General features: G+C 45.8%; 2 protein-coding genes across 4 annotated transcripts; one reads left to right on the top strand and one right to left on the bottom strand.

Annotated features, from left to right (window-relative positions):
* The first annotated feature begins 68277 nt into the window (after positions 1-68277).
* THBS2 (thrombospondin 2) lies at positions 68278-107817 on the top strand. Of its 2 annotated transcripts, XM_055114360.2 has the most exons (23): positions 68278-68489; positions 68583-68755; positions 71591-71664; positions 73882-74438; positions 76574-76658; positions 80518-80714; positions 81856-81996; positions 82752-82848; positions 84651-84821; positions 85099-85275; positions 87753-87926; positions 90112-90239; positions 90313-90465; positions 90906-91124; positions 93443-93550; positions 94920-95079; positions 96900-97018; positions 98020-98254; positions 99922-100149; positions 100947-101218; positions 101888-101985; positions 103078-103217; positions 105781-107817. In XM_055114360.2, the coding sequence occupies exons 3-23, from the start codon at positions 71613-71615 to the stop codon at positions 105786-105788; spliced, it is 3519 nt and encodes a 1172-aa protein (XP_054970335.2). In that variant the 5' UTR covers positions 68278-68489; positions 68583-68755; positions 71591-71612; the 3' UTR covers positions 105789-107817. The 2 variants fall into 2 exon arrangements, with proteins under 2 accessions (XP_054970335.2, XP_054970336.2); XM_055114361.2 differs by having other exon boundaries at positions 68453-68755.
* LOC129398078 (histidine-rich glycoprotein-like) lies at positions 81990-122058 on the bottom strand. 2 transcript variants are annotated; one of them, XM_063605554.1, is made up of 4 exons: positions 110163-122058; positions 109253-109574; positions 87700-88001; positions 85468-87620 (listed from the first exon to the last, which is right to left on the bottom strand). In XM_063605554.1, exon 4 carries the CDS (start codon positions 87158-87160, stop codon positions 85565-85567), a length of 1596 nt encoding a protein of 531 aa, XP_063461624.1. In that variant the 5' UTR covers positions 87161-87620; positions 87700-88001; positions 109253-109574; positions 110163-122058; the 3' UTR covers positions 85468-85564. The 2 variants fall into 2 exon arrangements, 1 of the variants encoding a protein (XP_063461624.1); XR_010112555.1 differs by lacking the exons at positions 85468-87620; positions 87700-88001 and adding an exon at positions 81990-83222 and having other exon boundaries at positions 110163-115976.
* Positions 122059-144179: the final 22121 nt, after the last annotated feature.

Genomic DNA, 144179 nt, shown 5'->3' with positions numbered 1-144179 from the left:
TTTGAATCCACCTATGACCTGGAAGCCCCTGCTCTGGGTTGTCTGCTTTTCTGAGCCAAACCAATGTACTCCTTACATGTGTTGACTGATGTCCGTGCCTGTAACTTCTATTCCCCTAAAACATATAAAATCAAGCTGTTACCCAACGACCGTGGGCATGTGTTCTCAGGACCTCCTGGGGCTGTGTCGCGCATCCTGGTCCTCACATTTGGCTCAGAATAAATCTCTTCTAGTGTTGTACAGAGTTTGACTCTTTTTTATTGACAAGATAATAGCTGATCCCATGCAGGTGCCTGAGAGGTGTCTTTCAGAAAGGGAGGGGGCACTGAGGGAGGCCTTGCGCCCCTGCAGGGCCCAGTCACTAAAAAAGGAAGTGCTGGGTGGGGCAGAATCTTGGGTGAGGGCGCTCCCTCTGCCAAGGGCAGCTTCTGGGCGGGATTCAGCTGAGCCATCTGCAGCTGACACTCCCATAGCTGAAGGGCCGTGCGTGCCCATGCTGAGGGCAGCCCCTGCCTCTGCTGCACAGCTGTGGCAACAGCCGGATCCGAGGGAGCCTGAAATCCAGAAGAGTGAGAAAGCCTAGTTCCCAGGCTTTTGGGGTTGTAAAATCAAGGCAATGTTTAGAATGGAAAAGAAGCTAGAAAGAAGAAAAGGCTAACTACAGCAAAGAGAGGAGAGAGAGGGCTGGGGAGAGAAGGAAGGGGCTTTGTATCCCTCAGAAACCTGTGTGTTCCTCAAGGGATGGCAGCAGGAGGAAAGGGGCCCCTCAGTGTCAGGGGAGAAAAATTTTAAATAAAATAATTAAGGTGGCTCTTTAATACTTTTTGTTGTTAGATTGGCCTTCATAAACTGCAATTCCATGCAGAAAATGGGCTTGGCCCTGGGGTTTATTTAGGTAACACATCTTACAAATTGGTCTTTTTTCTTAAGCTAGTTTGGAGTGGATTTTTATTACTTGAAAGCAAGAGTGTGTCAATGAAAAGAGTTGAACTCTGTAAAATATTTAAGGAGATTTATTCTGAGCCAAATATGGGGACCATGACCCATGACACAGCCCCAGGAGGTCCTGGGAACATGTGGCCAAGGTTGTCGGGCTGCAGCTTGGTTTTACATGTTTCAAGGAGACAGAAGACATCAACCAGCACATGCAAGGTGTGCATCGGTTGGGTCTGGAAAGGCAGGACAGCTCAGAGTGAAGCCTTTCAGGTCACAGATGGATTCAAAGATTTTCTGATTGGCAATTGATTGAGGCTGGGCATGGTGGCTCATGTTTGTAATCCTGGCACTTAGGGAGGCGGAGGCAGGAGGAGGATTGCTGGAGCCCAGGAGTTCAAGGCCTGCCTGGGCAACATAGCAAAACTTCATTCTCCAACAAAGAGAGAAAAACAGGCAATTAGTTGAAAGAGTTAAGTTATTATTTAAAGAGCTGGAGTCAATAGGAAGGAATGTGTTGGTTAAAATAAGGGTTTTGGAGAACAAGATTTTATCATGCAGAATTGGCCTCCAGGTAGCAGGCTGCAGAGCCAACAGACCTAGGAAGGTGCTTCTCAGACTGTTACTTAATTCTCTCCTAGATCAGGAAAAACATCTAGAAAGGGAAGGGGACTCTATAGAAAGTGGACTTTCCCCACAAAAGACCGCTTTGCAGGGCCATTTCAAAACAAGTCAAAGAACTATAGTTTGGGGTAAAATACTTCAGTTTCTCTCAGGGTCAGCTACTTACCATGTGATGTTATACTACAGTCAGGGTGGAATTAGCATCTTATTGCTACTAAGAGTCTGTGCTGTGGGTCTTAAGGTCTCTGTTTTCATGTGACTGGTGATCAGTTGTGCCAGAACTCCAAAGGGAAAAGGGTATTTTACCCTCGTTTTGAGGCACGTCCGACCCCACTTCCCATCCAAGCCTGGACTAGCCTTTTAGTTCCCTTTGGAATGAATGCCAGTGGCCAAGAGGACAGTCCATTGTGTTGATTGGGGAGCTTAGAATTTTATTTTTGGTTTGCAAGTGTTAATTATGGCAGAGACAGTTCCGTGGCTTGGTGCAAAAAGATGAAATAAGATGAATGAATAATTATGTTACTTATTTACTATTTATTGAATACAAAGCACCCTAAGGCATTGTGGAGAAATTAGTTTAACTTTTTACCCAGTTGAAAGGACCAAAAACAGCTAAGCCTCTGGAAAAAAGGCTAAATCTAGATTTGAGTGCTACCCTCGGCGGGGCAGACTCTAATATCGGGCAGTTTTCATTCTTTCCTTCCTAACATGGAAATGTGCAGATAGGAGACAAGTTAGGAGTGTTGGGGTGTGATTGGTTTGGGTTAGCTATGTTCTTGGCTAGACATTTCTTTCCTAGACAAAATACACCACATAGAGCCAGCACCGCAGCAGTGCGGACTCAGCAGCCTGAACGTCTGTCTGGGTTCATTGACGTCCTCATCGAGAAAGCAGCTGAGCCCTAACCTCCAACCACACATTACGGTATAGAAGCAGCAGCTGGGGGTTTAGCAGTATGTTTCCTAAAAATCACTCTAAACAAGGGTACCCTTGAGGAAATATGTCTGTGCAGCCTGAAATAAAAGGGCGTCTCCTTTGCCAGGCTTCGATCTGGTGCTTCCAGCCTCAAACCTGGGGTTGAGCAGGTGCGGGGGCTTAGCCTCAGGAAGACGCTGACCTCCAGGTTGGTATTCAAAATTACACAGTTTCTACTGCAGATCTGTGATACTGGCCCTTTTCATTAAAGCGAGGAAGAGTCAGTGTATTCTTGGAGACCCTGGGGAATAATAAATCACTAAATCACTGGTAATAAGACCAATAAAACAAGATAGTATAAACCGGCCAGGCGCGGTGGCTCACGCCTGTAATCCCAGCACTTTGGGAGGCCAAGGCGGGTGGATCATGAGGTCAGGAGATCGAGACCATCCTGGCTAACATGATGAAACCCCGTCTCTACTAAAAATACAAAAAATTAGCTGGGCGTGGTGGCGGGTGCCTGTAGTCCCAGCTGCTCAGGAGGCTGAGGCAGGAGAATGGCGTGAACCCGGGAGGCGGAGCTTGCAGTGAACCCAGATCATGCCACTGCACTCTAGCCTGGGCGACAGAACGAGACTCTGTCTCAAAAAAAAAAAAAAAAAAAAGATAGTATAAACCAGATTATGCATACCTTAAGCACACACAGTTTTCATCTACTGCCAACCCCAAAAGCTTCTTGTGATAAATAGGCAACATTTTTGTTTCGTTTTGTTTTGCGTGAAGGAGAATATTCAAAGTGCAGAGCCGGCGAGACACTCTCCTCTCTGGCATATTTGGTCTCTGCCAAAGCACTGAGCCATATTCATAAAGGCAGCTTGAAATCTAACCACCTCTAACAATATAGCCTGGAGGGAAAAATTAGAAAGTACTTTTTAAATACTTAATAGTAGTATAGTATGTTATTACCAAGTGCTTCTGCGTAGGATCTGAGTGCTGCACCAGCAACCCTCTCAGTCTATAGACTCTCTGAGGTATGTTCTTTCTTTCTTAATCAAATGGATTTGCAGATCTGGAAATCAAATTTTGATTGGCTCTTTTGTTTTGATTTTCCTCAATCATAATTTGTGTACATGACTAGAAAATCACTTACGTAAACCCATTCTGATTCTCCTTGGACACCTATTGTGGGCCAGCCTCTCTCTGGACAAGGGGCAGTCACATCCCCAGCCCTGCCTCTAGGAGTTTGCTCTCTGCTGGGAACAACAATTACCTTTGTTAGTGCCATTGTTACCACAACACATGACCTTCCAAGAGGAAGGGACCTGGTTTCCAGAAAAGAGAGATTTGATCCTGGCAACAAGGACCCGTGGATGGAAGGCCACTGCAGAGTGTGAGCTGGCAGATGCGTTTTCATTCTCGGTTCTTTGCTTCTTAATGGAATTGACTTTTAGTAATCTGGTATCCACATTGCTCTGAGTTTATAAAAATGGGGGAAGGGGCAAGAAAGAACATTTCATAACATGTGTGTGCTTGGAGGGAAAATCGCTTTTTGGAAAGATCATAAGGTATTTTTACAGCTTGCTGAACTCAGAAGCTGAAACGCAAATGCGATAAGAGGTCCCAGCTGTTGGTGCCACTGTGGGCGTGCCTCGACTTCCCTAGCTGCGCCGTTGGCTCTCCAGGTGGAAGATCAGGATGCGGGAGGGAATTCTTGGAATGGTCAGCTGCCGCCTTGCTTGCCCTGCCACTTACCCTCCCTTGCTCTTGCTCCTCCCTCCTTCCACTTGAATAAATGAAAGGTATGGACGTCTTCCTCAACCCAGAGCCCAGCTGAGGAGGCCGGCAGAACAGCACCCTCTTCAGCTCTCAAACCGTGTCGAGCTGCTGAGGTCAAGACCAACACAGCAACACTGACTTAGAGAAAGAGACTGGGTTGAATTTAAAACGACTGGAGCAAAATACCTATTTCACATGAAGAACACGTCTGGCTATGGATACACTGTCTCCTCGGGACTGGCCCTGGGTTTTGTAGATTCCAAAGCCCAACTTTACCCAAAGTTGGTCAGGCTCGGGGGAGAACCCACGCTGAGGGTCTCACCAGAGACGTATCGATGAAGCCGAGCATCTGCTTGCCAGTCTCCCATGAATATCACACATGGTAGGAAGATTGTTCTGGTCACGTGGGACTGCTTTATCCCATGCAGGGCCTTATGGAAGCATCATCATCATCGCGAGGCTGGACAGGGCGTTACTGTACAGAATACCACAGGCAATTGTGACACGGTGGTAGGCATTTGTGAACCTAAACATATCTCAAGGTAGAAAGGTGCTGTAAAAATACTGTGCTGGAATCTCATGGGGCCACCATTGTATATGCAGTCTGTCACTGACCAAAAAGCTGTTAGGCAACCATGGCTGTATTTTGTCATTCAACTGCTTTTAGCTGTATAATAGACACAAGCAGCTCAGGTGATTTTTTCTTCCAGTATTTAGGCTTTTTGGAATGCGTTAGATTAGCCGAGTTTCTGGTATTGGCTTTCCATTCCGAGCTCCTGTTTTTCTGAAGTGTCTGTTGTATTTCTGTGATCCCTCCTTTCTTTCTTCAATCAGAAATGCTATGGCCTCGACTCCTCCACCCTGATCTGGCAAAGGTGTGCAAAGCCAGATGGAATTTGGAGCAGGGGTAAACACCTAAAACGCAAGCAGGGCATTCACCAAAGCCAACGGAACCCAAAGAACTTCCACAAGGATTCAATTTCAAATTTCGACCAAGACTTCGAATACTTTATTTCTGAGTCACTCTTGGGTAAAACTGAAAATGAGCAAAATGCAATGTGGGAATGGAAAAGGCCTGTTGTCTTCCTGTCTTGTAACACTTCCAGTCACCAAAGTCCTGTCCACAAATGATTACTGTGCACACCCTGTTAGCAAGCTCAGTACTACGTGGGTCCAGATTATGAGACTGGATTTTTGACATCAAGGAGTTTGCCATCTACCTGGGGATGTCACACATAAACAAATAAAATATTAAATGAATAGGCAATTTATCCCAAAGTAGTATAGGTTTTTCCTCCCAAATAAATTGAGTCTTTGTCACAGGCATTTAAAAGAGAGAAGAATAATTTCTATCTCGGCTGCTGTAGGGAAACTACCACTTCCCTGTAAAGAATGAGACCCATACTTACCCATGTTGGCAATGGAGGAGGAACACCAAATGGAGGAGGATGGTGAAACCTGGCCCACCGTGAGTCCCCGTCTCCTGGACATCCTCACGCGTAACCAGTGGGTGACCACTGTGCGGACAGACGGAGGCGCTAGTGTGTGTGTGTGACTGAGTGCCTGTGCGGACAGAGGCGGGCATTGTGTGTGTGTGAATGAGTGCCTGTGCGGACAGAGGCGGGCATTGTGTGTGTGTGACTGAGTGCCTGTGCGGACAGAGGCGGGCATTGTGTGTGTGTGAATGAGTGCCTGTGCGGACAGAGGCGGGCATTGTGTGTGTGTGAATGAGTGTGCGGACAGAGGCGGGCATTGTGTGTGTGTGAATGAGTGTGCGGACAGAGGCGGGCATTGTGTGTGTGTGAATGAGTGTGCGGACAGAGGCGGGCATTGTGTGTGTGTGAATGAGTGTGTGGACAGAGGCGGGCATTGTGTGTGAATGAGTGTGTGGACAGAGGTGGGCATTGTGTGTGTGTGAATGAGTGTGCGGACAGAGGCGGGCATTGTGTGTGTGAATGAGTGTGCAGACAGAGGCGGGCATTGTGTGTGTGTGAATGAATGGACAGAGGGAGGCGTTCGTGTGTGTGTGTGAATGAGTGTGTGTGTGGACACAGGGAGGCATTGGTTGTGTGTGTGGATGAGTGTGTGTGGACAGAGGGGGGTGTTGGTGTGTGTGTGAATGAGTGTGTGTGTGGACAGAGGGAGCATTGTGTGTGTGTGTGAATGAGTGTGTGTGCGGACAGAGGGGGCCGTTGGCGTGTGTGTGTGAATGAGTATCTGTGTGGACAGAGGTGGGCATTGGTGTGTGTGTGTGTGAACGAGTGTGTGCGGACAGAGGGAGCATTGGTGTGTGTGTGTGAATGAGTGTCTTGTGGACAGAGGTGGGCATTGTGTGTGTGTAAATAAGTGTGGACAGAGGCAGGCAGTGGTGTGTGTGTGAGAGTGAGTGTGTGGGTGAACAGAGGCAGGCATTGGTGTGTGTGTGTGTGAATGAGTATCTGTGTGGACAGAGGTGGGCGTTGGTGTGTGTGTGTGAATGAGTGTATGTGCGGACAGAGGGGGCGTTGTGTGTGTGTGTGTAAATGAATGGACAGAGGGAGGCGTTGGTGTGTGTGTGAATGAGTGACTGTGCGGACAGAGGTGGGCATTGTGTGTGTGTGAATGAGTGTGCGGACAGAGGCGGGCATTGTGTGTGTGTGTGAATGAATGGACAGAGGGAGGCGGTGTGTGTGTGTGAATCCGTGTGCGGACAGAGGGAGGCATTGGTGTGTGTGTGTGGACACAGGGAGGCATTGGTTGTGTGTGTGGATGAGTGTGTGTGTGGACAGGGGGGTGTTGATGTGTGTGTGTGAATGAGTGTGCAGAGGCAGGCATTTGTGTGTGTGAATGTGTGGACAGAGGCGGGCGTTGTGTGTATGAATGAGTGTGTGGACAGAGGGAGGCACTGGTGTGTGTGTGAATGAGTGTGTGTGTGGACAGAGGGAGACATTGGTGTGTGTGTGTGAATGAGTATGTGGACACAGGCAGGCATTGGTGTGTGTGTGAATGAGTGTGTGTGAATGAGTGTGTGTGGACAGAGGCGGGTGTTGGTGTGTGTGAGTGTGTGTGTGAACAGAGGTGGGCGTTGGTGTGTGTGTAAATGAGTATGCGTGGACAGAGGGAGGCATTGGTGTGTGTCTGTGTGTGGATGAGTGTGCAGACAGAGATGGGGATTTTGTGTGTGTGTGGATGAGTATGTGTGTGGACGGAGGGAGGTGTTGATGTGTGTGTGTGAGTGTGCAGAGGCGGGCATTGTGTGTGTGTGTGAATGAGTGTATGTGTGGACAGAGGGAGGCGTTGGTGTGTGTGTGCGTGTGAACAGAGGTGGGTGTTGGTGTGTGTGTGTAAATGAGTATGTGTGGACAGAGGGAGGCATTGGTGTGTGTCTGTGTGTGGATGAGTGTGCAGACAGAGATGGGGATTGGTGTGTGTGTGTGAATGAGTGTCTTGTGGACAGAGGTGGGCATTGTGTGTGTATGTAAATAAGTGTGTGTGGACAGAGGCAGGCAGTGGTGTGTGTGAGAGTGAGTGTGTGGGTGAACAGAGGCAGGCATTGGTGTGTGTGTGTGTGAATGAGTATCTGTGTGGACAGAGGTGGGCGTTGGTGTGTGTGAATGAGTGTGTGTGTGGACAGAGGGGGCCGTTGGTGTGTGTGTGTGTGAATGAGTATCTGTGTGGACAGAGGTGGGCATTGGTGTGTGTGTGTGTGTGAATGAGTGTGTGTGGACAGAGGGAGCATTGGGGTGTGTGTGTGAATGAGTGTGTGTGTGGACAGAGGGGGCCGTTGGCATGTGTGTGTGTGAATGATTGTGTGTGTGGACAGAGGGGGCCGTTGGTGTGTGTGTGTGTGTGAATGAGTATCTGTGTGGACAGAGGGAGCATTGGTGTGTGTGTGAATGAGTGTCTTGTGGACAGAGGTGGGCATTGTGTGTGTGTAAATAAGTGTGGACAGAGGCAGGCAGTGGTGTGTGTGTGAGAGTGAGTGTGTGGGTGAACAGAGGCAGGCATTGGTGTGTGTGTGTGTGAATGAGTGTGTGGACAGAGGTGGGCGTTGGTGTGTGTGTGTAAATGAGTGTGTGTGCGGACAGAGGGGGCGTTGTGTGTGTGTGAATGAGTATCTGTGTGGACAGAGGTGGGCGTTGTGTGTATGTGAATGAGTGTGTGTGTGGACAGAGGGAGCATTGTGTGCGTGTGAATGAGTGTGCAGACAGAGAGAGCGTTGGTGTGTGTGACTGAGTGTGTGTGTGGACAGAGGGGGCCGTTGGCGTGTGTGTGTGAATGAGTATCTGTGTGGACAGAGGTGGGCATTGGGGTGTGTGTGTGAATGAGTGTGTGTGCAGACAGAGGGAGCGTTGGTGTGTGTGCGAATGAGTGTGTGCGGACAGAGGGAGCGTTGGTGTGTGGGAGAGAATGAGTGTGTGTCGTGTAAGTATATTCGCACAGATGTGTGAGTGTATGTGAGTGCCCCAAGCGTCGTAACAGAACCTTCCATCCCTTCCATTCAAACTCAGCGGTACAGTAGAACCACAGGCTGGTGATTTGAATACAGTTTCGGGAAAGGCCAATGAGTAGCAGAGGACAATGCCCTCGGCATGGTGCGCGGAGGTGGCGACCTGACCTGCTGCCCTGTAACTTTAGAATCCCAGAAGGAACCAGCCCCGCAAAGGCTCTAAGGAAATAAAGCCTGGGGACTTGGGATCCCTGGGAGCCCAGATGGAAGGGGACAAGGTCCTGAGATACTGTCGTCAGGCAGTCCCTGTCCTGACCTCGCAGGCTGGACACAGGCTGAGTGGCCACCTAGGCCCAGAAACAGAGCTGGGACAGAGTCCTGGTAAGAGCCGGCATTGGGTGGGGTGTCAAGGGGGCGTTCAAAAAATTAATTTTATGAACCAAATTCCTTAAATTGAGCCTCATGTTGGAAAGCACATCCCCCCGCACAAAGGTTCAGAGTGTGGGCTTGGGAGAGGGTCAGACATAGATTCCATTCTGTGCCCCAGCAAATTACAGCCCTCGAAACTTCAGTTTTTTGGTTCATGCCACATCCTTACAGGACCATTTAGAGCCATGCTGCCAATGGGAATATAATGTGAACCACACAGGCTCATCGATGTTTTCTAGTAGCCACACTAAAGATAGCAAAAAGACACGGGGATGTTAATTTAATAATGTGTATCATTTACTAGAAGAGACCCAAAGCTTATCACACCACGTGTAATGGACGTGAAGATTATCCCGTATGTCTTCTCTTGTTCCCAGTCTTTGAAACCTCATGTGCATTTCACACTTAATGCACGTTGCCAGGGTTTTCAAGGGCTTGGTGACCTCATGTGGCTGGTGGGGTCATCGCTGGAAGGAAGAGCTGCCGGGGTTAAATGAGGTAATCACTGCAAGCGCCGTGCCTCAGGTTCGGTAAACGTCTAATACACGCAAGATTTCTTTTCTTTTCTTTTCTTTTTTTAACCTGTATTTTGTCCTATCCTGTGGTATTTCACATACACTTTTTATAAGGAATTTTGCCACATTTTCTTCTTCCCACCGTTGGGATCAGTGTGTTTTTGAGAACAACCCCTGTATTTTACTTCCAGGTAGAACAGCTGTGCTGAGGCTCAGAGCCACACAACAGCCCCACACCCAAGCGAGTTGTTGGAAGAATGTATGGAGAAGCAGTCAGTGAGGCAGGCCAGGAGTGCAAGCCCCACCGGGGCTTGTGGAAAAGAAGCCGGAGGCCAGGGAAGCTGTGAGCTGAAGTTTGTCTGTGTCCAGACCCAGGAGCAAGTAGATATGGCGTGAGAGATCAACAAGCCCCTGATGAATGAAATAACTGAAATGCGGTAATTTTAAGATACATATGTTTCAGGTGTGTCAGCCCAGGTGGATTAGCTCTGGGCCCCTACAGGACCAGCTGCGAGAGCTGTCTGGGTTTATCAGAATTAGTTTATGTTTTGGGAAACACTCATAATGAAAGGCTGAAGCCCAGAGGGCTTTTCTCTTCCCTTTGTGAGATTTCTACAAAGAAAACTCTTCCCAGGAAAACTAACACAGTTGTGTCTTCATTGGGATTGTTTGTGATTCACTGTGATATGGTTTGGCTGTGTTCCCACCCAAATCTCAACTTGAATTGTAGCTCCCAGAATTCCCAGGTGTTGTGGGAGGGACCCAGGGGGAGGTAATTGAATCATGGGGGCCGGTCTTTCCCGCACTATTCTCGTGATAGCGAATAAGTCTCATCAGATCTGATGGTTTTATCAGGGGTTTCTGCTTTTGCTTCTTCCTCATTTTCTCTTGCTGCAGCCATGTAAAAAGTGCCTTTCGCCCTTCCGCCATGATCCTGAGGCCTCCGCAGCCATGTGGAACTGTAAGTCCAATTAAACCTCTTTTTCTTCCTAGACTTGGGTATTTCTTTATTAGCAGCATGAGATGGACTAATACATACTGGCACATTCTTGCACAAAATATACTTAAGGAATGGCAGTTGAGATTTTGTGCACATCAGATCCACTTTTGGATCCATCACGTGTGTAGAGACAGCACTTCATACCCACCAGACAAGCAGGTGGAGGCCCACAGTTAGGGCAATTCGCCCATCTAAGAATAATATTTGGGTATGACAATTACAGTTCCTCACAGCTATAACTTTTGTTATTTTCAACCTGTCTTCTGTTAGAGAAAAAGACAAAAACAAAAACTCAACTTATAAAACCAGATGCATCTTTACAAAAAGATTCCTCACATTATTACCTTAAAAAATTTTCACTGTACGTTGTTGCCTGTTCAAGTAAATGTGTTTTTCAAAGCATAACATATGCGGAGCATACAGAGAAGTGTGCAGTATCTCTACTATACACCTCGACAGATGCTCAGTAAAATGAACACAGCTGTGTAAGCAAAACTCAGACAAGTATGTGAGTGCCCTGCCCCACAGAAGATCACGGCCTGGCACCTGCCCCACACAAGACCACAGCCTGGTCCCTGCCCCACGGAAGACCGTTGCCTGCTCCCTGCCCCATGGAAGACCATAGCCTGGTGCCTGCCTCATGGAAGGCCATGGCCTGGCTCCCATCCCATGGAGGACCATGGCCTAGCCCCTGCCCCACGGAAGACCGTTGCCTGCTCCCTGCCCCATGGAAGACCATAGCCTGGTGCCTGCCTCATGGAAGGCCATGGCCTGGCTCCCATCCCATGGAGGACCATGGCCTGGCCCCTGACCCACGGAAGATCATGGCCTGGCCCCTGCCCCACAGAAGACCACTGACTGGCCCCTGCCCCACGGAAGACCACAGCCTGGCCCCTGCCCCATGGAAGACCATTGCCTGCTCCCTGCCCCATGGAAGACCATAGCCTGGTGCCTGCCTCATGGAAGGCCATGGCCTGGCTCCCATCCCATGGAGGACCATGGCCTGGCCCCTGTCCCACGGAAGACCACAGCCTGGCCTCTGCCCCATGGAAGGCCACGGCCTGGCCCCTGACCCACTGAAGACCACGGCCTGGCCCCTGCCCCATGGAAGGCCATGGCCTGGCCCCTGATCCACGGAAGACCATGGCCTGGTTCTTGCCATTTCTGCTACAAGGATCTTATTGGCTGTTCATGTTTATCATTTTGGGGCAATATTTGTTTAAATATTTTGTCCACTTTTATTGGGTGCCCCTCCTGACTGTACTTTTGTATGCATTAATCATCCTCTTTATCTGCCTCCCTTCCAATCACCCCAACCAGCCTCTAGTAAAAACCTTCTACTTTCAGTCTCCAAGAGTTCAGTTTTTTTTTTTTTTTTAGCTCCCATGTGCTACTGAGAATGTGTGATTTGTGTCTTTTCATGCCTGGCTTATTTTACTTAACATAAACTACTCCACTTGCATTACATGTTGTTGCAAACAATGAGATTTCATTTTTTATGGCTAATAATCCATTGAGTACATGTACCACATTTTAAAAATCTGTTCATTCATTGATGGACACTTAGGTTGATCTCATACCTTGGCTATTGTGAATAGTGCTTCAATAAACATGGGAGTGCAGATATGTCTTGGATATACTGATTTCCTTTGCTCGGGTATACACACGGCCAGTGGTATTGCTGGATCATATGGTAGTTTTATTTGTAGATTTATTAGGAACCCTCATATTGTTCTCCATAGTGGCTGTACTAATCTGCACTCTCACCAACAGTGTATGAGGGGTTCCCCTTTCTTCACATTCTCACCAGCATTCATTATTGCCTGTCTTGAGGATAAAAGCCATTTTAACCAGGGTGAGATGATATCTCATTGCGGTTTTGAGTTACATTTTTTCTGAATGATTGGTGATGTTGAGCTTTTTTTTTTTTTTTTTTTTTTTTGAGACAGAGTCTTGCTATGTCGCCCAGGCTGGAGTGCAGTGGCACGATCTCGGCTCACTGCAAGCTCTGCCTCCTGGGTTCACGCCATTCTCCTGCCTCAGCCTCCCGAGTAGCTGGGACTACAGGCACCCGCCACCACGCCCAACTAATTTTTTGTATTTTTTTTTAGTAGAGATGGGGTTTCACCATGTTACCCAAGATGGTCTCGATCTCCTGACCTCGTGATCCACCCGCCTTGGCCTCCTAAAATGCTGGGACTACAGGCGTGCATTTTTTCATGTACCTATTGGTCATTTGTATGTCTCTTTTGAGAAATGTCTATTCAGATCTTTTGCCCAATCTTTTTTTTTTTTTTTTTTTTAATTGGAGACAGGGTCTCACTCTGTGGCCCAAGCTGGAGTGCAGTGGTGCAATCTCGGTTGACTGCAGCCTCCATCTCCTGGGCTCAAGAAATCTTCCCATCTCAGTCTCCTGAATAGCTGGGACCACAGGCATGTGCCCCCTACATCCAGGTAATTTTTGTATTTTTTTTGTAGAGACAGGGTTTCCTCATGTTGCCCAGGCTGGTCTCGAATACCTGAGCTCAAGCAATCTGCCCACCTTTGCTTCCCAAAGTACTGGGATTACCTGCATAAGCCACCATGCCTGGCCATTATTTTCTTATTTATATAAATGTAAGGGGTACAAGTGCAGTTTTATTACATAGATATGTTGTGTAGTGATGATGTCTGGGCGTTTACTTTATCGATCACCCAAATAATATGTATGTGGATATTAAGTCATTTCTCATTCTCCCATGTTCCCCCTCCTCCCAGTGTCTATCATTCCACATTCTATGCCCATGTGTACACATGATTTAGTTCACACTTATAAATGAGAATAAGTGGTATTTGACTTTCTGTGTGTGAGTTGTTTCACTTTATATGATGGCCCCTAGTTCCATGTTGCTGCAAAAGACATGATTTCCTTCTTTTTATGGCTGAATAGAATTCCATTGTGTATATGTACCACATTTTCCTTATCCAATCATCTGTCGATGCATACTTTGGTTGATTGCACATCTTTGCTATTATTAATAATGTTGCAATAAACGTATAAGTGCAGGTATTTTTGATATAATGATTTCTTTTCCTTTGAGTAGATGCCCAGTGGTGGGGTTGCTGGATCCAATGGTAGTTCTATGAGGAATCTCCATACTATTTTCCATAGAGATTGTACTTAATTTACATTCACACCAACAGTGTATAAACATTCTCTTTTATTTGCATCCTAGCCAAAGTCTGTTGTTGTTTTTGTCTTTTTAATAATAGTCATTCTGACTGGTGTAAGATGATATTTCATTGTCCTTCTAATTTGCATTTCTCTGATAATTAGTGATGTTGAGTATTTTTTCATATGCTTGTTGGACATTTTTATGTCTTCTTTTGAAAAAATGTCTACTCATATTCTTTGCTCACTTTTTAATAGGTTGTTGTTGTTGAGTTGTTTGAGTTCCTTGTAAATTCTGCCAGTTGCATAGTTTCTAAATATTTTCTCCCATTATGCAGGCATTCTGTTTATTGATTGTTTCTTCTGCTGTGAAGAAAGTCCTTTTAGCTTAATTAAGACCCATTTTTCTATTTTTGTTTCTGTGGCTTGTGTTTTTGAGGTCTTTGTTATGCGCTCTTTACGTAGAACAATGCCCAGAAGAGTTTTATCTAGGTGTTCTTCTAGCATTTTTATAGTTTCAGGTCATATATTTAAGTTTAATCCACCTTCAGTTGATTTTTGTATATGGTGAGAGATAAATTCTTCTACATATACCAATCCAATTTTTCCAGCACTATTTATTGAAAAGGATGTCTTTCCCCTGTGCATGTTCCTTTCCACTTTGCCAAAGATCAACTGGCTAGAAATATGTGTCTTTATTTCTGGGTTCTCTATTATGTTCCATTGATCTGTGTGTCTATTTTTATACTTTTAAAGAGTGGACAAAGGACATGAATATATCATGCTGCTTTGGTTCCTATATCCTTGTAACAGAATTTGAAGTCAGGTAATGTGATGCCTCCAGCTTTGTTCTTTTTACTTGAGATTGCTTTGGTTTTTGGGCTCTTCCTTGGCCCCATATAAATTTTAGGATCTGTTTTTCTAATTCTGTGAAAAAATGACATTGGTATTTTGATAGGAATTGCATTGAATCTGTAGATTGCTTTGGATGGTATGGTCATTTTATTAATTAATAAAATTCCTCTGGTCCATGAGCGTGGAATGTTTTTCTATTTGTTTGTGTCATCTATACTTTCTCTCCTTAGTGTTTGTGGTTTTCTTTGTAGCAATATTTCACCTCCTTAGTTAAAACCATTCTTGACTAGATTAATTTTTTCCTATGATGTTGTTTCAGCTCCTTGCATATTCTGGTTATTAATTTATTGGCAGATGGGTAGTTTGCAAATATTTTCTCTCATTCTGTGGGTTGTCTCACCACTTTCTGGTTGTTTCCATTGTTGTGCAGAAACTTTTTAGCATGATATGATCCGATTTGTCCATTTTTGCTTTGATTGCCTGTGCTTTTGAGGTATTACTCAAAAAAAATTTGCTTAGAGCAATGTCCTGGAGTGTTTCCCAATGTTTTCTTCTAATGTCATAGATTTAGGCCTGAGATTTAAATATTTAATCCATCTTATTTTGGATTTTGTATAGGGTGAAAGATAGGCATCTAATTTCATTCTCTTGCATATTAATAATTCAGTTTTTCCATCACCATTAATTAAAGATTTTTTTCTCCAATGTATGTTCTTGGCATTTTTGTTGAAAATGAGTTTATTATAAATGTATGGATATTTTTGTGTTTTCTATTCTGTTCCATTGGTCTGTGTTTCTGTTTTAATGCCAGTACCATGCTGTTTTGGTTCATATAGCTTTGTAGTATAATTTGAAGTTCAGTTTTGTTCTTTTTGCTCAGGATGGCTTTGGCTATTCTGGGTTTTCTTGTGGTTCCATATAAATTTTAAGATTATTTTTCCTGTTTCTGTGAAGCATGTTATTGATATTTTAATAAGTATTACATTTAATCTATAGATTGCTTTGGGTAGTATAAACAGTTTATCAATATTAATCTTTCTGATCCATGAACATGGAATATCTTTCCACTTTTATGTGTCCTCTTCAATTTCTTTCACCAATGTATTATGGTTTTTATTGTAGAGATCTTTCACTTCCTTGGTTAAGTTTATTCCTGGGTATTTTGTTTTATTTGTATCTACTGTAAATGAGATAACATTCTTGGTATCTTTTTTAGATTGCTCACAATTGGCATATAGAAAGGCTACTGATTTTCATATGTTGACTTTGTATCCTGAAACTTTATTGAATTTATCAGCTCTATGAGTTTTTTGATGTAGTCTTTAGGTTTTCCTAATATATATATTATGATATAATATATTATCTGCAAAAAAGGATAATTTGACTTCATTCTTTCCAATTTGGAAATCATTTTGACATCCTTTTCTTGTTCCAGATCTTAGAGGAAAGGCTTTTAGTTTTACCTCATTCAGTATGACACTAGTTCTGGGTTTGTCATATGTGGCTTTTATCGAGTTTTTTGAGTTTATATTTTGAAGAAATGTTGATTTTATTGAATTATTTTTCAGCACTTGCTGAAATGATCATACAGTTTTTTTACCTTCATTTGATACGATGTATTGCATTTATGGATTTACATATGTTGAACCATCCTTGTATACTTGGAATCCCATCCTTAAATCCCACTTGATCATGATGAATGATCTTTTTGATGTGTTGTCAAATTTGGTTTACTAGTATTTTGTTGAGGATTTTTGAGTATATGTATTGGTCTATAGTTATTCTTTTTCTTTCTTTTTTTTTGATGTGTTTTTGTCTGGTTTTAGTATCAAGGTAATACTGGCCTCATAAAATGACTTTGGAAGTATTCCCTCCTCCTCATTTTTTTTAGAACAGTTTGGATAGGATTGGTATTCATTCCTTAAATGTGTGGTAGAGCTCATCAATGAAGCCATCAGGTCATGGACTTTTTTTTATTAATAGGAAACATTTTATTACTGCTTCTATCTTGTTACTTGTTATTGGTCTGTTTAAGTTTTTTATTTCTTCATGATTCAATCTTGGTAGGTTGTATGTGTCCAGGAATTTATCTATTGTTCTACATTTTCCAATTTATTGGCATATAATGCTTACAATAGTCTCTAATGGTCCTTTGTATTTCTGTGGTATCAGTTGTAATGTATCCTTTTTATCTCTGATTTTATTTATTTGGGTCTCTTTTTTCTTAGTTATCCTGGCTAAAAATTTATAGATTTTGTTTATCTTTTTTCAATGAACCAACTTTTAGTTTTGTTGACCTTTTGTATTTTTGTCTCAATTTTATTTATTTCTGCTCTGATCTTTATTTTTCCTTTCTTGTACTAATTTTGGTTAGTAGAATTTTGTTTGGTTCACTCTTGCTTTTCTAGTTCTTTAAGATGCATCACTGGGTTGTTTATTTGAAAATATCTTACTTTTCTGACATAAGCATTTATTGCTATAAACTTCCCCTTTTGTACTGCTTTTGCTATATCCTGTATGTTTTGGTATGGTGTGTTTCCAGCATTTGTTTCAATTTTTAAAAAAATTCCTTCTTAATTTCTTCATTGACCTAATGGTCATTTAGAAACATATTGTTTAATTTCTGGGTGTTGACATCTCCAACTATTACTGTATTGTGGTCTATCTTCCTCTTTAGATCTATCAACATCTGCTTTTATATCTGGGTGCTCTTGTGTTGGGTATATATTTACATTTGTTATATGATCTTCTGAATTGACCCCTTTATCATTATAAAATTATAAAATGACCTTCTTTCTCTCTTTTTAATGATTTTCTCTTGAAATCTATTTTATCTGATACAACTATAACAAGTCCTTCTATTCTTTGGTTTCCATTGGCATTGAATTTTTCATTCCTTTATTTCAGTCTATGTGTGTCTTTTTTGGTGAAGTAAGTTTCTTGTAGGCACCATATAGTTGGGTCTTGCTTTTTAAAATTTTTTTGAGACATAGTCTTGCTCTATTACCCAGGCTGGAGTATAGTGGCATGCTCACAGCTCACTGCAGCCTTGACCACCTGGGCTCAAGTGATCTTCCCACCTCAGCCTCCCTAGTAGCTAGCTGGAACTACACCATGTATATCTAATCTTTGTATTTTTTTTTTTTTTTTGTAGAAATGGGGTTTTGCCATGTTGTCCAGGCTGGTCTCAAGCCCCTGGCCTCAAGTGATCCACCTGCCTTGGCCTCCCAAAGTGCTGAGATTACAGGCATAAGCCAACACACTGAGCCCTGGGTCTTGATTTTTGAAAATCCATTCAACCATTCTGTCTCTTGATTAGAGAATTTAGTCCATTCACTTTCAGTGCTATTATTGGCAGGTAAGAACTAAGCACTGTCATTTTGTTATTTGTTTTATGGTTGTTTTATTGATCTTCTTTTTCTTTTTTCCTTCCTTTCTGTCTTCCTCTGTGTAAAAGTAACTTTCTCTGGTAGCATGTTTAAATGTATTACTTTTTATTTTTTTGTGTGTATCTGTTAAAGGTTTTTGTTCTGTGGTTGCCATGAGTCTTGCAAATAACGTCTTATAGCCAATTATTTTAAACTGATGCCAAGTTATTCTGATTATTAAAAAAACCTAGACAAACAAGCACAAAGAAACCCAGAAAAGTCTACAGTTGAACTTCACCCTCTTCTCCTGGTTTTTGAGTTTTTGTTGCCTCTATTTATATCTTTTTACACTGTTTATCCTTAGGAAGTTGTTGTGGTTATTATTTTTGACAGGTTTATCTTTTAATCTTCTTACTCAAGATATGACTGGTTTATACACTATAATGACAATGTTAGGGTATTCTGTATTTATCTGTGTATTTACTATTATTAGTGAGTTTTACAGCTTCAGACAACTTCTTGTTGCTTGTTAATGTCTTTTTTTCAGATTGAAGAATTTCATTTAGCGTTTTTTTTTTGTGTGTGTGTGTGGGACAGGCCTGGTATTGATGAAATCCCTCGGGTTTTGTTTGTCTCAGAGAGTTTTTATTTCTACTTCATGTTGAGGAATAATTTTTCTGGATATAATACTCTAGAATGGAAGTTTATTTTCTTTAGGACTTTAAATATGTCATCTCACTCTGTTCTGTCATGTAGGTTTTTGCTGCAAAGTCTGTTGCCGGATATATTGAAGCTCCTTTATATGTTATTTGTTTATTTTTTCTTGCTGCTTTTAGAATTCTTTCTTTATGTTTGACTTTCAACAGTTTGATAATTAAGTGCCTTGGGGTAGTTATATTTGGGTTGACTCTGCTTTGTGTTTTATAGCCTTCTTGTATCTGGATATTCATGTCTTTCTCTAGGTTTGAAAAGTTCTATTATTATTTCTTGAACAAAATTTCTATTCTGATTTCTCTCTACCTTTTTTTAGGTAAATAACTTACTAGATTTGGCCTTTTGAGTAAATTTTCTAGATCTTGTAGATACGCTTCATTCTTTTTATTCTTGTTTCTTTTTTCTTCTCCATGTGTTTTCATATAGCCTGTCTTCAACCTCACTAATTCTTTCTTCTACTTGATCAACTGTGCTGTTGAGAGACTCGAACACATTTTTCAGTTTGACAATTGATTTTTTAAGCTCTAGAATATCTGTTGGATTTTTAAAACTTTCAATCTCTTTGTTAAATTTCTCTGATAGAATTCTGAATTTGTACTGTGTTAAAGTTCATTGAGATTCCTCAAGACAATTATTGAATTCTGTGTCTGAAAGGTCACATATCTCTGTCACTCTGAGCTTGGTCACTGATTCTTTAGTTCATTTGGTGAGGTCATGTTTTCCTGGGTTTTCTTAATGCTTGTGTATTGTATGTTTGTTGATGTCTGGGCATTGAAGAGTTTTGTATTTGTTTCAATTTTAGCAGTCTGGGTTTGTTGTACCATCCTTCTTGATGAGGTTTTCCATGTATTCAACAGGAATTGAGTGTTGTGATCTAAGCCTGTGGTCACTGCCACCATGTCAGTACTAAGGGGCACCCTAAGCCCAGTAACATTGTAGCTGTTACTGACTTCTAGAGGCACCACCTTGGTGGGCTTGGGTAAAATAAAGAAAAATTTCCTGGGTTACTAGACAGTGTCTTTAGGTCACCTCTCTCTCTTTCTCCAATCAGAATGCATCTTGCTCCACACTGTGCTGCCTGGAGTTATGGCAGGAGTGATGCATGTACTGCTGTGACCACCACACTGGCCCTGCACTGGGTCCTACCTGAACCCAGTGTGGTACTGGGTCTCACCTAAGGCCTGTGAGGACTACTGCCTGTATACCACTGATGTTTACTCAAGGACCAAGGGTTCTTCAGTCAGCAGGTGATGAATCTTGCCAGGACCAGGTCCTTCCCTTCAGAACAGTGAGTCCCCTTATGGCACAAGGTGGGTGTGAAATGCCAGCTAGGAGCTAAGGCCTGGAATTGGGGATTCCAGGAGTCTGCTTGGTGCTTCATTTTACTGTAGCTAAGCTGGTACCCAAGCAACAAGACAAAGTCCTCCTTACTCTTCCCTCTCCTTTCTGTAGGCAAGATGAGTCTCTTTCCTGAGTTGCACTGCCTGGAATTGGGGGAGGGGTGATGCCAGTGCTCCCTCAGCTGCCAAAGCTGATGTCTCAATGGGTCACATCCCAAGTCCACTGCCTCTGAGCTCAGCACAGCACCAGGGGTTGCCCAAGGATTGCAGTCTTTGTGGCATTATGGCCTCTCAAATTTATTTTGGGCCCCAGACCACTTAAGTCAGCTGCTGGTGGATCCAGCCAGGACTCAGATTCCTCCCACTGGGAATAAGAATTCTCTGTTTGGTACTGCTCTAAATGCTCCCTCAATGGTCACCAAGAGAATTCTGCCCTGTGTTGTGTTTGGCTGTGACAGGGCAGCACTGAGTTTCAGTGGAATGTCCCACATTCATTTGACTCTCTCTTCCCCAAGCACACAGATTCTCTCTCCATGCAGCTTTGATGGGGCATGGGGAAGGGGTGGTGTAGGCAATGCAATACTGCCCTTTCTACCCTCTTCAATGCTTCTTTCCTTGATACTATGTTAAAACCAGGTACCATAATGGCTCATCTGATTTTTTGGTTCTTATAAAGGTGCTTTTTTGCATGGATAGTTTTTCAGTTTGGTGTTCCTGCTGGGGAGCAGTTGTTGGAGGGTTCAATATTTGGCTCTCTTGCTCCACTGCCTCCAGAACTTCTATATCCTTAATAATTTTCTATCTAACTGTTGTATCAATTACTGAAACATTGTAGTTGAATCTTGCTTTTTTATCAAATAGAGAAATGTCTTCTTTTAAACTGGAGTATGAAATCTGGTGCTATTAAATAAATCACCATAAGCTATATGTGACTATTTAAATTTAAGTTTAAATTACTTAAACTTAAATATCATAAAAAGTTTAGTTTTTCACTCATATTAGCCTTTTCAAGTGCTCAATAACCACATGTGACTAGTAGCTTCTGTATTGGACACTGCAGGAAAAAAAATAATTTTATAATTTAATATGTATTATTAAACAGTGACAACCATTGATACATAACATAATCGTCAATATGGTGAGTATTCTCTTATGCATAAGTAGCTTAATCCTCAGCTAAAATCTCACAGAAAACCCTTGTAGATCTCCAGAGCATTCGACCAAAAAACAATGCTGTTGAATGTTTCCTATATAATTATAAATAAGAAAAATATCTTACAATATCATTATAAAATTATCTCAGAATATGCTGTTAATAACTCAAAGTTATAAAGTACCCAAATTTATTTTTATTTCCACTTCAAGTACTAATTTCTTTTAGTTTTATTATTGACAGTGTTTTTCTAGTAGTAACTACCCACAAGCCTGCATACTGAAATGTCCCCATCATTTTTATTAAGGATGTCAATAAAATATATGTTGTGGTATAACTATGTCAGATTTAAGATCTGTTAATGTAATAGAGTTTCTTCATCTGCCAACCAGAAGTGTTTCTTGTCATATTTCCTGGCAATATACTTTAGGAATTACACTTGGTTTAATTTTATGTATGTAAGTTCTGCGTCAAAATAAGAAACGTTGAGAAACTCTTTGTCTAGTGAAATCTTGGAGATGTGAAAACTGAATTTAATGTGGTATCCCGGATGGCATCCAACAAGAGAAAAATGTGATTGAATAAGAACTAAGAAAATATGAATAAAGTGTAACCCTCAGTCAATAATAACATATCAATATTGGTCCATTAATTTTAAGAAATATGCAATACTGACATAGATATTAATAATAGAGAAAACTAGATGCAGGAAATATGGGACCTCCCTGCACTACCTTTCCATTTTACAGAAAACCTAAAGCTGCTCAAAAATAGCTGAACTAAAAATAAAATTCTAAGCCCCCCAACTGATTGAGTGGACCATCTCTTGGCCAAGGAGACCCCAGAGAAACCTTGAACATTGAGTTCTTGGCCATGACAGAATGGGGGTCAGATACACCTCCTTACACCCCTTCACATGCTAACCATAATTGGGCTTTCTTCTCTAAGGGCTAAATGGAAATTTACTAACTGTCCTACACTGCCCCTCCCTTCTTGTCTGATAAGAGACGTCTGACCATGAATTGCTTCTGGCCAGTCTGTAAACAACGTGCAATAAGGGTTTTTGTGTCTTCTGCTTCACCTTTTGATATCAGAGAGCCGAAAACACCTTTGGATCATGCTACTACCACCACTTTTTGAACATGGGCTCATTGCAAGGGACATGAAGCTCAGTTGCAGATGTGTATGTTTTCCTTTCCATAAATATTTATGACTCTCCCTATAGCTTATTATATATGTACATTTGGCTACCTCTTACATTTCCCTTCTTGCCCTCCCTCCCCAATTCATAGTGCCTGTTTTTAGCATCGGGCTAGAGGCTACATTTCCCAGTCTGTCAGAATGGCAACCTGCAGGCTGCATCCCTTCATGAGAAATAAAGCTTTTCTTTCCAAATTATGAACTTAATCATCCTTGAGTTGACAAGCCAAAACTTTATTGTTTTAACGTAAGTTCAGAGTTTTTTATCTACATCATTAAAAACTGTTTGAAATGCATACAATTTAAAACCACCACTTAATAAACAGATAAGTAGAATGAAAATATAATCTAATACAGTTTTTGAACAATGATTTGCTATTCTAAGAATTTATTCATTTCACTTAAATATTTATCTAAATTTTCATCTAAAATTCAAATTAATTTTATCTAAATATGCAAATTCATTGTCATAAGTAGCCTAATATTTATAATCTTTTAAAATTGCTGTTTTTCCTTGCTGTTACTGGTTATTTTGACCTTTCTTTTTCTTTTCTTTTGATCTATGTTGCCAGAGGTCTACCTTTTTGTTATCGTTAAGTTTTCTCTGGAAAAACAGCTTCTGATTTTGTAGCTCCTGAGATGAGAATGTTTTCTTTTGCATTTTGTGTAGTTTATTTTAATCTTTCAATTCTCCTTACTTCTGTTTATGCTTTTTGCAGTTTAATTTTTTAATAAATCTTGAGTTGGGTTTGATTTTTTTCATTAAAAGAATATTTTTAGACTACAAATTTAGACTAATAGACTATGAATTTGCTTTTAAACACAACATTAACTGTATCCCATGAGTTTTGGTATACCATTTTATATTATCACTTAGTTCAAATGCTATTTTGAAATTTTCATTGTGTTTTTCTTATAAGCTGCAGTGTCATAATTTTATGTATCAATGACTCAATCACTGAATGCCTAGATATTTGGTTAAACATTATTTCTGGATGTGCCTAGTAGGGTGTTTCAGGAAGAGATTAGACTTCAAATCTGTAGACTAAATAAAGCACATTTTCTGCCCCAACCTGGGGTGGGCATCTTTCTATCTCTGAGGGCCTGATAGAACAAAAAGACAGAGGAAGGGAAGATTCACTCCTTCTGCTTTGTTGAACTGGGACATCAATTTTCTGCCCTCAGCACTCCTGGTTCTAAGGCCTTTAAACACAGACTTTAATCTATACCATCAGCTCACTGGCTCTCAGGTTTCACACTGCACCACTGGCTTTCTTGGGTCTCAGCTTGCACAAAGCAGATTGTGGAACATGTCAGCCTTAATAATCACATGGGCAATACCTTGTAATTAATATATACATCATTGATGTGGTTTGACTTTGTGTCCCCACCCAAATCTCATTTTGAATTGTAATCCCATAATCCCTATGTGTTGTGGGAGGAACCCAGTGGGAGTTAATTGTATAATGGGGGTGGTTTCCCCCATGCTGTTCCCATGATAGTGAGTGAGTTCTCACGAGATCTGATGGTTTTATAAGGGGCTTTTCCCTCTTTGCTCAGCACTTCTTCTTCCTGCTGCCATGTGAAGAAGGACATGTTTGCTTCCCCTTCTGCCAGGATTGTAAGTTTCCTGAGGCCTCCCAGGCCTATGGAACTCTGAGTCATTTAAACCTCTTTTCTTTATAAATTACCCAGTCTTGGGTAGTTCTTTATAGCAGAGTGAGAATGAACTTATACAATTATGTTGGTTCTATTTATCTAGAAAACTCTGATTAATACATGAGGGTTGTTTGGAAACTCTGATGCTTAATATGGAAACACTTAGGAGTTCCAAGTTACCTTTTTGTTATTGATTTTGTAATTCATTTCACTTTGGTTAAAAATTATGCTGTGCACCACTTTGATATTTTAAAATGTATTAAGACATCAAATTTTGTCCTGTGCATGATAAAATTTTATAAGTGTCCTTGTGCTTTTGAAAAGTTTATTCTGCAGCTACTGAAAGAAATGCTCTATGTATGTCAGCATAACTTCAATTTCCAACTCCATCCTCACATGACTGTCTTCCCTCTGTATGTCTGTGTCCAAATGTCTCCCTTTTGACAAGGACAACAATAATTGGATTAGGTTTTACTATGACTTAATTTTAACTTGACTAAATCTGCAAGACCCTATTTCCAAATGCAGTCACCTTCACAGGTTTCAGGTGGGCATGAATTTTGGGGGTGCACTGTTCAACCCAGTATGTTCTTTAAATATTTGTGTATTTTAAAGCTATTTTTGTTATTAATTTCTTGTTTAATTCCACTGTGGTCTCACAGCATACTCTGTATGGTTTCTATTCTTTTACACTTGTTCAGTTGTGAAATAGGAGTGTTGATTCCCAGAGTAGAGTTGGCCATGTTTATCCCATTATTGCCCCCACTCCTTCCATAATCTAGGAACACATAACATCATCTGAGAATAGCCCAGAAGCATGACAGGCAGGACCGTGTTGTGGACTCTTACTGTTCTTTATACATGATACAACTGGAATTCAGACTAAGAGTAAAACTCTCAAATGTTATTAAGTTTCATCAAAGCTAATGAATCAGTAGCTTTGGGTGATAATAAAGCTATTATCCATGAAATAGTTGGTTTTGCCCACTTTTTTTTTTTTTTTTGAGTTAGAGTCTCGCTCTGTCACCCAGGCTGGAGTGCAATGGTGCAATCTGCAACCTCTGCCTCCCAGGTTCAAGTGATTCTCCTGTCTCAGCTCCCTGAGTAGCTAGGATTACAGGCATGCACCACCATTCTCAACTAATTTTTGTATTTTTAGTACAGATGGGGTTTCACCATGTTGGCCAGGCTGGTCTTGAACTCCTGACCTCAGGCGATCCACCTGCCTTGGCCTCCCAAAGTGCTGGGATTACAGGTGTGAGCCACTGCACCTGACCAATTTTGCCCATTTGGATAATCGAGTTTTTTTTTTTTTTTTTAGATGGAGTTTCACCCTGTCACCCAGGCTGGAGTGCAGTGGCGCAATTTTGGCTCACTGCAAGCTCCACCTCCCGGGTTCATGCCATTCTTCTGCCTCAGCCTCCCGAGTAGCTGGGACTATAGGCACCCACCACCACGTCTGGCTAATTTTTTTGTATTTTTTTAGTGGTGATGTGGTTTCACCGTGTTAACAAGGATGGTCTCGATCTCCTGACCTCGTGATCCACCTCCCACAGTGCCAGGATTACAGGCGTGAGCCACTGTGTCCAGCCCAATAATCAAGTTTTGAAAGTGTTTTTGTATGACAACAATAAAGATAGTGCTGGACACTTTCTCAAAAACATGATCAATGTCTTCTATATTGCAAGTCACAATAGTATTTAGCAAACTTGCTAATGAAAATGTGAAACACAGAGAGCCTTCAAGGTGGAAGGCAGCAGACACGACTGTTTAAAGAATGAGGACACCTCTGAGGCAAAACCTGTTGAAATTGAAGAAGAGAATAAAGTTGAAGAAAAGGAAGATGCTGGAGAAACCCCTACCCGCCCCCCGGCCAGCCACTGTGGCCATCATCGTTAATTTATGATCCATGCAACACAACATCAAGCCACTAGACCAGAATACGGATTCCTCCCAGTGAACATACTCCAGCAAATACACCAACAAGAATGCCTCAAGGCATAGGGGTTGCAAGAAACACCATCCAAACTGCCCCCCAAACTGTTCTGGCCATTGACCTCATACTTTTCAGGAGCTTCCCAGGGCAGCAACTGCCTAGCACCAGAGGACTTTGTTAGTACAGAGAAACAGTTCAAATATGCTAAAAGTGGTTTGCAAAATGAAAAGGTAAGCAATATGTGGAGAACCTACAGGAGGCCCCTAAGTATGGACTACAGGCAAAGAAGGAAGTCTTTGAACAGACCTGTGCAACTTTGGCCTAAACAACTAACAGTCCATTTAGCCTTTCAGAAGCACAGTTCTAAGAAGACCTTAGTTCCACTGAACATGCTGATGAAATCTGTTTGTGTACTGGATTCCTGTCGAAGCATGCATGGGCAGCCTCAATCAGGTTTACTGTGGATTTAGTAGACCCAGCAATTTCTGTTTATATGGGACTGATGTAAGCATGATTCTAAAAATACTCATTAAACCCTACTTCAAAAACTTAAAGCAAACTGCTATACATGTATATTGTGAAAAAGCTTCGTATCTCAATTTACATGCATTAAGGAAATATTTAAACATCTATAATGTTTGGGTAAACAGGTCATTATTACTTTAATATAAAAATTTAAATTTAGTAAAGATTTCCAGATATAGGACTAAACTTTTTCATCATATTACCTTTCTTTAGTATGTTAATTATGCTTCTCTTAAAAATATTAGTTGTTGTCTCGGGGTTTGCAATGTGTATTTCTGACTAATATAAGTCTACCTTCAAATACCACTGTATGACTTAACAGACAGTGTAGTTAACTTACAATAAAATATTCCTAATACCTTCCTTCTGCCCTTTATAACATTCTTGTTCACTTCATTTATCCGTATGCTATCGATACCTGATATATTGCTACTATTATTTTTTTTAAAGATATTGTTATATTTTTGATTAGTTAAAACAAAGAAAAATAAAGGATTTTATTTTACCTTCATTTATTCCTTATCTATTGCTTTTCCTTTCTTTAGGTGGATTCAATTTCTGATCTGTATCAATTTTCTTCTTCTTTAAAAACTTCTTACATTTCTTGCACAGATCTGCTGGTGATGGATCCTTTAGATTTTGTTTGTCTAGGAAATTAATTATTTCCCCTCTACTTTTGTAGTATACTTTTTACTATATATTTTTTATGTCAATGGTTTAAATATTTCATTCCACTGTCTTGCTTGCATAGTTTCAAAGCGAATTCTGTTGTCTTATTCTTGTTCCCATGCAGATCAGCTGTCTCTTGATTCTGATGCCTTTCAAGACATTTTTTTGTCTTTGATTTCCTGTAGCTTAGGTATGATATGCTTATGTATTCACCTTATTATAATTAATTGTTATTATTATAATATTTATCCTTGGTGTCCTCTGAGCTTTCTGGATCTGTGGTTTAATGTCTGTCATTAAATTTGAAAAATCCTTGGTAATTATTATTTCAAATATTTCTTCTCCAGTTTCTCCTTTTCCTTCTAGTAGTCTAATGATATGCATATAAAATCTTTTAAATTTATTCCCAAGTCCTTTGATATTCTGTTCCAGTTTTCATTTGTTTTCCTATTTTCATTTTAGTTTGGAAGTTTTTGCTGTCGTATATTCAAGCTCACTGCATTTAAAAGTGCATTAAGAAGTGCTCTACATTATTAAAGATCAGAGATATGCCAATTAAAACCATGCGGAAAGACACCACACACCTGTGAGAATGGTTATAACTGGAGAGACTGGCCGAAGTGTTGCTGAGAACGTGTAGTCAGTCACTAGAACTCCCACACACTGCTATCGGAAACGTGAAATGATACCATCAATTTGGAAAACAGTTTGGCAGTTCTGTCAAAAGCTAAACAGCCACTCCCCAGATTGTCTGGTTTTTCTGACCCTTAGTGCTTACCCAGGAGAAATGTAAGGTTTGCCTTAATAAAGATTTGGGCGTAAACATTCATAGCAGCTATATTTGTGAGAGTCAAAAACTGGAAACAGCTAAAAATTTTATCAAAAGGTGAATGGGTAAACAGATTTTGGAATATCCGTAGAATGAAATACTGTTTGGCAATAAAATAATACAGACAACTGAAACCTTCAACAGCATGAATGAATCTCAAAATACTTGCATGCTGGAGGAAAGAAGGCAGACAGGAAAGAGCGCACATGGTATGATTCCACTCACATAAAACTGCAGAGAATTCAAGCAAGCCACAGTGACAGAAAGTGGACTAGTGACTTCCGGAGGCTTAAGGGAGGCAGGGAGGTGCCAGGGAGAAGGGCCACAGACACAAAGGCAGGAGGAATCTTTCTGGGGATGATGGCTACATTCATTATTTTGGTTGTGTTGATAGTTTCATAGATACACATATGCCAACATTTATCAAATTGTACAATATAAATATATGCTGATTATTTTATTTTCATCATACACCAATAAAGGTTTTAAAGTTAAAACCAAACAAAAGGTCAAATATTGTATAATTCAATTTATAAGAAAATCTAGCAAAGGAAAAATGAATGTATAGTGATCAATGGCAAATCAGTATTTTCTTGGGGCCAAGTCTGTCAGGGAGTTTGGCAGTGGGGCACGTGAGCATGTCTGGGTGATGAAATGCTCTGTATCTTGATGGTGGTGGTGATAATTCTGCATATCATTTGTCAAAACTCATTGACTATACACATAAAATATATGCATTACACAGTAGGTCAATTATACCTCGACATATTCCATTAAAACTATCAAGTCCAGAGCAGGGTGCAGGGGCTTATGCCTGTAATCCCAGCACTTTGGGAGACTGAGGCGGGTGATCACTTGAAGTCAGGAGTTCAAAACCAGCCTGGCCAACATGGTGAAACCCCGTCTCTATGAAAAACACAAAAAAATTAGCTGGGCATGGTGGTGTCACCTGTAATCCCAGCTATTTGGGAGGCTGAGGCAGGAGAATCACTTGAACCCAGGAGGCAGAAGTTGCAGTGAGCCGAGATCATGCCATTGCACTCCAGCCTGAGTGACAAGAGTGAGAGTCCATCTCAAATATATATATACACACATATATATATATATATACAAATATACATATATATACACAAAGTCCATTTCTTACACGTGGATTCTTTGAGTTATTTTTAGGAAAGATACAGATTTAAACAGCCACCATGGAGAGTAGCATTGAGAGTTCAAAAGATGAGAAAAGGGAATTAGAGCTTGAGCTGATGCTATTTCTTTGACTTAAGAATCATTCACACATTGGAGTATATCTGGGTGATTATGAAATATATCTGTACTGAGGAAATTTTTGTAGAATGTTTGAAATCGTGGAACTCTTCTGTTTTGTTTTCATGTAAGGAAACTCCACCTTAGAAATGGTGTTGACATCAGTGCAAAAATTATTTAAACTGTAAGAAATTCATGAGAGCAAAGAATATGTTTTGTTCTGGGATTTTGACTTCAATCCACCTAATTCTAATTATTATCCTGCAATAAAGGAATAAAATCATCTGATTTAGTCGTATTTATACAATGTTCTTATTGGTAACTCCTTTGAAGGTTTTAATCATTTTTAGTAGTTGTTTGGTAATAAAGCCCCCCTTTTAAAGTTTAAATGTCAAACTTAGATGTCAGATGAGTAACGTAAAATGTTTGAGCACATACAATGGCCGTGTGTAATATCCGGAAGCATCTTATCAGACTTTTCTCAATGGACTTGTATCCTGAGAGTCTAAGGATGGTTTTAATTACTTGTTGAAGAACACAAGTCTATAAAATATTAAACTATGATGAAATGGAAAGAATATTTTGAGGCAGCTACAGACAAAACCCTGCCTGTCAAGAAGATGAAAGCCTGGAGATGAGTCACCTAGCAGAGGGAGATTGGATCATATTTCCTGAGTGAGGAGATCGCTTCCACAAGGCTGATTGCACAACCAGGATGGCCTCTTGCTGCAGGGTGCCGGGGGCTGGGGGTGAGCTCTGGGTCAACACCACTGAGGCAGAGTGGGCCTGTGAGATGTCCTGGTACAAAGGCCTCCGCTCTCCATGCTTCTGCAGGGTCCGCACTCCCAGATGCAATGTCTGGGGCAAATACCTTGCTCCTGAGGATGGCATCTAAATCTAAAAATGTTGTGTAAATATGAATGAGCTCATGGGGTGCAATCCCTCTGATACACAATGTTTTCACAGCACAGGGTGATCACTGAAGCTGGAGTGTACTGAGAAGCGTGTTACTGATTTTTAGCTTTGCAGGGGATAAACGGTTTAAATGAGGAAGTGAAAGGCTATGAAAAGGAAAGAAGACTTTTCATCACCATCATGCAATGAATTCCTGCTTTAAATGCCTTGTCCCCACTCCAAGCACAGCAATGAGACCGACCACATGGGATAAAATGAGTGTCATAGGATAAAATGACACAAAGGTAAGCAGTCAGAGCGGGCTTTGCACTTCCACAATAAAACCTAAACACGGGGGAGGCGCCCCTGCCAGTGACAGGGGTGTCAGAGGCCCTGGGAGCCATGGCTTCTGCTGTCCCGACCTCACACAAGGTCAGTGGTAAATCCAGAAGACAAAGTGTGGGCTCAGAAGACGAGAGGATGAGGGCGAGTCAGTACTGAAGGGACAGTGGTCATGTTCTCATGTTGATTAAACATTTTCAGCACTTTTTAAATCATATTCTTAGATGCCCTCAGCTAAACCTTTGCCCCCCCCCCACAGTCTGAATAAACTATTCCACATGATTCTCACTGGGCCCGCCTTCAGGGAGTGCCCTAGCACAGGGCAGGGTTAATAATTCCTGGGACACAATTCCTGCCAGGGTCAGAAGTCACCAGCCCTGGTTTTATGAAAATGCGAAGTGGCCACAGTCTGAGAGGAATGTGGGCCCACAGCTGAGCCATGACGCTGAAGGACCAGTGCAGAGCCTGGCCAGGAGTGACATGCGTGTTAGCAAAGAACCAGAAGTTCTTCCCAAAGTGGGAGCAAGAGGGTATCGTGATGTGATCATCTTCGTAATAGAAGGGCAGCATGCGGGGTTGGAAAGAGGGGTGGACGTTTGTTAGATAATGAGGAGGTAAGTTTAGAAAATTAAAAGTAAACAAGACACTGAAGATGAACGGGTAAGCAGGGCAGCAATTAGGAAATTAATAGACTGATGGCCCAGTCCCTATATCAGACAAGGAAGGAAGCAGCTTGATGTATCATAGCAGGTGCCGAGGTTTGGAGAACGTAGGGTATTGTGAAGTGCAGAGAAGGGGCATTCAGTGGCTTGAATGTCTGTATTCCCATGAAATCCAGGTGTTGGAAGCCCCTCTTTCCAGGGGGATGGCATTAGGAGGTGGGACGTTCAGGACGTGATGACGTCATGATGATGGAACCCAATGAACGGGATCAGTGCATTTATAAGAGTCCCAGAGAGCTCCTCTGCCCTTTCTGCCATGCGAGGATGCACACAGAGGTTACCGTCTATGAACAAGGAAGCCGCCCAGACGCCGAGTCTACTGACACCTTGATCTTGAAATTCCCAGCCAGCCTCCAGAACTGTGAGGAACACATTTTTGTTGTTTAGGAGCCACCCAATCTATGGTATTTTGTGATAGCAGCCAGAGGGATGAAGACAGGCACTTGTACCCATCTTTCGGAACAGGGAGGCGCTTCCTAGAGGAATTTGCAGTAAGCTGAGTCTTGAAGGCCAAGACAGTGGAAACCAGATGAGTGGGCCTGGGAGTGGGGAAGAGGCTCAAGGGGGAGGGAGCCGCACAGCACAGAAGAAAGACCAGAGAGGTTGCAGCTCAGCAAGTCAATTCATGCGCCGAGGACACAGGCACTCAAGTTGGTGGTGACAGGTTGTAAAGATTCTTAAGCGTTCTTCTAAGAAAGCTCTTGTTCATCTGTTGGCCAATGAACAGCCACTCGAGGTTTAAAGAACCAAATAGACCAGATCTATGCTGAATGAAACCTGTTTTTGAATGATATGTATATTCTGGTAGTTGTGTGGTAGGGAAGAGAAACAGATGATTTACATAAATTCACTGAAACGAACTTGAAAGCAACCCAGATCATGGAGGGCTGGGATGAAAATCCCATGACGAGCTGTGTGGCCTTCGGCAAGTTCCTCCAGTTCCCATCCTTCCTGGTCTTCCCTGTGACATGCCGATAGACAATAACGCTATGAAACAACTCCCGGCCCTCACAAGACTTTTTTTAAATTTAACTTTTGTTTTTTTAAGTTGAGGGGCACACGTGCGGGTTTGTTCTGTTGGTACACTTGTGCCATGGGGGTTTGTTGTGCAGGTTATTTTGTCATCCAAGTGTTAAGCCGAGTACCCATTAGTCTTCTGGGCATCAGAGAAGGCTGGGGGTTGTTTTCAAGGAGTTATTTTCTATCAGGATGATGTGGCAGAACCCAGTAATGGTGCAAGCTCTGCTTGGTTTAGGGAAGGAAATAACTCATACAGAAATCTGTGGCTTGGAAAACGCAAGCACAAGGGCCTGACCAGAAGGAATGAGGAGAGCTGGTTGGTGGAGGCGGTTTGGACAGGAGGTGGGCTAGCCAGGAATATGATACTTTGTACAGCAGAGCCTGGGATGCCGGAGGGAATTCAACCACGGGCTACTTATGCCGTCCAAGATTTCTCTTCCTTTGGAAGATAAACATGTTGGAACTGTGTTAAAGAGTCTTTTAAATCAAATATGTAATGAATAACAGCTCTGTTCTCGCTTTATCTCTGCAGAGCCTTGAGTCATGGGTATATCAGAACACCTGTGGATCAGAATGAAATGGCATGTGCTGTTGTAACTGGTTTTATGCATTCTGGATTCATGTCCCTTCGCACCTGCTTACCCCCAGCGTTTACTCCACGTGTAATCACTTGCTCAATGACTCAGCCCTAAACAGCGGAAGAGAACGGCTTTGTCCATCTCAGTCCAGGGTCTGCTCAGCCCCTAGAACCGCGGGAGGCACATGCCTGGGCTGTGCCCTATGTGTAAGGTGGAGAAATCGCGGGCAAACCAATGCCTAGAGTCCCGGATCACGTACATGCTGATGACGCCAGGGACACTTTCAATAACATTGGGTTTCAGGGATAATCTGGAATTAGAATTTTTGTTTTACGTCATAAGATTAATTATTTATTGTGTCAAATTTTCCATCAGATTCCCCTCCTGGGGCTGAGGACTCTAGACACTCAGCAGGTAATAACTTTTCCTTTTTTCTGGAAAGATGGAACTGCAAATGGTTATAACATGACCTCACTCTCCTTTCCTCAGAACGTAGACCACACAGAGCAATGAGAAAATAAGACACTGTAGATGAGTCTCGTCCTCAAAATCTGTTCAATTGGAGAGTGCACTGACTTGCTTTCTGTGTTCTTTTATGAAGGAAGAGAGATTTACCTCTCTGCCTCACGTGAGGTTAAACATTGCAGCTGAGGGCCACCTTTGCATCTGCCCCAAATGCGATAGCGCAGTGTGGCTGGGTGATGCCCCACGAGAGGAAAATGATAGAAAACGTTCTGTCTTTGAAGCACTCCAGCCATTTGTTCCCACTGAGCTTGGCTCTGGCTTGTGGATAGATTCCATGGTACTCACATCCCTGTACTCAAACTGGTGACAAGCTCCGGGTCCCCAATTGCTTGGAAGCAAAGGCTCACCCAGCAGTGGCCGGGAACAGGAGGGCTGAGGGGGTCAAGGGGCGGCTGCTGTCCCCATCCTGGATGGAGATGAAAGGGAGAGCAAGACCTCCAGGCCACTGCCTCCAGGGGGCCTGGGACTCGTGTCCGCTCCACTTTGAAGAGTCAGAAGGCCTAGGCAGGCAGGGGCGCTGTGTGGAATTCTGGCTGCTTCAAAGGCATCGTGAAATATTAATCTTTATCACTTGACTTTCTGGAAAAGATGTGGCAAGTGGGTAGGACCGGCCCTGTGCCGAGGAAAGCAGTGACTCAGGGGAGGTTTCTCTTGGCACATCCTGTTCCTCACTCATCAGAGGCTTCTCCACACAGCCTCCTGCTCCAGAGGGACGCAAGCTCTCCCTGCACAGGAGGGAGAGTGGCTGAGGACAGGGTCAGGGCCAGGGGTCTTTCCTGTCCCCATCCCGTCTCTCCAGTTCTGCCCGGCCTTCGTCCCCAGACTCCAGCTTCCTCTCTGCAGCAAAAGCCCCTGGAGCTCTAGCATTCCCGGCTTCTTCTTCCTCAGTCCCTAAATAATTCTAGTGGACTTGGTAGACTGAATAACAGCCCCCAAGATACCTAGGTCCTAATCCGTGGAACCTGTGTCTGTTACTCTACGTGGCAAAAGAGACTTTTGTGATTAAGGATCTTGAGATGGGGAATTCTCCTGGGTTACACACATGGGGGCTAACACACGTGGGAGCTAAACGCAGCCACGCGTGTCTTTATGAGAGGCAGGTGGAAGGATATTGACAGCACAGGGTTGGGAACGGTCCCCACTGAGACTCAATGCTACCCTGCTGGACTGGGGGTGGAGAAAGGGGCTATGAGCCAAGGAGCCTGAGAAGTGGGAAGGGGCGAGGAAGCAGATGCCTCCATGGAGCCCCTGGAGGGAGGACTTGCTTCCATGGAGTCTCTGGAGGGAGCATTTGTCCCTAGAGGGCCTCCGAAGCCCCTACGGAGCCTCAGGAGGGAGCACTTGCCCGCATGGAGACTCTGGAGGTAGCCCTTGCTTCCATGGAGTCTCTGGAGGGAGCGTTTGTCCCCAGGGAGCCTCTGAAGGAATCACTTACCCCCACAGAGACTCTGGAGGGAGCACCTGTCCCCATGGAGCCTCTGGAGGGAGCACTTCCCCCATGGAGCCTCTGGAGGGAGCACTTGCCCCCACGGAGACTCTGGAGGGAGCACTTGCCCCCACGGAGACTCTGGAGGGAGCACTTGCCCCCACGGAGACTCTGGAGGGAGCACTTGCCCCCACGGAGACTCTGGAGGGAGCACTTACCCCCACGGAGACTCTGGAGGGAACACTTGCCCCCACGGAGACTCTGGAGGGAACACTTGCCCCCAGGAGACTCTGGAGGGAGCATTTGCCCCTATGGAGACTCTACAGGGAGCACTTGCTTCTGGAGTTGGGAAACAGATCTTAGACTTTTGACTTCCAGAACTATAAGATATAAGTGTGTTAAGGCCAACACATTTGGGTCATTTGTCACAGCAGCCATGGAAAATTAACACCATGGACAAATGTCTACCAGGAATGCAGTTTACAGTTCTCAGCCTCCTTTGCAGGGACTTAGGGCTTTGTATATGTTGTGTCTTTTTCCCAAAATGCTTGGGACCAGAAATGTCTCAGGTTTGGGATTTGTTTGGATTTTGGAATATTTACATTATACTACCAGTTGAGCATCCCAAATCAGAAAGTCCAAAATCTGAAATACTCCAATGAGCATTGCCTTTGAGAGTCATGTTGGTGCTCAGGTTTTAGATTTTGGAGCATTTTGAATGTGAAATTTTCTGATTAGGGATACTCACCCTGTACTAGATCTGATCAAAGAGATATACGTGGAAATACAATATCAACTTCTAGAATGCATTCTTAAAGAAAGCGGTCTGCCCTCTCCCCTCCGCTCTCCCTCCTGCAGGGTGGAATGCCGGCATGTTCTTGGAGCACGAGGCAGACTTGGGAACTGAGTCAACACATGGCATATCACTGAGACAGAGCAGCCCCAGAACACACACTGGGGAGTACAGGAGCCTAGGCCACGTACCCAACATTGTAGGCAGAGAAAAAAGAAAGTGTATTCCATGTAAGCAAATGTTATTTGGACCTTTCTCTCTGTCTGACCTAATCATGGCTCACAGAAAGTAATCATACCCCTGATAATACATCAACTTATCTGATTTATCCACACAATCACGTAGATTAATGTATGCTTCTATTTCCTGGTCGCTTTAGCATAATATTGATCATAAATTGATAAATAGGAATAAAACAATATAATTAGATTAATTTACAATAAGGTATAGTTGACTAATAACATTTTCACTATTTACATACTAAGAATAAATACATTTTTAATCAAATGTCTCCCCTAGGTGGTGCATTCCAGGCCTTAGAATAAAATTAAAAGGGAAATCAAAGAAGACACATCCACTGTTCACACTCTCATCTTCAATGTTTGACCAGTGGCTGAACTGTTTGGAGTTGCAGATCGATATTTCTCTTTTATAGTTTTAGGTGCTTGTAATTGCTCTTTAATGCTCATGTTTACTCTTATTCTGTGTGTCTTTAACTCATAAAGACAGTTTTCCATGAGAAATGTGTCTGGGCCTCCTCATCTTCTCTGTGCCTCATTTTATGGGAACATCCTGAAGGGACTGCCCTCACCTGTCAGGTGGAACCTTCCAATGTGATCTTCAGAGCTGCTTTTTCTCTTAATGGAACTCCAGGTGAACATCTTAAAATATAATAGCAGTGAGGTTCATAAAGTGTAAGCATCATTGACTCCTGTGTTCCCTCTGTTTATGAAACAATAGCTTTCAATAGCTTTTGTAAGTTGGTTTCCAAATACATTTTCTCTGAGGCTGATAGAGGCAACCTTATTTATTTATTTTTGGTTTTGTTGCATTTGCTTTTGAGATCTTAGTCATAAATCCTTTGGCAGACCAATGTTTAAAAGAGTTTTTTTCTAAGTTTCCTTATACAATTTTTATGGCTTCAGATCTTAGATTTAAGTCTTTAATTCATCTGGAGTTAATTTTTGTATATGGTCTGAGATAGGGATCCAGTTTTAGTTTTTGAAATGGGGCTACCCAGTTTTCCAAGCACCATTTATTGAATAGGGTGTCCTTTTTCCAATTTATGTTTTTCTATTCTTTATCAAAGATCAGTTGGTTGTATTTGGCTTTATTTCTGGGCTCTTTATTCTGTTCCATGGGCTATGTATTTACTTTTATAACAATACCATGCTGCTTTAGTTATTATAGCCTTGTAGTATAATTTGAAGTTGGGTAATGTGTTGCTTCTAGATTTCTTCCAATTATCTAGTGGATACTTTGTACACTATTTGGGTGATGGGTACACTACAAGCCCAGACTTCACCACCCGCGATTCATCCATGGAACCAGAAACCACTTGTACTCCTAAAGCTATTGAAATTTAAAAAAAATTCTCATACTCTTTGGTCCAGTATCCTATGACAAAACTGTCATAAGTGTGAAGTGACACAAAAATAGGGATAATCACCACAGTATGGTGTATGCCACCAAAAGCCTGGAAACATCCAAAGGCCCATCAGTGGGGTCACTGGTTGAACAAAGAAGTTTGCAATCACTGCAAATAATGCACGAAGCTTTCTGTACAGATATGGGGGGGGGGTCTCCAGGATACACAGCTGTGACAGACCCTGCTCTTGTCCTGCTCAGACCCTGAGCTCCTCAGACTCCTCCCCCATGTCTGGTGCACTGCTGGTCAGCTCACTCTGCTTCTGCCCTCACAGCCAGCACCTGCTGCTCTGGAAGAGGCTCCTGTTGGGACTCTGGAGCTGGCAGTGCAGGAGAGCACTGGCAGGGGCCCTGAGCTGGCACTGATCAATCAGTGTGAGCTGTGAAAACCCTGCCCCTTGCCTCAAGTGACGGACACACTCAGAGGTGCCACTTGTGTCCAGGATTCCTCTGCAGAATCAGAGCCAGGCATGGCCAGCTCAGGGGCTGCAGCGTGTGTGGTCACAGTCAGCACCACAAAACCCCTTTTCAGTTTCAGGCCCTGCCTTCACTGCCTCAATGATTCTTCAGCAGGGGAAATTTCCCTTTTTGCATCGAGCTTTGCAAATTATATAGCCCATCTTGCCGCTGTGGGACTTCACCTGGAATTACAGCCTTGCATGGCGTTCCTGCTTTCCTGTCCTGTCTCTCCCATTCCTCTCTGTATTTTGGAGGGAGCACAATTTTTCTTTTTTTTTGAGACAGAGTCTTGCTGTGTCACCCAGGCTGGAGGGCTCCAGCTCACTGCAGGCTTGACCTCCCAGGTTCAAGCGATTCTTCCACCTCAGCCTCCCAAGTAGCTAGGAACACAGGCGCACACCACCATGCCCTGCTAATTTTGTGTGTGTGTGTGTGTGTGTGTGTGTGTGTGTAGACAGGGTCTCGCTATGTTCCCAGGCTGGTCTTGAACTCCTGGGCTCATGCAGTCCTCCTTCCTCGGCCTCACCAAGTGCTGGGATTACAGGTGCGACCCACCAGGCCTGGTCCAAGTGCCATCATAATACATCAATTACGCATTAGCACTTACTGAGTTTAGGTCAGGGAAACCTGACCTGACATGATTGTTAAGTGAAAAGGTCCATTGCAAAAAATTGTCTACAGTGTGCTATTTATGGGAATGTGTGTGTGCATGCATTTGTGTGCTTAGGTGTGTATGTGTATATGTATTTGTGTGTCCATGTGTTTGTTTGCATGTGTGTTTGTGTTAAGTGTGTTTGTGCATTTATGTGTGTGTCTATGTGCATGTTTATATGTGCATCCACGTGTATGTTTGTGTGTTTTTATTTGGCTATGTGTGTGCTTGTGTAGGTGTGTGTGATTGTATGTATGTGTGTGTCTGTGTTTGTGTATGTGTGTGCATGTGTGTTTTTGTGTGGTTATGTATGTTTGTGTATGTGTGTATATATGAGTATGTTTGTGTATGTGCATTTATGTATGTGTGTGTGTTGTATATGTGTGTGCATTTGTGTGTTCATGTGTTGTATGTGTGTTTGTGTATGTGCTTGTGTATGTGTGCATGTGTGTGCTTGTGTTTGTGTATGTTTGTGTTTGTATATGTATGTGTGTGTTTGTGTGTTTGTATGTGTGTATGTTTGTGTATGTGTGTGTGTGTGGTTTTTTTGTGTATGTGTTTGTGTGTGTGTATGTGCATCACCTCTGAGAGGATGCATACCAGACACTGGCAGTAGCGGTTGCTTCCTGGAGAAAGAAAGTGTGACAATGAGAAACTTAACATTCAGGAGTGCTTATTGGGAGAGAGCCTTCCCTTCTTACCTTCTTACATTTCACAGACATAGCTTTTGGATTTGCTTTTAATTTCTTACCATGTGTACGTATTACACATCTGAAAAAACCCAAAGATACTAAAACAGAGAAGCAAACCCCAGAACCCATGGGTGACATGGTTAAGGCTCAGCTCCTCTGTGTACAACGTCCTTCGATGCCTGTCTTGCTGCCACAGCCTCATCTCCTCATGCCCTCCCATTCACCTGTGTCCTGGGGACACCTGCGCATCCTGTTGCCTGGATGTGCCATGCACACCTGTCTGTCTGCCCCTGGCTCATGCGTTTTTCTCCTCCCATCGTGTCGCCTGTGGAGGACATCACCACCTTTAAGGGTTATTTCCACTTGTGAAGTCTTTGAAGCCAGGCTGGCCTCCTGCCACAAAGACTTTGTTTCTCCACTTTTTCTAATTCTTAGTAATATTCCTACACTCCTGTAGTACAAGATGTTTTTAGTATTATATTTAAAATATAAATTAAAATATTCATATTTTTAACTTCTAACAGCATATTATGCGCATAGTAGACAGTAATTAGTTAATGAATCTAACAGGTTTTTATCTTCAGGGAGTTGCACATGTAAACACGGGATAGAGAACCTCTAGACTTAAGTGGTAGACATGGAAATTGTCTTCCATGAAGCTGGCGGTCAGGATGTTCTGTCCCTGGTGTGTCGGATGCTGCAGGCAGGGGCACTGTCTCCTGCCCATTCCCGATGTAGGCGGCTGCCACAGGACTTACCTTAACAGAGGAAGCTGGGAACATCACACAAAGATGTCAATGACTAAGATAGCATAGTTGTACTAAATTACACTGAACTATTTTCTGTATTTTCTTAGCAATTGTATTATTTTTAGTAAAAAAACCACATTCTCTTTCCAAGGAACTATGTCAGTAAGTTAACTTTTATTTGGGGAAAATTAGTTCATAATAAACTTAATGTAAACAGTTTTTGGTCAATGTTGACTATTAAAATTATTTTTGAAATATGGTGAGAATTACGTATAGCAATATGCACAGCAGAGCAAACGGAAGGAATATTTGAAAATGCGAACAGAGGTGATCTCTGGATGGAGGGGCCGCCAATTATTTATTAACATTTTAATTCTTTCTTCTATTTTCCAAGTTTTCTATCACAACCAGAATGTAAATAATCGAGACACTGTTCAAGGGTTCGCGTGCAGTAGCCCTAATCTTCTTCAGAAGAATGGCTGGGTAGCTCAGGAGGTTTTGAACATCAAGGTGTCTTTCACCATTTAGTCAGTTATGCTAGGAACGCCGCTGAAGCCTTAATGATCAACACCTCTGCTCGTCTCCATCATTTGATACAGGATTCAGATCAACATGCTTCCTATTTTTACCCAGCATCTGTATAGAGAAGCTACGTGTGGCGTGGAGACAGAGTGGGAGCCCTCGCAGTTCGTGCGTCAGGTGGTCAAGTGCCCTGTTCTTCCCACCACACCGATTGCCGCGCGGCTTTGGACACGTCCGTGAAGATGGAGGGATGTGCTTCCCTGCACCGGGGATGCTGGGCTTGGCCTGGAGACTTGCTTGGCCTCAGAGTGTGAGCAGAAATGACAGTGGTTGGTTTGGGGTGAGATCTCGGGGGTATGGCTGGTTCTCGCTCATTCCCTTGTGCCTTGGTGACAAGCCTGGTAGGTGCAGGTCTAAGGGGAATGAGGAAGTAAGAGACAGACCTGAACACACCCTGCTTCCTGGAGCCCATCCTGACAGTCCCCGCTGAGCTGGCCTGCAGACCCCAAGAGAGGGTGGGTGTCCATGGTCATAGGCCATACGATTTTGAAGTTGAGCGGTAATCCAATCCTAAGTACGCCACTCTGCCAAAAACAGTGACTATTTAACCAATCTTGTTCTTTTCAAAAGACCATTTTGGTACCAAGCTTGTCATTTGAAGAGTTCCCCTGGGTTTTATGGCAAACTCCAAGAAGTTTATCAAAGAAATCCTTTCGAACATCCAGTATTCTACTTTCTATGTTACTGTGCATTTCTGGGAATATTTTGACACTTACCATGAATGAAATCTCCAGGCAAGCGTCTGGCCAGCTCCCCTGCACTCATCTCTGGAGAACGGATGGTTTGTAGATACTGCTCAGGTCATACATTCACGCACAGGAGTCATCCTGCAGAGAGAACATCACGCAATGACAAGAACAGCTACAAATGCATCTGCCATGTCTCATGGAACATCTTGGAAAGAAATCACTAGCACCACTTTTCCCAAAGAATGTCTATTAATATCTCAAAAACATAGTTTCGTGACACCTACATCCCATTTATCACAGGACTATGGGTAACAATCCTACCCTGTTGTAATACTTTTTTAGTAAAGTTGAATAGGAATTTTAGGAGACAATGCAATTTATTTGACAGGATTTATAAAATTCATGTTTTCCAAGGAAATCATAAATCATAGCTGTGTTAGCATCCCATTTCTTTAGACAGCAAGCTGGTGCATGAAGTAGGAGGAGCCAGGCAGACAGTGCCAACTGAGTGGCAATGTTGGTGTAAACCTCACAAGTCATCACTAACATAATTACATTGAGTACTCTTTTAATGAAGAAATAAAGATTACAGTCTATATTAGTTCCACAAATTTTTCTGATGTTATTTACTTCTTACATTTTTGTTTAAGTGGTATATAGTCAATATCATCTAGATTATCTATTGGTCAACACAAAAATGCAGTGCATACATGCTACTACTCGGAGAAAAGCCACTGAACATGGATCAACAGCTGCTTCTAACCTTCCGAAGACACCAAGGAAGAAGCTATTGATGGTGCTGCGTAGGGCGGAAGGAAGTACTGGGGTTCGTTCTTTTCACTCCTCCCTGGTAGATGTTATTGTAAGATGCTGAATAAAGACATGGACTTCAGCATGAAAGCTGTGACATGTAATAGTGCAACTCTATACCTCAGAGAAGTCTAGCACGAGCAGCAAAATGGATCATCTGCCATTGGTTTTGTCTTAACGCTGAGAAAACGGTGGCACCCGAGTTTGAGGTTTATGTAATTAGGCAGTGATGTGCCTGGGACTCCTAATCTAATGGACTTCTCTCCATCTCTGGACCTGCATCTACAGGCCTAAATGTTTGACATTTGGTGGCATTGTGGCCTAAGCCAAGTGGATCCTTAGTAAGTATATCTCCAAGGGAATGAGATATGTTCTATGTCTGGAGGAGTGGGCTAGGGGTGCTTTGCTAAGATTACAAGGAAATATTAAACTACTATTAGAAAGCTTCGTTCAGCCAATAAATAAAATTCATGCAACCAATATAAAACTAATGTTTTCCCCAGAGAATTGAAACTAAGTTCTCATCTGCGTGATGAATCATGATTAGCGAGTGAGGATACAAACGTATACAAATCCAGTCCTTGCTATTCATTCAATTACCCACACAACACTGGGTTCCTTTTTCCTTGCAAGATTTGAAGAACAACATTGGGTAAAGCCTTTAAAAATTAGAGAAGGCTTTAAAAGGAATGTGTATGTCTGGCCCTGTGCATCAAGTAATGATGGTGGTAATGGTCACGAATGTTTATCGGGGATTACTGAATGCAACATTTAGAACTTACACTGTCTGCCGGGCGCGGTGGCTCACGCCTGGAATCCCAGCTCTCTGTGAGGCCGAGGCGGGTGGATCACGAGGTCAGGAGATCGAGACCATCCTGGCTAACACGGTGAAACCCCGTCTCTACTAAAAATACAAAAAATGAGCCGGGCCTGGTGGCGGGCGCCTGTAGTCCCAGCTACTCGGGAGGCTGAGGCAGGAGAATGACATGAACCCGGGAGGCGGAGCTTGCAGTGAGTCGAGATTGCGCCACTGCACTCCAGCCTGGGCGACAGAGCGAGACTCCGTCTCAAAAAAAAAAAAAAAAAAAAAAGAACCTACACTGTGTCCTTGATCTTCAGAAAGATCTAACAAGATAAATGCTATAATTATCTCTATTTTGCAGAAGGGGAAGGAAAAACATTGAGAGGTTAAAATTTTACCCAAGATCGTCAACGTGAGCCTGAATCCAGGTCTCCCACCTTTGTGCCATCACCAGGCAAAATTTTAACAGCTGGCCATGGAGAAAAGACAGTGCATATTCAAGACGGTAAATGTCCTCAAAACCCCGCAATTTTATTTTCTCCTCCGTTTATTGAATGCTTAACTTTATGCCTTCTTAACTTTATGCGGATTGGGTTGCTATAATTTGAGGGATACTTGTGCTCTGTTGAAAGCTAAGAAAATATGTGTGGACATCTAAAATTCTCTTACAACTGAGACTGACAGCTTCACTCTTCCTCAATAGACCAATTTTGTTTTCCTGTTGGAAGCTAAGTGTCTTGGACAGGTTTGCCATTGATCACAAGTCTTCTGACAATTATGTTGAACTAAATCTTTTAGTGTACTATATAATAATTTTAAGCCAGAAATATTAATGATTTTCAAATGAGAACTGAGAATAATAAAAGGAAACCAGTATAAGCCACAATATTAAAAAACATATCTACAGAAAATGAACGGAAACTCTAGGGAAATTGTGCATCCTATAAAATCCTCATGTTACAGATTTATATCTACTTTATCCTGCAGTTACATAGAAAAGGACTTGTTTAAGAGCATAGAAAGTGTGCTTGCTTTTACAAATGCTGCTTGGTACATTCAATAATCATTCTGCCATCAACTCTAGGAAACAGAGAACGAATCACTTTTCTTTCACTTATTAACACCAATGTTAAAAAAAAAGAAATTTAAACATCAAAAATTAAAAATACTCTTCCACACTCATCTCAAATTTTGTACATAGTAATTTATTTACTGGTTTCCTACTTATTTATTTTGCTCATACGAAACAATAACAGGTGTGGTGGCTCATGCCTGTAATTCCAGCACTTTGGGAGGCCGAGGTGGGCGGATCACCTGAGGTCAGGAGTTCAAGACCAGCCTGGTCAACATGGTGAAACCCTGTCTATACTAAAAATACAAAAACTTAGCTGGGTGTGGTGGTGCACACCTGTAATCCCAGCTACTCGGGAGGCTGAGGCAGGAGACTCGCTTGAACCCAGGAGACAGAGGTTGTTTTGAGCTGAGATTGTGCCACTGCACTCCAGCCTGGGTGACAGAGTGAGACTCAGTCTCAAAAACAAAACAAAGCAAAACAATAACAGAACCTGTACTGTGTTAACAGGAAAACTTAAGACAAACTAAGTCTAACAGTTTAATTGAGCAAAGGACAATTCATGAATCCGGCAGCCCTTAGAACCAGAATCAGCTGAGAGTGACTCTGGGGCTGCCACATGATTGGCCATGTGTGGACAGAAAAAGGAAAGTAATGTACACAAAACAGAAGTGAGGTGCAGAAACACTGGGTTCAATACAGCTTGGTTTTGCCTTATTTGAACATGGTTTGAACAGTTCGTCTCTGGTGATTGGTACAAGAGTAGGTTAAAGTCTGTTTACACATCCAGTTAGGATGCAGTTCACTATGCACAGAGAAACCTTTAGGCTGAAATTAAAACATGTAAAGAGGCAGCTTTAGGCTAAACTTAATAATTTCTCCACTTTTAGTCCACCTCTCAATTTTGAGAGGTAGATCAAAACTTTAGTCATTGACATCACCCTGTCACCACGGTAAATAGACGTAGTGGTCTCGAATCCCTCTGGGAAATAGCAGAACAGTGGGTTTTGTAAGGAGGGAACAAGGAAACAATAAAGGAGGAAAAAACTAGTTACCTCAGGTGGCTTCTCTGTAAAGGTTAGAGCAGAGGGACCTCCTTGGTGTGCTGGAATCTCCTGTTTTCTGGAGAAAAATTAAACTGGTCTGTTTTGGGATCTGTCTACCTCTTTAAAGTTTCAGCTTAATTATGTTGCATTTCACAGGCATGACTTCATTTTGGTTTGGTCTGATCTACTGGGACCTAGTGCATGAGCTCAGTCCAAAACAATGGCCTCCCATAATTTTGCTTAAAAATCCTCCCCTTTTGGTCAGGTTTTCACTGAAATGAGAGTGTGACCAAAACTTAGGGCCTTAGAACCACTCTCAGTTACGATCATTTTGGGTTTCCATCCAGCACTGTCATTCATAGGTTATGGTGCCCTCAAGGTCACACATTTCCATGACCTATGATGCAGGTTAACAGGAGTGGATAGATGCTCTTCTTCTGACATTATGGAGCAACAAAGCTACCAATAAAATTCCTTACCCACATTGGCCCTTCATATTTCATCAGTCAAGGCATAAAGTTTCCAATGTATGTGGTTGGCTGCGAAATCCTCCACAAATAAAAGTATAAGCATGAGTGTACTCAAGACCCATTTTTCAATTTTATTATTCAGAGAGACATAAGCAAAGAAGAAATTAAAAGAGGTAGCATCTCATCATGGCAGAGGAATCTTGATAAAAGATCCTGGGAAGGCTGTCCATATCTAGGATGCTGTTTACTTCTGGGGAGAAACTTCCCTGGTTAGTTTTAGTTTAAGGAATCCAATAAGTATATAGTTCCAAGAGTCTGGAGTGGCCCTTCTCAGCTGTGAGATAATGAACCCAAAATTTGAGGTTCCCAAGGTTTTGTGGCAGTGTAAGTGGCAAGGGCAGTCTTTCTTTGATGTCATTTCCAGAAGATCCAGTCTGCAGGTTCTAGATTTTGAATTGTTTGTCCTCAGTCAGGGAACCATGAACGACTTCCTATACCTGCTGGAAATACACTTTAGCATAATGCATCAAAGCCTCATATCCTTTAGCCATCTGAGAGTTTTTAAGCAGAAGATACATGAGGTTCCATTAGTGGGGCAGAATCCTTTCACTGACTGTTTCATAAGGGGTCAATGTATGTCTTCCACTGGAAGAGATTTGATTGTCATCAACCTGCACTCCCTTTGATCAAGGCAATCCAGCCTATTCATTTAGCTTTGCCTAATCTAGTTTATCAGTGATATCTTAATTGTTTTACAACTTGTCCAGTGAAATTAGTACCTTCATCACTGGAGATTTCTCCTGGAATGCCCCACAAAGGAAACACATTTGCTAATAACCTTTTAGCTACTGTGATAGCAGCAGCCTTCTGACATGGGGAAGCTTCTAAACAACCAGAAAACATATATTTAAAAGGAATTTTGAATAAAATCCCTCTATAAATGTTTAAATGGCCTAACAGGTTGCAGAAATGTCCCTGAGGTTTTCACTGGATTTCCAGGATTATGGGTTTGACAAACCAGACATTGGTCACAACTACTTCAGCAACTAAGAACAGTCACCACCCACCAATATATCTATAGCTACATCGATGTAGATATATGTAATTTGGATTAGTTCATCTTTTCCACGATGAGTCATGGAGTGCAGAGCTTTTAATAATGGAAAGTTTAAAAACTCCACAAGGACTGGGTAGCGGCCCAGGCTCTCCATTAGTCTATGCTTAATGTTGAATTTATGTCCTCTTAAAGACAAATTTTGTTTCTCCAATTTAGATGCTGTATTAGGCCTTGTTGCATTGCTATAAAGAAATGCCTGGGACTGGGTAATTTTTTTATAAAAGAGGTTCAATGGCTCACAGTTCTGCAGGCAGTACAGGAAGCATAGTGCCAGCATCTTATTCTGGGGAGGCCTCAGGAAGCTTACAGTCATGGCTGAAGGCAAGTGGGGAACAGGTGGTGGGAGAAGACCAAGAGGAGGGGGGTGTGCTACACACCTTTAAATGACCAGATCTCATGAGAACTCACTTGTCATGATGTGAACAGCACCATGACATGAGGGTCCACTCCCATGACCCAAACGCGTCCCACAGGGTCCCACCTCCAACATTGGGGATTACATTTCAACATGTGACTTTGGTGGGGACAAATATTCAAACTATATTATTCTGCCTCTGGGGCCCCTAAATCTTATGTCCTTCTCACATTGCAAAATAAAATCATGCATTGCTAATAGTCCATTAAAGTCTTAACGTATTACAGCATTAATTCAAAAGTCTTAAGTCCCAAGTTCTAGTCCAAAGTCTCATCCAGAGATGAATCCCTTCCACCTATGAATGTGTAAAGTTAAACAAGTTATTTACTCTCAAGGTACACAGGGGGTATAGACATTAATAAACATTCCCATTCCAAAATGGATAAATCAGCCAAAAAAGAGGGGCTACAGGCCCCATGCACGTTCTGAAACCTAGCAGGGCAGTCATTAAATCTTAAAGCTCCAAATTAATCTCCTTTGACTCCACGTCTCACATCCAGGGCATATTGGTGCAAGGAATGGGCTCCCAAGGCCGTGGAAAGCTCTGTCCCTTTGGCTTTATACGGTTCGGCCCCTGCAGCTTCTCTCACAGCTTGTTGAGTGTCTGTGGCTTTTCCATGCACAGGGTGCAAGTTGCTGGTGGATCTACCTTTCTGGGGTCTAGAGGGCAGTGGCCCCTCTTCCACAGCTCCACTAGTCAGTGCCCCAGTAAGGATTCTGTGTGGGGGCTCCAACCCCACATATCCCCTCTGCACTCCCCTAGCGGGGGTTCTCTGTGAAGCTCTGCCCCTGCAGCAGTCTTCTTCCTGGACACCCATGCTTTTATATACATCCTTTGAAATCTAGGCTGAGAATGCCAAGCCTGATTTACTCTTGCACTCTGTGCACTCACATGCTGAACACCACGTGGAAGCTTCCAAGGCTTACAGCTTGTTCCATCTGAAGATGAGAACTGAGCTGTATCTGGGCCCCTTTAAGCTGAGGCTGGAGCTGGAGTGGCTGGGATATGAGGAGCAGCTTCCTGTGCTGATGCATGGCAGTGGTTTCCTGGGCCTGGACCCTGAAACCAATCAGTCATCCTAGGCCTCAGGGCCTGTGATAGGAGGGGCTGCCTGAGAGATCTCTAAAATGTCATAGAGGCCTTTACTTCATTGTCTTGGCTCCTTTTTAGTTATGCAAATATATCTAGCAAGTGGTTGCCCCAGAGCTTGCTTGAATTCCTCTCTTAATGAAGCTTTTTTTTTTTTCTCTGACACATGATCAGGCTACAAATTTTCCAAATATTTATACTCTGCTTCCATTTTATTTTTATTTATTTATTATTATTTTTTTGAGACAGAGTCTTGCTCTGTTGCCCAGGCTGGAGTGCAGTGGCATGATCTCGGCTCACTGCAAGCTCCTCCTCTCAGGTTCATGCCATTCTCCTGCCTCAGCTTCCTGAGCAGCTGGGACTACAGGTGCCTGCCACCTAGCCCAGCTAATTTTTTTGTATTTTTAGTAGAGACAAGGTTTCACCATGCTAGCCAGGATAGTCTTGATCTCCTGACCTCATGATCCACCTGCCTCAGCCTCCCAAAGTGCTGGGATTACAGGCATGAGCCACCGCACCTGGCTGCTCTGCTTCCATTTTAAATATAAGTTTCAGCTTCAGGTCATTTCTTTGTTCCTGCATAGGCGTAGGCTGTAGAAGGCATAGCCTGTTCTGAGCGTAGGCTATTAGAAGCAGCCAGGCCATATCTTGAATGCTTTGCTGCTTAGAAATTTCCTCCACCAGATACCCTAGGTCATCACTCTCAAGTTCAAACTTCCACAGATCCTTGAGCATGAACAGAATGTAGCCAGGTTCTTTGCTAGAGAATAACAAGGGTGATCCCTGCTCTAGTTCACAATACGTTCCTCATTTCCATCTGAGGCCTTGTCAGACTGGCCTTCATTGTCCATATCACTATCAGCATTTTGATCACAACAATTTAGCCAGTCTCTAAGAAATTTCTGTCTCTCATCTTCCTGTCTCCTTCTGAGCACTCCAAACGCTTCCAATTTCTTCCAGTTCCAAGACTCCTTCCATGTTTTCAGGTATCTTTATAAGCAACACCCCACTCCTCAGCACCAATTTTCTGTGTTAGGCACTTCTTGCATTGCTAAAGAAATATGTGAGACTGGGTGATTTATAAGAAAAGAAGTTTAATTGGCTCATGGTTCTTCAGGCTGTATAGGAAGTATAACACCAGCATCTGCTTCTGGGGTGGCCTCAGAAAGTTTACCATCATGGTAGAAGGCTTTGGGGGAGCAGGGGTTTCACATGGTGGGAGCAGGAGCAAGGGGTGGGGGAGGTGCTACACACTTAAATGACCAGATCTCGTGAGACTCACTATGGTGAGGACAGCACCGAGCCATGAAGGATCTGCCCCCATGACCCAAACACCTCCCACAAGGCCCCACCTCCAACACTGGCGATTAGATTTCAACATGAGATTTGGGCAGGGACAAATAGCCAAACTGTATCAGGTGCATAGCACTGTTTATTAAATGAGTTGTCTTAGGTAATTCGACTTGGACCATGGAACTCATTCAAATTGCATATCTTAACAATTTCAGCACTGGCTGATTTAGCATAAAAATCTAGCAAACTATTTCCTTGGTATTTAATTACTTTTTGTCCTGCTTGGGTTAACAGTTTTATAAACCAGTGACTCTCTTCACTAGAGTTCTGGGAATTAGAAATTCTTACCCAGTCTAAGCAATATGATTCTAAAGTAAGTGATCAGAAACTTGTATTCAAGAGTGCTTGTTAACGTCCTTTCCATCCTTTCCATGAATCCCTTTGAATCTTACTTGCTTCTAAAGAGCTTTCAGAAAATGCCTCGGAATTAAGCAATCAACTGTGAACAAGACTTAATATGGTCATGGTCAAAAATGCAGTTGACAGGAAAATCTGGTTATTTCTGTGGCCTGTAATAATTTAACATAATAACCATAATTGTGACTAATAATATCTATACAACATATCAGAATTTTAGGAATCTCCTATAATTTTGGAACACATATTAAAAACATATCCATAAAAAATATAATTTTTTGTGTGTATTGATCTGGTGTCCTAAAACCTTGCTAAACTCATTATTTTCAGTAGGCTTTTTTGGATAGGTTATTAGATTTTCTACATGGATGATCATGTTGTCTTCAAATAAAGGGACAGTTTTACTTCTACCTTTCCAGCCTGGATATTCTTTATTTCTTGCCTGTTTCACTGGCTAAAACTTCCAGCATGATATTGAATAGAACTGATAGGAGCAGACATTTATGTATTGTTCTGCACTTAGAATTCAGACTTTTATTACTAAGTATTATATTAGATATAAGATTTTTATAGGTTCCCCTTTTCATGTTGAGAAAGTTCCCTATATTTTTGGTTTCTCTCTTGCATTCGTTTCTTTCTACCTGATAGACTTTCTTTGAGTGCAAGTCTGCTGGTGTTGAATCCTTTCCACTTTTGCATGTCTGAAAAAGTCTATGATTTACTTTTGTTTTTGAAAAATATTTTTGCTGGGTGTAGAATTCTAGGCTGAAATGTTTAAAAAAAAACTCAGTATTTTAAAGATGGGACTCTATTGTCTTCTTATTTACTTTGATTGTTTCTTAGAGAAAAGTCTTCTCTTAGCTTTGTTCTTTTGTACAGAATGCATTTTTTCCTCTGATTCCTTTTAAGATTTTCTCTTTACCATTCGTTTTAGACAATTCAATTATTACGTACGTTGATGTAGTTTTCTTAATTTTACTTATGATTAGGGTTGATTTGGCTTCATCAATATGTTGCATCATAATGCTCAAATTGTGGACATTTTTTGCATTATTGTTTTCTTGTCCCCTTTCCTTTGAAACTTCAATTATATGTATATGTCTGCTTGAAATTATCCTGTAGCTTGTTAATGCTCTGTTTATTTTTCTTAAATGCTTTGTTCTCCCTGTGTTTTCTTATGGATAGTGGCTGTTGCTAGGTTTCTAAGTTCACTAAACTTTCTGCAATGTCTAATCTACACACATGTATTTTTCATCTCACACATTAGAAGTTCTATTTGGGTATATGTTATATCTTCAATGTATGTACTTAACCTTTCAAACACATGAAATACAGTTATAAAAACTGTTTTAATGTCATTTTATGCTAATTCTAAAATCTGTGTTAATTCTGGGGCAGTTTCACTGGACTGAATTTTCTTCTCATTTTACATTCTACATTCCAACATCATTGCACCCTTGGTAATCTATGATTAGAAAACAAGATATTGTGAGTTTTGTGTTGTGGAATGCTGGATTTTTTAACCTCTCTATACATATTCTTGTATTTTATTTTAGGGTTCATCTAAACTACTTAAAAACAGTTTAATCCTTTCAGGTCTTGCTTTTAAGATTCATGAGGTGGAATGAGTGCAGCATGTAGTTTAGGGCCAATTATTCCTCATGATAGGCAAGAGCTTTCCAAGTACTTTCCTCAATCCTTTGAAACATAAAGCTTTTCACTCAAGCCAGTGGGGCAGGCACAACTGCAGGTGCTGTATGAGCATGGGGCACCCTCTCCCGCAGGATGTGGTTTCCGCACAGGAATGCCCCGATGCTTCAGATCTCTGCGATTCTCTCTGCTCAGCTCTGTCTTCTAAAGACCTCTCTCCTGTGAGTCCTCACTTCTCCGTCTCCCCAGGCTCTCACTTTTGTCGGCTCAGTGCAGGGAGCCTGCTGGGATTTCCCTGCCGCCTTCCTGCTCTGGGGCCTGGAGACAATCTCCAGCAGTCAGTTGGGTGATCACAGAGCCCAGCTCACTTATTCCTCACGTTATGGCTTCACTCCCATTAATTGTTGATATCTAGTATCTGGAAATTTGTTTCTTTACATATTTTGTTTAATATATTTTATAGTCTTTTTTTGGGGTGGGGGGGCTTCAGGTGGAAGGGCAAATCTCATTGCTGCTACTTAACCTTCTCTGGATGTAAAAGAGACCCTCCTATTTGTTGGTTTTTCTATTAGTGATTGGCCTTTGTGGAAGAATGATAATTTTTCAGGCACTATCTTGTGGGTAAGGAAGAAATAGTTCTAAAAAGCAAGAATAAAAGGACAAAATGTTTTTGGTACATGTTTTTCTAGTCCACTCTGGACTCAAAGGAGTTGGAATATATACCCAAGTGGCTTCACTATATGTTCTACCTCTTAGGAATTGCCCAGCGGTGACTATTTTTATCCCAGCCTGGAAATATGGGATGGAATTTTGCACGATTTAAGAGGAACAAATCTATTAAGAAAATTATTTTTTCTGCCTTATACAGTGTTATAAAGTTGAATGAGCTAATGATCATAAAGCACTTTGAAAGTCGTTGAGTTGAACTCTGTAAAATATTTGGAGATTTATCCTGGGCCAAATATGAGTGAGCACGGCCTGTGACACAGCCCTCAGGAGGTCCTGAGAACATGTGCCCAAGGTGGTCGGTGTGCATCTTAGAGAGGCATGAGACGTCAATCAGATACATTTAAGAAATACATTGGATAGGTCCAGAAAGGCAGGACAACTCAAAGCCAGGGCTTCCAGACTACAGGTGAATTTAAACATTTTCTGGTTGACAATTGGTTGAGTTTGTCTAAAGACCTGGTATAGAAAGGGAATGTTCAGGTTAAGAGAAAGATTGTGGAGACCAAAATTCTTTTGAAGTCTTATAGTGACTGCCCTTAGAGACAATAGGTGACAAATGTTTCCTATTCAGATCTTAGTTAATCTCTTTAGAATTGGGAGGGTCTGGAAGAAAAATATGCAGCTATGTTAATAGAGATTCTTTACAGATGCAAATTTTCCCCCACAAAGAACAGCTTTGCAGGGCCATTTCAGAATATGACAAAGAAACACGATTTGGGGTAAAATGTTTTGATTTTCTTCTTTGTCTCATAATGTTATGCCAGAGTCAGGTTGGAAAGTAAAACTCATCAGAGGGCATGACTCCCCAGTCCCCTTAGGAATTCGGGCAAGATAAAACATCAGAGTTTAGTTCTCAGTGTCTTGTACAGACAAGTCTAATGAAAGTGAGATGTAGGCTGGTAAAGGCAGATAACATTTTATTATTTGATTTACACATTAACCTGCGTTGTTCTATAATTTCCTATAAGACCTTGGCACATCATTCTGAGGAAGAGACTCTGGACTGCTTCTGGGACAGCACAGATAAAACAGGGTTTAGACATACTAAATCTCTTGTCTCAGGGCCCATGGCCTGCAATGTTTGAATGAGGAACTGACTCATAGATTTTGCTTCCAATTTCATCTCTCTTACAACCACAGCAGTTTCCAAATTTTAACTTCTTTTCTAAGTTCAGCTACTTATTCTGGTATTCCTCTGTTGCTGTCAACTCCCACATCACGAGCAGAAGGCTGTTTCCAACTTCTGCTCCAGCTGACGTTCTCTCGTCCAGCTTACTTCCCACTTATTATAGTAAACAGGGTCCAGAGCCCCACCTGCCTCCGTCATTGCAAAACAACTGAGCTGGAACATGCATGAGCAGATCTTGGAATTCACTTATTTTGTTAAATTTTATCTCTACTTTTATAGCAGGCAATGAAATGAACTTTACTCTTGGCCATGACAGCAACAAGGGCGCATGGCTCCATACAGGGTCTCGGCAATGACAGCAACAAGGGTGCATGGCTCCATGCAGGGTCTCGGCAATGACAGCAACAAGGGTGTGTGGCTCCATGCAGGGTCTCGGTGAGGACAGCAACAAGGGTGCATGGCTCCATGCGGGGTCAGTATCCCACAGCCCATCTCTTCCACCCTTGGTTCCTGCACCAGCAGTTCTTAGCCCCTGGTTTGAGGAGTGGAGCCCAGACTTGCAGTGAGAAAGGCAGCAAGATTCTGCCCTTCCAGGCTCATTTTGCAGAGGGTATTCAAAATCCCTGGGCTTCTGTGATTTATCTGCTGTTAATGATCTACTGTACAGGGCAGATGCAAAGACCAGAATAAGAGTGTCATGGGAAAACTCATTGCTGGTACTTAATGCCAGGCACTGTTCTAGGCCCTGGAAGAAAAGAGACTAAAAATTTATGTTCTCATGGAGCTTTTGTTCTAGCGCAGCAGTTCTTTATAAACTCCAAAGTTCCAGGTAACTATAGGCAGTAACATTTAATCCAGTTAGAGCCATGGGCCTCTCTGTAGTATAACTGAAATCCATAGACCTTCTCCCCAGAAAAACATCCACATATCCACACCTATATTTTCATTTAATCTGAGCAGTTTTAGTTGTTCAAACATTGATTCTACCCTAAAAGCCTCTCCGCATCTAACTGCTCTTCTAAATGAGTGAAATAAAATACTTGACGATCAGAGAAATTTCCATCTTTTCCATTTTTCATATCTTCAAAAATTAGAAGCACACCAAAATGCATGTGATAGGAAGCACTTTCAGGATCAAAGATTTAAACTAAATGGGTTCCTTTTAAACCCCTCCTGCTATGGCTTATTTTTTATCCCCCCTCCCTTCCCTGAAGCTTTAAGGCAGTTGCTGGAGGAGTGAGTGTGTTCTTAATAAGTGTCATTGCATGGCTCATGGCTGACCTGTGCTCACTGGGAAACTCCACTCAACAGAGGCCATCCATTTGCTTTCTCTTCTTTTGGGGCTTTTAATTTTTGCTCATGAAAGATGTGAAGGTTAATTTTATGTGTCAACTTGACTGGGCCATGGGGTGCCCAGATATTTGGTTGAATGCTACTTCTGGGGTATCTGTGAGGATGCTGTGAATGAGATGAACCTTCGAATTGGAACACTGAGTAGAGCAGATGGTCGTCCCCAGTGTGGGTGGGCCTTGTCCCATCAGCTGAAGGCCTGAACAGAACAAAAAGGCTGACCCTCCTCCAAATAAGAGAACTCCTGCCTGATTGCCTTTGAGCTGAGACATCAGGCTTTTTCCTTCTTTGGGGCTGGAATCAAAGTATTGGTTCCTCCTGGGTATTGAGCCTGTCAGCCTCCAGACAAGAATGACACCACCAGCTAACCTGGGTCAACAGTTTGCTGACTGCAGATCTTAGGGTCTTGTCAGCCTCCCTAATTACGTGATCTGATTCTTCATACTAGATCTCTTTCTCTCTCTCTCTACACACACACACACACACACACACACACACACACACACACACACACTATTGGTTCTGTTTCTCTGGAGAGCCCTGGGTAATACACAAGGTTTGCCAAGCACTTTTCAAAACCGTCCAAAACTGAGTAGAAAATGAAGGACCTGAGGCCTCTTTATGAGGTCATACACTTTAGGGAATCTTGCAAAATTTGGCCTTATCACTAACTTACAATGACACTGAAAAGAAAGATACTCTAAACTCTTTCCATGATGGCCTTTTGCAAAAGGTTAAGCTTGCTCAATATTGGGAGTCATATTTACATCTGTCATGCTAGCTAGGGTATTTTATAATCACTGAAATTCTTCTGCCCTTTTTGACTAAATAATAAATTCCACAATAATAAGGCGCGCACATGCACACAGCAAGTGAGTGGTGAGCACACAGGCGATGGCTGAGCATCCTCAACTTGGTCTCCATGCCCAAATTCCTGCCTAATTACAAAAATATTGTGCAAATGTCAGTCACATGAATCTGTTTGTGAAAACGCCACAGCCATGTGTGCATCCTCCCAGGACACCACACAGAGAGTGACTCAGGACCAACATGTTTCCCTGCAGAAGACGAATATAGAGAAAACACCCCTGAAGTTAAGCAAATGAGGACAGAATCCTGCTGAAACGTGACATGAATGTTCATGCTTCTTAATCACGTATGATGACAGGAAATAGGTCCGACTGTGTCTAAAACAGCCATCCCCATTCCTAGATCTGGTTGGTGTGGCAGAACCTGGTTTTTTCTATATTATGACTAATAGGATGACAGCCTTTAGGATTTGTAAACAATAAAAGCACCAGGAATCTCTACCAAGTTAGACAACATGAATGCATGCAAGTGGATCCTTGTTGAAGACGTGATGAAAACCCTTTCTTCTCACTGAACGAGGCTGCTGCTCTGCAGGTTCAATAGCCGATGAGACCTTATGAGTGTTAGCAGAGACCGCCCAGCCCGGGTTCTGCATGGAAAAGAGATGGCTGCAGCCACCCCCAGAGGATCTCTCAACTGACCCCTGTGTATGGGAGTGACAGCACACCCCCTGCCCCACCCCTGGGGGCCCTGGGACACACAAGCTCCCACACCGGAGAGAAGCGTATTGGCTTGTTCATAAGAGGAAGAGGTTGCTCCCTTACTAACAACAGGCACCGGATCCAGTCACGGGAAATGCCCTTAATCTCTCTTCACTCTGGCTTATTCTTCCATCCCTGTGTTCCCTGTATTCTCCCAATTCAAGAACCTTCTAGAAATGGGGACACCCTAAGCCCAGCCCTCCCCTTCTGCATGGGTCCCTCCTGACAAGGCCGGACGTAGGTTTTCAGCCCAGCCCCAGCATCTCCTGGTCCTGGGGCAACACTTCTGCACACCCACAACTCCATGCATGAGCCCACCTTGGATTTTCTCTCTTGAACTTGGCATCCTCACTAAGCCTGGACCCTTTTAGAACCTGTGCTGGCTCCCACAAGGCCCTGGCCCCCAGCCAGGCCTGTTTCTCACTCCCTTCATCAGAGGAGCAGGATTGGATTCCTGGCCTCTCCCCAGATGTTGCTGCCAGGGCCCAGGTGACGTCAAGATTTTACTGTGGCCTCAATGTCCTCCACTGCACAGTAGCCGTGCAGAATTAAAGAACCTGACACCAGGGTTTGCCTCCAGGAAACCTGTGTGCATTGGAGCCGGGTTGCCATGGGGCGTGGGCACCTGCCTTTCTGTCTCTATGGCCAGGCCAGTGTCTCCAGCTTCATCTGTTCAGTTTCAGCTGCTCCTCCCCTCCCTCTCCTCCTGGTCTCCTCCTTGTTCTGTGGCCTGTTTAGCTGAGGCCTCGTGTGTGGCCCCTGAGCTCACACTGTTATGAGGCAACATCACAGAGTGACCACGGCTCAGAGACAGGAGGTGGGGAGCCGGGAGAGGCCCAGGTGGTGGAGAGACACTGCCCGGTGCCTTATGAGAACTCAGTCCTTCCCGAGGGCACTGGCTGCTCCCCTGCTTCCCAAAGACGAGCTCATCTTGAGAATCGCTCCCCTGTCCCTGCTGCTTTTCAACCCACTATCTGCACTCGCGGGGCCGCAGGCACCTGTCTGGGTTCCAAGACTCTTCCTTTGGGTGCCTTCACACTCTGCCCTAAATGCCATCCCAAGCCAGGATTAGCGCCTCCCCTCAGACGGGGGCTAATGCTATGTGTGTGGGCGCTGCACCTAAAGCTCTGATTCCTGCCACTTCATAGACGGGGGTTTCCCTGCACTTCCTTCCTCAAGTGCTTCCTCCACCTCTAGCTGGATCCTCTCCCGGAGCCTGATCCACCCTCGTGGCACTGATGTCTGCTTCTGTGGATGTTGCTATCAGTCAGCCCATCCTAATTGCAAAGCTCAGCTCATCCTAATTGCAAAGCCGTTCCCCTCCCACCCTGCCTTTGTGCCAGCTTCAGGAGGAGGAGGGTACATCAAGGGACCCCCACACCCTCAGGGAATGCACTGGAGGATTTCAGGGATGCATTTGAAAAAGGGCTTCTATCCCTCCTGTTTCTCCGCGGTCCATGCTGTGTTTTCCGTGGCATGCTGGGCCCTCAACCTGGCACCTTCACTAGTATTTCCAAGAACTCCGAGTATCCCAGTGATGTTTGGGGACAGGCACAGAGCTGGTGCAGGCCCAGCAGATGCCAGCGGGCTCTGCTGCCCTTGGCCTGAGCACATTACTTAGCTTCTTTGATTCTCAGTCTCTGTAAAATGCGGCCAATGATGCTCACTGCTTGTGAGGATCAGAGGAGATGCATTGAATGGAAGGCCCAGACTTGGCGGGCATTTATCCCTGTGGATGGCGTCTATCCCTGTGGATGGCATCAATCCCTGTGGATACGAAAAGTAGGTCCAGACCTACCCCTTCTCTTTTTGCTGTCAGGGACTCACTCACCAGTACTCTGGGGTTCCCACCTGCATCCACCTCTCAGCCTCCATTTGGGTACCTTGGATCCGCCTCTGACGTTTCTCTTTCCTCTGAGCACCGACTGCTTCCGGCATGCAGAGAGGCCTGGACCTGTGCTCCTGTGCCCATCCCTGGACCTGTGCCCCTGTGCCCATCCCTGTGAAACAACTCAGTGTCCACAGCACAGGACCAGGCCCTCTGCTTCCTCCACCATCCTCAGAGCCCCTGCCCTGCTCTCTCCCACCATGCTGAGCAGCTGCTTTCTGGGGCCCACCAGGAGTGGGGATTCTGAACCTGTGACAGTGAAAGCTCTGCAGAGCCAGCGACACTCACAGATTTCCGGTGGCAGAAGCCGTCCTTCTCAATTCCGGAAAGTAGGAGCTCAGCTCTGTTCCTTAGATTTGAGATTGATGTCTCAGATAAAGAACTCTGTAAGAAGCAGCCTCAAAACTCATCATTGCACTGGATTCTCCCTCCACAAAAGCAGGGTGCTGTGTGCTACGTTCACAGCCGGCACCTGCTCTGGGTGCTGTGTGCTAGGTTCACAGCCAGCACCTGCTCTGGGTGCTGTGTGCTACATTCGCAGCCGGCGCCCGCTCTGGGTGCTGTGTGCTACGTTCGCAGCCGGCGCCCGCTCTGGGTGCTGTGTGCTACGTTCGCAGCCGGCGCCTGCTCTGGGTGCTGTGTGCTACGTTCGCAGCCGGCGTCTGCTCAGGGTGCTGAGTGCTATGTTCACAGCTAGTTCATGCTCATTGGCTAGCAGAGTCCTGGGTTTATGGTATTTAGTAAGCTTATGATTGACTTAACAAATGAACAAAGATATTAGTTCATTCATTTCTGTATGAAAACCAGAGTTTCTTCTCCTCTGATGGCATGTGGTGAGCACCAGTCAGATTCTGGTCAGACCAGCTTGGCTACTTTCCATCCCTCTCCGCTAAACACCAACACCCGGGCTCACGGCCAAGAGCGGGCCCATCCGCCAAGAGACTCATGCCCTCAGCCAGTGTCCATCACTGGCTCTGTGCTGCACTCTGCTCTGGGTGGGGGATGCAGAGCCACCGAGAGAGGAAGGTTGGGTGCTGGTCCCGAGATTCTCTTCTAGAGGAGCTCATGCTGGTGGGCAAGAAGCCGGATGTGCGTGGTAAATGGCCAGCAAGCTGACCTCAGAGACAGCCAGCTGACAGATGCTAAGGAAAAAGTGAAATGACCCAGAAAGGGACTGGGATGCAGGGTGGGGGTTTTGGGGCCGGTGGTCAGAGAAGACCCTTGGAGGAGGGTTTGGGCCTGGGGTCTGGGTGACTAAAGACCCAGCCTCTGAGGATGTGATGGGAGAAGCACAGAGAGCTCAAGGACAGCATCTGAGGCACAGAAAGGCAGCTGGGAGGGAGGGGAAGCTTGGAAGGGGCAGGGCCAGACTATGGGAGGAAGCTGTGAGAGTCGGCTCTTACTAAGTGCACTGGGAGGTCCCTGGGGGATTTTTCCAGCGGGGTCTCTGTCACAGATGTCCCTGTGGTTGCTGTGTGGGGAGGGGCTGGCCGGAGGGTGGGTGCAGGGACGGAGGATTGGGATGCCTGGCACTAGTGAGCCACTGACCTCTCTCTGCTGTTAGGCTGGGATCTGTTCTGAGCACTCTGTGGGACGTGGCCTCAGCTCCCTAGGAGAGGGCCCCAGGCTCGTCCCCATTTTATTATGATTGTGCTGGTCAGAAGGTGGCTAGGTGGCTTCCTGGGGACCCTGAGTGAGGATGTCCGCTGACCACTCCCATGGCCAGGATCCAGAGGGAGAAGATGGTGGAACCCTGGCTTTGCAGTAGTGGCCGCGGGTGCAGGAGGCTCGGAGGGGCCTGGTGGAACCCTGGGTTTGCAGTAGTGGCCGCGGGTGCAGGAAGCTTGGAGGGGGCCTGGTGGAACCCTGCGTTTGCAGTAGTGGCTGCGGGGGCAGGAGGCTCGGAGGGGCCTGGTGGAACCCTGCGTTTGCAGTAGTGGCTGCGGGGGCAGGAGGCTCGGAGGGGCCTGGTGGAACCCTGGGTTTGCAGTAGTGGCCCCGGGTGCAGGAAGCTTGGAGGGGGCCTGGTGGAACCCTGGGTTTGCAGTAGTGGCCACGGGTGCAGGAGGCTTGGAGGGGGCCTGGTGGAACCCTGGGTTTGCAGTAGTGGCCGCGGGTGCAGGAGGCTTGGAGGGGGCCTGGTGGAACCCTGGGCTTGCAGTAGTGGCCGCGGGTGCAGGAGGCTTGGAGGGGGCCTGGTGGAACCCTGGGCTTGCAGTAGTGGCCGCGGGTGCAGGAGGCTCAGAGGGGCCTGGTGGAGCCCTGGATTTGCAGTAGTGGCCGCGAGTGCAGGAGGTACGGAGGGGGCCTGGGCCAGGGCTGTGCTCTTGGGACTTGCAGGTGGATTGGACCCCAGTTCCAGGGAGGGATAAGAATCAGAGGTGACGCAGAGGTCTTGCCTTGTGGAGCCTAGTGATCAGGACACTTGCTGGTTTGGGGGAGGTGGGATGGGGCGGCCTCTGTTCCTGGGGAGCGGGGAGGAGTTTTACATCCGATGGGCGTATTTCAGTGGAAGCCAGATGGATGAGTCTAAAGCCTGGGCAATCCTTCGTTAGACATGATGTTTAAATCCATGGGCAGGAGACAGGTGAGACCACTGGAAAGAGGGAGGCGGGGAGGGGCAGACAGAGTCCCCAGGGCATGGACCTCCGGCTGGAGCTGAACCACAGGTGTGGTGAGGGAGAGGGCTCCCTTCTGCCCCGGAAACTCCTGTCCCTGAACCATTTCCATTGTCAGGTTGTGCATGGACTGCGTCAGAAACAGCAAATCCTGGTGTGGCTCTGTTCCTTTCACAGTGATGCAGGGGGGTTGAAAAGCAAGTGGACACATTGAATGTGCAGAGGCCTGAGCTGAAGAAAAGAGCACGGGCTGGGGACCAGGGCCAGGCACACTAGTCACAGCCCTTCTGACTCAGATGTTTTTATGTCACCTCCCCTTGCTCTTCTCTCTGGCCTGAACCTGCTTCCTAAGCACCCCAAGGTGATCTGGGGATACTTGCCGGATGGGCGCTGCTTGGTGCAAGAGGCCTAGCTTTCAGCCTGTCTCAGCTTTTGATATGCCTTCCTCACTAAGCTTAATTAGTTCTAGCTTTTGATTTGCAGTGAGAAATCAAAACTCTCCCTTTCACTTGAACTCTTAGAGGCCATTGTAGGTTATTAATTGGCTTAATTTCAATATTGTTGCATCTCAGGGAATAGGGAGGCCGGAAGAGAGGGAGAGAGATGGAACGGCCTTCGGTGGGGAAGTGAGAGCACACACAATCCTCATCGATTTTGTTCACCATCTTACATGGGTGCAATTGTTGATGGCCCCAAACAATTAAGGTAGTTAACACTGAAGGCCACTGATCACAGGTCACCAGCACAGACAGAATAATAACAAAAAATGTGAAATAGCATAAGAATTACAAAGCATGACACAGAGCCATGAAGTGAGCACTTGTTGTTGGAGAAATGGCACCTGCAGACTTGCCACAGACCTTCAGTTTGTAAAGATGCAGTATCTGTGCAGATGCATTGCCTGAAACTTCCATTATTCCAGAAGTTTCTAAAGTGGTCATGCAGTCCCAAAGATCCCCCGTTACAGTGGGAGTCCCTAAAAGAGATAGAACACTCTGAGCCCTGTGATTAGAGACAGGCTCTGAGTCCAGGGAGCAGATGCCTGCGGTGCTGATAACGTAGGGAGGAGGGAAGGCAGACAGAGGACAGCGATTTGAGAATGGCATGAGAAGGACCATGAGCTCTGTGCGCAGTCCTGGCCATGAACATTCCCGTCAGTGACCAGTGTCACAGAGGGGACAGCCAGCAAACTCGCATCTGTGGCAGCCTTGGAGGCAAGGTCAATATGTGTGATGAAGGGGCAAAAGGTCTCAGCAGGTGGAAAAGGCAGCCTAAGCTAGTCATCCAAATGGCCCATGCAGAACAGGAGGAAGCTTGCCTTCCAGGGGCACCAGACTGGGCCAGATCAAAGTCTCCACAATCTGGAAACTGAACTCCCCAAATGGAGGGCAGGTGAATGTAGGGGCTGAGAGGCAAAGAGGGGAAGTGAGGGAGACATTCAGTGTCTGAAACACCGGCACTTCCAGTCCAGCAGGGAAACAGGCATGACTCAGGAAATAAGGGGCTCTTGGGATAGGGAGGATGAATTGGGTGTCCAGGCAGCTCAGTGCAAGAGGATGAAGTGACACACATCCACCTGCTCAAGCATGACCTTCACTCCAGGCATGACCTCCACTCCAGGAATGACCTCCCTCCACTCCAGGGATGACCTCCACTCCAGGGATGACCTCCCTCCACTCCAGGGATGACCTCCCTCCACGCCAGGGATGACCTCCCTGCACTCGAGGCATGACCTCCACTCCAGGGATTACCTCCCTCCACTCCAGAGATGACCTCCCTCCACTCCAGGGATGACCTCCACTCCAGGGCAGGAGATAGGGGGAGGGGGCTTGGGCTATGCCCACAGGAAGCCTGGGCCATGAACGCAGCCCCTGGGCCTCCTGATGTGGAGCGCATGGGCTCAGGTCCACGCTGGGTTTACAAGGGGAGTGATGGCAGGGCAGGTGAAGAAGGGGGCCACACAAATGTCCGAGAAGGCCCTGCCACTTGCCTTGGAATGTTTGCACAACACCTGGGAAAGGGAATCTGTGGTGTCCGGGACATAATTAGAATTTCTGCACAACAGAAATGAGCAGAAGATTCCTGCTCACCCCTTACGGCTACCTGTGAGGCAGGAGGCTCCAGTCACACAAGACACAGAGCATCAGCTGATGACCACAGTTCCATGAGGCTTAGTGGGAATTCAATTAGGCAGCAGGCCAGGCTACATAGGAGCCCCAAAGGGCAGGGACCTGTTTATGCCTCATGTGTACTGTGCTGTTTGCAGTGTCTGGGATGTGTTAGGTGCCACAGATGCTCAATGAGTATTTTTTGAATAAATGGATGAGCAAATGGAGCCTTAAACAAATCGACAAAGTAGCCCCCATTCCTTTTCCTGTGTATGCTCCAAGTCAGTGCAGCTTGGGTGGAATCAAAGCCAGAGGGACTGGCCTCAGCCCTGGCCCTGGGAATTCTGGGCCCCTCTCCAGGGAAGGATCCTGGTCCCGAGGACACAAGGGTCGACAAGGCGAGGCCAGAGCCAGGACCTTTGATTTCTCCTCTGTAGAATGGGTGTGACAACAAACCCACCCCAAGGTGGTGGCCAGGATAACAGTGCCCTGCTGAGTTACAGTCACTAAAGTCTTGCTACTCCAAGCGTGATCTTGGAGCAGGGGAGCTTGTTCAAAACCCACCATCAGATTCCCCAACCCCACACCTACTGAGTCGGAATCTGCCTTTGGGCCAGGCCCAGTGTCCTGTGTGCGCATTCCAGCTGGAGAAGCCGTGCAGGGGAAGGCTGTCTGCTTGTTCTTTTGATAATTTTAACAAGCTCCAAGCAGCGCCCATCCGGCAAGTATCCCCAGATCACCTTGGGGTGCTTAGGAAGCAGGTTCAGGCCAGAAAGAAGAGCAAGGGGAGGTGATATAAAAACCTCTGAGTCAGAAGGGCTGTGACAAGTGTGCCTGGCCCTGGTCCCCAGCCCGTGCTCTTTTCTTCAGCTCAGGCCTCTGCACATTCAATGTGTCCACTTGCTTTTCAACCCCCCTGCATCACTGTGAAAGGAACAGAGCCACACCAGGATTTGCTGTTTCTGACGCAGTCCATGCACAACCTGACAAAGGAAACCACGGTTCAGGGACAGGAGTTTCCGGGGCAGAAGGGAGCCCTCTCCCTCACCACACCTGTGGTTCAGCTCCAGCCAGAGGTCCATGCCCGAAGGCTCTGTCTGCCCCTCCCTGCCTTCCTCTTTCCAGTGGCCTCACCCGTCTCCTGCCCATGGATTTAAACATCATCTCTAACGAAGGATCGCCCAGGCTTTAGACTCATCCATCCGGCTTCCACTGAAATATGCCCATCGGATATAATACACACCATTGATAAGAAAGCAGAACAGCCTTATTGCTGATGGATAGGGCGAAAGTTTGAGTGTCCTGGAGAGAAAATCAAACCAGCCACAACATTCTCTGAAGCCAAAGCCTAATCTAAGCAAAGCTCTAACTCTCTTCAATTCTGTGAAGGCTGAGAGAGATGAGGAAGCTGCAGAAGAAAAGTTCGAAGCTGGCAGAGATTGGTTCATCAAGTTTAGGGAAGAAGCCATTTCTGTAAGACAAAAGTGCAAGGTGAAGCAGCAAGTGCTGATGGAGAAGCTGCAGCAAGTGACCCAAAAGATCTAACTAAAATCATTGCAGAGGTGGCTACACTCAATAGCTGATTTTTCAATGAAGACGAAACAGCCTTGCATTAGAAGAGGCCATCTCCAACTGTCATAGCTACAGAGGAGAAGTCAATGCCTGGCTTCAAAAATTCAAAGGCCAGGCTGTCTCTTTCATTAGAGGCTAATGCAGCCAGTGACTTCAAGTTGAAGCCTGTGCTCATTTACCAATCTGAAAATCTTCAGCCCTTAAGAGCTATGCTAAAGGTATTATTCTTATGCTCTTTAAATGGAACAAAAAAGTCTAGATGACAGCAAATCTGTTTTCAGCATGGCTGACTAAATATTTCAAACCCACTGTTGAGACCTACTGCTCAAAAAATGATCTATTTTAGAATATTACTGCTCTTGGTCAATGCACCTAGTCACCCAAGAACTCTGATGGAGATGCTCAATGAGATGAATGTTGCTTTCATGCTTACTAACACAACATCCACTTTGCAGCCCATCAATCAAGGAGTCATTTGGACTTTCAAGTCTTACTATTTAAGAAATACATTTCATGAGGCTATAGCTGCCATAGAGAGTGATTCCTCTGATGAATATGGGCAAAGTCAACTGAAAACCTTCTGGAAAGGATTCACCATTCTAGATGCCACTAGGACATTCATGATTCATGGGAGAAAGAAAAATATAAATACTGACAGGAGTTTGGAAGAAGCTGATTCTTCCAAATCCCACCATGAGGGATGACCCTGAGGGTTCAAGACTTCAGTAGAGGAAGTCACTGAAGATGTGATGGAATGAGTGAGAGAGGTAGAGTTAGAAGCTGGGCCTGAGGATGGGACTGAATTGCTGTACTCTCATGATAAAACTTGAATGGATCAGGAGTTATTTCTTATGGATGAGCAAAGAAAATGATTTTTTCAGATGAAATGTACTCCCAGTGAAGATGTTGTGAAATGCTTCACTCCCAGGGAAGATGTTGAGATGACAACAAATAATTTAGACTATTACATAAGCTAAGTTGAAAAAACAGCAGCAACGTTTCAGAGAATGGACATCAATTTTGAAACAAGTTATTGTGTGAGTAAACTGCTATCAAAAACCATGATATGCTACAGAGAAACGTTTTATAAAAGAGTCCATAGATGCAGCAAACTTCATTGTGGTCTTACTCTAAGAACCTTCTACAGACACTCCAACCTTCAGCAACCACCACCCTGATCAGTCAGCAGCCACCAGCATTGAGGCAAGACTCTTCACCAGCAAAAAGATGACGGCTCATTGAAGGCTCAAATGACGGTTAGTAGTTTTGAGCAATGAAATGTTTTAGAATTAAGATATGCACATTGTTCTCTTAGACATAATGCTATTGCACCCTTAATAGACAATAGTGGAGTGTAAACATCCCTTTTATATGCACTGGGAAGGCACAAATCCATGCAACTCACTTTATTGCAGAGGTGTGGAACCGAGCCTGCGGTATCTCCAAGGTGTGCCTGTATTAGTTCCCTGGGCCCGCTATGATGAAGTATCACAAACAACACACATGTATTGTCCCGTGGTTCTGGAGTCCAGCAGTTTTAAACGCAGTGTGTGGCAGGGCTGCACGTCCTCGGAATGTTCTGGCAGAGGCCCCTTCCCTGTCTCCCACAGTTCTGGTGTTTCTGGCAGTCCTTGGTGACCTTGGCTAGTGGTTGCATCACTGTGGTCTCTGCCTCTTTCATCAAGCGGAGCTCGCCCTGTGTCTCCGTCCTCATATTCTCTATTCTTATTAGAACACTAGCCATTAGATTTGGAGCCTGCTCTACATCAGTTCGACGATATCTACACTTGATTTCACCCACAAACACTGTGGTATTTCCAGTAAGCTCATTCACAGGTTTGGGGTGGACGTGAACTTGGGGGGACATGATTCCACCTGCTGCGTGTCTGTCCCTCATCCCCCTGCGCACGCACGTGATGATGCTTCCCTCAGCATTGCTGGCTTTCCTGCCGAAGCCTCTGACTGCTTTTTGTTTCATCCTCACATCTCCCTTCCTCCTTACCCCCAGGGGGCCCAGGGAAGATGCTGACCAGGGGCTGTCCCCTCTACTCCCCCTCTGGTCCCCTGCACAGTGGGCCCATGAAGTCCCGCCTCACCCTGCCAGGAACCTCTCTGTGACTTCCACCGTCTATGAAGCCCATTCCATGCACCTGGCCTGGGTGCCGCACCAGGAGCCTGCTGTTCTTTGCACCATGAACACCTACCCACTCTCTCTGCCTGAAATACTTTCTCAACCGGGGACACCCCATTCACGGGCCATGTTCCAATTGGCTTACCTTCTGTCTCCTCTAAACAGACTTCCCTGATTCTGGGCTGCCAGATTTTACAGAAGGAGGCCCATCTTCTCTGCACCTGCCCATCAGCACGTGGAGTCATGACTACATACCTTCCTGCTCCCCAGTGAGTGTCACGGTCTTCACCGCATGCTTCTGAAGTGCTGAGCAGCTGAGCTGCCTGTCTTCAGCTTTAATCAGGAAACACGCATTCTGTGGACTGAGGAATGGCAGAGGCCGTGGCACGCAGAGTAGGGGATGCCGCCCTCCATGTTCTGGCCCCAGGAAAAACTAACCTGGAGGCAGAAAAACTCAAACTGATGAATGGATAATTATCCACTGAAAATTCTTTAAGGGGAACTGGTTTATACTTTTTTTGAATTTGAGATAACATCAATCTATTTAAACTACTTTTTAATTCAAATGATGACTTTGTCCCCAATAGCTTAAAAAGCAAAATAACGTACCTTAAACATGACACATACACTCTTGGAGGCTTTTGTCTGTGCATGTGTCGGAAACCGATGTTTGCCCAGTGATAAATAAACAGGTGCCATTAGGAAAAACAGAGGTTTTCACAAATGAAAGCTCCTTCCCTCTCCCACACCCGCTCGCATATCCTCCCTGAAGACAGAGGCCAGAAAGTGAGGCTTGCTCTTCATGGTGCCTGCCGACCTCTGCAGCGCTGGACCCCTGTGGGGGAATGCCAGGAGGCTTAAGAGACACTCCCCTGCCACAGACACAGTAAGGGTTGTGTCCACAGAAATTCGCTTTAATGTTCTCTAACTAAGACTTGACGGGTCCATGGCCAGGCTGACAACTCCACACAAACGTGAAGGAATCCGACAGGCAGTTGCCGACATGAAGCAGGTGCAGGTGGCTCCGGGCAAAGCAGCAGCTCCCCAGTCACCATCCACCCCACCTGGGGAAGTAGCACCTCCCCCATCCAAGGTCCACCCCAACCCAGGAGAAGCAGCAGCTCCCCTGTCTGCCATTAACCCTGACCTGGGAGAAACAACACATCCCCAGCCACCTTTCACACTGACCTGGGAGAAACAGCCGCTCCACCATCCACCTTTCACACTGGCCTGGGAGAAGTGGCACCTCCCCCATCCACTGTCCAGCCCAACTTGGGAGAAGCAGCCCCTCCCCCATGTACCATCAACCCCCACCTTAGAGCAGCAGCTTCCCCTTTCCACTGTATACCCTGACCCGGGAGAAGCAGCCCCTCCGCATCCATCGTCCACCCTGACCTCTGAGAAGCGGTGCCCCCCACCCCCATGCAGAGTGCACCCTGATTGCGGGTGATGCCTGAGGTGTGGGAGGGGCGGGGGTTAGCTGCTGCCACTGCTTCTCGTTCTCTCGAGTCCTTGCTCTGTGCCTGCACGTCAGGCTGTTCCTGTGATGGGGCCACGTGCAAGTGTGCACCAAGGGGACTTGGCCGGGTACTGCACGTCCACTGGGACACACCCTTCTACGGGTACTGCACGTCCACTGGGAGACGTCCTTCTAGGGGATCCTCACTGAGCAAATGAAGCAGAATTTGGGTAAAAATGAATTTTCCCAAAGCTGCAGTACAGCTTTTCAGTCCTCTAACTGCCTGAGATAAATGTTGGCAACTTCCTTTTATATTAAATTTCATTTTTGTCACATAATAAACTTGATTATTGACCATAATAACTTTGTTAATATACAGACTGATTATTGATACTCACCGATGTATGTCATGTGTTATTGAGAGTCACTCATTTGGTTTAGAAAGACCAATATCACATTGAGTAATTCGAAACATATTTAAGGCATAGAACTTGCATTTTTTTCTCTTAAGCAAAATGGGGAGTTCTAGCCAATCTTGCTAGTGTTATTTATAGCATCTTATTTCCTGAGAGAAGACAGGAAAAGTGAGTCCCTGCCTTCCCTCTCTCCGTCTGGCTCCTCCCAGGCCTGTCTGGCAGGGGCCGGGGTGCAGGAGGAGGAGACGGCATCCAGTACAGAGGGGCTGGACTTGGACCCCTGCAGCAGGTACTCGGAGCAAATGGTGAGATCAGAAGGGGGATGATGTCATTCCTTCGAAGGAATGAATTAAACGTGCTTCCTCATGTGTCTGATTGACAGCCCTGCACAGGAGAAGCGGCATATAAAGCCGCGCTGCCCGGGAGCCGCTCGGCCACGTCCACCGGAGCGTCCTGCACTGCAGGGCCGGTCTCTCGCTCCAGCAGAGCCTGCGCCTTTCTGACTCGGTCCGGAACACTGAAACCAGTCATCACTGCATCTTTTTGGCAAACCAGGTACGATTATTTCTTAAACTCAATCAATTATTTCATCGTGCTCTAATTTTAAGAAATTAGAGTTCTCGAACTCTAAGAAGCGGAGAAGAAAAAGGAGCAATTTCGATTCTTAACTTAAGGTGGGTGGTGTATCTATTAACACTAAACGGCAAGTGTTTCTTCACGTGGTGTTTCTAGTGCCCGCTTGAAGAGCAAGGCACGTGGCCGCTCCTCAGCTTTTCCTGCGTGGCTGTGCTTTCACCAGCCGGGCACCCCTTCCTCTCTGAGGGTTGTGGCTGCTGCTATTTTAATGTATATACCTGCCTGGGAACCCGGGTAAACGCTTTATGTTTTCAGTTTCCGAAGAAGATTCCACATGAGAGTTTGTTATTGAGGAGAGAATTAGAAACAACTCCCGGAATATCTGAAAAGTAACTGGAGATTAGAGAGAGACTCTGATCGTTAACATTATTAGTAGATTAAAGAGAGACTCTGATTGTTAACATTATTAGCAGCTGAAAAGTGGTTTTGAACATAACTAGAGAGTATTTGTGGTAAGTCTATGGAAAATCCTGTGACTGCCGGGACACACAGCGACTTTTAACAGTCTTGGGGCAGTTTGCATATGAAAAGCGAGCTGGCAGGTTGCCTGGCTACCACTTAAGGAAGGTGGGTTTGGCTGCCCAGGACTGGGAGCTGAGCACCCAGGAGTCTGGTGTTTAATCAGACTGCTGTTGGTGGTGGACGGCCGGTAAACAATTAGCTCTCTGCAAAGCTGTCTTTTACTTTGATCGTTCATACGAAAAGAGTTTTAAAAGACCTTTGCAAATTCAAACTACATTCTGCTGCAGACAGGCACTGAAATCTTTCTTTTGGAAAAACACAAGCATAAACGTGGATGTGTGGCGTGCAGAGGCTGGGGCAGGGGTTAGCGGCACTGGCTCATCCGTGGCTCCATCCCTGCCCGGTGTCCCTGGATGGGCTGAGGCCAGGTAGCCTGGCTGCTCATCCTTCCTGTGGGATGGAGCCTCACCGTCCTTTGACAAACCGCAGCAGGGGATGCTTTGTTAGCCTCCTGCTCTTGTAAGAATCTACCTCAAGGCAGAGACAGTAGGATCTGGTTTCGTCAAAGGAGTTTGATTTAGCTTTTCTAACCTGTCCTTATGAAGCTGGGCATCCAGAACTTTCGCATTTACCATCCTGTTCTTGGCTGGCCTCTGCAGGGCCAGCCCCACACAGCTGTCCTTAGGGGACTGCGACGTACCCGGCAGTGTGGGCTGATGAGGTGGGGAGATGGGAAGAGCCTGCCAAGGCTGTACCTGAGCTGCGTATTCTAACACCGTTCTGTGGTGCTCACTGCGTGCAGGTACTGTTCTAAGCTCGTGGCCAAGTGTTCGCTCCTGTCATTAAACCCTCTTAAGAGCTCCATAGAAAGGCCCTATCAGCACCACCATTATTACCGCAGCTGCCTCGGGCAGTTGGAGTAGAAAGCGCCCCAGACCCAGAGGCACATTCTGCCCCGGTAACCCATGCCTGTGGCTCGCTGGGCTAAGTCAGCCCCTGGTGAAGTTTCATTTGCCGAATTCATCTCTCATGACAACCTGATGAGGTGGGCATTTTACATGACGCTACATTTCATTCTATGGATGAGGAAACTGAGACAGAGAAGTTAAGTAAGTTTCCCTAGGTTGCACAGCCGGTGCTCAGCATTGCTCAGCCTGGTGCTGACTCCGGCCGCAGGCCGTGCTGCTTCCGGAGCCAGGACAGATGAAACAATCACCAAGGACCCCTGGGGCGGCACTGGGGGGAGCAGATGGTTTGGGGGGTGGTCCCAGGAGCAGATGGGTGGGGGGTCTGCAGGTGCTGCCAAGCATTTCTCTTCTGAGGAATGTTTCTCTATTCCTGGAAGGTGAGGATTTCCAGGTTACCAAATGTTGTTTCTGGAGAGGGAGAGTCCTTGGATTAACAATGAGAAGTTAACGGCCTTTGATATTCTAAATATGGGAAGAATTGGGGTCTCAGTCTTCCCTTCAACCTAGAGCAGGGTGTGACCAATTGCTGGAAGGGACCTGGGGAGCCCTGGGACCCTCAGGCTCATGCTCGCCGGGGAGAGGAGAAGCTGAGATCCACAGGGTTAATCGCCCAGCCGGGCTTTGGACCACATCTCCTGACTTTGGGGCCAGCCTCCACCGAGCTGTGCCAACTTAAAATCCCCAAGAATGGAAAAACAGGCCTGCAGGAAAATAAAGAGGCAGGGTCAAAATGATGGCTAAGTCAAGTGTTCTGTTTTTTTGTAAGTATAATTCACCAAATTAAGTTTATTTGTAACTTTTTTTTACAGTTGATATTCATTCTATTTAATTAGGTTATGCATAACTGTTTTTTGCTGGATATTTACACAAAATGCGTTCACAGATTATTTTTGTCAGGCTGGAGATTTTTCTAAATTCAAACTTTCTACATCTAAGTCCTGTCTACGAGTCGTATGAACAGAATTACTCCAGGCAAGCGCTGAACTTGCCCATCTTCCATTTGCTCATCTGTAAATTGAGGACAATTAGAGCAGCACGTACCTCCCAGGCTGTTATGAAGATGAAATAATAGGAATATTTAGAACGTGAAAAGCACAGTGCTTGCCGGCAAATGCTAGCCCAACAAATCTTAGTTACAGTTAGAAGAATCCTGCTGGAAGAGTAAATTTCCTCCTTCGCTCTCAGTTTGCCACAAATCCAGTTGGTGCTGAGTTTTATATGCAAACTGTTTTTCAATGGTCATGTGAGTTACTCGGCCAGTCTCGCTCACAGGCAGGGTTGCAGCTGTGGACTCATCACTAACAAGGGTTTCCTGTATTCCCAGGAGCTCAGCTGCAGGAGGCAGGATGGTCTGGAGGCTGGTCCTGCTGGCTCTGTGGGTGTGGCCCAGCACGCAAGGTGAGTGTCCTCAGAGCCTGTGGTCTCTCTCTGGCTTGTGAAATATGGCTTAGCTGCAAGGGGAGAGATGACAAAATAAAGTGTGTGGTTGGACAATCTTACCCGTGAGGACCTTCTAGCTCCTTTATAAATCAAATAGTAACTTACTTCTGAGCCAATATGACATGAGATAATTTATCTTTGGAAAATTCAGGTGTTAGAGAAAAATGCAATTCCACCTAGAGTTGTACGTTTATCCTTTCTTCTATGGAGGATGTTCACAACACTGCAAGTGTTTGTCCACCTAGAGCTGTACGTTTATCCTTTTCTTCTATGGAGGATGTTCACAACACTGCAAGTGTTTGTCCACCTAGAGCTGTACGTTTATCCTTTCTTCTATGGAGGATGTTCACAACACTGCAAGTGTTTGTCCACCTAGAGCTGTACGTTTATCCTTTCTTCTATGGAGGATGTTCACAACACTGCAAGTGTTTGTCCACCTAGAGCTGTACGTTTATCCTTTCTTCTATGGAGGATGTTCACAACACTGCAAGTGTTTGTCCACCTAGAGCTGTACGTTTATCCTTTCTTCTATGGAGGATGTTCACAACACTGCAAGTGTTTGTCCACCTAGAGCTGTACGTTTATCCTTTCTTCTATGGAGGATGTTCACAACACTGCAAGTGTTTGTCCACCTAGAGCTGTACGTTTATCCTTTCTTCTATGGAGGATGTTCACAACACTGCAAGTGTTCGGTGTTTGATTGTTGAATTCTTTTTGCTCCACTTTCTTCCTCCTTTAAATATTTTCCCATGTGTTTACTTTTCTACAGTATGATTTTTAATGACCACATAATATTCCATCACAGATAAAGCCCGATCTTTTTCAATCAATTCCCACTTAGATTGGTTTATTTTCATTAGCATAAATGATGACACAAAAAATATTGACGTGGATAAATCTTAAGTAGCATTTGTGATTATATCCTTTGGATAGTTTACAAAATTAGAATTGCTGAATCAAAGCTTTTAATTCTTGCCAAGTAACTCTATGGAAAGTGGTCCATTGCCCACTTCTATCAGCAACCCTGTGTATTATCCTGTTCTAATTTGCTAAATATTAGATGAAAAGGAGGGCTTTGTTTAAACTTTCCATTCAGTGTATTACTTTTTTTTTTTTTCTGGGACGGAGTCCTGCTCTGTCACCCAGGCTGGAGGGCAGTGGCGTGATCTGGGCTCACTACAAGCTCCGCCTCCCGGGTTCACGCCATTCTCCTGCCTCAGCCTCCCGAGTAGCTGGGACTACAAGCGCCCACAACCATGCCCGGCTAATTTTTTGTATTTTTAGTAGAGACGGGGTTTCACCGTGTTAGCCATGATGGTCTCCGTCTCCTGACCTCATGATCCACCCACCTCGGCCTCCCAAAGTGCTGGGATTACAGGTGTGAGCCACCGCGCCTGGCTTTGAATTATTTAAACTGTTATGATTTTCGTGAGATCTGATCACTTTTCTTGCCAATAGCTTAGGTGGTGACTTAAAACCATTTGTTTCTGTACTTGATACTGACCACTCTTTCAGATCCTTACCCACAGGGTGCATTAAGAGTTGGAGAATACATTTTTACAAAATAACAACCTGCTGACATAACTGGTTTTAGGCAGTTGATCTCAACAAGAAAGCAACATACGATTTAGCCGCTTTCTGACACTTTATCAATAGCAAGGCTAAAGATCCATGTCTTTCCCAGTTTATTCATTTATTTGGTTTTTTCCTGAGCAATCAACTGGTAGACAGGACGGCTGCTTTTCAGCCTCAGATCTGAGATGGAAGAGCCAGACAGAGTGACCTGGGACATGTGCCAGGATGTCAAGCGAGGCCGGGATTCCCTCACCAAGAAGGTCGGGCTATGCAAAGGGCCAGCTGAACGGACAGGGCGCTGCCTGTCTCCACCGATTTACCTTCTGGCACACGCTCCTCGACCAGCCAGGGGCAGAAACTGACCCCACAGACCCACAGCTGCGTTGGGCCCACACTCTGAGTAGCGGCACTGGCACGGAGGATAGTGGCTTTTCATCAGAGGTGGCTCCAGCATTCCTCTAAAAAAGGGAGAGAAGCTGCGGGATATTGGGAGGCCTCGTTAATTTCCTTACACGCGAGGTTCTGGTTTGTCACCCCGGGTCAGGCCAACCTCGCCCTCTTCCCCTACGTCACCCTTCTCCACTGCGGTTCCCTTTGCAGCTGGTCACCAGGACAAAGACACGACCTTCGACCTTTTCAGTATCAGCAACATCAACCGCAAGACCATTGGCGCCAAGCAGTTCCGCGGGCCCGACCCCGGCGTGCCGGCTTACCGCTTCGTGCGCTTTGACTACATCCCACCGGTGAACGCAGATGACCTCAGCAAGATCACCAAGATCATGCGGCAGAAGGAGGGCTTCTTCCTCACGGCCCAGCTCAAGCAGGACGGCAAGTCCAGGGGCACGCTGTTGGCTCTGGAGGGCCCCGGTCTCTCCCAGAGGCAGTTCGAGATCGTCTCCAATGGCCCCGCGGACACGCTGGATCTCACCTACTGGATTGACGGCACCCGGCACGTGGTCTCCCTGGAGGACGTCGGCCTGGCTGACTCGCAGTGGAAGAACGTCACCGTGCAGGTGGCTGGCGAGACCTACAGCTTGCACGTGGGCTGCGACCTCATAGACAGCTTCGCTCTGGACGAGCCCTTCTACGAGCACCTGCAGGCGGAAAAGAGCCGGATGTACGTGGCCAAAGGCTCTGCCAGAGAGAGTCACTTCAGGGTACGCTCTGCAGGGAGGTGGCCGCCGTGAGGGAGGAAAGAGCTTAGCTGGGAACTGATTTGCTAGTGCGTCTGGTGATGCGATGCTTGAGCAGGCAGAGCCTGGCCTTAGAGAAGCACACTGCACATCCCCGCACGTGCTCACACACATGCATGCACACACCACATGCACACACTGCCCACCACACGCAGCCACAGGCATGTGCACACATGCACACACACACCACACACACACAAACACACATGCGCACAAACACATGAACACACATCCAAAGACATATACACAAACACTGCATATGCACTCACACTCACATATGTATATACATCACACATGTACACACACCACGCAACACACACACAGACACACACACACACACCTCACCACATACACATGCATGTGAACACACCCTCACATATGCATGCCCATGTGCACACAAACACCATACATGGGCACGCACATGCAGGCGCACATAAACACCATTCATACACTCATGTGCACACATGCACACCACACAGACATACATGTGAACACACACATGCACACACGTGCACACACCCTACGTGGGCACCCATGCACATACACAAATAAACACCATGCATGCACTCACATTCACAGACGTGTGCACATACCACACATGCACACACACACCACACACATACATGTGAACACACTCTCATGCATGCACATGTGCACACAACCATATGTAAGCACTTATACATGTGTGCACAAAACAGTTGTGCACACACCACCCACAGCCGTGCAATGCACACACACCACACACATGTGAACACACACATACACACGTGCACAAAAGTACCATACACAGTCACACACATCACATTTACATACCTACACAAATACCATACATACACTCACACATCCCCCCACACATAAACACACGAACATCATATAGATGCACACACAGAACCACACATGTACACACACATACACATGCACAAATGCACACACACTCATACACACGTATACATACACACAAACACCTCATGCAAACTCATGCATGCACATACATCCATCACACATGTGTATACAAACAGGCACACGTGCACACACAATGCATGCAGAGCCACAGGCAGTTGTCAGCACATACGTACTTTCACACAGGCACTCACCCTTTCACATGCAAACACCACATACAAGCGCACACACACACAACAACGCACGCCTTTCTAAGCCACGATTAATCAGAGAGGGCTGCCCCAGGTGTGCTTCCCTAACTGCACTAATTATCATCAGTTGAGATTGAGGCTGGTTTGATGATCAAGGAATCAACCCTATTCAAATGTTTCTAGCAATCCCAGACTTTTTTGATCACAACCAAAACCACTCCTAAATGTTTGCTTTAGTAGCGAAATGATGGGAGAGCAAAGTAGCAGGTGCCCTTTTCCAAGGGAAAGGGCTAGTGATTTATGAGGGAATGGTTTTATGTCCATTTTGGTTAAAATATGTTTGGAAATGAATCTTAAACTGCAGGTCTTTAGAATCACAATGGTGTATGGTACATTGCTCCCTCCCGGACGTGTAGGGCCTTGGAAATAAGTACATGGTTAAACTCAGTAATTTGAGTAAAAGGCCTAGAGATGCATAGCTTGTTGTTGAGTCAATTTCTCATGGGTGTCCAGGAGTTCCATACCATATAGGACTGGCCCAGCCCCGTCGTAACTCAGCTGCGGAAGGCGCTCCTGCAGGCCCAGGGTCTGTGTCTCTGAGAGGACCAGTGGGACTCTGTGAGCCCCTTTGCCCAATGCAGAAACTCGCTAATCATGAGTGACTTGCAAGGAACGAATGGCCTTGAACGTCCATGGGAACATGCCCAGAACACACAGCAGGCCACACCTCTCCAAGGGCCATCTCACTCTTATTTATGAAACATTTCCTTCTTCTAGGTAGATTTCTTACATTACACTTCCATTTCTTGTGTCATGCTTAAAAACAAAATTTCAAAAGTACTATATACAGAAAAACTGATTATAAAGAGATTGCAAACCTGCTACGTAGAAGGAAATACTCTCACTGCTTGAAGATTCCAACTTGTATTTTTAGGATGTCAGTTAGCTTGGCATCAGACATTGGATGTTTATCTGTTGCTCTGTTTTTCTGCTTGTGTGTACTCACAGGGTTTGCTTCAGAACGTCCACCTAGTGTTTGAAAACTCTGTGGAAGACATTCTAAGCAAGAAGGGTTGCCAGCAAGGCCAGGGAGGTAGGTGTGTTGTGAAAAATGCATTTTATATACTGGCTGGGATGGATTTCTATTGTGACATGGTGTGTGTGTGTGTGTGTGTGTGTATGTGTGTGCATGCATGCTTGTAAAAATTTAAGTAAAAATATTTGGGTAACTACCACTATTGTCTTTGAGTGACTTAGCTGGTCAACTTAGACATGTTGATACCTGAAAATAATAAATTGATTAAACAGTTAATTTTAAGTATATTTTAATAATCCAAATAATTTTATTATGGAAGACAAAATATAAATAGCTGGTACTTTAATATGAGTTGAAATATAGACAACTTTTCCAGTATATTAATGTGTGATGCTTGTCTGCCTAAGGAAAGTCATAGATATTTGTCAAACTTGACTTATAGAAGTTTTCTTTTTTTTTTTTTTTTTGAGCCAGAGTCTCACTCTGTCACCCAGGCTGGAGTGCAGTGGTGCAATCTGGGCTCACTGCAAGCTCTGCCTCCTGGGTTCACGCCATTCTTCTGCCTCAGCCTCCCAAGTAGCTGGGACTACAGGCACCCGCCACCACACCCGGCTAATTTTTTGTATTTTTAGAGACGGGGTTTCAGTGTGTTAGCCAGGATGGTCTCGATCTCCTGACCTTGTGATCTGCCCACCTTGGCCTCCCAAAGTGCTGGGATTACAGGTGTGAGCCACCACGCCCAGCCTAGAAGTTTTCTTATACTGTTCATAGTTGTTGACTCCATCATATGATGGAAATCTATGCTACTTAAATCATTGACAGATGATCTCATCTTTTCTGTTAGTTACAATTGTGAATCATATTTCCAAGCACACTTTCCAATATTTTCTTGAGCATTTAATTCTGAAGGTCACTATGACAGGTTCATTAAATGCCGTACATCATTTAATCTTCAGAATGACTACGTGAGATGGGCACTTTCACTTTCTTCATTTTACAAAGATGAAGGCTGGCACCCAAGGGAGTGCTGTGTGGCTGCCATGTTGAGCTCCCCAGTGAGCAGGGAGCAGGGCTGCTGCCTGGGTCTGACAGCCTCAAAGCGGAGCTCACGTCTGCCACACGGTGTGGCTGTGTGCACATGAAGGCCAGGCCATTTCAATTCCAAATTATGACAAGTGTAAACTGTTATGTCATGAATCTATACATCAGGAATATGTGGCATTTGGTATCTTTGATGCACAATGACTCTGTGATCCCACCGCCTACTTCAGAACCGGGGTGCGTAGCCCACTCTTCAGTTACACTTTGCAGGTCCTGGTCATTGTGCACGTCCTGTGAGGAAGGAGAACAAGGAGACATTTGATCATCAATGCAGGGAGAAGGGTGTTCTAAGACCAACCCTCATTCCAGCTCCAACTGTCACCCCCACCACGACCCTCACTGTGCCTGTTACCTGAGGGGTGATTTGCAGCACAGGCGGAGTTATCTTGGCTCCAGCATTCTGCGTGCCAGGGCCTCAGCTTCATGAGGCAGTGCTCTTCTGGGGGCTCCTGGGGTGCAGTTGGCTGTGGGGCTTTTGGGTACTTTTTGTTGCAATAATGTTTTTTCAGTCTGATATATTTATATGTATACGTGTGTGTGTGTGTGTGTATTTTCACTAATATAGAAAAATATTGTTTTTATAAACAAAACATATATGCAAATATTCTTTGTATGAAAGAAAATATACCCTTCGCGGTGTTCCTAATCACATGTTTGTACTATAATTTCACGTGGGTTCAGTTAAACTAGAGCTAAGGTTGTCCATGGCATGTTGAGTCAGTTGTCATAATGGTCAGTGAGTAAAACTAACCTACTATGACAAACATGACTTACACCTCTATGTGAGCAAACACCTTGTGTGTGTGTGTGTGTGTGTGTGTGTGTTACCAGCATACACCCTAGTAGGTGCAGCCTCCTTCAGCAGGTATTTCCTAGGCTCACAGGTGCAAGTCAATAATCCCTGGAACTATCAAAAGCAAACTTTTAAAACTTATGGGAAACTCTTAGATCTTCCAAAAAAAAAAAAAAAAAAAAACACTTACAGAGAAATCTAGATCTGTTATCTCCAGATGTGTAGAATAAGTATGGATCTATATACATATATCTACCTGACCATATGTGGCAATCACCCATGAGTTAGTCTACTCAAAGCCAGGTGGATGCCAATGTCCCATTTGGAGATCTTTGCCAATACAACAAAGACTTCTTCTTCACTGGTTATGTCAGACTTAAGGAAAATTGGTCTTATACAAACAGCTAGTTCATGGATTGGTTCTTGGTAATGACATCCCCTTTTTCACTGTTCGTTAAAAGTGAGAGTAACCTTGTGAAGAGGCTGAGCCATTATTATTTTACAACTGAGAATACTGGCAGAAGCCTGGAGAAATGCAAGTTAGCTGGAAGGTTTTACTACCAGGTAAAACTACATTCCTGTCAGAGCCAGAGCAGAAGCAAAGATATATGCGTTCTTTTGTTTAACTTTTAGAGGAATGAAAAACAAATACCCTAGGTTAGTTAAAGATTAGTGTGCTGGGTAAAATCCACTCAGGGTGGTTTCTTTGTCTCTATTAATATGTTGATATTGACCTGATTGTACATGGTTATGGGCAACATGAATCCGAGGGGAAGCTTCTGAGCTTAGTATGAATTGCAGCACAGTTTATAACCAAGTGATTAAAAACTCAATCACGGAATGCCTGACAGTGCTATAAAATGTCTAAGTCTTTCCTCAATAATGGACTGTCCGAGAGAAGTCAGGCATTTCAAAGATGGGATCTTCACCCCTGAGAGGGAGCAGGGTCCTACATGGGGGTGAGGTGAGCTCTGGCCTAGAGCCTGGGTCCCGACTGCAACTGCGCAGGCCCCGCTGACCTGAGGACTGGACCCCGCCTCCGTCCCTGACTCGCCTCAGGTCAATTTGTAAATTACATGCCATACCCACCCAGGTCCCATGATCTAGGGCTTCAGAGGGAGTGGTGGGAATGTGGAAAGGTGGGAGTGGTGGGAAGGTGGGAGAGGTGGGAAGGTGGGAAGGTGGGAAGGTGGGAGTAGTGGGAAGGTGGGAAGATGGGAGCACTGGGAAGGTGGGAGTGGTGGGAAGGTGGGAAGGTGGGAAGGTGGGAGCGGTGGGAAGGTGGGAAGGTGGGAGTGGTGGGAAGGTGGGAAGGTGGGAGTGGTGGGAAGGTGGGAGTGGTGGGAAGGTGGGAAGGTGGGAGTGGTGGGAAGGTGGGAGTGGTGGGAAGGTGGGAGTGGTGGGAAGGTGGGAAGGTGGGAATGTGGGAAGGTGGGAAGGTAGGAGTGGTGGGAAGGTGGAAAGGTGGGAAGGTGAGAATGTGGGAGCGGTGGGAAGGTGGGAAGTTAGGAGCAGTGGGAAGATGGGAAGGCCAGGAGGAGCAAGGCACAGTCTCGAGGGGACTGGCTGTTTGAGCAAGAGGATAGTGAATTTTCTTTAAAGCAGAGCAAGGAGCCATAACAAAGGGTATTTGGGGATGAAAAAAAAAGGATGAAGAGTCGAGAGGAGCCATCAGAACACATGGGGGATGTGTTCAAGAAGCAGATTTGTGGTCGGAAGCTTTGCAAAGAGGGGACCTGGGTCTGAGTGACATGCGTGGCCACTGGTGCTCCTGCGTTTGGACTGTGCAGGCCTCTCCTATGCTGATGTGTCTCCCCACTCCTGAGCTAATTTCTGTTCTGCTCCTTCTGTGACATGTGGCAGTGTGGGAAATAGCTGCTGTCCCCTGTCCCTGCTGTTCCTGGTGTCACCCAGCACCAGGCTGCTCTGGGAGCCAGGGCAGATGGTCCTCCCTGTGGTCCTGGCCCCTGCTGCTGGCCCCGTCCTCCGTAATGCTCACGGCCCTTCTATGCTTGCCCTCAGCTGAGATCAACGCCATCAGTGAGAACACAGAGACGCTGCGCCTGGGTCCGCATGTCACCACCGAGTACGTGGGCCCCAGCTCGGAGAGGAGGCCCGAGGTGTGCGAACGCTCGTGTGAGGAGCTGGGAAACATGGTCCAGGAGCTCTCGGGGCTCCACGTCCTCGTGAACCAGCTCAGCGAGAACCTCAAGAGAGTGGTGGGTACTCATGCGGGGGCCGCGGGGGTCACAGGGCATGGGCAGCTCCGCCGCTGGCCCATCTCAGCAGGTATCAACATTCCCTGGCCTGGCAGTGCCTCGTGCTCAATGTAAAAACCCACAGTTCACAGGGGAGGTGTCTGCCGGGCTCCTCAGGATCCTTGCTCAATATTCAGCATTGTTAGAGGGAAGTTGGGTAGATCTTGGGAAGTATTCCCAAGGAAAACAGTCCTGGGCACAGTCTCCAAAATAAATTCTTAATTTTGGGAAATTTACCTCCTTGGTAAATCTGTAGGTATGAGTGTACACACACACACACACACACACACACACACCTGCAGAGGAAAATAATTTTATTTAAAGGACTGCATGTTGGCGTAGCTGAAGAGGCAGGACGGGAAGTTCCTGTGAGGCTGGCAGGAGTGAAATGGGTTTGAGCGGCACAGCGCGGCCAGGAAGAGAGGGATCCCTGCGGGGCTCAGGACGGGCAGCTCGCAGTTTAGAGAAAGGGACTGAACATAATGAGGTGCTCCGGGCCACGGTGCCCCACGACGTCCACATGGCTAACCAGGGTGCGGTGACGCTGACTGTCACTCGTACCCAGAGGGCATGAAGTAAATGATGCCAGGAGATGGAGCCCAGGGCAGGGAGGGCGGCGGGGGCAGGAGTCTGGGGCAGGGAGGGCGGCGAGGGCAGGAGCCCGGGGCGGGGAGGGGGTCGAGGGCAGGATCCCAGGGCAGGGAGGGTGGCGAGGGCAGGAGCTTGGCTGTATCCCTGCCTGTCGTTATGGCTGCTGCCTGGGGACCTCGTTCCCACCCCAGTCCCACCTGGCGTCCCCAGTCGAAGGAGCCCCAGCGTTGCTCTGCACTGGTCCAGGTGTGATGTGAGCCACGCGATTTCCGCTCTCCAGGAAGGCAGGTGGATGGGGAGCCCCAGAAGCCCAGGCAGTGACGAAGCTGTGGCTCAGAAAGCCCCGTGAGGATGGAGGACAACTTCCGGAGCTTCCACCCAGGGATGAGTCAAGTCTTACTTGACTTTAGAGCTTTTTAATGAAGGAGGAACTTTGTTTTTCATCCACAAGCATGATGACTAAATATGTAGTATTATTGTCTATACTTAAATGTTTCACTTGATTTTCCAGTCGAATGATAACCAGTTTCTCTGGGAGCTCATCGGTGGCCCTCCTAAGACAAGGAACATGTCAGCTTGCTGGCAGGATGGCCGGTTCTTTGCGGAAAATGAAACGTGGGTGGTGGACAGCTGCACCTCGTGTACCTGCAAGGTGAGGCCCCAGAACACGGCTCCTGGGGGAAGAGGACACCATCGGACCCTTGGCAGAGCCTGACTGCCTGGAAATGCCAGCGTTCAGTGCTGATGTGTGAAACCGGTTCAGCTATGTGAGGAAATTTCAGTGTAAGAAACACAGAAGGGCAGGAACCGTATTTAGGACTTGAATCAACCTCTTTGTTTGCACATAAAGAACCAGAGCCCAGAGAGGGGGAGCAACCTGGCCAGCGTCCCCAGTTGGTTAGAAACAGGAGGAACAGAGAAGCCAGACATGGCCCTAGACTCTGCATTTAATTCCATCTGGTTCCAACAGAGCCTGAGGCTCAGCAGAAACGTTTGGGGGAAATACAAGCCACTGCCTGAAGTCTTACAGACAGACAATTTAGCTTTTAATGTTACTCTATTTCTGCTGACAATGGCCTCAGCATTACCTTAGATAACAGGAGTTCCTGCTGCCCGTCTTTTCTTCCCTCCTTCCAGGAAGCGTGGAGCTCTCTGTTGCATCCTTGCTGCTCAGTGAAGGGAGAAAGGAATGGAATGGATGCAAAGAGCCATCTGGGGGCCCTGTTCTTGTTAGGCTGTCAGCACTAATGGGAGAAAAAGATGCCCTTATTTTCACATCTCTGTAATGTATGGTCCGTAGGATGGAAAACATTCAGCCATTCTGTCGACCCCTTCTAGTCTCAGCCCTTGTACCAGCGTCCCCTCCTTTTAAATGAGTGTTCCATGCATGCCTTTCTTCACTTGTAGAAATTTAAAACCATTTGCCACCAAATCACCTGCCCGCCTGCAACCTGCGCCAGTCCGTCCTTTGTGGAAGGCGAATGCTGCCCTTCCTGCCTCCACTGTGAGTATCGCCAGCCGGCAAGCGCATCCTGCATTTTTAGGAATTCCATGCTTGTTTGTTTATTTATTCATTGGTTGGTTTTGGCAGAGAAGAGTGAGGTTCAGCCCCCTGAGTACAGGTGAGAGAATCAGAGGGCCACCCCAGGCCACTGGTCATCCACTGAGGACTGACTCATGGCCAGAAAGGAGTGTGGAAGCCCTGGGAACGCGGGGGTGGGAAGGCCAGTCCTGATGCTTCTCAGACGAGGAAGCTGAGCCCAGTGGTCACGCAGGTGAGCCCAGAGCAGGCCCCGATGGAGCCCCAGCTGAGAGTCAGAGAACACACGTAGATCTGTGACGGTGTTATGGCAGCAAGTGATCACTGTACACACATTCCTGGAAAAAACAATAGAAAATCAGACAAACAAAAACCAAAGACTGTTATCCGAAGAATATGTTCTAAGGGATAGAAATACATTCCAAGGAACAGAACCTGAGATGGAGAGGAACCACGTGTGGACACCCTGGGGGTTCCCGGGCCACCCTGGAAACTCAGTGCACGTTCAGAGACTGAGTTGGCCCCAACGCTGCCCTCAGGTCTCTGTGCTGCCTCCCACCCCTGCCCCGAGTTCCCTTCCCAAGTTAGCTCTGCTGACCCCACCCAGAGCTCCTGAGCCATCCGTGGCTCCCCAGTGCAGTGCCATTGGCAAGGTGCTTCAGGTCTACACCCCAAGTTGCTGCTGCACTAAGATCAGGCAACGCTTCTCCCAAACTAAACTAGTCACCATCCCCCAAACATTCCCAGAATGTCCCTGTGGCCCCAGAGCTGTGTCATCCTCAGGGCACCTTACCTCTGATGTGGACAGAGAATGAAGGGACTCAGAGCTCACACTCTGCCACTCTGTGATTTTGAATAAAATGGGATTTTTCTGAGTTTCAAATTTATTGCTTGTAACATGCAGAAAATGTATCCCCTATACAGTTAGTCTTATAATTAAAACCAACAATTCAATATGCATAAAAGTGCCTGTTAGGTATTCACAAAGTCAGAATGCTCCTGGCAAAGCATAAAAATATAATCTTGATAATCAAAGGGCCCACATTAGACTAGAAGGAGACATTTTATGTTATCAGGAGCATCATGACCAGGAAAATACCTCCTTGACCATTTTTCTTTTCTTTCATTTCCCTGCTTTCTAGAACACTGAGTCATGGTGCATTCACTGGGCTTCTCTCCTCACGGGAATGATTTCTTGCGTCAGGTTACTCTTTCCCCCCATTTAGCGGCTGTGATTACCTATGAAGAATTTCTTTACAGGGAATCTCCTTTTTATTAGCTTGTTTCAGTTTACTTGGAAATAAGTGACCTGTAATTTTCACCAATAATTGAAATGTTTCACTACATTATGTAAATCAGTGAACAGAGGTTAAATGGAAATACGTTACATCTTTGTAACTTTAATGAAACCTCATGTAGAAAAATTCAACACTGTCTTTGGCAAGCTATTTTATAAAATCGATTAAAAGACTTTCCTGGACACACATGGATTTAGCTCCCCTCAGCACCCTAACAGTAGACCCAGAAAGGCGTTTTTGCTCTTCTCTTGAAAGGCAGTCCCTGAACTCCTGTGCAGGTCACAAACTTGGGTCCCACGGAGCCACGGCCCAGCCACTGGGATGTCCACCTGCCCCAGCCAGGCAGTGGCCCCTCAGATTCCTGGATGCGTGAACTGTGGCCCCACGCCAGCTGCCCTGTGCCTGTTCTATTCTGTGGCACGTCTGTGAGGCAGGGCCTGATGCCACTGTGTTTGCTTCCTCTGGCAGCGGTGGACGGTGAGGAGGGCTGGTCTCCGTGGGCAGAGTGGACCCAGTGCTCTGTGACGTGTGGCTCTGGGACCCAGCAGAGAGGCCGGTCCTGTGACGTCACCAGCAACACCTGCTTGGGGCCCTCCATCCAGACACGGGCTTGCAGTCTGAGCAAGTGTGACACCCGCAGTGAGTGTCGGGCAGGTGACACCCGCGTGCCTGTGGGGGTGGGGCCGCGTTTCTCCCAGTCATCGGGACCTTTGCAAGATTCTAGCTGCCCTCACGAGGTGCTGGGCCTTTGCAAGGATTCTAGCCAGGTGAGGCTTTTTCTCCCAGCTGATGGGAGGGGTTCTCCTTCCCTCTCCTCAGCAGCTGTGAGATGCTCCTCGGTTAATAAGGCACACCGCTTACAGGCAAATACCCCTCTAGGCGGCACAGCCTGATCTCTCTCTGCTTCTTGTGTTAGTCCGGCAGGACGGCGGCTGGAGCCACTGGTCACCTTGGTCTTCATGCTCTGTGACCTGTGGAGTTGGCAATATCACACGCATCCGTCTCTGCAACTCCCCAGTGCCCCAGATGGGGGGCAAGAATTGCAAAGGGAGTGGCCGGGAGACCAAAGCCTGCCAGGGCGCCCCATGCCCAAGTAAGTACGGTGAAGGCGGGGCCCTGGGTGGGCGGGCTCGCAGGCAGCTCACAGTGAGCAGCCACAGCTGGAGCCGGGATCCGGGGTGTCAGGGCCTGTTCCAGCCCAGCCCAGCCCCAGCCGAGCAGCAAAGGGGGCTGCCATCCCGGGCCTGGCTCGGTAATGAACCCATCCTTTGTGATTAATTCTGCTCACCTGTGCTCAGCGCAAACCTCTGAGATAGCCCCGTTTCATTCCGGTTCAGGACAGACTGTAATTAAAGGAAGAATGAGCCAGCACTGCAGCTCTGTCATGGGAGTGAATGTGGATGGGGGAGTGAGTGGGGATGGGGAGTGAGTGTGGATGGAGTGAGTGTGGATGGGGAATGAGTGTGGATGGGGAGTGAGTGTAGATGGTGTTTATGGGGGAATGAGTGTGGATGGGGAGTGAGTGTGGATGGGAAGTGAGTGTGGATGGTGTTTATGGGGGAATGAGTGTGGATGGGGAGTGAGTGTGGATGGGAAGTGAGTGTGGATAGAGTGAGTGTGGATGGGGAATGAGTGTGGATGGGGAGTGAGTGTAGATGGGAGTGAATGTGGATGGGGAGTGAGTGTGGATGGGGAGTGAGTGTGGATGGGGAGTGAGTGTGGATGGGGAGTGAGTATAGATGGGAGTGAATGTGGATGAGGAGTGAGTGTGGATGGTGTTTATGGGGCAATGAGTGTGGATGGGGAATGACTGTGGATGGGGAGTGAGTGTGGATGGTGTTTATGGGGGAATGAGTGTGGATGGGGAGTGAGTGTGGATGGGAGTGAGTGTGGATGGTGAGTGTGGATGGGGAGTGAGTGTGGATGGGGAGTGAGTGTGGATGGTGGAGGGAGAGTGTGGATGGTGGAGGGAGAGTGTGGATGGGGGAGTGAGTGTGGATGGGGGAGTGAGTGTGGATGGGAATGAGTGTGGATGGGGAGTGAGTATAGATGGGAGTGAATGTGGATGGGGAGTGAGTGTGGATGGGGAGTGAGTGTGGATGGTGTTTATGGGGCAATGAGTGTGGATGGGGAATGAGTGTGGATGGGGAGTGAGTGTGGATGGGGGAGTGAATGTGGATGGGAATGAGTGTGGATGGGGAGTGAGTATAGATGGGAGTGAATGTGGATGGGGAGTGAGTGTGGATGGGGAGTGAGTGTGGATGGTGTTTATGGGGCAATGAGTGTGGATGGGGAATGACTGTGGATGGGGAGTGAGTGTGGATGGTGTTTATGGGGGAATGAGTGTGGATGGGGAGTGAGTGTGGATGGGAGTGAGTGTGGATGGTGAGTGTGGATGGGGAGTGAGTGTGGATGGGGAGTGAGTGTGGATGGTGGAGGGAGAGTGTGGATGGTGGAGGGAGAGTGTGGATGGGGGAGTGAGTGTGGATGGGGGAGTGAGTGTGGATGGGGGAGTGAGTGTGGATGGGGAGTGAGTTTGGACCGAGTAGTGAGTGTGGACAGAGGGAGAGTGTGGATGGGGGAGGGAGAGTGTGGATGGGGGAGTGAGTGTGGATGGGGGAGTGAGTGTGGATGGGGGAGTGAGTGTGGATGGGGGTAAGTGTGGATGGAAGTGAGTGAGTGTGGATGGAGTGAGTGTGGATGGGGAGGGAGTGTGAATGGGGGAGTGAGTTGTATGGGCAGTGAGTGTGGATGGGCAGTGAGTGTGGACTGAGTGAGTGTGGATGGGCAGTGAGTGTGGACGGGGAGTGAGTTTGGACTGAGTAGTGAGCGTGGACAGAGGATGCCGCAAATGCACAGAACTGTGTCTCTCTGAAATAGCCTTTCCCTGCGTCTGTGCAGACTAGGGTGTGAGTTACAGAGCACTTGGCCCAAAGCATCAAGGGCTTCCCCAGGGAGGCCTGGCTCGGGAAGTGCATGGATGTGCTGAGAAAAAGAGGGTGTGCAGGGATTGCCTTCAGCTGTGCTCACGCCTCATGGGAACTGCCTGTGAGGACATTCGGTGTCATACCAGGCTTCTGAGTTGAGGCCACCCTCCATGGCAGAGGGACAGCTTGGCGAGGAGCTCTGAGCTTCTCGGTGTAAATGGTGGTGTGGGGCCAGGCACGGTGGCTCATGCCTGTAATCCCAGCACTGTGGGAGGCTGGGGCAGGAGGACTGCTTGAGGCCAGGAGTTTGAGAGCAGCCTGGGCAACATAGCGAGACCCTCTCTATTAAAAAAATTCTTTTATTAAAAAGAAGAGGTGGTATGATTTGTCTTCTGGAGGCCAAGAGATCGCAGCAAAGCCATTGGAAACACTGTCATCTGCGTCACTCCCGGAATCCACCATTGCAGCAGGCGTAGTGGTGCAATCACGCTCTGACCTGTAGTCAGCCAACCTGGGGAGAAACCAGTTTGTGGGGCTGTGTAGGGAACACCACGTCCCACCTGCTCTTCCCTCTCACTCAGCCAACTCACGTTCTCCACCCCGGGTCTTGCTCTGAGCTTCCCCCGGTTGGCTTTCCCCGCAGTCGATGGCCGCTGGAGCCCCTGGTCCCCGTGGTCGGCCTGCACTGTCACCTGTGCCGGTGGGATCCGGGAGCGCACCCGGGTCTGCAACAGCCCTGAGCCTCAGTACGGAGGGAAGGCCTGCGTGGGGGATGTGCAGGAGCGTCAGATGTGCAACAAGAGGAGCTGCCCTGTGGGTGAGTGAGGGGTGGAAGCGGGGGCACTGAAACCCGGGCTTCCATTCTGATGAAAAGCACAAACGCTTTGGGAAACTAGATGAAAAACACAGAAAAGAAAAATCAATTTTAGTTGCACACGCAAAGATAACTACTTTTAACATCTGTGTTTCAGTCCTCCTGTATTTCTAATGTAAAAACAAAAAAGATGCCAGGTGGCGTGGCCTGTGGAATGTGGGTAGTTGTGTGGCGTGGAATGTGGTGTGTGGGTAATTGTGTGGTGTGGCCTGTGGAATGTGGGTAGTTGTGTGGCGTGGCCTGTGGAATGTGGGCTGTTGTGTGGTGTGGTATGTGGTGTGTGGGTAGTTGTGTGGCATGGAATGTGGAGTGTGGGTAGTTGTGTGGTGTGGCCTGTGGAATGTAGGTAGTTGTGTGGTGTGGAATGTGGTGTGTGGGTAGTTGTGTGGCGTGGCCTGTGGAATGTGGGTAGTTGTGTGGTGTGGAATGTGGTGTGTGGGTAATTGTGTGGTGTGGCCTGTGGAATGTGGGTAGTTGTGTGGCGTGGCCTGTGGAATGTGGGCAGTTGTGTGGTGTGGTATGTGGTGTGTGGGTAGTTGTGTGGCGTGGAATGTGGAGTGTGGGTAGTTGTGTGGTGTGGCCTGTGGAATGTGGGTAGTTGTGTGGTGTGGAATGTGGTGTACGGGTAGTTGTGTGGTGTGGCCTGTGGAATGTGGGTAGTTGTGTGGTGTGGAATGTGGTGTGTGCGTAGTTGTGTGGTGTGGCCTGTGGCATGTGGGTAGTTGTGTGGCTGGGAACATAGCATGTAGATAGTTGTGTGGTATGGAACACAGTGTGTGGGTACTTGCATGGTGTGGAATGTGGCACATGGATAGTTGTGTGGTGTGGCCTGTGGCATGTGGGTAGTTGTGTGGCTGGGAACATAGCATGTAGATAGTTGTGTGGTATGGAACATGGTGTGTGGGTAGTTGCATGGTGTGGACTGTGGCATCTGGGTGGTTGTGTGGTGTGGACTGTGGCATCTGGGTGGTTGTGTGGTCTGGAATATGTAGTTAGTTGTGTAGTGTGAAACGTGGCATGTGAGTAGCCGTGTGTTGTGAAACATGGTGTGTAGGTAGTTGTGCAGTGTGGAACATGGTGCATGGGCAGCGGTATGGTGTGAAATGTGACACATGGTAGTTGTGTGGTCTGGAACGTGGCGTGTAGGTAGTAGTGTGGTGTGTCACCTTGCATGTAGTTATGTGTTGTAGAAGGTGGTGCGTGGGCAGTTGTATGGTCTGGAACATGGTACATGGGTAGTTGTGTGGTCTAGAATGTGGCATGTAGGTAGTTGTCTGGTATAGCACCTGACATGTGGGCAGTTGTGTGTTGTGGAAGGTGGTGCGTGGGCAGTTGTGTGGTCTGGAATGTGGCACATGGTAGTTGTGTGGTCTGGAACATGGTGTGTAGGTAGTTGTGTAGTGTGGAAGGTGGCGAGTGGGTAGTTGTGTGGTCTGGAACATAGCACATAGGTAGTTGTGTGGTGTGGCACCTGGGGTGTAGTTGTGTGTTGTGGAAGGTGGTGCGTGGGCAGCTGTGTGGTCTGGAACATGGCATGTAGGTATTTGTGTGGTGTGGAAAGTGACGCATGGGTAGTTGTGTGGTCTGGAACGTGGTGCATACGTAGTTGTGCAGTGTGGCACCTGGGGTGTAGTTGTGTGTTGTGGAAGGTGGTGCATGGGCAGTTGTGTGGTCTGGAAGGTGGCACGTGGTAGTTGTATGGTCTGGAACATGGTGTGTAGGTAGTTGTGTAGTGTGGAAGGTGGCACGTGGGTAGTTGTGTGATCCGGAATGTGGCGCGTAGGTAGGTTTGTGGTGTGGCACCTGGCATGTAGTTGTGTGTTGTGGAACCTGGTGCGTAGGCAGTTGTGTGTTGTGGAAGGTGGCGTGTGGGTAGTTGTGTGGTGTGGCCCGTGGCGTGTAGTCATAATGTGCACGTGCTTCTGCAACCCGCTGCACTGTGTCCACCTGAGCAATGCGATCTTGGAGATGATGCCTCTTGATGATCATCCAGAATCACACCAGAGTGTTCCTGACTACACAATTCGATGACAAAGACATCCCAGAGTGTTTGACAGCCCACAGGGCGGGCTTCCTTCTGTGCTGCGCAGGGCGCGTGGTGAACTCTGCTCCGCCTTCTCCCACCCAGATGGCTGTTTATCCAACCCCTGCTTCCCGGGAGCCCAGTGCAGCAGCTTCCCCGATGGGTCCTGGTCATGCGGCTCCTGCCCTGTGGGCTTCTTGGGCAATGGCACCCACTGTGAGGACCTGGACGAGGTGGGTGACCCCGCCCTGGGCTGTGGGCGCCCTGAGGTCGGGAGCGGCCTCTCATGTCTGCTTGTCCCCGCAGTGTGCCCTGGTCCCCGACATCTGCTTCTCCACCAGCAAGATGCCTCGCTGTGTCAACACTCAGCCCGGCTTCCACTGCCTGCCCTGCCCGCCCCGATACAGAGGGAACCAGCCCGTCGGGGTCGGCCTGGACGCAGCCAAGACGGAAAAGCAAGTACGCAAGGCCGGCCTTCCTTGTGTGTTGCGAGCGGCTTTGGAAAAATCAGATGAGCTCAGAAAAGCAGCAGGAGGAAGGAGAGGAAGGGGTGGCGTGGCCCGGGAGAGGCATGGGAGGGGCTGGCCCGGGGAAGCTGAGCACCTGCTCGGCTGGGCCGCCGCTCTCAGCGCGGGGTGCGGGGCTGCGTGCTCAGCCGGGCCTGTGAGGGTCAGGCCGCCACCTCTCAGCTGTTAGCGGCAGCCGAGGCTCAGAAACGATGGCTGAGTCACTCACGGAGCCTCAGGAACGAACAGCACCTCAAGTGCGTGTCCAGAAAGCCCTTCCCACTTCAGGACTTGGGTCCGCTTGGGACCGGACCTGCTGGGGCCTGCGGTGCCTCGACGCCTCCGGAGCCGTCGTCCTGCCTGTCGCTAACCACGCAGCCCTTCTCCCCGTAGGTGTGTGAGCCCGAAAACCCATGCAAGGACAAGACACACAACTGCCACAAGCACGCGGAGTGCATCTACCTGGGCCACTTCAGCGACCCCATGTACAAGTGCGAGTGCCAGACAGGCTACGCGGGCGACGGGCTCATCTGCGGGGAGGACTCGGACCTGGACGGCTGGCCCAACCTCAATCTGGTCTGCGCCACCAACGCCACCTACCACTGCATCAAGGTGAGGCGCGGGGCTCGCAGGGCACACGGGGCCACGGCGGTCAGCCCTCCTCCTGGCGCCGGGGACGCCACGCGGACGGGGGGCGGGGGGAGCACAGGGAATTGGGAAGCAACGGCACATTTGGAAGGAGGGTCTCTCAGGCCTCTTGCCTGATCACCAGGTTGAATGCATCCCCCCTGGTCCCCTTTCTGGAGGTCCTTAGTAGACACAGCCACACTCTGGCGCCGCCCACTGCTGGGCACAGAGAACCTCACGCACGTCGGCCCATATTTGCAATTGCGCGCATCGTTAACGCCTGAAACTGAGCAGAGGGAGGACGCCGGCTCCACGCTCGGCTCCAGGCTGTGCAGAGGCCATTGTGTCTCAGGCAGGTCTGGCCAGGCTATGTCACTTGGAAAGAGTTAGGACGTGGTTTTCTTCCCAAAGCCCAAGCGTGTTGCAGTATAAGGAGCTGCTCAGCTGGAAGAAGGAGCTCCTTCGGGGCCCATCCCAGGCTGGACCGCTTTCCTGTGGCCGCTGGAACGAACACCACGGCCCGGGAGGCTCACAACAACAGGAATCTGTTATCTCACAGCTCTGGAGGCCTGAAACACAACGTCAAGGTGCTAGCGGGGCCGTGCTCCCTCTGCTTCTCCCAGCTTCTCTGGCTCAGGCGTCGCTGGGCTTCTGGCGCTGGTGGCTGCATGGCCCTGACCTCTGGTCGGCTTCACACCACTTTCTCCAGTGCCTTTCTCTCCCGAAACTTCCTCTGCCTCTCTTTGATAAGAACACCTGTGGTTGTATTTAGGGCCCACCCAGATAATCCAGGATGAGCCTCACTGTTCAAGGTCCTTGACCTAATTCCACTTGTTACCATATAAGATGAAATTCACTTCAGTCATATCAAGTGACATCCCCGGGCGCCAGACACTAGGACGCGGACATCCATCGTGGGGACCGCCACTCAGTCCACCGCACAGGGTGCCCCAAAATGTTTTAGTGCAGTTTTATGCCTTAAGAAGGTCAGACATGGAAATGCCACAAACTGACACAAAATATCATTTGAAAATATAAATATATTCATTTATTTAATATTTAATCATTCTTGCGAATTTTGTGTTAATTTTCTCTGTCGGTCCCTCTTGATTAAAGATGGCAAATACTCACTGAAACAAAATATGAGTATGTTTTAAAATCAATGAGGCACTGATCCCAACCTATGTTACACCCCTTGGCTACCCAGCCTACCCTTCTTGAAGCCCCTGATTTCAGAAGGTCAGCTGCAGCTGAGTCCGTGCTGCTAGAAGATATCCTGATTATTCTTTCCATCATTGTGGAATTTTAGATGGAAATTTAATAACTTCGAAAATGGTATATAATTTGCAAAGTTATATGTATATATACACATACACAAAAGGATTTAAAAGTGAGACTTGACAAGGGACCCCTGTGCCCGTTCCCATATTAACCCGACACACAGGTGCTGGATCCTCCCCATTGCCAGGGGCCCCCGTCTGGGATCCGTGTCCTCCATGACAAGCAACATGCTCTCCTTTCTTAATCTGTAAGTGCTGAAACTCTGGGCTCCAGCACAAGACCCCAGGTTCTGTCTTCTGATTCAACGAGTGATATGCTTTGAGCCACGGGGATGACACACCCTTGGGGCTCTTGTACTGAAACTGAAACGGACGCGCTACTCTCTACCTTTTCCTGGATTTCCAATTCCCTCAAGTTGTTAGTGTCTGCACAGCTCAGCTTTAAATTATGGTATAGTTGGACTGAAATGAAAGGAGTTTTTTACCCAATTACATGCATTACCCACTCACCGTGAAAAGCTGAGTTAGCAGATAATTTCAAGTTCTCACCCTGGTTTCTGAACATATCACATACATATTTGAAAGACTCTTTTCTTTGAGATTTTTTGACTGGTGAGGGTTAAACGTTTATAAGCTTTGGCATTTTGATTTATGAGCTGAAGTCTGTGGGAAGGAAAGCACCACTAAAGCCTCTTTTCTCTCCCGTGTTCTCTCAGAGCAATACCTTGTCATTCTCTTCTTGTTTCTGCAGTTGTTTGGCAACCTCACTGGGATTCTGGGCTCCGAACACAAGTTTCTTTTGTCTCCCTCGTGAGTAGTGGTGACATAATTTCCAGGGCAGGAGTTGAGAAGAAATTCATGCGCCTCTGGCCTCCTGGCTCCTCTCTGAGCTCCCACTTGAGATCGAGGACAGATGGGGCACGCTTCCTTCCTCGGCGCCATGCTGGTTTCATTTCACCTGCATTCCTGAAAGAGGCACTTTCCTAAATGTTTTTCCAAGTATTCTTCCTTCTCTAATTGCAGGATAACTGCCCCCATCTGCCAAATTCTGGGCAGGAAGACTTTGACAAGGACGGGATTGGCGATGCCTGTGATGATGATGATGACAATGACGGTGTGACCGATGAGAAGGTAGGAGCAGCTTGTGCCGCGCACCTGCCCTGGGTTCCAGGAGCAGCGAGGTCCACAGGAGGCCACTTTATACCAAACAGCCCTTGTCAACGTAACTGCCGTTGTCCTGCAAGCGTTTGTGCATAGGCAGTTCCCAAAGGTCACTATAAAGACAGTCCTTTGCAAAAGCGGATTTTACCTCAGTGCATGGGGCTGCCCAGGGTGTGCTGCCGGAAATGTTTTGAATAATTTTTTCTATTTTAACTGCAAAAAAATAGCAGACCTCCTCTCCTTCTGCTGAGGAGCCAGTGATGGGCAAGGCTGACACCACCATGAGTGATAGACTTGCCTTTATGGCAACATTTAAAATATTACCATTTTTCTAAGAAAATTGCTGCAAACACAAATGGTTTAATGTATTTGTACACAAAACAGCTCTAGCAGGAATAGATCAAGATTTTACTCACTGCTTTTTTACATCTGACTTTGATGGGAGACATTGACTCACTAATCCATTCATTTATTTGATATTTACATATCTCTCCTCACCATGAAGTGTATGATATACCATTTTTGCCTTAGCAATCTACAAATTTTCAACAAAAGACAGATGCATAAATAATGATAAAATGATTTGATATTGAAAAAGTGTTTGGCGAGGGCTCTCTTTTTTTTTTTTGGTCACCCAGGCTGGAGTGCAATGGCATGATCTTGGCTCACTGCAATCTCCACCTTCTGGGTTCAAGCGATTCTCTTGCCTCAGTCTCCTGAGTAACTGGCATTACAGGCGCACACCACCACGCCTGGCTCATTTTTGTATTTTTAGGAGAGATGGGTTTTCACCATATTGGCCAGGCTGGTCTCGAACTCCTGACCTCAGGTGACCCGCCTGCCTTGGCCTCCCAAAGTGCTGGGATTAATGGTGTGAGCCACTGTGCCCGGGCCTAACTGGCTTTTTAAAGTGCTGGGATTAAAGGTGTGAGCCCCCACGCATGGCTGGGATTAAAGGTGTGAGCCACTGTGCCCGGCCCTAATTGGCTTTTTAAAGCACTGGGATTAAAGGTGTGAGCCACTGTGCCCAGCCCTGGTCTTGAACTCCTGACCTCAGGTGATCCGCCCGCCTCAGCCTCCCACAGTGCTGGGATTAAAGGTGTGAGCCTCCGTGCCCCGCCCTAACTGGCTTTTTGAAGTGCTGGGATTACAGGTGTGAGCCACAGTGCCCAGCTGTGATTAAAGGTGTGAGTCACCGTCCAGCCCTAACTGGCTTTTGTGTTTGTTTGATTTCTATATTGATTTTCATCAACCTTGAGTACATAACTTATAAGTGCTAAACGGCCCGACACACATTCCTATGATCTTCGTTAAAGTCTTCCCTTTCTTGGTTTTCCAGGACAACTGCCAGCTCCTCTTCAATCCCCGCCAGGCTGACTATGACAAGGATGAGGTTGGGGACCGCTGTGACAACTGCCCTTACGTGCACAACCCTGCCCAGATCGACACAGACAACAATGGAGAGGGTGACGCCTGCTCCGTGGACATTGATGGGGACGGTGGGTGCTTCTGCTCCTTCCCACGCGTGCACTTTTTTTTTTTTGAGATGGAGTTTCACTATTGTTGCCCAGGGCAGTAGCACCATCTTGGCTCACTGCGATCTCCACCTTCTGGGTTCAAGTGAGTCTCCTGCTTCAGCCTCCTGAGTAGCTGGGATCACAGGTGCACACCACCACGCCTAGCTAATTTTGTATTTTAAGTAGAGACGAGGTTTCACCATGTTGGCCAGGCTGGTCTCAAGCTCCTGACCTCAAGTGATCCGCCTGCCTTGGCCTCCCAAAGTGCTGGGATTACAGGCGTGAGCCACTGCGCCCGGCCCAATGCATGCATTTTAAGGGTCGCAATTGGAGGCATTGGCAAGTTTCATGTTTTATTCTGAATTTTGATAAGCTCCTTTCATTTTTACACTACTATAAGATTAAATGATTCATTCAGTTATTCCCATAGGGGCCCATGCTTATTCTGCCTTGCCTTTTCCTGAGGGTCAGGGGACACCGGCCACAGGACCGCCCTAGAGAAAGCTATGCATTTGGTATCCTCCTCTCTCTGACCCCAGCCTTGCAGTCCTGGGCCTTGTGCTTCTTCATTGCATCTTTTCTAATGTTCACCCCTCATTCAAAAATTCCAAGAAGCCATTTCATGTTTTCATCAAACTGAGCTTCTAGGAGTTAGAATAACGTGGGTGTATTGTGGTTACCTCTGCCACTGATCCCGGTTGCTGCTTTATCCGGAGAGTTCGCTGGCCTTGGTAAGCCAGCTCTGCAACCCAGTGCCACCATCACCGCATGGCCGTCCCTTCTCTTGGGGTGCCTGGAGACCAGGCGAGTGCTTCTGTAGAACCAGCAAGAGCTGGGGGCAGGCTCGCGTCCACGCTGGAGCTCGGCCCCAGCTCCTCCACACTGCGCCTCGTGGGGTCCTCTTCCCAGCCCGGCGCCAGCCACCCCCCTTCTGAGCCGCCCCAACCTGCTGTTCTGTCTCACAGCGGGTTTCTCAGTCTGATCTTTTCCAATGATTTCTGCCTCCACCCTCGCCTCGTTTTCCGGGAATGTGGTGGGTTGCTGTCTGAGGGCTCGTGGTGGCCAGGGGGCTCCTCGGCTCCCCATCCAGGATGGCATCTGTGATGTGCTGGATGCAGATCTCAAGCTCCAGTCCCTTCCATTTTTATTTTTTAGGTGCTCCTTACTTCCCTTCTCCAGACCTCACCTGACCAAAGCAAGGCGAGCGTCTCAGCTCAGTTCTGGCTCTTCCTGTGGACTTGCTGCCGTGTAACATTTTGCTCTGTCATTTGTGACACTGTCACTGATGGTATTGTTTAGTTCAGTGCTAGTTTATATTTTTGTAACTTCAGTATCAATGCAACTCATCACTTTCAGATTTCTTAAAATAAGATATGACATCTAAAAACCCTGCCACTCTCTGCCATTGTTTTTTTCCTACTCATGTGCATGGATGATAAACTCCTGGGAACTCAACACATACTTTCCAAGTGGGTATTAGGGAGAAATAAGCAATTTAGCAAGCTCAGATTTACATGGCGACAGCACATTCAACTACCCCTCCTGCAACATTACCCAGAAATCTCCAAAAGTTGGTTCTATTTCAAATGAAAGGTATTTGAACTGTAATGAAATATGTCATATGTTCTTCTAAAATCTAATAGTCTTTATATTTTACTATATTCTTAGGCGTCTTTTTATTATAATTAAATAGAAGTGTGGCTGTAAGCAATTTCATGTGATAGGAAAAACAATGTGCTTTTTCTAAACTCACCTGTCCTTCTGGTTGGTTTTTGTTTTCTTCCCCCTTTAAACACCTACAGATGTCTTCAATGAACGAGACAATTGTCCCTACGTCTACAACACTGACCAGAGGGACACGGATGGTGACGGTGTGGGGGATCACTGTGACAACTGCCCCCTGGTGCACAACCCTGACCAGGTGAGGGCAGCCGCAGACAGGCGGGGTTGGGGGTCCTCATCAGAGGGACGCGGGGACGGTGGCGGTGTGGGGGATCACTATGACAACTGCCCCTGGTGCACAACCCTGACCAGGTGAGGGCAGCCACAGGCAGGCGGGGTTGGGGGTCCTCATCAGAGGGACGCGGGGACGGTGGCGGTGTGGGGGATCACTGTGACAACTGCCCCTGGTGCACAACCCTGACCAGGTGAGGGCAGCCGCAGGCAGGCGGGGTTGGGGGTCCTCATCAGAGGGACGCGGGGACGGTGGCGGTGTGGGGGATCACTATGACAACTGCCCCTGGTGCACAACCCTGACCAGGTGAGGGCAGCCATGGGCAGGTGGGTCTCAGGTCCTCATCAGTCCCCTCCATGGGGCCTTGGGAGTTTTCCATGAGCTCCACAAAGACAGGATAACATGGAGTTTTCAATGATTTCAATTGAAAACATTTATTCAACTCAAATCTCAGCACTATTCTTGTATCTCAGTGGCCACAGGCCAAATGCATAGACGCCTTCACCTCATCAGCTGGAGCGAGGTTGTGTCTTCACAGAATTCTCCCCCCATTTTCCTGATGCCAACATAGGAATTGGCTTCATTTCCAGGTTTGCGTTTCAAAGAGACAAGGGAGGACAGTTATCTTGATGCAGCTCGTAGGATATATTATAGCAAATGGTGTAAAAAAGAGACATAATTACCTGGTAGTTCATGCTTTTCCAGCGAAGAAACACATCTTCCTTTAGTGAAGTGAATTACTGTGGAGAGGTGGCAGAGGGTGGAGAGATTCCTGGACCGAGAGGCCTGGCCCCAGTGCTTGTCCTGACGTCAGGGTCAGTGTGACCTTGGGCCAGCCGCCCCTGCGTGGCCCTGGGGCTTGTGCTGCAGGACGAGGAGGCCGGCTCTCAGGCTTGCGTCCTGCTGGTTCCTCTCCACCTCCTCAAACTGGCAGTCCTCTGCTGTTTCTCTCACGCCCCATCCCCTAGACCGACGTGGACAATGACCTTGTTGGGGACCAGTGTGACAACAACGAGGACATAGATGACGACGGCCACCAGAACAACCAGGACAACTGCCCCTACATCTCCAACGCCAACCAGGCTGACCATGACAGAGACGGCCAGGGCGACGCCTGTGACCCCGATGATGACAACGATGGCGTCCCCGATGACAGGGACAACTGCCGGCTTGTGTTCAACCCAGACCAGGAGGACTTGGACGGTGGGTGCTCTCTCAGCTCATGGGCGTGGAGGAAAACGGCTTCTGAGCAACCCGCCAGGGCAGAGATATGTATGCACAGAGATCATCTTAAATCTGCTGCTGGAAAAAGGGCAATGACTTTGGGCCTCTTAAAGCTGTGGGTCCATGCAATATGAGTTTCTTCTCCCCTGACACTCAACACATTCTTGGCTGTGTGTGTGCCCTTCAACAGGTGTGCTGCCTCAAGTGTGTGTGCACGTCAGGAGGAGGAGAAATCCCTGCCTCCATATAACTTCCAGATTGTTGACGATCTCCTAGAAAGAATGTGGGTTACGAACGTAGGATGAATTGGGAATTTGGTGTATGGGGCCAGGCAGGGGACAAGGAGGATTTTTTTGAAAGCAAAGCCAACAAAAGTGGCATGAGTGTGAAGCATGAGAGAAAGAGCTGCTTTGCTCAGCAGTGAGCATGAATAGGTGGCCCATAGCCACGGGGGCCCAAGGAAGGAGCTGGATGGGCTGCAGTCCTCTAAGTCAGCGTCCCTGAGTAATAAACAAGGGCACAGCTGTGCTCTGGGGCTTCCGGGGAGGCTGTGAGAAAGTGGCCCTCACTTGGAGTGGGGCCTGGCTGACACAGGCTCTCTTTGGAAGCCACGTCCTTGACAGAGGGAGATAAGGACTTGAGGGGCATCTGAGACAGCATGACTCAGAAGTACGTGGGAGATGCTGGGATCAGAAGGGCAGCTCCTGTGTTCTCCCCGAGCAGCATGAAGGGATGGAGTGAGCACAGCAAGCCTCATCTGGACTCCGTGTTCAGGCACGCAGGGGCTTGCTCCCCATGCAGCCTTTCCCCAGGGAGGGACTGGGACAGAGAGAAGCTGATAGGCAGAGCAGCATTTCAGCATTTCAGAATGCCCTGATACCAACTATGTGCCTGCCACGTGGTAGGTGGAGTATGTTCTTGAACAGAACGGAAACTAGTTGAAGAATATGATGAGATATTCAATCCAACTTGCCTTTCCTCCTTCTAAAACGGCAGGCCACGTGACAGCTAATTCAGTACATTGCAATCTGCCTGTCAGGTTATCGTCATTGCCGTAGACTGATAGACTGGACACATGTGGCAAATTCGTGGTCCCCCTGTTTGCACCAGGCCCACCTCATCCCCACTCCCCACCATGCCACAACCCCGCTGAAAACTTGACAAGGACCCACTAAACAGCGGAAGTCCATGTCTCCCTAGGAAAAACCATTTTAGTGTGAGTTCCGCTTTAATGCCAAATAGACTATAAAAGGCAAGGATGACTAAGAAAAGTAATAACAGACATTCAGAAAACTATCCAAACACAAAGCTGGAAATGCAGGTTGATATTACTTGACAGCCATTCAGGTTTCATACCTGCAGCATTGAGTTTGGAACACGGTGAGAAATGGCTTTATGTGAATTTGCTGTGCTGGCCTTTGCTGTGTATTTATCACAAAAATTTTGTGAAAAGAGTTGAGGTTCCTGTGAAGTCAAATGTTTTGGAGATTGTTGAGCACGAATCCACAAAACACTGCAAAGCACTCAGTCTTAGATGTTCTGGGAAAGATGCACTCATGTTTCTCAGACATGGAAAAGCAAATGGCAAACCACCGACCACCGACTTTGCTTCTTTGTTTTTGTTTTTGCTTGTTCTTTGTGCGTAGGTGATGGACGGGGTGATATTTGTAAAGATGATTTTGACAATGACAACATCCCAGATATTGATGATGTGTGTCCTGAAAACAATGCCATCAGTGAGACAGACTTCAGGAACTTCCAGATGGTCCCCTTGGATCCCAAAGGGACCACCCAAATTGATCCCAACTGGGTCATTCGCCATCAAGGCAAGGAGCTGGTTCAGACAGCCAACTCGGACCCCGGCATCGCTGTAGGTGAGTCTCTGACACACGGCGGTGGTGCCAGCATTTCTCCGGGGGAGGCGCCCACAGAAGATGCAGACTGCGCTTTAAGATCATGCAGGTGGGATGCCATGTGGTCTTTCTGGAAGCCCCCATCCTTCCATGGTCTGTGAAACTGTCTGCCTAAATAACCTTGACAGGTACATGCACCTGCCGCTCTGAAGTCTCTGAAATTTCAGTAAACCATTTTATTTTATAGACTTGGTCTATGAAATGGGACCTCATAATCCTCTCAGAACTCTTGTAAGTTGGATCTAAAAGAAATACCTTCAATTCCACTAATCTCATGGTAAAAGAGCCCATCGGGATGATGAGGGGAGCCCGCCCTGCCTGCTGGGCATCCACTGTCAGATGGTCACAGGGCCAAGCTGGGGATTGCCTGAAACCTGTTTCTTTTTTTTTCTTTTCTTTTTTTTCTTTTTTCTTTTTTCTTTTTTTATTTTTGAGATGGAGTCTTGCTCTTGTCCCCCAGGCTGGAGTATAGTGGTACAATCTCAGTTCACTGCAACCTTTTTTCCCGGGTTCAAGTGATTCTCCTGCCTCAGCCTCCTGAGTAGCTGGGATTACAGGTGTCCACCACCATGCCCGGCTAATTTTTGTATTTTTAGTAGAGACAAGGTTTCACCATATTGGTCAGACCAGTCTCGAACTCTTGACCTCAGGTGATCTGCCCACCTCGGCCTCTCAAAGTGCTGGGATTACAGGCATGAGTCACTACTCCCGGCCACCTGAAAGGTGTTTCTAACGAAACCTTATGGCGTTGCATCCAGGTTTTGACGAGTTTGGGTCTGTGGACTTCAGTGGCACATTCTACGTAAACACTGACCGGGACGACGACTATGCCGGCTTCGTCTTTGGTTACCAGTCAAGCAGCCACTTCTATGTGGTGATGTGGAAGCAGGTGACGCAGACCTACTGGGAGGACCAGCCCACGCGGGCCTATGGCTACTCCGGCGTGTCCCTCAAGGTGGTGAACTCCACCACAGGGACGGGCGAGCACCTGAGGAACGCGCTGTGGCACACGGGGAACACGCCGGGGCAGGTGAGGTTGGCTGGCCAGGCCCACACATCTCCTCTGCGCCACTGTGGCTGCAGAGTGTTTCAGCAGGACTAGCCCAGTCCAGAGACCCCACTTTTGTCTTTATTAATTTTAACTCCAGGCACAGTTATTTTAATAATCTTACTTTATTATAGACACTGTGCCTGGGGTTACAACTCAACACAGTTGATAATTACCAGTTAAATACAGTTGCTAATCCTTTTACAAATTAAACCTCTTTTACCCTCTTCTGGAGATAGGGAGTGAGCATAGGACATAATGATCAAAGATATAATATGAAAAAAATATTTTAAAAATTGAAGCTAGGGAGAATTGAATATCAAAACTTCAAGAATTTTGCCCAACATCCCATATCAAGGAAAGAGAAGATCCAGACATGAACCCAGGAATCTGAGGATCAGGTGCCTGGGCTCTTCAATCCAGGAATCTGAGGGTCAGGTGCCTAGGCTCTCAGCCCTGAGCCACACTCTGTCCATGGGCTTCAATCCACAGTAGAGATTTGGATGATAAACACATCAGAGAGATATGGAGCACCATGAGCCTTAAGCATGAACTTGCAAAGTCATGTTTTTGCTTCCTGCTTGGTGTTACGGAGCTGTGGTTAAGGCTCTGGGTGCCCATGGCACTCAAGAGTGCTATGTTCTCTCTCAGGTGCGAACCTTATGGCACGACCCCAGGAACATTGGCTGGAAGGACTACACGGCCTATAGGTGGCACCTGACTCACAGGCCCAAGACCGGCTACATCAGGTGAGGGCAGGTCAGCACAGCTGCATTTCTTCCAAGGGGCTTCCCATCGGACGGCACATTTGAACATTAATAGACAAATAAGCTCAAGTGAATTCTAACTTTTTGTTTTACTCTGGATTCTTCGTCATTAACTGCTTTCTCTTTTCTATCCTGCATCTCTACTAAATATTAAGTATTTTAAAAAAATGGTTGAAAAGGAGAATATACAATCTGCTTTGTTTTGGGATGATAACCATATTTTCTCCTAATGAATACCCCAGGCAGGGGAGAACACCTGCAATTAAAATAACTGCATCTTTGCAGAATTAGCATGTGCTTTATTGGAGACTAGATTTGTACCTGATATAAATGGCTGAATTTAAAACACGGTTGTATGAAGTTTTGACACGGTTAGCCCAACAGAATCATTTCCCTTGGCTTAGCAGCATTTATAATTGATTTTTATTCAAACAAAATGTGGTCAATTTAAAATCAAGGTGTTTTTGTTTTTTCAAAGTTAATAAGCACCAAGATCAGGCTGGACTCTGCACAGATGCCAGGAGTGTGTGAGTCCCTGGCAATAGAGGGCAGATCTGTGTGGGTGAAGTGCAGGCTCGTGGCCTCGCTGGAACGTTTCCCTAGGGGGCCTCCTGTTTATTCACATTGATGCCCCATCCTCCTGTCGGGGGCTTGGTGTATCCAGTCCTGCTCCCACGCAGCTTCCACAGTGGGGAGGAGAGCCGGTGAGCTCATGGTTTTAGCACAAGGTGAAGTAGGGAGAGTCCGGTGCGTCTTCCCAGGAAGTGGGAAGCTTCCTCCTCACCCCACCAAAGGTAGAGTCTCCTCTAAAGCCCTTGCCTGGGTGACTGTAAGTGAACTCACAGATTGTGACAATAGTGTGGTTGCAAGAAGGAAGGCGTGCCCTGGATCAGTGCTGCACCAGGGGTGGCTGGAGCTCCAAAGGAGAAAGCCAGCAATGCCCCCTGGGGCACTGAAGCCCTGGGCGGAGTATCCACAGCTTGTGTCCGGAGCCAACCTTCCATCACTGGTGAATGCTTCACACAGTTCATGTTGTCTTTCTTTCCTCTTCTTCTTTTTAAACACCATTTTTAGAGTCTTAGTGCATGAAGGAAAACAGGTCATGGCAGACTCAGGACCTATCTATGACCAAACCTACGCTGGCGGGCGGCTGGGTCTATTTGTCTTCTCTCAAGAAATGGTCTATTTCTCAGACCTCAAGTACGAATGCAGAGGTGAGTGTGAGCACTTCAGGTTAGTGGGGAAGGCATGTGGCACCCGGAAAGGGAAAGGGGTACACAGTGCGCTCTTCCACTTACAAAAGCTGTATATCAGGGCAATAAACCTAATGCACAATACCACACATGAGCCCCCTGCACATTCCAAGCAGCCATTTCATTTGGTCAGCTTGGATTGTTTTGTTTTTAATTGCATTTGGATGCCTCTGGTAGAACACTTTCCAATGATTTACAGGTCCCACCCATCCTCATTGTGCCATATCCTAGAGTTTCCTAGATTTCATCCACTTCCAGGCTCCTGACGCCATTTTAGATTGGTACCCTTGCATTAGCAATGGCAGGCAGGCAGGCAGGCAGGAAGGAAGGAAAGAAGGAAGGAAGGAGTTTCTCTATAGTTATCTCGCTACAGGTATATTTGAATCAAAATATTATAGACCTGGAAGATAACTTGAATCCCATCTGCTCTAATTCCATGCCTTCAAATGCGCATTACCCTTCCACAGATGCAGTAAATAAGGCTCAGGATGCTTCTCAAGAATCACACATTGAAAATCATGTGTTTGGCTGGGGGCAGTGGCTCATGCCTGTAATCCTAGCCCTTTGGGAGGCCAAGGCGGGTGGATCCCCTGAGGTCAGGAGTTCGAGACCAGCCTGGCCAACAGGGCAAAACCCTGTTGGGGTTGATTTATCTGCTTGCTTCTGTGGAGGTTTTCTTCTCCTTATGTTAGGATGTCTTTCAAGGCATCTCATTTCCTCCCATCCATCCATATCATTCATCCACCCACCCATATATCTCATCCATCCACCCATCCATCCATCCATTCATCCACCCATCTCATCCATTCACCCAACCATCCATCTCATCCATCCATCCATCCACCCACCCACACACCCACCCATCTCATCCATCCAACCACCCATCCACCCAACTATCTCATCCATCCATCCATCCATCCACCCACCCATCCACCTATCCATCTAATCCATCCACTCACCCACCCACCCACTCATCCATTTCATCCATCCATCCATCCACCCACACATCCACCCAACCATTTCATTCACCCCCACTCACTCATCTATCCCATCCATCCATTCATCTCATCCACTCACCCACCTACTCATCCATCCATCCACCCATCAATACATCCAACTCATCCATCTCATCCACTCACCCACCTACTCATCCATCCATCCACCCATCAATACATCCATCTCATCCATCTCATCCATCCATCCATCCATCTCATCCACCCACCTACTCATCCATCCATCCACTCATCTCATCCACCCACCTACTCATCCATCCATCCACTCATCTCATCCACTTACCCACCCACTCATCATCCATCCATCCACCCAGCACTTATCCATCTTATCCATCCATCCATCCATCTCAGCCACCCACCCACGCACTCATCCATCTCATCCATCTCATCCACCAACCCACTCATTCCTCCATCCACCCAGCACTTATCCATCTTATCCATCCATCCATCCATCTCAGCCACCCACCCACGCACTCATCCATCTCATCCATCTCATCCACCAACCCACTCATCCCTCCATCCACCCACCCACCCATCCATCCATCTCATCCACCCACCTATCTCATCCATCCATCCACCTGTCTCATCCATCCATCCATCCCATCCATCCATCCATCTACTCATCCGCCCATCCATCTCATCCATTCACCCAACCATCCATCTCATCCATCCATCCATTCATTCATCCATCCACCCACCCACACACACACCCACCCATCTCATCCATCCATCCACCCAGCCCCATCCACCTATCCATCTAGTCCATCCACCCACCCACCCATCCATCTCATCCATCCATCCATCCACCCATCCATTTCATCCACCCCCACTCACTCATCTATCTCATCCATCCATCCATCTCAGCCACCCACCCACCCACTCATCCATCTCATCCATCCACCCACCCATCCATCTCCACCACCAACCCACCTATCTCATTCATCCATCCATCCATCCATCAATTCATCTCATCCACCCATTCATCTCATCTACCAACCCACTCATCCATCCATCCACCCACCCATTTCATCCATCCATCCATCCACCCATCCATCCATCTCATCCACCCACCCACCCATCTCATCATCCATCCACCCATCCATCCACCCATTCATCTCATCCAACCCACTCATCCATCCATCCACCCACTCATTTCATCCATCCATCCATCCATCTCATCCACCCACCCATCCATCTCATCCACCCACCCACCCCATCCATCCACCCATCCATCCATCCCATCCACCCACCCACCCCATCCACCCACCCATCCATTTCATCCATCCATCCATCCATCCATCTCATCCACCCACCCACTGACCCATCTCATCCATCCACCCACCCATCTCATCCATCCACCCATCCATTTCATCCATCCATCCATCCATCCATATGATAGATCTCATCTTTAATTAAAGTAATTATATTTCTGGTTCTAGGTAAAACAAAATAAATCACTACCCATGGCCCAGTTATGCTAATTGTTTATTGCTTTTTTTTTCTTTTTGTAGATATTTAAACAAGATTTGCTGCATTTCCGGCAATGCCCTGTGCATGCCATGGTCCCTAGACACCTCAGTTCATTGTGGTCCTTGTGGCTTCTCTCTCCAGCAGCACCTCCTGTCCCTTGACCTTAACTCTGATGGTTCTTCACCTCCTGCCAGCAACCCCAAACCCAAGTGCCTTCAGAGGATAAATATCAATGGAACTCAGAGATGAACATCTAACCCACTAGAGGAAACCAGTTTGGTGATATATGAGACTTTATGTGGAGTGAAAATTGGGCATGCCATTACATTGCTTTTTCTTGTTTGTTTAAAAAGAATGACGTTTACATATAAAATGTAATTACTTATTGTATTTATGTGTATATGGAGTTGAAGGGAATACTGTGCATAAGCCATTATGATAAATTAAGCATGAAAAATATTGCTGAACTACTTTTGGTGCTTAAAGTTGTCACTATTCTTGAATTAGAGTTGCTCTACAATGACACACAAATCCCGTTAAATAAATTATAAACAAGGGTCAATTCAAATTTGAAGTAATGTTTTAGTAAGGAGAGATTAGAAGACAACAGGCATAGCAAATGACATAAGCTACCAATTAACTAATCGGAACATGTAAAACAGTTACAAAAATAAACGAACTCTCCTCTTGTCCTACAATGAAAGCCCTCATGTGCAGTAGAGATGCAGTTTTATCAAAGAACAAACATCCTTGCAAAATGGGTGTGACGCGGTTCCAGATGTGGATTTGGCAAAACCTCATTTAAGTAAAAGGTTAGCAGAGCAAAGTGCTGTGCTTTAGCTGCTGCTTGTGCCACTGTGGCGTCGGGGAGGCTCCTGCCTGAGCTTCCTTCCCCAGCTTTGCTGCCTGAGAGGAACCAGAGCAGACGCACAGGCCGGAAAAGGCGCATCTAACGCGTATCTAGGCTTTGGTAACTGCAGACAAGTTGCTTTTACCTGATTTGATGATACATTTCATTAAGGTTCCAGTTATAAATATTTTGTTAATATTTATTAAGTGACTATAGAATGCAGCTCCATTTACCAGTAACTTATTTTAAATATGCCTAGTAACACATATGTAGTATAATTTCTAGAAACAAACATCTAATAAGTATATAATCCTGTGAAAATATGAGGCTTGATACTATTAGGTTGTCACGATGAAGCATGCTAGAAGCTGTAACAGAATACATAGAGAATAATGAGGAGTTTATGATGGAACCTTAATATATAATGTTGCCAGCGATTTTAGTTCAATATTTGTTACTGTTATCTATCTGCTGTATATGGAATTCTTTTAATTCAAACGCTGAAAACGAATCAGCATTTAGTCTTGCCAGGCACACCCAATAGTCATGTGTAATATGCACAAGTTTGTGTTTTTGTTTTTTTGTTGGTTGGTTTGTTTTTTTGCTTTAAGTTGCATGATCTTTCTGCAGGAAATAGTCACTCATCCCACTCCACATAAGGGGTTTAGTAAGAGAAGTCTGTCTGTCTGATGATGGATATGGGGCAAATCTTTTTCCCCTTTCTGTTAATAGTCATCACATTTCTATGCCAAACAGGAACGATCCATAACTTTAGTCTTAATGTACACATTGCATTTTGATAAAATTAATTTTGTTGTTTCCTTTGAGGTTGATCGTTGTGTTGTTGTTTTGCTGCACTTTTTACTTTTTTGTGTGTGGAGCTGTATTCCCGAGACCAACGAAGCGTTGGGATACTTCATTAAATGTAGCGACTGTCAACAGCGTGCAGGTTTTCTGTTTCCGTGTTGTGGGGTCAACCGTACAATGGTGTGGGAATGACGATGATGTGAATATTTAGAATGTACCATATTTTTTGTAAATTATTTATGTTTTTCTAAACAAATTTATCGTATAGGTTGATGAAACGTCATGTGTTTTGCCAAAGACTGTAAATATTTATTTATGTGTTCACATGGTCAAAATTTCACCACTGAAACCCTGCACTTAGCTAGAATCTCATTTTTAAAGATTAACAACAGGAAATAAATTGTAAAAAAGGTTTTCTATACATGATCTCTCTCCCTTTTTTAAAAAGAACTAGCAGGGTTTCTACCGGGGGGGAAAGGGGTAGAAGGAATTAGGAATTAGCATTTTGCTTCCTGTCATGTAAGTAGGCCTGTGGTGTGATCACGGGCTATCTCCTCGCAAGTCACAGGTTAAAATGCAGGCTGAAGGGCCTGGTGGAGAAGGAAGCCCTGCTTGACACAGGTCTCTGTTCTGCTGAGCCTCCCAGCACGGTGTGGGATACAACCATTTAGCAATTCATCTCTCCTGCCTCTGCTCATTGTCAAACGAGGGAACAGAACTTCGTAGGGAATTTGGCAAACATGATTGAAATGATTCCGAAAAAGGCAACAGCACACGGGACCCTCTCCCTAATACGAGCTGTTCTTCCCTCTTGACTCATTCTTCTGAGTCAGGTGGAGGGAAGTAGCGGACCCCAGAGGAAGGGCCCATTTCCAACCACAGCACTGCCTAAAAATGGGCCGATCGGGCTCACCAGTTGGAGGAGGCAATGGCAGCAGCACAGAACGCTGGGGTTTCTTTAGCAGCTCCAGCTGCTCTTGTTGGGATTTCTGAATATTATGCAGGCAGACACAGAGAAGAAAAACAGGGAGAGAGGGAGAGAGGGCATCCAGAGAGAAAGGGGAAGAGAGGGAGGGAGAGAGGGAGACAGGGCATCCAGAGAGAAAGGGGAAGAGAGGGAGGGAGAGAGGGAGACAGGGCATCCAGAGAGAAAGGGGAAGAGAGGGAGGGAGAGAGGGCATCCAGAGAGAAAGGGGAAGAGAGGGAGGGAGAGAGGGAGAGAGGGCATCCAGAGAGAAAGGGGAAGAGAGGGAGGGAGAGAGGGAGAGAGGGCATCCAGAGAGAAAGGGGAAGAGAGGGAGGGAGAGAGGGAGAGAGAAAGAGACAAAGAGACAGAGGGAAAGAGGGGGACTTGGGGGAGGGAGGAAAAGAGAGCAAGATGAATAAAAACAAGTATACTTGGCTGAAACACGCTGGAGTGAGTCAGACAGTGAAGCAATAAGATATAGGAAAGGCCGTCTGAGGCAACGGGCTGTGAACTGAAGGCCCTGGCTTTGAGTTGTGAAATGAGTGAGTTTTAGTTCATCAATATAGAGGAAAAAGCTAGACCTACGTGTGTAAAAAGAAAAGTTTAGAAACAAAATAATGATGGCAGTGATAGTGGCTGGTCTATGGACAGCTACTGGAGGAAGCTCAATGTACATTTTACTCATGAAACAAAAAATACATATAATATGTTGAATAAGGATGCTTAGAAGTCAGGCATTAAAATGAGATACATTTCTCGTGCATTCAGGTTTTGCTGTCATTTATCAAAAAGCTGAGGTTTCCTGACAACCATGTTCCCTGTCGATGGCCTTAGCCACATCAGAATGGTTGTCTCCAAGGATTAATGTGTGGTGCCTTTGTGAGCTCACCTGAGAGGAAGGTGTCCCTGGAGATCGATGACTCCGTGCGAGCACCTGCCCTGTGCCCCTCCATCTCCCTTCTGCGAATGGCTGCCAGCACACCACGGGAGCTCCGCACCTTCCACCGTGGACCGGGAGGGCCGTCGTTCTAGACGCTGATGCTGCTGCTTACAGGGAAAGGTTCGGCCCAGGCCCACGCTCTGAGAGTTGTCTGTACAAGGCTCAACCAACTCGCCCTCAGGGCAGGCACAGGCCTTGGTGTGTGGAACGAGTCGGTGGGTGAAATAACACATCTTCACTCCCAAGTATCCAAGCGTGGGATCTGTGATTGCTGGGAGGAGAGAAGCCTTCATACCGTGACCAACTCACTGGCTGCTGCGTGTCCCAGCTATAGGCTACATGGGGGCAGAGGGCTCCTTCCCTCATTCCTGGTGGACCAAAATCTTAGGCCAGCTTTGCTCAGTCTGCGTTTCACAAAGTGATGCTTTTGACCATGGAGCAAGTGGTGCCTAGGCCTTGAGGAACGGAGGTGTGGGGTGATCCAGGAGCTGCCACTCAACAGCTCCATGGCCACAGCCCTGTGGGCTGCCAATGCCCAAATGGGAGGGCCCTGCTGAGGGCTATCACCCACACAGGCCCTTAGCCCAGGGCAGGTACCCGCACTGATGCTTCCCACCCTCTTAGTAAAGTCCTTCTGGAGCCACCAGCCTGGGGGCCCAGGGGAGGGGCTGAAGCAAGCTGGGACACTCCTGCTTCGCCCGGGTGTCAGCCCTGTGCCCAGGGGAGTGAGCTGCGGGCCCAGAGCAGCTTGCGGCCCACACAGCCGGCGTTAGCCTTGGGGACCACGTGGGCATTTGTGAGAGAGGTCCGGGCCCGTGCCCCCCCACCCCGTGCAATCCCACAGGGGCCCCTGACTCACCCTTCCCCAGCCCTTGCTCAGCGGTCCGGCCCCTCTGGCTCCCCTGAGTCTGCGCTTGGCCCCTTGCGGGTGGGGTGGGCGCGGAGCCTCGGCTGTCCCTGCCTCGTGGCCCACCCAGGGCGCCCGCCGCCCCTGCAGCAGTAGCAGGACCTACTGCCAGCTTCTCAGTTCCTGTCTCGGCCTTTTTCAGGCCCTTGAAGACTTCTGCCACTTTTCTGACTTTTTTTTTTTTTACCACATAAGGGCTTTTTCAACCCCAAAGCACATCAGATGCAGGATGGGAAGTGATATTCGACCTTCCGGCCTCCAGCGCACACCCCTGACGCGCGCGGACTGCAGGGCTTGGGTCGGGGCGTCCCTGGGAAGCTCAGCCGGTTCAGCCCCGGCGAGCCCCGCCCGTGCGCGTCCCCGAGAGCCGGAGGCCCCGGCGAGCCCCGCCCGTGCGCGTCCCCGAGAGCCGGAGGCCCCGCCGAGCGCATGCCCAGCCCTCCCTGCGCGCCTGCGCCCTCCCTGCGCCCTCTCCTGGGCCCTGACTGTGCTTGAATGACAGCTTCACTGCAGGGTAACCCGGAACCTTCAAAAGGCCGATTCTGCAAACAAAATGGTGTAGAAAGAGGAAGAAAGCATTAGTGCAACAAAACTCGATTGCGCTTCGTTTTATGTACGATTTATTTACTTTTAAAATATTTTTTCTGTTTTTAGATTTATTTTTCTACTGAAAAATTGTTTAGTTATCTTGAGGTGGGACAGAATTCTTCATATGACTTTTCCCATTTAAAAATGTAATTATTTTTAAATATGGCTTTAGGAATAAATTACAGTTGTTAAAATGGAGATACATATTATTTATATTTATGTATTGATTATTGAATGGTATATACGCAAGCAACATACACGTGACTATACATATGCATCATGAATACACAAACCTCCCTTGTCTCAGGCTATACTTATTCTGGATTTTAAAGAAGTGGAAAAGTTGGCAAAGTGTCAGAGAACAAGATCAACACATGGAAATCAGTTGTGCGTCTGTATACCAGACAGAAACAATTTAAAACGGAAGTTAAAAGTACAATACCATTTGCAATAACATACAAAACAATAAAATACCTCGTAATAAATGTAACTTGGGAGGCAGAAGACTTGTACTATGAAAACAGAAAAACAATGCCAAAATAAATTAAAACCTATATAAATGGAAAGACACCCTCGTGTATAGTTTGGAAGATTTAATTCTAATTGATTATAATATCTGTAGTATTCTTGGGTTATATGTGATATTTTGATATCTGTTTAAAATGTGTAATGATAAAGTTAGGGTAATTGGGATACCCATGACCTCATACATTTTTTATTCTCTGTATTGAGAACATTACAATTCTTCTAGATATTTTGATATGTACAATAAACTATTAAGCATAATTTTCCTACTATACTGCATGTGATAGCTCATTCCTTCTGACTGTATTTTTGTACTCCTTAACCAGCTCCCCTTCATCTTCCTCTCCACCATTCCACCCCAGCATCTGGCATCCGCCATCCTGCTCTCAACATCCACAAGACCCACTGTTTTAGCTCCCACATATGAATGAGAACATGCAATATTTGTCTTTCTGTGCCATGCTTATTTTACATAACAGAATGATCTTCAGATCTATCCATCCTGCTGCAAATGACAGGATTTAATTCCTTTTTATGGCTGACTAGTATTCCATTGTGTGCATATACAATATTTTCTTTGTCCTTTCGCCTATTGATGAACACTTAGGTTGATTCGATGTCTTGGCTATTGTGAGTAGTGTTGTAATAAACATGAGAGGGCCGATGTCTCTTTGATATACTGATTTCCTTTCTGTCAGATGAATACCCAGCAGTAAGATTGCTGGACCATACCAAACGTAGTTCTAGTTTAGTTTTTTGAGGAACCCCCATACTGTTTTCCTTAGTGGGTGTACTACTTTACATCCCTACCAACAGTGTATGAGTGTTCCTTTTTTTCCACCTTCTCATCAGCATTTGCTATTTTTTGTCTTTGTGATAATTCTAAATGGGGTCAGATAATATCTTCTTGTGGTTTTGAATTGCATTTCTATAATGACTAGTGATGTTGAGCCTTTTTTCATGTACGTGTTGGCCATTTCTTTTGAGAAATGTCTATTAGGTCTTTTGCCCAGTTTTTAATTGGGTTGTTTGAGTTTCTCATATATTCTGGTTACTAATCCCTTGTTGGATGGGTAGTTTGCAAATATTTTCTCCCATTCTGTGGGTTGTCTCTTCACTTCGTTGATTTTTTCCTTTGCTGTGTAGAAGCTTTCTGGCTTGATATAATACTATTTTTCTATTTTTGTTATAGTTGTCTGTAATGTTGAGGTCTTACCAAAAAATCTTTACCCAGATCAATGTCCTGGAATGTTTCTCCGTATTATTTTTTAGTAGTAGTTCTATCGTTTTGGGTCTTGCATTGAAGTCTTTAATCCATTTTGATTTGATGTATGTATATGGTAAAAGAGGGGGGTCTCGATTCATTTTTTTCTGCATGTCTAACTTTCCTGGCAGTATTTATCAAAGAGACTGTCCATTCCCCAATGTATGTTCTTGATGTCTTTGCCAAAAATGAGTTGGCTGTAAGTACGTGGATTTATTTCTGAATTCATCGTTTTATTCCATTGGTCCACATGTCTGTTTTAGTGTTGGTACTGTGCTGTTCTGGTTACTATACATTTGTAGCAAAATTTGAAATCAGGCAGTGTGATGTCTTCAGCTTTGTTCTTTTTTCTCAGGATGGCTTTAGCTATTTGGAGTCTTTTGTGGTTTCCTACGCTTGTAGGAATGCTTTTTTCTGTTTCTGTGAATAACATCATTGGTATTTTGCTAGAGATTACATTGAATCTATTGATCACTTTGGGTGATTTACAGTATTCATTCTTCTAATCCATGAGCATGGGATATCTTTCCATTTGTGTCTGTGTACCCTCTTCTTCTCTTTCATCAGTGTTTTATAGTTTTCCTTGTAGAGATCTTTTACTTCCTTGGTTAAACATATTCCTAGGTATGTTTTTTGTACCTACTGTAAATGAGATTGCTTTCTTGATTTCCTTTTTAGATTGATCTCTGTTAATGTATATAAATGCTACTGATTTTTATATGATCATTTTTTATTCTGAAACTTTATTAATTTATTGGTTCTGATTTGTGTGTGTGTGTGTGTGTGTGTGTGTAGTCTTTAGGTTTTTCTAACTATAAGATTGTGTCATCTGCAAACAAGGATAATGTGATGTCTTCCTTTTCCAATGTGGATACCCTGACTTTCTTTCTCTTGTCTAATTGCTCTGGCCAGGACTTTGAGTATTATATTGAATAAAAGTGGTGAAAACAGACATCCTTGCCTTGTTCCAATCTTAGTGAAAAGCCTTTCCATTTTTCCTTGTTTAGTATGATATTAAATGTGGGTGTATCATATATGGACTTCCTTGTGTTGAAGTACATTCCTTCTATACCTTATTTATTGAGAGTTTTTTAAAAATCAGAATGGATGTTGAATTTTATTAAATACCTTTCAACATCTATTGAAATGATCATATGGTTTTTATCCTTAATTCTGTTGATTGCTATGTCATGCATATTGATTTGCACATGTTGAACCATCCTTACATCCCTGGAATGAATCCCACTTTATTACAGTGAATGATCTTTTTAATGTGTTGTTAAATTCAGTTTGCTAGTATTTTGTTGAGAATTTTTGCATCCATGTGTATTAGGGTTATTGGCCTATAGTTTGTGTGTGTGTGTGTGTGTGTCCTTGTCTGATTCTGGCATCAGGGTAATGCTGGCCTTATAGAATGAGTTTGAAAGCATTTCCTCCTCTTCAGTTTTTTGAAACAGTTTCAGTAGAATTGGTATTACTTCCTACTTAAGTGTTTGATGAATTGAGCAGTGAATCCATCAAGTCTTGAGGTTTTTTTTTTTTGATGGGAGATTTTTCATTAGTGCTTTAATGTTGTTACTTATTATTGGTGATTTCTTCATGGTTCAATATTTGTGGGTTGTGTGTGTGCAGAAATTTATTCACTTCTTATCATTGTTTTCCAATTTGTTGGCATGTAGTTGTTTAGTTTCTAATTATCTTTAGAATTTCTGTGGAATAAATTGTGATGTTTCCTTTTTTATCTCTGCTTTTATTTATTTGGGTTTTCTCTCTTTTTCACTGGGTCTGGCTAAGGGTGTTGATTTTGTATATCTTTTCAAAAAACTAACATTTTGTTTTGTTGATATTTTGTATTTTTTAGTTTCAATTTTATTTCTTTCTTTTCTGTACTTCATTATATCTTTCTTTCTATTAATTTTGCTTTTGGTTTATTCTTACTTCTCTAGTTCCTGCAGTGCATTGTTAAGTTGTTTATTTTAAGTCTTTCTACTTTTCTGATATAGATATTTATTGCTATGAAGTTCCCTCTTAAAAGTATCCCATAGCTTTTGATGTGGTGTATTTCCATTTTTGTTTGTTTTAATAAATTTTGTAATTTCTTTCTTAATTTCTTTATTGATCCATTAGTCATTCATGAGCATGTTGTTTAATTTCCACATATTTGTACAGTTTTGAAAGTTCCTCTTATTATTGATTTCTAGCTTTATTCCTTGTGGTCAGAAAAGATACTTGATATGACTTCAATTGTTTTAAATTTCCTGAGACTTGTTTTATTGCCTAACATGTGGTCTATCCTGAAGAATGTTCCATATGCTGAGGAGAAGAATATAAGTTCTGCAGCAGTTGGATAAAATATTCTGTAATAGTCTGTTAGGTCCATTTGATCTAGAGTGTAATTTAACTCCAATGTTTCTTCGCTGGTTTTCTGCCTGGATGATTTGTCCCCTGTTGAAAGTGGGTGTTGAACTATCCTACTATTATTGCATTGCAATCTATGTCTCCCTTTAGTTCTATTGGTATTTGCTTTATATATTTGCACGCTGTGGTGTTGAGTGCTTATTTATTTCCTCTTGCTGAATTGATAAATTTCCTTTATCATAATTTTCTTTGTCTCTTTCTACAGTTTTTGACTTAAGATATCTGATATGAGTACAGTTACTCCAGCCCTTTTTTTGGCTTGCATTTGCATGAAATATCTTTTTTATTCTTTCACTCTCAGTCTATGTGTGACTTTATAGACATAATGAATTTCTTGAAGGCAGCACATAGCTGATTCTTCTTTTGAAGAAAAGTCATTCAGCCACTCTATGTCTTTGAATTGAATAATTATTCCATTTACATTCAATGTTATTATTCATAGCTAAGGACTTTCAACTACCATTTTCTTACTTGTTTTCTAGTTGTAACTCTTCTTTTCCTTTCTTCTTTTTTTTTCTGCCTTCCTTTGTGGGTAAGTGGTTTCTTCTGGTTGTATGTTTTAACTCATTGAATTTTATTTTTAGTGTACCTATTATAGACTTTGGCTTTGTGGCTACCACGATTCTTACAAAAAGCATTCTATAATTATAAGTAGTTATTTAAAATTGATACCAACTTAACTTTGATGACAAATGAAAAGAAAGAAATAACCAGGAAAACCTGTATGCATTAACTCCCTTCTCCCACTACATTTTAAATCTTGATGTCACAATTCATATTTTTAATATTGTCAGTTTCTCAAATATTGTTGTATTCATTTTTACTTCAATTGCTTTTCCTTTTAGTCTTCTTAGTAAATACACAAATAGTTTACACACCATGATTACCATATTAGTGTAGCAATCACATTAGCATTATTTTCTTTCAGTTTTAAAAACCCTTTCTAGCATTTCCTGTAGAACATGTTTGGTAGCAATAAATTTTCTCAGCTTTTGTTTTTCTGGTCAAGTTTTTATTTCCTCTTCATTTTTAAAGAGCATATTTGCTGGGTGTAGTATTCCTGGTTGACAGTATTTTTTCTTCAGCACTCTGAATATATTGTCCCATTCCCTTCCTACCTGTAAAGTTTCTGCTGAAAAGTTTGCTGCTAGGCATATTGGATCTTCCTTATATGCCATTTCCTACTCTTCTCTCACACTTCTCTCACTTTCAAGAGCTTATCTTTGTTTTTGACCTTGGAGTGTACTTGCAGCATGTTTTGGAGTATTTTTAATTTGGTGGAACCTGACTGGTGACTTTGACCTTCCTATACCTGGATATTCATATCTTTCTCCAGATTTTGAAAGTTTTCTATTATTATTAATAATTAATAATGATAATTATTATTTTAAGACAGGATCTCACTGTTGCCTAGGCTGGAGTACAGTGGAGAGATCCTGGCTTACTGCAGCCTTACTCTCCCAGGTTCAAGGGATCTTTCTACCTCAGCTTCCCAAATAGCTGGAAGTACAGGCATAAACCGTCATGCCTGGCTAATTTTTTAAAAAATTACTGGAGACAAAAGAACTCACTTATGTTGTCTAAGGTGGCCTCAAACTCCTGGGCTTAAGTGATTTTCCTGCCTCGGCCTCGCAAACTCTTGGGATTATAGGCATGAGTGACTGCACCCAGCCTTATGTTTTTGCATAAGGTTTCTACCCTTTTTTATTTTTCAGTTTTCTCTTTATCTTCAATAACCTGAATATTTGATATTTGCATGTCATCCCATAGAACCTATAAAGCTTTCTTCATTCCATTTCACCTTTTCCTTCTCTTTTCTTTCCTTTTTTTCCCTCAAACTGTTATTCTTCAAGCTCACTGATTCTTTCTTCTCTTTGGTCAATTTCTGTTACTGATACTGTTTATTTCATTTCTCATATTATTTATTGTTATTTTCTGCACAGGATTTCTGTTTGATTTTTCCCAAAATTTATTTCAATCTCTCTGTTAAATTTCTCTGATAAATTTCTGAATTGATACTTTGTATTTTCTTGAAGTTCATCAAACTTTCTTAAAGCTACTATTTTGACTTAATTGTCTGAGAGATTACATATCTCCATCATTTTAGGGTTGATCTCTGGCACCTTAATCTGTCAGTTTGGTGAAGTCACATTTTTTTGAATGTCCTTGATGCTTATGGATATGTGGTAATGTCAGCACATTGAAAGATTACATATTTATTTTAGTCTTCACAGTCTGGCTTTGTTTGTGCCTGTCCTTCTTCTAAATAGAAAAAGTATATTCTAAGTAGATTGACTGTTGAGTTCCCTGAGCCTGTGACCACTGCAGCCATATTTGCACTAGAAGACACTCTAAGTCTAGGCTTGCTACAAGTCTTGTAAAGACTCTGAGGTTGACATGGCTTTCCACCTGAGATTAACTTGGGGAAGACCCAGGGAATGTACTTGGGCTGTGTGGGAATGCTGGCCAGGAAGCTGAGTCCAGAAGGCTGTGTCAATGGCCCAGATGGATGTGCCACCCAACAGGTCTCTGCACAGTTGGGCTGGGTTCCCAAGTGCAGCAAGAGTGGCTGAAATTGAGACTGGGTCCCCTAGAAATCTGCTGTTGGAAGAAAGCTTATGGGTCTTTCACATTGGCTCAGGTGGGTATGTATCTCCCAGGCAGTTCTTGCACACATAAAATCATTCCATAACTGCAGCAGAAGGGGCTGGAGCTGGGACTGGGCCCCTTTGGAATCTGTTGTGGCACAGAGGTTGGAGAGCCTGATCTTAGTTTAGAGTGATGCATGTTGCCTAGCAAGTTCCTGCATCAATGAGATGGCTCACCAACTATAGCAGGAGGGGCCAGAGCTGAGCCTGGGCCCCCTGAGGATCTGCCGTGGAATGCAGGCTGGAGAGCCTGGTCTCAGTGGCTCAGAGGGGTGCACATTTCCCTGCAGGTCTCAGTATAGATGGGATAGTTCTCTGATTGTATCAGAAGAGGCCAAGCTGAGACTGGGTCCCCTGAGGATCTGCTGTGGCATGCGGGCTGGAGAGTCTGGTCTCATTGCCTCAGAAGGGTGCAAATCTCCCTGCAGGTCTCAGTATAGATGAGATCGTTCTCTGATTGTAGCAGAAGGGGCCAGAGCTGAGACCGGGTCACCTAAGGATCTGCTGTGGGAGAGAGGTTGGCAATCCTATCAGGCATTCTCAGACACCCGGGCTGCCACAGATGGGTGAATCTCTCTCTGGGTCCTTGTGCAAGCAGCTCTGAGCTGGCACCTCAGCTTGGGCGCACTGGGACTGAACCATAGGGAAACTGTCAGGTTCACCACTGAGACTGATGTTAGCAGGCAGATGAGCCCTTCTGCCAAGACCCTAGTGTGTGTGATTCCTTCCAGATCCCTTGGCAGGTGGTTTGGATTACAGCCTCAAGGCCAAAATGGGGCTGTAGCCAAACCCCTTGGAAGACTGAGTCATTTCTGGGTTTGAGCCTGGGAGCAAGTTCAGCAGACCAGCCACCCGAGAGTGGGTCTGAACTCTTAAAATGACCCTCCACAGTGTTGAGCTCCAAACTCCTACCTGAATCCTGAGGCTCCAGCAGAGACTTGACTGTGGATGCATGCAGAATTCTTATTGTGGGAGGATATGAGCTAGTTACCTTCTATTTTGCTTTATTGGTGACATCACCTACTTAATATTGTAAAGATGGTAATACTGCCCTACAGTAATCCACAGATTCAGTACAATTGCTGTCAAAATTCTGATGGTTGGGTGGTTTTTGGCAGTATTAGAAAAAATTATACTCAGATTCATATGTAATTACAATGTCTTCTAAAAATTCAAAACAAGATTGAAAAAGAAGAACAAAGTTGGAGAATTTACACTTCTTGATTTCAAAACTTACTACAAAGCTACCATAATCAAATAGTGTAGCATGGACATACAGATAAACACACAGACCAATGAAGCATAACTGAGAGTCCAGAAAGAGACACATGTATGTATAGTGAATTGATTTCAACAGTCTTAAGACAATTGAATGAGGAAGGAACAGGCTCTTCCACAGGTGGCCCTGGGACAACTGGATCTCTACATACAAAAGAAAGAAATGGTTCCTACCTCACATTATATACACAAATCAACTTAGAAATGTATTGGTGACCTACTGTAAGGGCTAATACTATAAAACTCTTAGATAAAACATGGGGGTAAATTTTCAAGACCTTAGATTTAGCAATGGATTCTTAGATATGCCACTGAAAGCATGAGCAACAACAAACAAAACTAGATAAATTGGTCTCTATTAAAATAAAATTAAAACCTTTTGTGTAATCTCATAAGTAAACTATTTACTTATGAAAGTAAAAAGATGTATGACTCAATGGGATGAATATTTGCAAATTATATATTTTATAAGTGTCTAGTGTCTCAACAACTAAAAGACAAAGAACTCAACTCAAAAATAGTCAGTGGATTTGAATAGACATTTCCCCAAAGAAGTTATACAAATGGCCGAAGATAACATGAAAAAACCCTCGACCTCATCAGTCATTAGGGAAATGAAAATGGAAACCACATTGGGGTGCCACCTGCCACTCACTGGAATGGTGATAATAATAATTAAAAAGGGAAGTATTAGTGAGAAATTGGAACCCCCATATATCACTGTTGGTGGGAATGTAAAATGGTGCAGCTGCCCTGGAAAACAGCTTCACATTTCCTCAAAAAGTTAAGTGTGGAATTACCACATGATCCCAAAGTTTCACTCTTAGGGATATATAACCAAAATAACTGAAAACAGATCTACAAACATAGTTTCATACCTGAATGTCCATAGCAGCATTATTCACAGTAGCCCAAACATGTAAACAACCCAAATGTTCATCCATGGATAAATGGCTAAGCACAATGTGGCATGTACATACAGCAACATTTTGCTCATCTGTAAAAAGTAATTTAATACTGATACAGCTACAACATGGATAATCCCCTAAAACATTGTGCAAAGTGAAAGAAGCCAGACACAAAGGTCACAATAGATATAATTCTGTTTATATGAAATGTACAGAAAAAGTATATCCATAGAGACAGAATGTTGATTGGCATTTGCTGGGGCTGGGGGCGGGGGAAAATGAGGGTGACTGTTAATTGGGTACAAGATTTTCTTCTGGGGTGATGAATATGCTTGGTGATAGTTTAACAACATTGTGAATGTACTGTGCCATTGAATTGCATGCTTTAAAATTGTTAGTTTCACATTATGTGAATTTCACTTTAATAAGAAAAAAAGAGGCTGGTGTGGTGGCTCATGCCTGTAATCCCAGCACTTTGGGGAGCCAAGTTGGGTGGATCACCTGAGGTCAGGAGTTTGAGACCAGCCTGTCCAACATGGTGAAACACCATGTCTACTAAAAATACAAAAAAAATTAGCCGGGTCTGGTGGCAGACACCTGTAATCCCAGCTACTCAGGAGGCTGAGGCAGGATAATTGCTTGAACCCAGGAGGTGGAGGTTGCAGTGAGCCGAGATCGCACCACTGCACTCCAGACTGGGCGATGGAGTGAGACTCCATCTCAAAAAAAAAAAAAAAAGAAAGAAACAAAAAAATGGGAAGCAATCATAACTATAGTAAACACTCAGTAAATGAAATTGTCAGACTAATAAACTGACCTTAAGACATTTCTTTTTCTTTGAGCAAAGGCCTAAGCCTTTAGGCCTAAACATATATCATCTTATACATATAAAATTAAGTTTCTGAGAACCTAGTGTACAGAACAGTGACTACATCTCATACTAATGTATAATGTATTGAATACTTAAAATTTGCTGGGAGTAGATCTTGTATTCTCACCACATGCATGCACACGCACCCAGTAACTATGTAAGGTGATGAACACGTTAAGCAGCTGGACTGCGGTCAACGTCTCACAGTGTATACGTATAGAACCATCACATTGTATACCTTGAATGCAAACAATGTTCATTTACCAATGGATATGCTTTGGATCTGTGTCCCCGCCCAAATCTCACATCGAATTGTAATCCTCAGTGTTGGAGGTGGGGCCTGGTGAGAGGTGAATGGGTCATAGGGGTGGAGCCCTCATGAATGGGTTAGTGCCATCCCCTGGGTGCTGTTTTTGTGATAGTGAGTTCTCGTGAGATCTGGTTGTTTAAAAGTGTGTGACACCTCCCTTTGCCTCCTTCCTCCTGCTCCAGCCATGTACGATGTGCTGGCTTCGCCTTCGCCTTCTGTCGTAATTGTAAGTTTCCTGAGGCCTCCCCAGAAGTTGAGCAGCATCATGCTTCCTGCATAGCCTGCAGAACCGTGAGCCAATGCAACCTCTTCTTTATAAGCTACCCAGTCTCAAGCATTTCTTTATAGCAGTGTGAGATCAGCCTCAAACACCAAGTATCCCTCAATACAGCTGAGAAACCAAGGTAAGCATGTGGACCACGGCAGACCAGGCCATGAGAAGTCCCCAGTCTCCCTGCTCCCCCAGGTCCACCTGTTCTCACGCCTGCTGCTCTCCGGTGGTGACGCAGACGTGGAGGGAAGACTACACTCTGGAGTGGGGCAGCCATGTGTGATGTCAGCTTCATCACGCCACCCACATTGTAACTTATGTTCACTGAGCCTCACTGCTCCCGTCTCTAAGATGGGAACACACTGTCTGCCTCCCTGAGTTTCCACGAGGCCAAATGAGGCTGTGTATTTAATGCACGCGTGTGCACAGCACAGAGTTTCCCACACGTGTGTGTTCTTTTCCCTCCACTCTGCTTTTGTGCACAGACAAGTTTCAAGAGGCAGAGGAGAAGCAGCGGCGGGAGGCCTGCGCTGGAGGCGGAGCAGTGCAGGTGGCTGCCTGAGTCTGCTGCCTCTGTTTGCGAAGGAAGCGCTAGAAAAGTAGCTAAGGAGAAAATTGTAGGCTGAGGATCTTCATTCTGAGCGATGTTGGGCCTCCTGTGGCCTCCCCTAAATTTTCCCAGGGCCCCTCTGCTAGGCCCTCTGCAGTTCCCATCGGGGGTCTGCGCTGTGCGACTAAAGGTATGGACTCGTCACATTCTCACGGAGATTCTCCACCCGCTGCCAGGCTCCCGGGATGCTCCATACTGGATTATTCTATATACAGTGCCTTTTGTTTTTCTGGCTGGTGATTCCATTGCTTTCATTGTTTCTTGAAGGGGTCATGATCTTAACATTTCTAAAAATTGTTGTATTGGACAGAATGTTTCTTGACATACCATAGCGCTTCGTGTGTGTATGTGTGTGTCCGTATATTCAGTGACTGAAGGCTGTGTGTCCAGCCCTGAGTAGATGCTACATGCCCATTACATTTTTAAATCATTCCTGTGTTCACTACCTATTTCTGGGTCTCACATGAGGAAGCTGGGGCTCAGAATCGTGCAGGCCCTGTCTGAGGTCCCTCAGCCCGTGCCCAGCTGTGGCAGCACAGGGATTCTGGACCTCACAGCCCACAGGGATTCTGGACCTTGCCGTGGGTGCTGTGTTGTGTGTCTCATCCAACAGCGCAGACCAGATGTGCTGAGGACGTTCTGCCGGAGAGCAAGCTCAGGAGCATCTGGAGTTTTCTTATGAGGAATTCCACCATCTTGCCAGTTTGGATTTTGGGAAGCCGCTCTTTCCTGCCAGAGTAATCATGCTTTCTTTTGATGAGGAATGAGGGTGGGAACTACCAAGCTGGCTTTTGGGATGGATGGTGTTGTTGGCCAGGGCTCCCGGGCTGTGTCCAGAGGGCTGTTTGATGTCTTCACCATCTGCCCGTCTCCTTCCTGGCCTCTCAGGAGCGGAGTGGGGCTTCGTGGCTTCGCTGGAGGAGAATGTGCTTGCCCCAGCTGGAATCCTGGCATGTCTAAACGTTAGTGCATCTTATACCACCCAAAGCTTAGCTCAGTTCAATTGTCGCCTGGGTAGGTAATGATTACACATCCTCTGTGTACCTGGGGAGGCTGATGGCATGAGGGGTAGGACTCCTGCCCGAGGTAGGGATGTGTAAATTCCAGGGTGTCCGCTGCCTGGCTTTTGGGTGCCTCCAGGTTCTCACGTGTGGAGTGAGGATGCCCATTTCAGCACCTGACTGAGTGTTTTGATGCCAGAATGACGGGACATGGGTGAAGCTCTTTGCAGATTCCCTCACACATAATATGCAGTCAGTGAAATTTAATTATTATTTTTTATTTGCAGAGAAGTATGTTATTGACCTCACCTTTGAGGAAATGTGAAGCTTTTTGGGAGCGTGTATAGTGTTGAGGCTGGTGAGCACAGGGGGCCATGTCCCTCAGTCTGGCCCAGCCACTGACTGCTTGTGTGTCCCTGGGAAAGTCACTAGCTTCCCCTGAGCTTCAATTTCCTCATCTGTGATACAGCAGAAATAATATATTCCTCATGGGGCTATTGTAAGAATTAAATTAATTCAATAGAAGAAACAAAATGGCTAATTTGAGGTGTTTTGGAGTAGCTATTAGATGAATAATAAAATGGCTAGCGGGAGCTAGAGGGTGGGCAGAGGGGTTTGGGGGAGGGAGCTGTGCATAGAACCCCCCTTGGAGAGGGCGATGGAGAGTGGGGGCAGGAAAGCGCCCACCCAGGGAGAGTTGCATTGAAGACGCAAGGCAGGGTCCAGCTATGGGGAGTTGGAAAAATGCTTCCCAGAGGAATGGGAACTGACACAGAGTCACGTGTGCCCGGAGCTTGGACCCTACTCACGCTTGCCCCTAACCCAGTCCATCAACCGTGTATAGAGCCTGGGATCTCAGCCTGCAGGTAATGAGCAGGTGAAGATGCTTCCCTCAAAAGACGTGATGGCGCAGGAGGAAGAGATGGCTGCACTGACCGGGCTGTCTATGGGGACTTCTACCCCTGGTGTCCCCTCACCAGCATCGGGAGGCAGGTCTGGTGCAGCCTGCACCAGGGTGATTCTAAGGGTGGGGATGAGCAGTATTTACCAGACCCTCCAGACGGCCCCAAGGGGAGCAGAGGCCACAAGCTTGGCCTCGTGGCTTTGCAATTGCATAGGGTCAGCACACTCACGGGGAATGCAGAAAGGATCTGTGGGATCTTGAAGGGGAAAACTGTCTCCTTGAGACATGTTGCAGCCCAACATCTGCACCCCTGAGGCTGAGAGGAAAAGAGCAGAGGACACATGTTCCTGACGTGGCATGAAAGCAAAGGTCTTGGTTGTAATTCTGGAACACAAGCGTCTCCAAGGAATACTCAGGAATATTCACCTGCCCTAAAGCATTTCCCTCAAAGAGAGGGAGCAGACGTTCAAAGGTGATTGACCGTTCATCGACAGAACTTTCTGTCCTTACATGCTTTCAACATGTGATTTACCTCAGCATCAACAAAGCTACAAGCAGAGAAAAGGCACAATGATTCTGCCCCAAATCAAAAGATGTCAAAAGCAGAATACGTGGTCATTTTCATCTTGACCATCACATTTCGTGTTTCTGTGTGTGTGTACACAAGTACTTGTGAAGGTTCATGTAAACCTGCTTATGAGGAAAATTGTAGACTCAGATTACAAGCATCTTTGCACATCACATGTACTCCAGAAATACGTACAATCATTGATCACCAATAAAAAAAAATTTAAGCCAGGCATGGCGGTTCACATGGTGGCACTTTGGGAGGCCAAGGCAGGAGGACTGCTTGAGCCAGCAGTTATAGACAAGGCTGGGCAACATAGTGAGACCCTGTCTCTACACAAAATTTAAAAAATAATTAGCCAGGCATGATGGTGAGCACCTGTAGTCCCAGCTACTTGAGAGGCTGAAGCAGGAGGATTGCTTGTGCCTGAGAGGTCAAAGCTTCAGTGAGCCATGATTGCACCAATGCTTTCCAGCCTGTGTGACAGAGAGAGACTCTATTTCATAAAAACAAAATTAAAAAAAAAATTTGTATAGAATTTCTAAAATAATTAAAAGTAAGCAAGAAGAGTCAGGAGCAAAGATCACCAGACGCTCAGTTTTCTTGTGAAACAACTTTGCATAGACGACGTATATCAGTTGTAGGCTGCTTATTCACAAGTGGAACTCACAAATAGCCTTTTATACTGTAGCCTCTTTATTGTTTGTTTTTTAACTTTTATTTTAGGTTCAGGGATTCAAGTGCAGATTCATATAGGTTAATTGTATGTCACATGGGTTTGATGTACTGATTACTTAGTCACCCAGGGAATGGGCACAGCACCTGATACGTAGTTTTTTGATTCTCACCCTCCTCTCACGCTCCCCTTTAAGTAGGCCTCAGTGTGTGTTGTTCACCTCTATGTGTCCATGTGTTCTCATTATTTAGCTCCCACTGATAAGTGAGAACCTGTGGTATTTGGTTTTCTGTTCCTGTGTTAGTTTGCTAAGGACAGTGGCCTCCAGCTCCATCACGCTGCTGCAGACGACATGCCCTTGTACTTCACTATGGCTGCGTGGTATTCCATGGTGTGTGTGCACCACATTTTCTTTAGCGTCGTATTCCATGGTGTGTGTGCACATTTTCTTTAGCGTTGTATTCCATGGTGTGTGTGCACATTTTCTTTAGCGTCGTATTCCATGGTGTGTGTGCACCACATTTTCTTTAGCGTCGTATTCCATGGTGTGTGTGCACATTTTCTTTAGCGTCATATTCCATGGTGTGTGTGCACCACATTTTCTTTAGCGTCGTATTCCATGGTGTGTGTGCACCACATTTTCTTTAGCGTCGTATTCCATGGTGTGTGTGTGCACATTTTCTTTAGCGTCGTATTCCATGGTGTGTGTGTGCACACTTTCTTTAGCGTGGTATTCCATGGTGTGTGTGCACATTTTCTTTAGCGTGGTATTCCATGGTGTGTGTGCACATTTTCTTTAGCGTCGTATTCCATGGTGTGTGTGTACATTTTCTTTAGTGTGGTATTCCATGGTGTGTGTGCACATTTTCTTTAGTGTCGTATTCCATGGTGTGTGTGCACATTTTCTTTAGCATCATATTCCATGGTGTGTGTGCACATTTTCTTTAGCGTTGTATTCCATGGTGTGTGTGCACCACATTTTCTTTAGCGTCATATTCCATGGTGTGTGTGCACATTTTCTTTAGCGTCGTATTCCATGGTGTGTGTGCACATTTTCTTTAGCGTCGTATTCCATGGTGTGTGTGTGCACATTTTCTTTAGTGTCGTATTCCATGGTGTGTGTGCACCACATTTTCTTTAGCGTCATATTCCATGGTGTGTGTGTGCACATTTTCTTTAGTGTGGTATTCCATGGTGTGTGTGCACATTTTCTTTAGCGTGGTATTCCATGGTGTGTGTGCACATTTTCTTTAGCGTGGTATTCCATGGTGTGTGTGCACATTTTCTTTAGCGTGGTATTCCATGGTGTGTGTGCACCACATTTTCTTTATCCAGTCCACCGGTGATGGGCATTTAGGTTGATGCCATGTTTGCTATTGTGAACAGTGCTGCAATGAACACATGGGTACATGTGTCTTTCTGGTAGAATAATTTATATTCCTTTGGGTATATACCCAGTAATGGGATTGCTGGGTTGAATGGTTAAGTTCTTTGAGAAACCACTAAATTGCTTTCCATAACATCTGAACTAAGTTACATTCCCACCTGCGGTATGTACATGTCCTCTTCTCTCTGCAACTGTACCAGCACCTGTTATTTTTTGGCTTTTTAAAAATAGCCATCCTCAATCATTAAAAAGTCTGGAAACAACAGGTGCTGGAGAGGACGTGGAGAAATAGGAACACTTTTACACTGTTGGTGGGACTGTAAACTAGTTCAACCATTGTGGAAGTCAGTGTGGCGATTCCTCAGGGATCTAGAACTAGAAATACCATTTGACCCAGCCATCCCACTACTGGGTATATACCCAAAGGACTACAAATCATGCTGCTATAAAGACACATGCACAAGTATGTTTATTGTGGCACTATTCACAATAGCAAAGACTTGGAACCAACCCAAATGTCCAACAGTGATAGACTGGATTAAGAAAATGTGGCACATATACACCATGGAATACTACGCAGCCATAAAAAATGATGAGTTCATGTCCTTTGTAGGGACATGGATGAAATTGGAAATCATCATTCTCAGTAAACTATCACAAGAACAAAAAGCCAAACACTGCATATTCTCACTCACAGGTGGGAATTGAACAATGAGAACACATGGACACAGGAAGGGGAACATCACACTCTGGGGACTGTTGTGGGGTGGGGGGAGGGATAGCATTGGGAGATATACCTAATGCTAGATGACGAGTTAGTGGGTGCAGCACATCAGCATGTCACATGTATACATATGTAACTAACCTGCACATTGTGCACATGTACCCTAAAACTTTAAGTATAATAATAATAAAAAAATAAAAATGAAAATAAAAATAGCTACCCTGCCTCATGTGAGTCAACTCAAGATAGATTAAAGGCTTAAATATAAAACCTATAGCTATAAAAACCCTGGAATATAACCTAGGAAATACCATTCTGCACAAAGTCCCTGGCAAAGATTTCATGACAAACATGCCAAAGGCAATTCCAACAAAAACAAAAATTGACAAGTGGGACCTAGTTAAACTAAAGAGCTTCTGCATGACAAAACAAACTATCAACGAAGTAGACAGACAACCTACAGAATGGGAGAAAATTTTTGCAGACCACGTCTGATAAAGGTCTAATATTCAGAATCTATAAAAAACTTATAAGCTAAAAGTAACCCCATTAAAAAGTGGGCAAAGGCCATGAACAGATACTTTTCAAAAGAAGACATACATATGGTCAACAAACATGAAAAAAAGTTCAGCATCACTGATCATTAGAGAAATGCAAATCAAAACCACAGTGAGATACCATAACCTCTTTATAATAAAAACTTTCATTACACTTTCAGCAGGAATAAAGCTAGGCCACGGGTGTTTGGAAAGGATACATTCCAGGCCTTGGTAGCGTGCACGGCACTTTCCCCTTACCTTAGGCAGTCAGGCATCTTGAGGCCCCTGTCTCTTGCCAGACCCAGGGAGAGGTGGGAGGAGCACAGACAGGAGCCTCTAAGAAGGAACAAAATGTGGGACCCTTAGAGAATTTGCTTAGGATAAACCAGTGTAGGGTGGATGAGCTCAACCATCACAAAGGCAACTCCCATGCAATAACCTCTGAATGGGACACTAAAGAGTTTAAGAAACACCCAAATCTTAAAATGTCCTGGGTGTAACTTTCCAATGGAATGCACTTTCAAAACTTAAATATGCTCCATTGTAGCTGACTCGGGAAAAAAACAAAACAAAACAAAACTGTGTTACTGGAAAAAGGATGGCCTGCCCTAGGGCTGAGGGCTAGGGGGAGGTGGAGAGTGAGGGTCCGAGCCCAGCTGCAGGGGAGAGGGCTTCCCATAAGGCCCATGAGCAGATGCTCTGTGTGGGAGTGCTCTCTCGGGCCTGGATGATCATGGTTTCATGTTGATGAAAGTATGATAATTATAGCCTTGATAATAATACAATTAGTTTCCTTGTGTTTATTCTCTAACTATGAAGAAAACTTTCACTGGGCTTTGTCTTAAAGCAGAGCATTGGATCTGAGCTTGAGGTCAAGTCATTTTTTTTTGGAGGTGACCCCAGGAAGCTGAACCCGGGAGCAGGGAACCTACAAGAGAGATTTAAAGTGTACATTATTGAGTTGGTTACTGCTGTGGGCAACTGAAGCTCAATTTTCCCAGGATCCTGTTGAGGAACCAGGAAGAAATGTTCATCTGAAGGAGTCTGAGGCATTTATTCATCAGCTCACCTCCCACTCCCTCACCCTCCATGCCTTTAATTGCCCATAATTCTGGGCTGCCTCCACCTGTAGGTTTAGAAAATGTGAGAAACACAGTGTTTACTAGAGGTAGGATGCCGTCAAGAGTGATAGGAATGTCCATTGTCACTGTAGCTCACACCAGAGCTCGTCAAAAAAGACACAGTCCAGGGAACTAAGAGTGTCTGTGATAGGCAGACTCTCTTGGAAAGGGAGACAGCTCTGATGGGGGCTCCAACCTGAGTCAGGGCAGAGCACATTTGTGCATCTACATCCTTGGTTTCCAAGCAGTTCTCCTCCAAGAGTGGTTGGTGCCCAGCAAAGACCTCTGAGTGGACATCTAGGACTACAATGATGTGATCAGGTGCTGAGAATGTTCTCTGGTCTCTAAGCTGTGTTTCTCCCACTTTCATCCAAAAGAGCTAGAATCGAATGTGCCTAACTTAGAAGAGTCTTCCGAGAGGTTCACCATTTTGAATTCAAGACGGCATCTCATATCACGGATTGAGATTCCCTGGAGAGCACAGAATCTGTTTTGCCAAAAAGATTACCCAGTTGTTGGAAAGGGCTCTGCGTGATTTGTTGAGGAACACTGACCACCAGAATAAGGGAACAGGAATTGATTACAGGCAGCAAGAATGACGCTGGAATGGGTGTCTGTGCAGCTCCTGCCACCTTTCCCGCTGTGCACAGCTCCTTTTGCATCTGTGCTCCTCTCCTCTCCTTTGGAGCAGTGTCCTTCTTGCAATTCTTCAGCATTTCTTCATTGGCAGAGTCCGCAGGTTCCCCACTGGGATGAGCCAGGGAAGAGATCTCTTTACCTCCTGCTTCTCTTTGCATAGAAGCCAACAAAATTGGGATTTGAGGAGAGACTGTTCTGTCTGGAGATAAGAATGTTAATGGCACCTCAGGAGAGCGTGTTTCCCAGGGACTGCTGAGCACAGATGCTGAGAACTGGAGTTGTAGAAAAAGGGGTAGAGGAGAGGTTAGGGAGGTCCGTATGCACCACCCGCCCTGAAAAAGTTCATCATGAAAGATGGAGGAAATACAGAGTGGGCTTGGGGAAGCAAAGGCATAAAGCCCATTATACAGGAAGATGGGGAGATGGGAAGAGGAGTGGACAGAGGAGAATTCAAAGGAGCGGAAGGTGGAAAGAGAGGGAGAGAAACAAGGGAAGCTGGGAAAAGGAGTGGACAGAGGAGAATTCAAAGAGCGGAAGGTGGAAAGAGAGGGAGAAAAACACTTCTCTGATTCTGAGGCCATGATCAAGGGTTTGGTCACCAGGGTTCGGTTTTAGGAAAAACAGACATGTCATCTTCTGAGCTGCTGCTGAGGAGAGAATTGGGGTCCAAGGGCAGAGGGAGCTCATTGAAAGGAAGAAGCAGGCACTGGAAGGACATTCCAGATGCACCAAGAGCAGTGACTTCAGTCCGCTCCGGGCACATCTTCCAGCCGAGAAAAGGAGGCGTCCCAATGCGCAGCCATGATTATCTCCTCCTAGGATGACACAGATCATGATTGTCTCCTCCCAGGGTTAGGTGGAGCCATGATTATATACCCTAGGATTACGCAAGGCCATGATTATCTACCCCAACGATTACACAGGGTCATCATTATCTACCCCAAGGATCACACGGGGCCATGATTATCTCCCCCAGGATCACACGGTGTCGTGATTATCTCCCCCCAGGATCACACGGGGCCATGATTATCTCCCCCAGGATCACACGGTGTCGTGATTATCTCCCCCAGGATCACACGGGGCCATGATTATCTCCCCCCAGGATCACACAGGGCCATGATTATCTCCCACCAGGATCACACGGTGTCATGATTATCTCCCCCCAGGATCACACAGTGTCACGATTGTCTCCCCCAGGATCACGCGGTGTCATGATTATCTCCTCCCAGGATCACACGGGGCCATGATTATCTCCCCCCAGGATCACACAGGGCCATGATTATCTCCCACCAGGATCACACGGTGTCATGATTATCTCTTCCCAGGATCACACGGTGTCACGATTGCCTCCCCCAGGATCACACGGTGTCACGATTGTCTCCCCCAGGATCACATGGTGTCATGATTATCTCTTCCCGGGATCACACGGTGTCACGATTGCCTCCCCCAGGATCACACGGGGCCATGATTATCTCCCACCAGGATCACACGGTGTCATGATTATCTCTTCCCAGGATCACACGGTGTCACGATTGCCTCCCCCAGGATCACACGGTGTCACGATTGTCTCCCCCAGGATCACGCAGTGTCATGATTATCTCTTCCCGGGATCACACGGTGTCACGATTGTCTCCCCCAGGATCACACGGTGTCATGATTATCTCTTCCCGGGATCACACGGTGTCACGATTGCCTCCCCCAGGATCACACGGTGTCATGATTATCTCCTCCCAGGATCACACAGGGCCATGATTATCTCCCCCGGGATCACACGGGGCCATGATTATCTCCCCCCAGGATCACACGGTGTCACGATTGTCTCCCCTGGGATCACACGGGGCCATGATTATCTCCCCCCAGGATCACACGGGGCCATGATTATCTCCCCCGGGATCACACGGGGCCATGATTATCTCCCCCCAGGATCACACGGTGTCACGATTGTCTCCCCCCGGGATCACACGGTGTCATGATTATCTCCCCCCAGGATCACACGGGGCCATGATTATCTCCTCCTAGGTTTATGCAGGGTTGGGGCAGGGTCAATGTCAGAAATAAAAATAGAGCAAAAGGGGGTTTCCAGCCAGGCCTTCAAAACTAATAGGAAATTTGATACCAGAGATCATCAGTCATTGGTTTAGAATCTTTGTAACTTTTCTGTCTCAATATCCTATTTGTTTATTGTGTTTAACAGTAAAATGATGTAAAGAAAAATTGCTATCAAAATATATTCCAGATGAAATGAAATTATATTTGAAGCATCAGTCAAATATAAAAAGAAAAACAACCTATCTCGCTACTTTATGTTCTTACTTAACTCTAACAACAAGTGAGCTGGTGCAGTTCAGTGGAATTACCGTCTTCTGCAAGCAAAGGCCCTAAGAGGAGGCGTAGAGGCCGAGTGAATGGTATAAGGTCTTAAAGCAAGTCGGTGAGGGGCCAGGATCCTTAACTTTGGTCCCTGACTCTTAGGTAGCTGTTACAACCTTTTCCTTAAAAAATCATTCATGCACGAATGAAAGTGAATGTTTGTACAAAGCAGGCACTATTATGTAATGAGAGGCACAGGGTTGGGACACGCGCTGTAGGTCTGTGTGATTCCAAATCATTCAGCTCTCTGGAAACTCAGTTTTCTCATCTGTGCGGCAGGTCTGCAGAGACAGGGTGAGAATTTCAGGAGGCCCACAGTGGGTGACCAGTGTGATGGCTTTTCTGTCCTCCCTTCGCTGAATTCCTCTTGGTATGCTAACAACTCCACACTGACTGTTATCAGGGCCACATTGGGGTTTCAGAGACCGTATCTACTGTTTTATGGCCAGAAGTAGAAATTTTTGAGTTATGTTAGGTCCATTTTAGTTGTAGCCACTTTTGTGTAGCTTTTTTTGAGTTTGGGTTTCTCTTATAGTTTAATATGCTGCAAGTTTTACACATTTTAATAACATTAAGTTATGCAGTATTAAACTTTTCATAGTGTTCTGCATATTTTCTTTTAGTTTTAAAATTGAAATAGTCTTCAACATTTTAAATCCAGAATTCTTATTCAGGAAAAGCTCCAAACCCAGAAATAACTATTACATTTTGTGCCAACATATGAAATAAAAATATTTCTTTGAAAAAAATTAGCAAATCATTTGTGGTTCTCTTAATGGCTAGTAAGAATATGTCTAGCTTTTACTTGATTATGAAATGGAAAATTGCAACACTTACCTTAAATAAGTAATATAAATTTTGCCAGACACTAAGATCCCAAATTTCCCAGAAAAGCTCGATAACGATGACCCAAGGCAGGAAGAACTCAGATTCCTACGGTTGGGCTGCTTTTGGCTGCACACAGGGCTCCCACAGGCATGTCTGGCGCGGTGCTGAGGTCCACTGATGGGGGAGAGGGAACTGCCCGGGGGAAGGGCCGGGAGGTGCAGGGCTTTGTTTGGGACTGGTGCAAATCAGGGCCCAGGAGACATTGGGCAGGACCAGAGCATTCATGTCTGAGCTTCAGGGCTTGGGAAGCTGGAGATGGGGCAGCCCCAGGCTTGATGCTCAGCCTGTCCTAGGAAGCCTTGCTGTGTGTGTGGGAGGGTGGGGTTGAGTATTATGAAGGTGGATGAATCCCACAGTGAGGGAGTAACTGCATGTGGCCTTAGAAAATATTTTGAAGTCAAATAATCATGAAAATGTATTAATTCACTCACTCAACCCTTCTGCCATATTTTGTTCATGCCTGCGGCATCCCAGAGACTCTCTAGGTAGGGGGCTGTGGTGTTGACAATGCAGGCTAAGGCCCTGCCTGGTGGCTCTGAGGCTCACAGGTCCTGAGGAGCAAGGAGGATGTGAATAGAGTAGGGACGAATTCAGGGCTCAGGATTTGGTACTTTCTCCAGAAACTCTTTTACAGAGAAGCATTCCAACATTTGGCAAACAACGACAACATTCGACAACCACAAGGGAAGGCCACACAGGAGCGTGGTGCTCCGGCTTGGGGGCGTAACGGGTCCCACAGAGCTGCTTTTATTAACAATAAGGAATTTCACACCCCTGTGTTTGCCCATGAGAAGCAGAATATTGTCTGATGTGCTGAGTATCACACACATATTTTGATCCTCTTAACTAATTATTTGAATAATGAAGCCCAGAAAATGAAAGGAGTAAATAAATTCCACCTTGCAAAAAATACAATTTTGCAGTTTACAAAGTGTTCCGGTGAAGCTATGGGATCCCAAATCAACTCCTGCACCCCTGCGCTCCCTAGCCCAGGAGCTGATGCTCTGCCCAGCACACCCCACCCGCGGCTCAGCTGCCATTGTGAGTGTCTCTTTGCCCTCGGTGATGAGTGCAGCACCTGCCTTTCTGTGTAAGCTACGCTGAAGTGCCCAGTAGGATTTCTGTGAGAGGGAAATATGCAAAACCCCACTGATGTCTATTCCCAGTGATCGAGAATGAAAAAGGCTCACTGTTCCAGGAGGTTGCACAAGTTTTTCTGTCACCTTAATTGATGTGTGTCTAGTGTAACATTTCCAACGGACAAAAAATACGGGAAACGTTGCACTTTCTTCGTTCTAGCCCCATAATGTATACCATGTGCTACTGTGAAACAGAACTTCTGTGAAAGGACTCCTGGCTGGGCGTGGTAGCTCATGTCTATAATTCCAGCACTTTGGGAGGCTGAGGCAGGTGGATCACCTGAGGTTAGGAGTTCAAGACTAGCCTGACCAATATAGTGAAACCCGGTCTCTACTAAAAATACAAAAATCAGCCAGGTGTGGTGGTGCATGCCTGTTATCCCAGCTACTTAGGAGGCTGAGACAGGAGAATTATTTGAACCTGGGTGGTGGAGGTTGCAGTGAGCTGAGATGGCACCACTGCACTCCAGCCTGGGTGACACAATGAGATTCCATCTCCAAAAAAAAAAAAACCTCTGTGAAAGGACTCCTAAGCAGGTGCTCAAGGAAAACAAGCTCGCCCCTTACTTTGCAGCTGCCGAGTGAGTCAGCGACTCACACCATTGTCTGAGCCTCTGGTTTAAAAGCTGAGGTTTACCGTGAATTATGACATCACCAGAGTCCATGTGGTTTTGATATTTATAAGTAAAATTCTCAAAATGTGAGCTTCCTTGGTGTCATGCTTTGCTGTCGCTGGGGACCCTTGTGGGTAGCACTGCAGGGAACAGCTGCAAACCCACTGCTCACCTGTCTCCAGACTGAGCTGTCAGTCTTCCTCCGGCATTCTCCCTCCCTCCCCTCCCATCCAGCCAGTCTCCAAGGCCTCCTGGGACACTGGGGCTCAGTTTCCTTCCCTCCAACACCATGGCCACTCTGCAGCTTGGGCCAGAGGCAGTGGGCTTCCCGCTCCCAGGCCTACTTCCCTCCATTCTCTACCAGCAGCTGGAGGGATCTTCTGAAAACAAAGCTCTGAGTGTCTTCTCACCTTCTCAAAACCCCTCAAAACCCTTCCTTCAAAACCTCATGTGACTCAGAGAGCACCCACAGCGGCCCCAACACCCCGGCAGCACCTCCTCACTCGCTGTTGCTGGAGGCAGCCTCACCAGCAGGCCTCTTTCATCTCCCTGAGTGTCCAGAGACGCCCCCTTGCCCCATGCTGTCTGCTCTGGATGGTGGAGGCTCTTCCCTCTCCAGAGCTCTCCTCTGTGTGGATGTCGGGCAGCTGTGGGAGGCACCAGCCACGTGCTGTCCATGGCTGGTGGCCTTCTACTGGGGACAGGGATGGGGGACAGGGGGACGGGGGACAGTGACAGGGGGACGGGGAGCGGGGGGACAGGGTGACAGCCTGCCCGCAGCTTTGCGGTCATTTGCAGGGTTTACATTTGCTCGACTCTTTTTACTTTTTAAATCTTTTTTAAGTGCATGGCTGTGTTGGGTTCACAATTATTTGAATAAACAATCGTTCAATTAGTTTAGTTTTATCCAGTTGTTACCTATCAGTGGATGTGTGATCTAACACAAGCTTATACAAGGAGAATTTGCTCTTCGTTACTGTGTTAACAGTATTTCTTCTACTTATAAATAGATTAATCCAGTAAAATGTAGAGAGGCGAGAGAGAGCTGAAACTAAGGTCTGCTGAGTGTTTAACTTGAACACGCTCTTATTTGGTGGCTACTTTTAAACAACTCCAGAAATTTAATAAATTACTCTGGATAAAAGGTTGCTTCCTATTTCTAAGGAGCTGTCCCTCTTTAGATCAACATTTAAACTTACATTAAGATGTATACTTCTTGGGGTAATTTAAAGTTGAGCTGAGATTCTCTTCTGGATAAGCAGGATCACCAGGTCGGGATGGCTTTTCTCTGCTCTTGGTTCTGCTCACGTTTTGCCACATTGGAGAGTTTGTTCTTGCGGACCGTCCATAAGTAACTTGTCTGCTTTCAGAGGTTTTAGCTAAATTTCTCTTCATAAAATCATTCTAGCAAATTTATTATGCAAATGGTATAAGGGATTAGCTTTGCTTTTTTTTTGTACTTTAAATTATTCTGTCATCTTTCTCTTACAGTACGTGTCCCGTAGCACCTAAATACATTTCTATCTCTTATACCTTTTGTTGTGAATACATATTTTGGTCTAAATACATATAATTGCTAAGTTTTGTTGACTTGGGACTAGTTTGTGTTCAGAGTGGTGGAGTCAATGTGAAGTCTCCCGGGTGTGAGCAGGTGCCGTGCAGAGGCTGCACGGGGCTTCCCCGGACCTGCTCTCCAGGACGCCCACCTCGTCAGGCTCACCCCCACCACACCTGAGCTTCTGTCTGTGGAGGTGGTTGAGGCGGCTGGTGGGTGGCGCGTGTGTGGTCATGGCCCTGTTCAGTTACGCTGTCTGTTCTTAACTTCTGCCACATCCTCCTTTGGCCTTTAATTTCGTGAAGGTTGTTGTGGGTGGAATGTCCTGTGGTCCATTTCTTTCCACCTCAGAGCTACCCCTGGACCTGATGTTTTTGTGAAAATGCTGGTGCTCACTCTGCGGCCGTCGTAGGGTTTGCTGAAGATGGTGGCGTGTGGCTGGGTCAGCAGCAGCCGGTGGGGGCTTCGGGGTTTGTTGATGGCGCAGTGGGCTCCTCCGAGGAAGCGAAGCGCTGCCCTCAGTCCCAGCCGCTGCTGGCGGCACTCGGGCCGGTGACTGCTCATTTTATTGAGCTCATGGCGAGGCGTAGGGGGTGGCTGACCGCAGCCTGGGTCTTAGCTGTCATGCTCAGAACACACTAAAGTCACTTTCACAGTTTGTTTTTATTTTAGCGGTAGCTTCTCATGGCTTAGTTGGGGTTTAACTTTATTTGTGTATAATCTTAAGCACGCTTTACACTGGGCTTTATTAATTTGGGTTAAGCCTATGGCCATGGTGGCCGGCACGCAATTTACCAACCCTGAGGAAAACGACTGTAGCTTCTCACACTTCTGCTTTACCCCCGCATCTCTACCTCCGCCGTTTCCCGCAGGGCCGTGGCGGAGTGGGGAGCTAGGAGCTGCTCCTGAGTGAGCCTCAGGCCTGTTGCTTTGGGTCTCCTGCGAACCTAGAGGCCTCCGTGCAGGAACACAGGTACCTGGATGCGTGGCCTCGCAAAGAACTCATGAGGAGGCCAAGACCAGGCTGTGTGCTGACGGTGTTGCATGAACTCAGGCTTGGTCAGTGCCTGGCTTCAGTGATGTCAACGGGTACTCAGAGGAGAAATTGCTGAGCTTCGGTTCTATGTGAGTATCCTGGGCTTTCTTAGTAATCATAGTAAGAAACAAAACAAGTTTTAGTCCAAAAAGCCTAATTTTGAGTGAATTTTTCTGGCAAAGCAGGCTGTGGTCTGTAGGGGCCCAGCTCTGACGTCACAGCAGGTGACACAGGTCAGAAGCAGCCTCCTTGGAATGGACTCAGCGTGCTGGGGCCGCCTCCCTGCCACCTCGCTTGACCGGGCATCACCACGGCACACAGTGAGGGACCTTCTGATCCTGGTGGCAAGGGCCGTGTCTCCAGCCTGCCCCTGTGGCCAGCCCTGTGCACCTCTTTCTTTTTTCTTTTTTCTTTTTTTTTTTTTGAGATGGAGTCTCGTTCTGTCGCTCAGGCTGGAGTGCTGTGGTGCGATCTGGGCTCACTGCAAACTCCGCCTCCCGGGTTCACGCCATTCTCCTGCCTCAGCCTCCCTAGTAGCTGGGACTACAGGCTTCTGCCACCACGCCCGGCTAATTTTTTGTATTTTTAGTAGAGACGGGGTTTCACCATGTTAGCCAGGATGGTCTCGATCTCCTGACCTCGTGATCCGCCCGCCTCGGCCTCCCAAAGTGCCGGGATTACAGGCATGAGCCACGGCGTCCGGCCCTGTGCACCTCTTTCATTTCAGGTTTCCAGCGCATTGAAACAGTCTCTGACACCACTCTGGAGACAGCAGAAGCCACGCTGGAGTGACCGGCCCTCTCGGACCACAGGGGTGGACATAGCGGTGGCTGTGGCGGCCTCAGTTGGCCACCTCCCCATTCACCCCACGTGCTCCCCATGGCCTCTCTCTGGCACTATTAACAGCACTGACCCCACGAGTGGGGAGGGTCCCTGCGAGTACAGAAGCCCCTCCCCACCGTTCAGCATGGACAGCCAGTCCGGTACAGCCCCATTGGTAAGAGGCTTGGGAATAAAGGGTGATACCGGGGGGTGGGGGGCTGAGGGTCTCTGACCTCTGTGGGGACGCAGTGGGTGCCACAGTGATTGACACGTCCAGCTGGGCCTGCCGGCTGTGGGACACCCTAAGGCATCATGAGGTTGCTAGTTTTGGCAACAGAGAGGAGAATTTGTGGAAATGGGGTGCCGTAGAAGAAAAGTAGACTGGGCTTGGTCCTCACAAAGGAATTGTCGACTGTTCCTGGTAGAATTTTAACCCTTATATTTGGGAAAGGGAGCAAGGAAAGATAAAATCTCCTAACTGGTCAGGCGACTGCCTGGATGGACTGCTAGGGTTGGTTTTTCGGTCTCAAATGTCCCTGAAGGAGTTGGGGGGTTGGTGTTGACAGAGCCCCTGCTGCTGGCATGAGCTGGGTATCCTGATCCCTGGTTAGAAGCTGTTTCTGTTGAATGATATCCCAGAACTATTAATTCTGGAAGCTTGAAAACCACTTATGTAATGTCTTCAGAGCAATATTAAGGGCTGGTCTCCACAGGAGAAATCTGGGCCACAGTTACACAGGATCCCACCCTGTTTCCAGGGAGCATTTGCCTCTTAGCATTTGTTAAGAAGAAGTTACAGTTTATAGCTTGAAAAATATAAGGATGGCGAATGAGATCAATGGGATATTTCAGCTTTTCTCCGATTCTCTGTGAAACCTTTCCTTGTCAGTTTCCTGTGAATCCCGGGAAACTTTCCTGAGAAAATAAAATTAGACACATAAACAAGATAGACACATAAAATTAACGCATAAATTAACACACATGGAGATATTTATGAAGCATAGAGAAAACTTTATTGCCTGAGGCACGTGCTCCAGAAATGTGATGTGGACTAAACAGAAAGACAGAATGCCATCTGAAAGGCCGCCTCCACGTTTAACAACTGGCCTTCGATGAAGAAAGATCTTCCAGAACGTAAATTTGCCTGGTATTAATTAATAGGAAGAGTTAATAAGACAATATAGAAGATCATGAATGCCAAATTTTGCTGATTGTAGCACGATAAAACTTTTTCTCATTGTAGCAGTAAATAAAAAGTGTAGCATCAGGAGAAATTCAGAGCTGGGTTTAGATGAAAGAAAATGTCATCAATAGCATGTCCCAGGATGGAGCCTTTCAAGCCAATTATGTAAAATTCTCTTGTAGAAAGTTAATGTTTATTCATCCATATTATATGCATTCTTTATTAATTTTATTTTGATGGGATAACAGATAAGATAAACAGTGCCTTTTCAGATGTCCTCATAACTAGAAGCCTTGGACAAGGGTTCTCTTGTTTCTCATCATACACCATTGTAATAGCGTGATCATCTCGGCACATCTCCTCTGGAAAGGTGGAAAAGATAAGCTCGCCTTAAAACACTCATTTCCCAAATGGCATGTTTTTACCCTCTGTGGTTTGGATCGGGTTGCTGGGAGGGGGAAGTTCTTATAGGTGAGTGTCACGGACAGGAACATCAATATCAGGAATATTTGTTAGCCACATAGAAATAATTTTCATCACTTCCACATATATTATTTTATGTCATCAGTAGTTTCTGTTAATTTCATCAGGTATTATCATCAAATACAGTAGGTGATTAAAGAGGGTGCACCCATCTACCTGGGATGCCCGGTGAGGCTCAGCATTCACCCAGACTCACAGGACTTGCGAGGCGGTGCAGGATGGCAGGCAGGCTGCCTTCACATCTGGGCTCTTCCTCAGCGTGATCCACCCCACATCTCACTGAAGTCACGGAACACAAGACACCAACCTACGGACTCGTCAGCTGGAGGTTAATCTAGTGAGAAACACCATCTGTGGCCACTGACTAGAGACAGAATTCAAAGATCCTCTGCAAGGAGTTGCTCTTTGGAATTTGTCTAAACGCTGCAGAGCCCATTCCTGTTTTAGATGACAGGTCTGTTAGCATCAAGGCCCTTAGATCTGGGAGAGGGACCTAAACCTCAGTGTAGGCAGAGGGAACTCGGGAGAGCAGCGATGCTGCTTTTATCTCCCCTGATTTGCTGCTATGAAGGAAGGGCTTTCCATCTTGCAGGCACAAGTTAAAAATCACTACCAACCTTTTTTCAATAAAATTCAAAATTCCTTTTCACTGTTTCCATAGACTTTACAAAGCCACTTTGTAAGACTGACAACAAACAATAGCTTTCAAAATAGTTTCGGCCCTGATGTGGTTTGGCTCTGTGTCCCCATCCAAATCTCATCTTTAAATTGTATTCCCATAATTCCCAAGTGTTGCGGGAGGGACCCAGTGGGAGATAATTCCATCATGGGGGTGGTTTCCCCCATACCGTTCTTCTGGTAGTAAACAAATCTCACAAGAGCTGATGGTTTTATGAAGGGTTTCCACATTTGCATCTTCCTCATTTTCTCTTGCCGCCGCCACATAAGAAGTGCCTTTCACCTCTCATCATGATTCTGTGGCCTCCCCAGCCATGTGGAACTGTAAGTCCAATTAAACCTCTTTTTCTTCCCAGTCTAGGGTATGTTTTTATCAGCAGCATGAAAACAGACTAATACAGTAAATTGGAACCAGCAGAGTGGGGCGTTGCTGAAAAGATACTCAAAAATGTGTAAGTGACTTTGGAACTGGGTAACAGGCAGAAGTTGGAACAGTTGGGAGGGCTCAGACGAAGACAGAAAAATGCAGGACAGTTTGGAACTTCCTGGAGACTTGTTGAATGGCTTTGACAAAAATACTGATAATGATATGGACAGTGAAATACAGGCTGAGGTGGTCTCAGATGGAGATGAGGAACTTGTTGGGAACTGGAGCAAAGGTGACCTTTGTTATGTTTTAGCAAAGAGACTGGTGGCATTTTGCTCCTGCCTGAGAGATTTCTGGAACTTTGAACTTGAGAGAGCTGATGTAGGGTATCTAGGAGAAGAAATTTCTAAGCAGCAAAGCATTCAAGAGGTGACTTGGGTGCTTTTAAAGGCATTCAGGTTTTTTTTTAATCTATCATTTTATTTTATTTTATTTTTAATTTTTTTATTATAGTTTAAGTTCTAGGGTACATGTGCACAACATGCAGGTTTGTTACATATGTATACATGTGCCATGTTGGTGTGCTGCACCCATTAACTCATCATTTACATTATGTATTTCTCTTAATGCTATCCCTCCTCCCTCCCCCCACTCCACGACAGGCCCCAGTGTGTGATATTCCCCACCCTGTGTCCAAGTGTTCTCATTGTTCAATTCCCACCTATGAGTGAGAACATGTGGTGTTTGGTTTTCTGTCCTTGTGACAGTTTGCTCAGAATGATGGTTTCTAGCTTCATCCATGTCCCTACAAAGGACATGAACTCATCCTTTTTATGGCTGCATAGTATTCCATGGTGTATATGTGCCACATTTTCTTAATCCAGTCTATCACTGATGGACATTTGGGTTGGTTCCAAGTCTTTACTGTTGTGAATAGTGCTGCAGTAAACATACATATGCATGTGTCTTTATAGCAGCATGATTTATAGTCCTTTGGGTATATACCCAGTAATGGGATGGCTGGGTCAAATGGTATTTCTAGTTCTAGATCCCTGAGGAATCACCATACCGACTTCCACAATGGTTGAACTAGTTTACAGTCCCACCAACAGTGTAAAAGTGTTCCTATTTCTCCACATCCTCTCCAGCACGTTGTTTCCTGACTTTTTAATGATCGCCATTCTAGCTGGTGTGAGATGGCATCTCATTGTGGTTTTGATTTGCATTTCTCTGATGGCCAGTGATGATGAGCATTTTTTCATGTGTCTTTTGGCTGCATAAATGTCTTCTTTTGAGAAGTGTCTGTTCATATCCTTTGCCCACTTTTTGATGGGGTTGATTTTTTTCTTGTAAATTTGTTTAAGTTCTTTGTAGATTCTGGACATTAGTCCTTTGTTAGATAGGTAGATTGCAAAAGTTTTCTTCCATTCTGTAGGTTGCCTATTCACTCTGATAGTAGTTTCTTTTGCTGTGCAGAAGCTCTTTAGTTTAATTAGATCCCATTTGTCAATTTTGGCTTTTGTTGTGATTTCTTTTGGTGTTTTAGTCATGAAGTCCTTGCCCATGACTGTGTCCTGAATGGTATTGCCTAGGTTTTCTTCTAGGGTTTTTATGGTTTTAGGTCTAACATGTAAGTCTTTAATCCATCTTGAATTAATTTTTGTGTAAGGTGTAAGGAAGGGATCCAGTTTCAGGTTTCTACATATGGCTAGCCAGTTTTCCCAGCACCATTTATTAAATAGGGAATCCTTTCCCCACTTTTTGCTTTTGTCAAGTTTGTCAAAGATCAGATGGTTGTAGATGTGTGGTATTATTTCCAAGGGCTCTATTCTGCTCCATTGGTCTATATATCTGTTTTGGTACCAGTACCATGCTGTTTTGGTTATTGTAGTAAATGCATTCAGGTTTAAAAGGGAAACAGAGCATAAAAGTTCAGAAAATTTGCAGCCTGACAATGTGATAGAAAAGAAAATCCCATTTTCTGAGGAGAAATTCAAGCCAGCTGTGATACTTGTATAAATAACCAGAAGTCGAATGTTAATCTCCAAGACAATAGGGAAAATGTCTCCAGGGCATGTCAGAGACCTTTGCGGCAGCCACTTCCATCACAGACCCAGAGGTCTAAGAGGAAAAAATGGTTTTGTGGGCACTGAGCTGTGTGCAGCCTAGGGACTTGATGCCCTGTGTCCCAGTCGCTCCAGCCATGGCTGAAAGGGCCAATGGACAGCTTGGGCTGTGGCTTCAGAGGATAGAAGCCCCAAGCCTTGGCAGCTTCCACATGGTGTTGAGCCTGCAGGTACACAGAAGTCAAGAATTGAGGTTTGGGAACCTCCACCTGGATTTCAGAAGACATATGGAAATGCCTGGATGCCCAGGCAAAACGTTGCTGTAGGGGCGGGGCCCTCATGGAGAACCTCTGCCAGGGCAGTGCAGAAGGGAAATGTGGGGTCAGAGCCCCCACACAGAGTCCCTACTGGGGCACTTCCTGGTGGAGCAGTGAGAAGAGGGCCACCATCTTCCAACCCCAGAATGGTAGATCCACTGGCAGCTTGCACCGTGAGCCTGGAAAAGCCACAGTCACTCAATGCCAGACCATGAAAGCAGCTGGAAGGAGGCTGTATCCTGCAAAGCCACAGGGGCAGAGCTGCCCAAGACCATGGGAACCTCCCTCTTGCATCAGCATGACCTGTATGTGAGACCTGGAGTCAAAGGAGATCATTTTGGAACTTTAAAATTTGACTGTCCCACTGGATTTCAGACTTGCATGGGCCCTGAACCCCTTTGTTTTGGCCAATTTCTCCCCTTTGGAACTGCTGTGTTTACCCAATACATTTACCCCAATTGTATCTAGGAAGGAACTAGCTTGCTTTGGATTTTACAGGCTCATAAGTGGAAGGGACTTGCCTTGTCTCACGTGACACTTTGCATGGTGGATTTTGGGTTAATGCTGAAATGAGTTAAGACTTTGGGTGACTGACTGTTGGGAGGGCATTATTGGTTTTGAAATGTGAGGACATGAGATTTGGAGGGGCCAGGGAAAGAATGGTATTGTTTGGCTCTGTGTCCACACCCAAATCTCATCTTGAATTGAACTCCCATAATTTCCACATGTTGTGGGAGGGACCTGGTGGGAGATAATTTGAATCATGGGGGCAGTTTCCCCCATACTGTTCTTGTTAGAGTTAATAAGTCTCAGATCTGATGGTTTTATCAGGGGTTTCTACTTTTGCTCCTTCCTAGTTTTTCTCTTGCTGCTACCATGTAAGAAGTGCCTTTCACCTCGTGCCATGATTATGAGACTTCCCCAGCCATGTGGAACTGTTAAGTCCAATTAAACATCTTTTTCTTCTTAGTCCCAGGTATGTCTTTATCAGCAGCATGAAAACGGACTAACACAGCCCTAACAGAGCATGTGCTGTTTTTATCCAGTTGACAAATGCACACCTCAGGCGTTTCAGGGGACTGAAGCATTAGAACCTGTGCAGTGTGTGTTTATTTGTTGTTGCCCACGTTTGGGCCTGGCACTGGCACTGGGGAGAGGAAAATCCACTTTTACCCACAACCTTCCCAGGGCTCCCCCACTG

Source organism: Pan paniscus, chromosome 5 (genome assembly GCF_029289425.2).
Source record: "Pan paniscus chromosome 5, NHGRI_mPanPan1-v2.0_pri, whole genome shotgun sequence".
Classification (NCBI taxonomy): Eukaryota; Metazoa; Chordata; class Mammalia; order Primates; family Hominidae; genus Pan; species Pan paniscus.
Note: the sequence above shows the minus strand (reverse complement) of the source record. Positions and strands in the feature narration are given on the sequence as shown.

Bases quoted from the DNA above. Each gene is read 5' to 3' on its own strand.
- THBS2 (XM_055114360.2), top strand. From the start codon at position 71,613: ATGGTCTGGAGGCTGGTCCTGCTGGCTCTGTGGGTGTGGCCCAGCACG. The intron at 87,927-90,111 runs GTGAGTGAGGGG...TCTCCCACCCAG, and splicing joins CAAGAGGAGCTGCCCTGTGG to ATGGCTGTTTATCCAACCCC. The intron at 101,219-101,887 runs GTGAGGTTGGCT...GTTCTCTCTCAG, and splicing joins CGGGGAACACGCCGGGGCAG to GTGCGAACCTTATGGCACGA.
- LOC129398078 (XM_063605554.1), bottom strand. From the start codon at position 87,160: ATGCACTTCCCGAGCCAGGCCTCCCTGGGGAAGCCCTTGATGCTTTGG.